The 122,275-nt window shown below is 43.1% G+C and overlaps 3 protein-coding genes across 5 annotated transcripts; all 3 read left to right on the top strand.

Annotated features, from left to right (window-relative positions):
• The first annotated feature begins 20,242 nt into the window (after positions 1-20,242).
• Positions 20,243-79,163, top strand: SMG1 (SMG1 nonsense mediated mRNA decay associated PI3K related kinase). Of its 2 annotated transcripts, XM_068206856.1 has the most exons (63): positions 20,250-20,514; positions 29,418-29,581; positions 32,512-32,667; positions 35,304-35,440; positions 37,663-37,721; positions 38,389-38,602; positions 39,347-39,472; positions 39,567-39,639; positions 40,325-40,422; positions 41,915-42,088; positions 43,067-43,291; positions 43,407-43,508; positions 43,949-44,218; positions 44,772-44,902; positions 45,590-45,751; positions 46,214-46,332; positions 46,759-46,846; positions 46,929-47,030; positions 47,556-47,696; positions 47,988-48,187; positions 48,429-48,625; positions 49,280-49,447; positions 50,244-50,398; positions 50,883-51,028; positions 51,688-51,889; positions 52,815-52,924; positions 53,306-53,453; positions 53,805-53,964; positions 54,601-54,721; positions 55,343-55,591; positions 55,875-56,159; positions 57,170-57,314; positions 57,588-57,726; positions 58,018-58,248; positions 58,341-58,518; positions 59,137-59,298; positions 59,574-59,791; positions 59,968-60,122; positions 61,037-61,259; positions 62,218-62,464; positions 63,051-63,280; positions 63,830-64,078; positions 64,445-64,583; positions 64,671-64,780; positions 65,378-65,596; positions 66,020-66,210; positions 66,827-66,999; positions 67,381-67,660; positions 68,381-68,653; positions 68,770-69,004; positions 70,477-70,703; positions 71,377-71,527; positions 71,619-71,808; positions 72,027-72,496; positions 73,507-73,644; positions 74,515-74,667; positions 75,000-75,179; positions 75,388-75,615; positions 76,018-76,229; positions 76,437-76,543; positions 76,855-77,034; positions 77,151-77,257; positions 77,912-79,163. In XM_068206856.1, exons 1-63 carry the CDS (start codon positions 20,426-20,428, stop codon positions 77,987-77,989), a joined length of 10,989 nt encoding a protein of 3,662 aa, XP_068062957.1. In that variant the 5' UTR covers positions 20,250-20,425; the 3' UTR covers positions 77,990-79,163. The 2 variants fall into 2 exon arrangements, with proteins under 2 accessions (XP_068062958.1, XP_068062957.1); XM_068206857.1 differs by lacking the exon at positions 29,418-29,581 and having other exon boundaries at positions 20,243-20,514.
• Positions 79,164-84,882: 5,719 nt separating this feature from the next.
• ARL6IP1 (ADP ribosylation factor like GTPase 6 interacting protein 1) lies at positions 84,883-91,355 on the top strand. 2 transcript variants are annotated; one of them, XM_068206862.1, is made up of 6 exons: positions 84,883-85,028; positions 86,584-86,717; positions 88,279-88,398; positions 89,235-89,352; positions 89,991-90,075; positions 90,291-91,355. In XM_068206862.1, the coding sequence occupies exons 1-6, from the start codon at positions 84,993-84,995 to the stop codon at positions 90,407-90,409; spliced, it is 612 nt and encodes a 203-aa protein (XP_068062963.1). In that variant the 5' UTR covers positions 84,883-84,992; the 3' UTR covers positions 90,410-91,355. The 2 variants fall into 2 exon arrangements, with proteins under 2 accessions (XP_068062963.1, XP_068062964.1); XM_068206863.1 differs by lacking the exon at positions 84,883-85,028 and adding an exon at positions 85,502-85,528.
• A 618-nt stretch (positions 91,356-91,973) lies between these two features.
• On the top strand, positions 91,974-96,398 carry RPS15A (ribosomal protein S15a). The gene is made up of 5 exons (XM_068206864.1): positions 91,974-92,113; positions 93,212-93,349; positions 93,509-93,588; positions 95,055-95,140; positions 96,263-96,398. The coding sequence occupies exons 2-5, from the start codon at positions 93,217-93,219 to the stop codon at positions 96,354-96,356; spliced, it is 393 nt and encodes a 130-aa protein (XP_068062965.1). The 5' UTR covers positions 91,974-92,113; positions 93,212-93,216; the 3' UTR covers positions 96,357-96,398.
• The last annotated feature ends 25,877 nt before the right edge of the window (positions 96,399-122,275 follow it).

The following is a 122,275-nucleotide window of genomic DNA, read 5'->3' as shown; positions in this document are numbered from 1 at the left end:
AATACATCTTTGGTTTTCTGAAGGAGACACTGTGATAGATTAGGACCACAACTCCCAGTCTCTCTCTTTAGGTCTGGCAGGGGGTGCCCAAAGGAGGCTGTGACCCCATGGAAGCCCAGGCTGGAGCAGGCTCCTGACAGGACCTGTGGAGGGAGGAGCCCAGGCTGGAGCAGGTTTAATGGCAGGACTTGTGGCCTCGCAGGGAACCCACACTGGAGCAGGCAGTTCCTGAAGGACTGCATCCTGTGGGGGACTCAAACTGGAGAAGTTCATGGAGAACTATCTCCTGTGGAGGAACTTCATGCTGGAGCAAGGAAAGAGTGTGAAGAGTCCTGTCCACGAAGGAGGAGGAGGAGGAGGAGGAGGTGCTGTGGGTGCCACAGCAGAGGTTCCTCCACCTGCTGTGGTGCGTGGTGAGACAGGCTGTGTCCCTACACCCCATGGGGAGCCACGGTGGAAATTGTCCCAGACAGGACAGCAGGAATCCCTTGCTGCAGCTGGGAACAAGGGGAGGAATTCAGTGCCATGTCAAACCCCATAACCCAGCCCAAAGGGACTGGGGTTGACATCCTGCTCTGCTTTCCCCTGCATACAGCATGGGAAGTTAGCTGAAGAAGCTGAAACAATTGCTTTTGAATACATTCCAAAACTAATTTAATATACGATGTCTGCTGGGACTGGGTGAGTCAGAGCACTGTGATGGGACTCTGAATGTGCTGCAATTTATTTGTACTGAAGTTTAAATAAGATTGATGGAGCCATAAAGTCATTATTGAAGAGGCTTCATGGTGGAGCCCAGAGGGAAAATGAAGCATAGCAACAGGCTCTTGATTCTGTAACATCCTCCCACCTCACTGTGGGGTTGTGATGGTGGTAGATCTTCTTTCTTGGCTGGGTTTGGGTCCTCAGAGAGCTGTGGGTGGCTGTAGACTGGTGTGGATGCCTGGGACTTGTGAGAATCACCAGAGCTCCGCAAGAAGATTTCCCAGGAGATGAGGGGTGGCTTGTAGAGCTGTATCTAGTAGAATCATGGAATAGTTAGGGTTGGAAGGGATCTCTGGAGATCATCCAGTCCAATGTCCCTGTCAAGGCAGGGTCACCTGGAGCAGGTCACACAGGAATGCATCCAGATGGGTGTTGAAGGTCTCTGTAGAGGGAGATTCCACAGCCTCTCTGAGCAGCCTGTACTGGTGCTCTGCCAGCTGAGCATTGAGATGTGAAGTTGTTCTTCCTCATGTTGAGGTGAAACTTCTTGTGTTTTAGTTTATGGCCACTGCTCTTTGTCCTGTCACTGGGCACCACTGAAGAATCTGGCACCATCCTCTTGGTACCTGCCTTTGAGATATTTGTATACATTAAGGTCAGTCTGGATTTTCTGGTTTGATAAGAGATTTTGTCAGAAGTTGGCCTCGAGGAAGAAGGCTTGCAGCCCTGGTGAAGTCTGAGGCCAGCACAGTGGGGATAATTGCTCAGTGGTTCCAGTGCCTTCGCCCTGCAATGAACCCCACCAGCAAACCCAACCAGGCTGGAAGTTGTAGACTGCCCATCTGCCACCAATGCTCTTGGAAGCAGAGCAAAGGAAATTGGATGGATGGTATAATAAAACTAGAAAGGATTATTGGCTTTGGTTTGCTTTTCAAAAATTAAGAAGCTCTTTCAAGTGTCTTCATTTATCACCTAGATATAGACCAGCACAGACAAATACATTTACGGTGCAATATATCTCTAAAGGTCTTTCTTTATACTTCACAGCTGTGAGGTATCAAACCCTCAGCTTTTTTGTGATGATTCATTCAAAGTAAGCTGTAAAGAGCAGCAGCAAATATAATTGAAGCTGTGGCAGTCTGCAACCACAGGCTGGGCATCCCAGGTTACCAGGCAGATCCACTTTCCCAGCAAGCGCTCAGTGTGCAGGGATGGTCAGGAAGGGTCACAACAAACCTGCTCCAAAATGTTTACAGGCCTCCTGTTTTGGCTGAACCCTCTCCATTTGGGTTTGTAGAAAGGTTTAGTGGCAGCTGCTGCCTTGAGGTTTCCAATGCTGCATATGTGTGGCTGACATGTATGGTATTTCCCACTTGGAAATCTCTTTCCAAACATGCTGAAACCTCAGCTTCAGGGCAAGAACAAGAAAGACTGGGGATGCACCAGGATTTCCAGCTGGGATATTTCTATCATTACTAGATAAAAAATGCTGAAGCAGAAAGCTTCTGGGTAATTCAGAGTCTGCAACTGGGTGTCTGTGACTTACCGATATGTTGACACGTACTCATTTTAGTAAAATCTGCTGTTTGTTTCACTAGTAGTGTTGATGTACAAAAGGCATTGTAATTAACTGTTGCATAATAAAGATCATTTAGGTTTTACTCCCACTGAAAATGACACTGGTATTTGGATGACATGTGCACCCACATCTCCTTTACACTCACAGGGAAATTTATGGCCCAGCTGCAGAGAGGCCATTTTCTCTACAATGAACATCAAAATTTGGTTTCTAGCTCTGCTCTTTCTCCATTTGAGTATGTTCTTGAGTGCTGGGAGTAAGGTCCTGGAAAAAATCAAACAGGTCAGTGCCAGCTGGGAGCCACCTGCTGCTCATCAGACCTTGCTGCCTTTGCCTGGGGCTTCTCCTGGGTGAAAAAGGAGCTGATGATCCACATCATGTGTGCTGGCTGCAGGGGGAAACATCACCTGCCATAAGAGCTGCACCCTGGGGTCAGAACAGCAACTTAAGGCAAAGAAGAAGCACCATCCCAAGTACCTCCAAGGGAAGTGATGTGGGGTCAGTTTGCAAGGCTGGTGCCTAGGGCTTTGTACTGCTTTTTTAGAAAAAGATGTGAGGCAGAAGAACGTGTGGTAAAGGTACTTGCCTGGGTTACCAAGAGCACTGAGTTAAGCATGTCCCAGTTTCCAGGGGCATCCCTGTGTGGGTGTCACCAGGCCCTGGTCATTGCTGGTGTGCTCCTTTGCTGGTTTGAAGCAGGGAGCTCTTGCTGTTGATTTTGTATTCATGCAACTTTGTACAACTTACCCAGGATCTTGGGCCGCTGCTTTAAAAGAAAGTGGTATTTCAAGGAGTTAAACACATCTCTGGGGTGCATTACTCAAAGTAATCCTTAAATGTGGGGTAGCACCTGCCTGGACTTTCCTGTTTCTGCAGTTGGTGTTGCAAGGAGGTGAAAGAGGCTGTTACTCAATGTCTGTGACTAACCAACCCTTCCTGCCACAGCTCTTGACAGGATCACACTCCCTCCATCCCACCTCAGCCCTGCTGGAACCCGGCTGCCCAGCATGGTGCTCTGAGAGAGCAGACCTGGGCCAAAATACCCCTAGGGAAAGGGAGCTGGGGGGTTCTTTCCACCTAAAATTTCCCTGATGTGGTTAAGGGGCTGGAGAGGGGCTGCAGCCATGGAGGAAGGCTGTGCTCAAGCAATGCCTTCCTGCCAAAAGAATGGAGAAATGGACAAAGTGGGGTGATTCTTGAACTGGATCAGTTAGTTCACTGGCGTGGTTTTGCACTGTGCCTCTCCAAAAAGGTGTAGTGGCTCACTCTGGGCAGGACTGGTAGCAAAGCTGGTGGAGAGAAGGCTCTCCCCTTGTGATGGGGGCAGCGTGCTTTTACCAAACAGATAAAGCACAGGGCTCCTTCCTGCCATTTCTCCCTCTTCCACACCTAGAGCTTCAAACACTGCTGCATAGAGTGTACGGATCCCTTTTCCTGTGTTTTGGTTTATATTGTCTGCCATCCCTGCATGGGGAGAGAGGCAAGCTGGGTTTGGTACAGATGAGGCACAAAAGTGATTTCAGCTGCTAGGAGCAACAGACTGAAGAGACAGAGGGAGGTGTGTGCTCTGCCTCGTGTTTGTAGTTGTCACTTGTCATTTCTAACGGTGTGCATGATTTTGTCAGTTTAATCGAATTGCTCCTTCTAACACTAGATTTGCCCGGGGTCTTCTTTCCATTCCTTCCTCTGAATCCAGCGTGGGCGGGGAAGAGCCCGGCTGGGGGCACAGGCCGGGGCTGGGCACAGGGCACCGCGGTCACGGGCTGCCAGCTGGGCTGTCCCTGCCCCCTGCCGGTCCCTGCGGAGGCCCGGGGCAGCTCTCGGCCACCAAAGGCGTTTGTGGCCAGTGGCACAGGGCAGCAATAAGAGCTTGACGTCACTGGCCACGGCTGCTCGGCTCTCTCGCCTGCTGGGGACTATTTTTAGCATTATCTCAACGGTGCCTCCTCGCCGGCTGGAGTTGCTTAGCAGCCGCCGCTGCCGTGGTGAGGGTGGGATGATGAAGGCACACGTGCAGAGATGTCCGGGTTCTGCCCCCGGCGCTGGTGTCCCCTGCGTGCAGCAGTGACAACCCCGGTGGGGTCTTGCATGCCCTGCCCTGCGCTCACCCCTCCGGCAAGCAGACCCTTCCCTCTGGGTTTGCTCTGTTTGGGAACAGACATCGGCAAAAGGGGCTTGGGCTCAAAACGCGCCCCTGTGGAAGCCTCGAATCCACAGCCAAGGAAACGCGGTGCGATAAGCCTTGGCAGGATGCTTTGTTTACCCTTTGGTGAGCCCCTTTGCTTTCACATGATCTGTTTTCTCTGACCTAATGTAGAATTGCATGTGTCTAAAGCTGTCTACCCGAATTGCTGGTGTCTGAGGGGGGAATTATGTTTGTTGTAAAGTCAGCGGTACCCTCAGTTAGAATTAAGGCTCTCAGAAGACAAAAGCAGTTATTTTCTCGAATTCAAAACTCTGGTACTTAAACTTTATCTGCTCAAATTGTTCAAATCAGATTGCTGAGCTACAGATAAGTCTGTAAATACATTAAGCTGAAGAAAGATTTCTTTTATGTCTCCATGCCCTGACAGGCTCCTTTTAAAGCAAGAAAATCCTGAAAGGAGTTACTGCAGGTACAAATACAACACACACACAGGACTGTGAGGGACTGGTTTCCAAAATGGCAGGAGCCCAAGCTGATGCACACTTGTAAGCATGTCCCATAATTTGATGAACCTGAAAAATTAGGCTGAGGCTGTGTGTGCGTTTTGGGGCATATCCTATTCCTGTCTGCCCAAGACCCTCCAGGACATGCTGCAGCTCCTGTTCCTGCACTTGCATCCTCTCATCAGACATGTGAGGGAGTGTGTCCAAGCTGGAGAATGGTGCTGCAGAGCCACAGGGCTCTGAGCACAGGCAAAGGAGGCTCTGGGAAGAGGAAGGCAGCAAGGGTGCGCAGGGAGGGCTGTTGGAGTGGGAAATTGTTTGATCGGGGCAGCTGAGGGAGGGACTAGAAGCTCCTTGCTAACCCACTGCCTGGTTATCAGGGAGGGTTATTGCAAGGACAGATGCTATTTCAGGAGGATGCTGCTTGTGAGACACAAGGTCTCTGTCAGGCACTGGGGCTGGAACACTGAAGGCAGGAGAGGGCTTCTGCTGCGTGTCAGGGGCTGCCAGGAGGAGTCCAACAGCATCCAAACCAGAGGCTGGATTTCTGCTCCAGGGAAATGCTTGCTGAATATCACACCCTGTTTAGTCTGGAGTATTTTATGCTGCTGTGTTTTACACCCAGGATCCCATCTGGAGTATCTTTGCACCCCTCCTAAGCTGTGGGGAGGGGTAAGAGGTGTGAGCGCTATCATTCAACATGAAAGCCCTCTGTGCATACCTGTAGTCCTATTATTTAGCATAAGAGGCAGAAATCAAATATCAATTCAACCTTATTTTCCGGCTTGCAAACCCAGATCATGCATTTTTAGAAAGCCATCCTACATTCTTTCTTCTTGAGATTTATAGGCTGCCACTGTTGGTAAATGTCAGCCAAAAATTAAGTAGGGTGTGAGAATGGGGCAGTCATGCATTTTCTGCAGTTGATGGTGACACCAAGGACCTTTCCAGCTCATGCTACTACCCAGCTTGCTGGCAAGCTAGCACAGAGCTCAAACAGTCTGAGGAAAAGTAAAATCCAGTGCTACACAAGTAGTACACAAAGAGGCGTTTTGGTTTGGTTATGGTTGGCACCCTGGAGTAATCTTTAATCACTTTAAGATAAAATGGCGATTTCTGAGCTACTGGAAAGTCAGCATTTAAGGGAAATCATTCCCTTAAAGCATGCTCAAGTGATGGAACTTTTCCCTCTCACTTTGTCCTCTTTAACTGATGTACAGTAAAGGATGAGGAGCCAGTTACTGAGTAGGTTTTCCAAACAACCCTGGGGAAGATGGATCTAGTAGACTGTCCACCAAAGAGTGGACAGTCCTGTCCAAGGCAGCCAAATGCAGGGGTGTGTTTTTGCCATCGTCCCCAGGAGAAGATGGAGAATCCAATGCTGAGGTGTTTGTGCTCCCAATCCTCTGCAAGTGCAGCCTTGTTTTCAGCGTCTGGCACGTGTCCTGGCTGAACCAACCCAGTGTGTGCCCGACTGTCTGCACAGACGTGCCCCGGGGTGATTCCTTGCCTTCTGGCTCCTGTTTGTTGCATTAGCGCTTGTGCCCCTATTGATTATTTTCAGACATTGTGCAATGCTAAAGAGTGCAGGTAAAGCCCCTCCCTCTGCCCCTGTGAGACACTGAGAGAACAGCTTTGTGTGCTCTCCTTCAAAACAGCTAAAACCATGAACCTGTGCGTTTGCCAACCCAGGCCCTCGCTGGGCCTTTTGACGTGTTTAATGAAACACTTTCTGCATCCAAATTCCAGATGCCTCTGGCTCTGCCACCTGCTGCCAGCTGCTGCTGACCTGGGCTTTGCTGCAGCTGGGTCAGGGCCTTGGGGGCTTTTTGTATCCTGTAAAATAAATTTGAAATAAGAAATAAGGTTTACGTGGTTTAGGACAAGGCTTTATCCTACTACTTGTTTGCTTAAGGCTCTTTGCTTTGGCAAGCATGTCAGGAGTGGGAAAGGAAATGAGTGTCACCATTTGTCACACATTTAGTAATGTTGCATATAGAAAGGTAAATGCCAAGTGTACATATGCCATTTTATAAATAAATGCTGGCAAGGAAAGGCGATTTCTACCCAATAATGTGCCCTTTTGGATGTAAATGTTATGTATGTGTGGTAATATTTGGCCATCTGCTGCTGACAGCAAGAATTGCACGGGCATGGCAGGAGGGAGCCCCTTCACACTGGCTCCTGCAGAAGCTGTAGCCAGGAGGGGGGACCCGAGGGACCTCGGCACCCTGAGAGGTGTTGGGATCTGCTCCACATGGTGGGAGGGGGCTGACAGCCTCATCTGGGTTTCTTGACATCTAAAGAAACCTAAATCCAAGTTGGAGCTCACCATCTTGGTCTGTAATAGTATCTGTGGGTGACAGCCAGCAGCTGACCCTGCTGGCCCGTGGCAAGCTCTCCCAGGCTGCTGGGAAAGTCTGTGTCTTTCAGTGGCTGGAGCTGTTTGTAGGAATGCATCTGCCTGATGTCTGTGACCTACAGGGTCATGGACCTGGGAGCAAAACCAGGGTACAACCAGAGAGGAAAAGGAGAGGTGTGAGGAGAAAGAAGGGGAGATGAAAAAACCCACAGTGTGGGAAAGGTCTAAATTAAAAGAAGGTGGGAAAGTTGGTATTGTGCTTTACAAAAACGTTCTGTAAGGGCATGTGATTTTGCAGCGTGTCCAAACGAAGGCACTCAGGTGAGCTCTGACAATATCTGAGTGTCTGATCCTCCTCCCATCAGAGGAAGCTCTCAGAAGCTCATCCCTGGCACCCCATAGCAGGTCTGGACATCTGAAGACTGTCAGCTTTGCCCACATGGATAAAAGGCATTTAGGAAATCTCCCCTGGCTTTTTAGCTGTGTTGTGTTTTCTGGGCCTGACCCGTGTGCAGGGCTGTGCTCTCACACCAAATGTTCCGGGCTCTCTTCAAGCACTGTGGATTTAATTGGCTTCCCAGGCAGGCACCTTGCACCATGGTCTGTCTAGTTGGCAGCCTTGGTGATATTTTGCCATTGTTCTTTCTCACTTGGCACACAAGTGTCTGCACACAGTGTCCAGAGTAGCCAGGTCCAAGTCACTGATGACATCATGGTCTCTGGAAAAAAAACTTCCTCAGGGAGTAGGGCAGTGTGTGCAGCTTTGGGCTAAGTACAATAAAAATCCCCTGCTTTGTGTAGAAAATGAAAAATATGCTCAGAAAGACCACAGGGAGTAATAATGCTGACTGCTAGCAGAAAATGTGCTGGGTGAGCCCAAAGTCAAGGTGCTTGTACTTTATTCTGTCCCAGCAACTACATGTGTAGGATGAATCCAGATCTCAGCAAATTCATCCTTGTGCCTTGGTGGCCCTTTCCCTCTCACAGGGCAAACTGTGGTCCAGAAGGACCTGCCAGGGTTGAGCAGCAGCTGACCTGCAGGAAGGGAGGGCTCCTCAGCAAGTCTCCTGTCTGGGGAACCTGGCACTTCAGGACTAGAGCCTGCCGAGCCCCAGGTACTCGCTGTAATTTCCCTTTTCCTTCTTTTTCTTTCTTTACTCTTATTAAAGCTGACTGCTGGCAGAAAACTAAAGTCCTCTCTGCTGACATTGCTGTAGGAGGATCCACAGGCTTTTCCTGGTTTCCAGGGAATATTGCAAACCCCAAGGCAGGGAAGAGTCAGCAAGGAGGGAGGGAGGAGGAACACAGCTATTCAATGGTCCTGGGAGATTTGCATCTGACAGCTAATAAATGCAGTAGGATAACAATGGAATTAATTTAAAATCACCTAAACAATCCAAGAGCAATTACTTCATTTAATTATAAGCAAGATGAGGGAAACAATAGAATTTAATTTCAATAATACCTCTACCAACTCAGCTATTAGTTTAATTTAATTTAAAGTGACAGAACTTCCTGCGTTGAAATACTCTGCCTGAAAATACCATGCTTTACCTTCACCATTCAGTCAATAAACCACGGTAAGAACTTTGCTTAATATTCAGTACCTGATTGAAAAAGAAAACAGGGCCCTACACTTTGTTTTAAAATTACATTCCCAAATCTGTGCGGCAATATCTGTTATGAGTGCCAAAGTTCACTGGGAGAACCCAGCACTTAACTGAATGATGACCTGCTTGTTTGGGTATTACTTATTAAGAATATTTTTTAGATCCCCCAAGTACTGAAGTTCTTCTACAGAACACACAGCCATCTCAGGCTCTCCCTGAAGGGGCTGAGTACTCAGCAAGATGTGAGGGGAGTCTTCCAGCAGTCCCAGGCTGGAGTAACATATCAAAATCTGGGCAAATAGAAAGTGACATGAGAGTAAAAGTAACAGCTGGATTTGTTGGCTGCAGGCGAGTTGGTGAGTGGCACAGCTGGAGAAGTTCTGACTTGCTGTCTCCTGATTTTTTGTCTTTGTAGTTGCAGGTTTTTTGGGTTTTGGATTTTTTGCTGATATTTTTAGCATTATTCCAGTTTGGTAGCACTTAACTTGGTTGCTATAATAACTGCTGCAGAAATTGTCATGAGGGAATTTATTCTGTCTTTGTGAGTATGTTTGCACTGCATGAAATAAAGAAGGCCTGAGGCAAGCTATTGAAGAACAAGGAAAAGACAAAATATTGACTCAACAATTCAGTGAGCATCATCTGCCCACTGTGCTGAACAAGGCATGGGTCCTATAAGAAAAATCTCCTTGATCATGTTATTAAAGAATATCTTGAAAGGCAAAGAGACAAGAGTACTGGAGACAGCTGCATGGCCTAGAGTAAGACTGATAATTTTTGAATACTTGACTTTACAGCATATGAATATATAAAATTCATACATGATTCATATAGGTATGTAAAGGAACTGATCTACACAGACATATATTTCTAACTCATGTAAATCAGCGTTAGTGGTTTAATTTATTCTTGTCTTGGTGCTTGTTGCTTTCATTAAGAGCAACTCCTTCTGATGTCCTGAGTCACTTCAGAGAGAAGGACATGAGGATCCAGCTTTAGCTCCTCCAGGCAGCTCTCTCAGTCCCATGCTTGGGCTGTTGTCAAGGAGACATATCTCTGGCATACATCGGCATACATCTTCCCTGTGGTTTCTCCTCTTAGTATGCTTTTTCATTGCTATGGAGACTATCACAAACTCATTTAGCAACTCCCCAGTGCCCCACGAGGAATATGTATTTCATAACTCACTCCTCAGAACAAGGAGTGCTATTTAATTTTTGGCTGCTCACCTGCATGTCCAGCCTGGCTATGCCAGGGACTGTTTGTGCTGAGCCCTCATGAGCTGACACAGCATGGCTCTAAGGGCAGGGCTACACAAAGGTGTCTTCAGTGGGGATGGTTTGGAAGCTGAGAAAAGCCTTGTGTGTGGGAGGTAGCCAAATTCTTGCCCTGGCTACTCAGCATGGCCCTCCAAGTCCAAACCCCTCTCATTCTCCAGGTTTCCAGCTGGCATTCTGCTGAGTTCTGAACACAGGTGAAACCAAGAAAAATGCCTAACTCTAATAGTGCAAAGGAGAGGGAAAGAGAACCACTCTGCTGGCCTCTGCTGCAGGGCAGGAGCGAGGGAACAGTGCAGCAGGGCTAGCAGGGGGCAGAGAAGCAGTGAGGGAGCATCCGTGGCTGGGTTTTGTCAGCCTCCTGATGCTGCAGATGGGCGGCACCCCCCAGGGCAGCACCGGAGTTTGTGTCAGTCACAACAGTGGCACTTTGGCTCCAGGGAGCTGTGGCACAACTGCACTGGAGACAGCAGCAGCCCAGCAGTAGAAGTGGCACCAGCAGCCTGGAGGAGCCCAAGTGTGTGCATTCAAACCACTTTGACCAGCATAGAAGTGTAGGCTTTAATGAGAAAAGTAGGACATAAGAGAAGTTACCACTTGGGATTTGCAACAGCTGCTGCACAGGAAAGCAGTCACTGCTGGCTGAAGGGCCTGCAGCAGTGAGTTTGAGCACACCAGAGTACCTTCCTTCTGAGACACAAGGGAGAAGGATCCTGGCAAAATGGTCCCACAGGGACTTAATACCATGGAAAGATCGCTTCCAAAGCTGATACAAGCAAGCAGGCAAAAATAAATAGGGCAGCCTATAAAATAACAAGTCCCATGTTCAAGGTGACAATTATGGCTCTGTGGTGAGATGCTGAGATGGCAGCTGAGCCTGTGGTTCCCAGCTCCTTACCCTGTTTCCCCACTCCAGTGCATAATCTGACATATTAGTATAATCCTCAATTCCAGTTTGCATTAATATGTCAATCTATGCCCTGCAGGAGCACACAGACTGTCATTTGGCTATTGGGGCAGGAAGGCCATAGCAGGGCTCTGAGATGGGGACAGTGACTCTGTTACCTTCCTTGTGTAAGTCAGAGTCCATCTGTACCCAGAAATCTATAAGTAGCCAGACAGCCTCCAAATCTCCACCTTAGTGCTACACAGGGCCATAAATATTCAACAGGTACGAGGAACAGCTGAACCCAGCTAACAGAATATAAATAAATAAAATTAAGTAATTAATCAATTCAGTCATTTAACAAAAACGTACAAATTTACATATTTTACTAAGGCACGTGATTTCTAATGAAGTAGGGTTTGGGAAACCCAAAGGATTCACATATACCCTGTTACTTATGCAAATCACTCTCTATTCACTGATTTATAGCATCAGTTGGCTGCACATGAAATTGCTTTAAAATGTTGATGTGCGTCTCCCTGATGTGTATCGGGCTGTTTCCATGTGCTGCCCTGAGGCTGGCTCAGCACAACCCAGAGCTGGGCTGGTGTAGGATGTGCACCCCAAAATCCCCCTCTGCATTACAAAGCTGGCACACTCACAGGTAGTGGAGAAGGAAAAGAGGAGGGAAATGCATTAGAAATCTACCCTGAGCAATTCATTTCAGTGTGCCTCAGCAGTTATGGGCTGCTTTGTAATTTGCTTCAGTGCCATTTTTAATCTTGTGAAATTCAAAAGGTAAAGGATATATTTCACTCAAACTTAGATTTGTTGTTTTCAACTTGGATCCCAGATTTGAAGGAAGTCAATTATGTTGATCCAGTTAGTATCCATAGAAATGTATGTATGTATACACTACACATGGGATTGCATTTCATGGGGGTAGCTATGCCCAAGCAGCAATTCCATGTGCAGCCCTGGTTCATATGGCTACATTTCTCAGAGGCACTTTTTTGTCTCATCATGGGTTTTCTTCTGGGTGTTTAAGGGCTTGGCTTGCTCTTCAGCTGTGTGTTGGTGAAAGCTTACAGCTAGGATTTATGGATTTGCAAACATGTCATTAAGGGGTCGGTGGATTGGGTCTGCACAATTGGAGCTAAATTCCATTTATCTGGAGAGCAGGTGTTTAACTAATGGCACATCAGACATGGAATAAATGCAGGGCAGCTTCTAGTGTCATTATTTTACAAAAACATCTGAATGAATGAGCTGAGAGAACAAAACATCGACTGTTTTTATATTCAGTGAACAGAAATAACAAGAAAAAGCACCATGTTGAAGCACCATCTTTGTGCATTAGTGATTACTGCAAGGTTAATTTTATTCATTCTGAAGGATCACCATATCTGTAAGACTGTGGAACAAGTTCAAGAAACTGAAAGAACCAAGTAATTGCAAACCATATGTTGAAAACAACCTAATTAATATCTCAAATAAGAATTTAAAGGAACTTATGTGAAAGAAAACAGTAAGTTTATGTAACATTTCTAGCTGAATGAAAGGCTGATCGTGTTTGTTAACAGGGCTGTGATGCTCTGTGTGCATTGGCTGCACAAGCTGTGGGTAAGGAGGATGGTAGTTCTACAGGGAACTGGGAAAAAGTGTAGCATAAATGTGGTCTAGGAAAACAATGAGAAAGAGAAGGAGAGAGATATGCTCTGTTTAAGGCCTCATTCTTCTTCAGATGCTGAAGCTCTCTTCCATAGCAGAATTATTAGACAATATTATGTTATGTTATGCTTAAAGATGCCAACCTGATCAAGGTCTGACTATTTGAAACATAAGAAAAAAATGTAATTTCTGCCTAGAAAGCTTTAAGATATACAGCAGTTTATAAAATAACATATTTTTATGTAAGAAATCACAAGTACTGGAGACTAAGGAATATGACAAAAATTTTGAAAGAACATGTCAATAGGGCTTGATGAGCTCTGCTGTCTTTCTTTTGCTTATTGCTGAGTAAATCCTCGCAATTTTCTCTGTAAACATGCAAAAATTGAATTGAAAGAACTTTATGAAGGCTGAAAAAAGCAAAAGTTGAAAATCTGAGAAAAAGTCAGAAATCAGGTTGACTAGGAATAATGTGTGTTTTTCATGCACAGAGCCATATGCTATTTTTTCACCCCGGCCTGGAGATGAGTCAAAGCTGCTTTAGAAGGAAGCTGTGGTTTGTAAGGCTGTTGTTAGAGAAGCTGCAGATTGTAGTGATTTATACAGGGCACTAAGAGAAGATGATTTGGTGGTTACAATGCGTGTATGTTATTTGGGAAATCAGATTCTCTTTTGCATAATGCTAGACAGCTCTCCCACACCAAGCTTTTCATAGGCTCAAAAGAATACTGAGTCCTTGCACTGCATGTAACTGGCAGTAAAAGGCAATTTATCCTCCTTTGGTTCAGATTGAATTGTGTCATTATTCAGACATGGACACAGCCTTTCTCACAAAAATAACATGCAATAACAACTATGCAGGTGACCAAGCAGTGCCTGGGGCCTCAATTCCCCTTGTGGAGACTTTGAACCCTCCTGGGTTTGCTCTAGATAGTGCCAGTGACCGCTGCCACAGGGATGCTTGTCCTCTGCAGCACCCTGCTTGCAGAAGAACCAGAGAAACTGCTGTTGCTCCTTGTGTTTTCCCCGATTTTATCCACATGCCACAAGTCTATCCAACTCAGTTTGTTTTCTGCTGATGAGTGTTTTCCCACCCTGTTAGCAGGTTATCATGCAAACATCCAGAGATGTGAAAGATTTTGTCTTTTTAGCTGGTTTCATATGAAAGCAGAGCTTACATGGTCCCTTAGCCAGCAGATGAGTCATGGGTCCTCTAGGAATTACTTTTGGTCCCATTGCCAGCTTCATGGTTGGACACCTCAACTTGTGAGTTTCCACAAAAATGTCCTTAGAAAGGCTGTGAGAAAACCTGTGTGGTACTTGAGAAATGTGTGCAAAACTGACAGAAAATTTGGTTGTACCTCACATATAAAATTAGTCCCACAGAACACTGTCTGGGTCAGAGCACTAACTCTGAGAGAAAAGGACCTGCTGCTTAAATCTCGCTTTCTGGACTCGTGGCTCCTCTCTTTCATGCTCTGATACTGTGATTTTTCTCATAAAGACTGGTTATCAAGCTGTCTCACGAAGTATGACTCAAGTGACATCTCCACTGATCTCATCAAAGTCTTTCAGAGGCTTCAAGGAAAGATGGAGAGATAAGGACTTGGTAACGTTGAGATCTGGAACACATTAAAAAAAAACAGGTAGGAAAATAAGCCTAGAAAAAGCAATTAAACTTAGAGAAGATTAAAGGATAAATACCTTGGGGGAGTTTACTGTATGTTTCACTTCTATTTGTACTGCACCTTTTAGACCAATTTTTCTTTTCATTTTCATAGCACTCCACTATCAGCATAAGCACCAAACTAAATTAACACATTGGATTCATTACAACATTCAAACAAATTTCCCTGGGCTTATTATGCCTAAAGGCTTGATACTTTCCTGGCAGCCTCTTTCAAATTACCTTTTCAACAAACATGACATAAACTTGGGTTTGCAGAGCATGAAAATTTATTTGCGAGAGCAGTTATCTTAACAGGTGGAAATTCTCAGATTCACCAGGAAGATGAAGCATCAAGTACACCATTAATTTTTCAAAAGGGCTTCACAGTATAATAGTCTTGTACTATTGGCATCCATGGTGAGAGATAACTGCTTCTTGCTGCAACTCTGCCTTTCTCTGCAGTGCAGTACAGCGCACGCCAGCTCTGCTCCACCACTGTGCAGCATTTCATAATGTGAAATTGCTCGTGAGCCCCGATTCAGCTTTTCCCTCTTGCAGTGCTTCTTAGGCTTCTGCCCAGGCTCTCAGGAATAATGCAAGCAGCACAAATCTCCCCACAGCCACCTGAACAGCCAGCTCTTGCAGCACCATGAACTGCAGCCACGCTTGGCTTGCAGGTAACAGAAACCTCGGGCAGGACAGCACTGTCTCACTGGGCAGAGGAGAGGGAGCTGCTGCTCGTGGAGCACCTTGCAGTTGGTGTGAGTAAAAGCACACTTGATTCTCAGCCAGCACTATCAGCACATCAGACATTCAGCAGTTCCATGAAGTTTGATTTTCAGAGATGTTGAAAAATTTTTGTAACTGAATTTTTACATTGTTGTCAATTTAACTACGTAACACACTGCAGGCAGGCTATGACTTTCCTCTAAGGAGCTCTGTGTGGATTCCAAAACTCAGAAAAGGATTGCTGCAATTCCCATTCTCCTGAAACCAGCATGGACACTACTGCTTTGGGTTATCTCACCATTTTTACTCTGGCTGAAATTTAATACATATAATATGACTGCTTGTATTGACAAAAAAAATTACTCTCCTACTATTTTTCCTTGGACTTTCAGGACCTAAAGTTTTAAGGACCTGAAACTGGTTTAAGCTATGTATTTGTCAGGTCAAAATTACTGCAACAACTACTTGTTTAGAAACCTGTCACTTAAATGGAAGTGCTCAGTTTGTATGTTATGTATGACTGTTGCTGGTAAGATGTAATAATATCCAGGACATTTAAGGAAGTATACACTTAATAAAAAGAAAAACATACTGTCAATAAACAGAAAATGAAGAAACAGCTTATACACAAAAACAAGTACTACTGTAGCCCACGATGTAATAAATCTGTGACAGGATGATGTCTGTGACAGGAACTCAGATATTTACTCACATACTGTACATTATGCTAGGAGATGTATATCTCACGTAGGAGATGTAAAATGCCTTAAAGATGTAATAATCATAAGGAAATTCAGGAGAGCAAGTTCTAAGAAATTTAATGTCTTATATTTGTTGCTCTGCTGTAATGGAATACTGTTCAGGAAAAGATATCCTCTGAAAGACCTTGAGGAAATGGAGCAGATGGTTGCATGTGCTATCCCACTTAAATTCAAAGTGGCTTTATAAATACTCAGAAAAAACCCCAATGTTTCCCTAGTCTTTTGTACAAATAAAATAAGCTAAAAGTTGATTTTTGTTGATATTCAAATTGGAATTCCAAAACAAAAGATTGACTTTTTTACACTAAAATTATTTTCAACTCAAAACTGGCGGTGAACTAATGGTTCAATATGCATTGTTATTAGAATTATTTGTACGTTGGATTTCTGTATCAATACACCTCATAGGATAAGGAAAAATTCCAGTTTGGGATGAGACAAGGTAGGCCTCAATAGGGGCTGCATCATTTGTTGCTGATGGACAGTGTCCCTGCTGGGCAGAGACCTCTGTGGATCCTTGTACCTGCACAGGTTTTTAATGAAGAGCACAGTGGGAGTCCTGGGGGAGCTCCTGTGCACGCCTGGGGGCTGTGCCTGAGCCACCAGTACAACGTGTTCTGGACACCCTGTGCTCTCAGTGCCTGCACAGACTGGCCACACGCCACATGTGCTCTGCGACTGCTATGCCCGGAAATAGTCTGTGGGACCATTCAACTGAAAATTTGGTTGGTTATTGATAGAAACTGGATTCTGCCATCAAAACAGTACAATTGGCAGGTGTGCGGAGTAACTCCTCTAAGAATCCTGTCTAATTTTTAAGAGGCATCTATCTGAAATACACAGACTACAGGATCTTGGCGACTGGTTCTTCTCTGCTCTAGTTAAATACTGTTTTGCTCCTTGGCTTCTGTCCTATTTCCACAAGAGGATATAGCATCTCTTTCCCTCTCATGGTTGGTGATTGTTTTTCTCTCAATCTGTAGCTTTATTATGGATCAGAGGGAGCCAAGGGCCAGGAGTGACTTGCAGTCCTCAGCACATGCTGGTTTCTCCAGACATACTGCTTAGTAAGGAAATAAATTAGCGAGGGGTAAAAGACGCAATATGGTGCTTACCACCCTATTTCAGCACATTAAATATATACAATCTGCACTTCATTCCAACTAAAAATAACACTCAGATTAATGCAGCTTTCTTTGAAATATTAAATTGAGAAATCATTAGCATGAATTACAAAGCAGGAAAAGTGTGGTTCACAGTGTCTGTCACTCCAGAGCTGTGCATTAGGATGGATGTGGGCAGTGTGATGGGGTGGACTGAGCATACACCCGGGAGTGAGACAGGGCACGTATCTCCACAAGCATCATCGACTCTTTCTGGAATTTAAGGCAGGTCTTTTAAGTACATATATTTCTATTTTGAGAAAGTCTGTATTTAAACACTTTATTTTTTAGCAAGATTTCAGAATGTACAGCTCCAACTGATGTCTGTGCTGGCTACTCCGTATCCAAGTTCCAAACTTGAGGACTGAAATTTAGAAGGTAGTTTTGAAAATCCTGGCCTCATCTTCCCTGGGTTTCTTAATTCCTAGTGTGATATCTGAGTGGCCTTATCCATCTTTGGCTGATTGAGATCTGCTACTGAGAAAATGCTGTAGGAATAATTATTACTCTATCTCACAAATCTTGATGAGTTTTTAACTAATATCTTTAATACCATTCTAATTTCACAATATAATAACCTTTGTAGAAACAAATCTTTTATTTGAAAGAAACCCATTTATGTAGAGACAGCTTTTATTTTGGTTGCTATATAATATTTTGCAGTGTTAAGGCTGTGCACAAAAGCAGTTTAGAAAGCTGAACATCACTGATCCATTTTACAAATGGAGACAACTGCACTCTGAGGAGGGATCTGCATTAGACCACACAAACTGCAGCAAATTCACCACTAGAATACAGGATTTCTGATACAAAATTTACTCTACTGAACACTAAATCAGTGGTTCTTAAACTCTTGGTGGACTCAGGCAGTTGCTGGTCATAGTATCCAGGTTGCTTTTGCTTTCTTGCCTCCCCTTAGTAAATTAATTGGATGTGTAGTTAAAAATACATTGCTACTATTACCTTTTCCCTTAAGTGATTAATGTTTGTTACCACTGGGATGCTACTGAGTGGTGAAATGAAAATAATCACTTGCTGCATCACTGGGGCAGAGGATCTGCTTGACGTAATTGGGAAGGGTCAGCAAATTTGCAGCAGGTATTGTTGCCATACTTACAGAAAATAATTTTGCAGTATATTGTGTAATTCTGGATGTCCATCTCAATTATAAAGGACGGGGAAAAAATCTGTCATGGCTCACAGAATTGATTGGTTTTGCAAAACTAATTCACTTAAGATACACAAATGTACATCAGTTGAAAGTCAGACTGATGGGCAGGGGTCATTGCATGGAAGTGGCATTTTATTTTGATGAAGCCGTGTGATACAATTTTTTCTTTTTGTCCTGAAATTGATTTTGAAATCTCTATGTCTTGCAGGCATTGCTAACTGACAATAGGCAATAGGACTCTGTCAGCAGGATGAGGGCTGCCCAGCAGAGTCCAAGGGAGGCGGCAGGATGCCATCTGTCTGAGAGAAGATTCCAACAGAACCCTGGCATATTAGGAGGATTTCTAATATGGAAATAGGCACAGGAGAATTTCAGAAGTCTCCTCAGGTCTTATAGCGATCTCAAGCCTCGGATATTGCAATTGAAAAAAGATTTTGATCTACTCATGTCTCTTTGCTGAATATCTGACCAAACTATTATGATTTTTCATAAATAAGGAATAGTCTGCTGTCAGGAATTGGACTTAACAAATCAGCTAATGTAAGTTTCCAGACCTTGCAGGAAAAATAAAAATATGCCAGAGACAGTGTACACACCTTTTTTTTTGGGAAATGTCCTTAGAATATCTACCAAATGGAGGCGACCTTTTTCCTCTCCTCAGAATTGTCTGCCTTCCTGGTAACAGACAGGCTTTGCCAACAGTGGGCATCAAATGCCCTTCCAGCAAATTGCCCTTCCAATTGTCTGTGCTTTGGAGGATAGCACAGATAACCATGGAGATACACAGAAATGTATCCGTGCTTAGAAAGACACTATTTTGCTTTTTAAATGCATTTTACAAGGTTCCTGTGAGGAAGATGGGGAAACCTTGGAGGTTCGGTTAGTGTTTAATGTGGGCCTGGTCAGCTTTGTGCTGATGGCTGCTGAACATCAGAGTCCCTGTCCCACAAGCACGGGCGACGTGCCCTAATGCGGAGAAGCGTGGGGATGGGCATCTGCTCCATTCGGAGGGACACAGCTCCCTGCAGACCCCAGCGAGGCCTGGGGCAGCACAGACAGACCCAGAGCGAAGGGGGGAGATGGCAGCAGGGCAGGGTCCGCCCTCCAGCCCCGCTCAGGCCCTGTCAGCCCCGGCTGCTCCCGGGGCTCAAGGGCCTCAGGCCCCCCTCACGCCTTGGAAACCTCGGCCCCGCAGCGCCGGGGGCCGAGGCTCCCCTCGGGACTCGGGGTCTGGGATCCCCTGGCTCCCCTCGGGACTCGGGGTCTGGGATCCCCTGGCTCCCCTCGGGACTCGGGGTCTGGGATCCCCTGGCTCCCATCGGGACTCGGGGTGTGGGATATCCTGGGTCCCCTCACAGCTGGGGACTGGGAGCCGCCGCCTCCCGCCATGTCCCGGGCACTCCGGGGCTCCTCAGGCGCCAGGGTGCCCTCGGGGCCCGGGATACCCTTATCCTCGGGATGGGAGGACATCGTCTTAAGCTGTGCCCAGGGAAGGTTTAGGTTGGATATTAGGAAGAAGCTCATAAGAAGGATTAGACACGGAAATGGGCTGCACAGGGAGGTGGTAGAGTCACCGTCCCCGGAGGTGTTTAAGACTGGACGTGGCACTCGGTGTCATGGTACAGTTGACGTGGTGATGTTCGCAGAGAGGTTGAACTCGATGATCTCAGAGGTCTTTTCCAACCCCAGTGATTCCGCGATCCCTGCACGCTGCTGGCGTTGGGACTGCCCTCCCGCACGGGCTCCCCTGGCAGGTGAGCGGCTGTCACCGACTCCCGGCAGGGCCGGGGGCTGACACCCGTCTCACCGCCCGGGGCGGTGCCGCCGCCGGCCAGCCGCTCCCGGGGCGGGCGCGGGCGGAGAGCGGCGGGGACCCCCCGGGCGGGGATCCCGTCCCGCGGCTGCCGGAGGCGGAGCCGCCGCCCCCGCGCCCCGTGCCCGCCCTCCCGGCGTGCCCCGCGGAGGGGCGGGCGGCTCATGTCCGCCATCCCGGCGTGCTGCGCGCCCGGGCAGCAGCCGGAGCAGCCGCGGCGGCCGCGTCCCCTCCCTGCGCTGTGAGACAGCAGCACCGCCTGCGGAGCGCGAGTGAGGAGCCGCCGCCCGCGCCTCTCCCCCCGCGTCCTCCTGCTCCTGCTGCTCCTCCGCCCTGTCCCGCGCCGCTGCCCGGCCGGCCATGCCGTCTCGGGCAAGGTAATGAGCCGCAGAGCCCCGGGGTCTCGGCTGAGCGGCACCGGCAGCAGGCAGCACTACCACCCGCGGGGCTGGAATGACTGGCAACCCAGGTGGGCAGGGCTGGGGCCGGGGGCGCGGGGTCGGGGCTGTGAGAGCGGGGCGGGCGGCTCGGCCGGGCCCCACCGCCGGGCCTGGGGCAGCGGGGCGGCGGCGGAGCCACTTCCTGGCGGCCGGGCCTAGCGCGGGAGGGCGGCCGGGCCCAGGCGGCGGGACGGGGCCGCGTCTGCCGGAGGCGGGACGGGGCCGGGTCTGTCAGCGCTCGGCGGGGTGGGAGCGCGCCGCGCTCCCCCGGAGCCCCCGCTCCCGCGGCCTGTAACGTGTGCGGCCGGTGGCCGGTGTGTGGCTGCGGGCAGCGCGTCCCTCCCTGGCGGCCGCGGGGGGCTGCGGTGGCGGGGAGCGGGGGTGGGCTCGGGTCCCGTATTTTCAGCCTGTTTTTCAGCTGGAACAGAGCCAGGGAAGGACTGAGGCTGCACGAGTACTCGTAGTTTTTTGAGGGATAGCATCGTACTACATAGGTTTATTTGATGGGTTTTTTTCTCTTTTTTTTTTTTTTTTTTTTTTTAATCTGGGGAATGTAGTAGATCTATATAAGCTCTCACCCCAGCCTACTTAAAATGTGTTGTAAGGCTTTAGGTGTGTTTACACGTGTGTGGCACGTTTTAGTAAAATTCAGTCTATACACTTCTTTAGTTAGATCTAGAGAGTGTATTTCAGGTCTTAATTATTTCTAATATATCTCATGCCAATGTATTTGCTCTACTGCTCAGCCTTGCTGTTTTCAGCGTCAAAATTGTCATGTAGAAATCCTATATAAATGTGGTGTTTCTTAAGTTTTTTTAAAAATATGTGGATTTGAGGGTTTTTAAAGTGTTTTTGAAAGTTGAACACAACATGGGACCCTACTTACAAACTTTCTGCTAAAGAACAGAGTGGCATATGCTTGGGAATATATCGACAGGTGATGGTCCCAGTCTCATGTAGTTTGGACTAGAAAAATTGGGTGAATGTGAAGGTTACTTCAGCATTTACTGTGAAAGAAGCTTTCCTTTTGCTTGAACAGCTAACAGCACGGCCTCTAGGGCCAGTGCTAGAGGCTGTTCAATTCTTAATGGACTATGGGGCATGGTTATTTAAATTCTGATTTTGTGATTGAAATACTTGGTCACAAAACTTACTATTTTTTCCTCACTTAAGAACTTATGAACCTCATTGGTGGCATTCTCTTAGAGCATCTAGATTTTTCTGGGGAGAAAATTAAGAAGACTGATTTCTTACTCCTTACCTTCTTCTTTGCTTCAGTTTGTAATTCTGAGCCCTAACTTGTGACCTTTCCACCTGGAAGAAATTTGTTGTGTCTTTGCAGTGGATGACTTCTGTAAATGCATTTTGGTTGGATATATGAATTTGTCACGAGTTCTATCTTTTTATCTAAAAATAACATCTTATGAGGGTTAGGAAGCTGATTTTATCCAGTGTAGTATTGCCTACAGTGGGTTCAGTGGAGTTAAGGGTGAAAGTAAGACAGTAGCTGCAGAAATGCTGTGCCTGGTGATAAGGCTGGTTTAAGAAATTACCTCCATGTGTGGCTCTGGTGTGTTCCCTGTAGTCTGGTGCCTCCTTAGCTCTCAAGTACAGCTGTGTGACCTGGCTGCTAAAATAATTGTCCACAAAGCCACAGCAGAATCAAAGGTCTGAGAGCACCAGAGAAAGTGTGGCAGCCTAAGGGAGCCTCAGCATGGATAGAGCCTTGTTCTGTTTCCATCACACTGTGTGATCAAGAGCTTCTGCTAAGAAATAGCCAACACCTCTACACTGGTCCTGACACTTCTCAGAATTTAACTGTATAATTTCCTTTAAATATTACATTTTTTTAAAATTATTAATATGGTGGGGGATACCAGGAATCAGAAACATTCACAAAATCCCAAGTACAGCACATTTTCATCTGTGTGCAGTGCTCCATTTTTTTACATCTCAGAAATACTGGTGATGGGAAACCTGAGTCTAAAGTATGAATTTAAGGACAGTGCAGATATTAAATCAGTCTGTCAATTTGGTGTTAACTAATTTTTAAAAGTGATTCACACGCATGCTTGAAAGGAGATCTGTTATGTAAAACTGACAGTCTATGTTTCTTTCATAATTTGAAATATGATCTTGGACAAACTCCACAACACAAATATACCCACATATTCTTTCCTACCCCTTTCTGCTGGCTGTTTGTTTAATTTACTTCAGGTGATACTGCTGGTAAATGCTTTCTTGCAGGGTGTGGAAGAGGTGAAGGAAGTGGCCCAAGTAGTGAAAGCTGTAATAATTGTAGTTGTTTCAAGTTCCTAAGGGCAAAAAAAGGAACTGCTGTTATATGGGTGCATCATCAGATGGATTGTTTTCAAGTGCACATTTTTGTGTGTGTAAAAGTGATTGATTTTCATTAGTAGGTCCAGATTTCCTCTCAGTTTTTAGTAATGCTAATCAGCACTGGGGCTTGTGGTGAAAAGGGCATGAAACTGGAAGTTGGAGCACAGAGCTTTTTCAAGGAAAAGTAGTTTTTAATTAAAATGATACCTTGTGTGTGTGTATGCAGTCATACATCAGGTGAACATGAACTGGTTTTCCAACAGTGTGTGTAAGAGCTGTCTGTGTGTTACAGAGAAAGAAGCTGTCCTGATGTATAGGGGCATATCACTTTGTGCACTGCTGTGTACCAGACTCAGTTAATAGCAACACAAAAACTTTGTAGACAGATGTTGGATGGATGTGACAGAGAACAGTGAAGGGTTTTTTGAGAAGGCTTGATAAGAGCTTGTTCCTCCTTCTCCTAATCTTTGCAGCTGTCTAGACCTTTGCTTGCTTCTTTCTTTCTTTTCTTGTTCAACAGATCTCCTGTTACAACTCTTGGGGCAAAAAATAATTTCAGCGTGCAGGCCTTGTGTGTGAAAAGAGTTAATTTGTTAGAGTGCTGAGGGCTAATTATGTACTGAAACAAGCAGTACTGCTCTTTGGGAGGAAATGCAGGAGTGTGAGTGCAGGGTAGCAGGTTAGCAAGTGCAGAGTGCACCATGGCATTCTTCGATGAAAGTGTGAAAAGGAAGATAAGATTTTAATTAACAGGACCTCTCTCCCCTATCATAAATGTAGGTTAGCAGGGGAGGATTGTGAAAAAGTGTAAAACTACATATTTCACATCTGGGCAAATTTCCAGAAGTGTCCTATTAGGTTTTAGGACTGAAATCATGAAAATGGCGTGTCCTTCTCCTACAACATAAGTCAGTGTTATGAGTTACTAATTTCTGTTAGCATGGTGCTTGCCAAACCAAGTTACTGCCTGGTCCTCATGGGTTTAGACTTGATGAGACAAGACAGTAAAATATGGTCTCCTTCCAGGTAGTTTGTGGCCTAAGCAGGTGAGCATATTGGCTGGAAGTTTGTAACTGAGCACAAGTAAGTACCTTGTCTTTAATTCAGACAGGTTGGGATATATTGGCAGGGAGCAAAGAAACCCATTAGACCAAATGGCCCAGGAAAGTGCTGTTCAGAGCAGTGCTTTTCACATGGCTGTGAAGGGCAGAGGCATGTCTTTTACAAAAAACAAGCACTCACTGTGGAAATTGTCTGATCATAATGCTGGATCCTGGCAGTGAATGACAAGCAGGTGCTGTATAGAAGGAAAGTTGAAACAGAGACTCTGTTTCTTCTGTGCTTGCATGTACAGCAAAGTGCCCGTAAAACGTTTGTTAGAAATAGGCTGAAACTGTAATTTGCACAGGTGAGAGACCTGAAAGTTGGCAGCATAGAGGTGTTTGAGGATGTTGCTGTGATTACCTAAGAATGGGTGTAGAGCCATGTAGGGTGAAAGTGGATATGACTTCTGTGCCTTCAGGGATAGCTGAGAGAGAGGAGAGCAAAGACTGCGATAGGGAGGGAGAGAGAAAAGTAGTCAGTGATGTTGAAGGCAGCTTAAAGAATGAGATGCAGGATCAGTTGTAAGGTGCCATTGTGAAAACATCAGTGGAAACCTTGGTAAGAGATTCAGCAGACTGCATGTGGGAGATGCTGAACAGGTATGGGTTCAGTTCTGGAGTTGCAGCCATAATTCTTGATCTCCTTTCACATTTGTGTTAAATATGCTGATAACTCTTTGATTTCACACCTTCCCAAGCTTTTTTTGGTTTTTGGTAAAATGGAGGAGCTGAAATGTGTAATGTAAAAACCTTTGTTTTTAATGTGAAGACAGAGGAGAATGAGTTGTGAGAAAGATTAAAGAGTATGAAAGTGTGTTAGTGGGAAGCAGAAGAAACTGGGAGTGTAGATTGTTTTCCATACAAGTACAGCCATACTAAATCAGACCAAGGGTTTAGCTAGTTCAACATCCTGTACCCCAAAATGTCTGTTGGAATACACCTATGGAAAAAGAAGAGGATGTATATGTGTGATACCTTTCCCTGACATTCCCTTCTCATAATGCCCATCGTGGAATAGAATGAAATTGGTGAGCTACTGTCTAAGAAGGGAGTGACACAGAATCAAGAGGTGATTTAAAATGCTACTGTTATGGCATGTAGATGTCCAGCAATGGAGATGGCAGAATTGCAGGAGGAAGAGAGTTAATTAGTTATTTCATTAATAGAAAACACAGCTACTTGTATTTTCTCAACACAGGAGAAGAAGCAAAAGTAGGCTTTGAGGTGGGCTCAGCCAGGCTCTGGCTTGGCAGGGTGGACCAAGTGATGAGAAGATCATGGTGAAAGGAAGCTCTGCATGCCAGTGGCAGAACAGTCAGAAACTTGGTGGGAAGCTGTTAATTTGTGTGAATACAGTGACTCTTTTAAGTTTAAATATTTTACTGATAAAGAATTTCAGCAATGAAGAATTTATCCACATTACTTCAAATAAACTTGGCAAACAGAGGAAATAAGCAAATAAAATCAACTGACTTAAACAATAATAGATCTCACACAGTGGAGTTGTCTTGGAGTAAATATTTCATGTAGGTCCTGTATGTGGAAATAAAATCCAGTTGAATAATTAAGTGATTTTTGTCTCAAAATAATGTCCCTGTGGCAGGTTGTTCTGAAAAAGCTACACATAACGAACAGTATACACCAGATTGTACCAAGTTTCTTGGACAAAATTTCTTAAGGCTTTCATATAACTAAAGTAACAATATATTTTTGTTTAGGTAAAGATTTTTTTAGGTAAAGATTTTTTTTTAAACTAGATGTTCTTAGCCATGCTCTCTTAAGTCAGACATATTGGCAAGTCAAATCATATTCATACTTTCGATGAAATGAGATAATAGACTTATTTTTGAAAAGTCTGTTTCCTTCTGTATGCCAGTGGGAAAAAAATAAGCCGCCTTTTTGGAGAGGAAGGACACACTAGTGGCTATTTCTGCTTATTTAGTGAACTATTTTCTTTTCCTGATGGACCAAGGCAGGTTTAAAATCACCCTGCAGAAAATGTAATGCAGTATCTTCTTTTTAAATGATATTGCTAAAACAGTGTCTGCAGCCAGTTGGTGGTGATGGGTGATCTTCCACCAGAGCCAGACTCAGATGAAAACTCTCACATGAGCTCTTGAAGTACTTTGCTTAATCTCCATCCGTGAGATTTTCAGGTAGAAGTAATACAGTGTAGTCTCTCATAGAGTGCCATAAAGTTCCAAACTTTGGAAGCTACAATATAAGATAATCATAGTCATGTTCATCCTTACAATTTCCCATTTTGTCTAATATAGCATTTATATTTTTGCTTTTGCTTATCTGTTGCTAACATTGTACACTGAGACTCTATTAATATATGATATTTGTTAGGTGTGTGGCAATGTCAATGTATGTAACTTAAATTTGTTGTTACATAGGATAATGCTGAGCATTAGGTCTGTCGTGTAACCTGCCATCTGCTTGGTGCAATGCAATTTAAGTGGAAATATCACCGTGTGAGCAGGAACAGAAATGCCCTCCTGAAAGGCAAGCATGAGCTGAGGTGACCAGCAGCACAGTTCTGCCCATTGCCTGGTGGAATGGCTGGAGGGAGGCAGAAAAAGTAATTATTTTTAAGACTTTGGCAAGGACCTGAGCACAGAGTGCATGCCTTTGAGTTGTGAGGGGCTGTCTTTCAAAATCATAACCACATTCCTGACATGAAAAAGGTATCTTTCACAAATGGATTTGGAAATTGAGTGTGTCTGCCTGTGCATTCAGTGAGTGTGCACAGCAGTGCCCTGTGTCACCCAGGTGTCTGGATTCCTGGGTCAGGGAGCACAAGGGCAAGTAACAGGTGCTGGGTCACAGCCCCAGGTCTTACTGAGCCCATGCCACAAGTCCCCAGAGTGGTGTTGCAGGTCCTACAGTACAGCTCAGGAATTCCCTTCCCACTGAGAAGTGGTGTGTGTCACTGGGCATCTGGAAATGGACTGGCCCGTCAGGTCCTCGGTTCTTCTTCTGCTGTGCATCTCCTTGCAAGCTCCTTCCCACTGGAAACCCTCTTTTCAAGCAATATGGGCCATACAAGTCAGTTGGGTCACAGAATACCAGCATCTTTCCAGGATGATTTTTGTCTCTGCCTCATAAAGATAGCCAGGAGTTTCTATCCAATCTAAACTACACATTTATTGTAGTGGGAGTAATGTTGTCAGTAGGCATTATTGTCTTTTAAATTGATATATAGGAGAACAATTACATATTTTTTTACTAAAATTGGACTCACCTTTTAGTTGGTGATAAAGTATGAGCACGTTGGCTTGCAGGTAGCTGTTCCAGAAGCCAGAATGAAGTGTGTGTGTGGGTTTTCCTGGGGAAACAATAGGCTCATGTATTTTACCACAATGGAAAATGTTACAAAGCATTCAAAGGCTGTCCTGTGGGAAGTGGGGTTAGCTGAGAACATTTGTAGTCCTTCAGTTGATAGGGATTCACAGAACAGTGTTAAAAATTATACATTTAATCAGCTTTTCTTCAGACGTAGGAATTTCAACGTTAATGGTTGACAATTGGAGATGATTCAGTTTATTGCACATTGCCTAAAAAAAGTGATGCCCTTTGGGAAGGTAAATGTAAAAAGCCATCAGTACTTAAATTTGCCAGCTGAAAATTTGTCAGCCTGTTTCATTGAAAGGGTAGCGTAATTGCTCAAAGTGAACTGGGAGGTTTTAGGGCAGGGAGAAGATCTGGGGTCTCTCTGTATGTCTGGAAATTTGCACATGATTTAGTCACATTTAAAGTTCATACCATGTGAAGTGCAGAACTTTCCTGTTCAGCATAGCTTAGGTGAATGATGATGGAACAATTGTATAAAGATTTTTACAATCCTAGTTAACTGTCATGAATAAAGACTTTTACTAAGGCTTTGCCTTTACAGTAGCATAGCCTATTTTTTAAATAGTCCAAGCAAGTGCCCAACAAAGCAGTAGATGTGATGGCACAGTGAATACTGAGTGAGGAAAAGTGTCTTGCTGTGTACGTCTGAAAATGAACTTGCTTACAGTGCAAAAGGGAATAATACCTGCCAAGCAAATCTTATATCAACTTGCACTGAGAACAGGGAAAAAGCACAATTTTCTTATTGTTCCAAACTGATAATATCTAATGTTTTTTAACATGCTCAGGAGAGTAAAACGTGTGTCTTTAATTCCAGTTGGTTTTGCAAGTGTCAGTGCTCATGGTATTCCTCTTCCAGTTGTACTGTGGCCGAGCTGTATTGGACAGTAGCAAGCCTTTAGCACTGCTTAAGTAACAACTGCTTATCAAAAAGTTTACCTGTGTTTTTCCCTTTTGACCTTGAGATGTATTTGTATTTGGCTCCTTTTTCCCTGAATTTGTCTACCAGTTCTAATCACAGAGCTCTCTTGAAAAGGGAAAATGAAAGACATTTTCTTAATGAACATGTGGTGTTTATCCTTACACAAATTGTAGTTAATTTACAGGAGTGATCTGTCCTGCTTTTTTGTTAAATAATTGAATGAACTATCCAAAACTTTAAAAATAGATCTTTAGAGTAGGGAAAGCTTGCTGTAAATAATCTCTATAGTCTGATTCCAAATACACTTGAGTTGAGTGAAATTCTGCTGATTCCCCCTTTGGATGGGTATTGCTTCATTTGTTTTCATGTCATCCCCCCATGATTGCTTGTAAGAGTGCATTTAAAGTGATGGGTTGAGTTTATTTGTGATGTCTCATGCATGCATGTTTATTATTAAAATCCTGTATATTTCAAAATTAAACCACTTAATGTGTCCAGAGAGAAGAGTTGATTTCATAATTTTAATCTTTTTCCTTAAAAGTTTAGTCTGGTCTATATCAGTTTTCTGATATGAGAATGGTTTAACCCTAATGCAGATTTTTTTTTAACTTGCTTTTTATCTGCAGACATTTATGCTTAAGGATCACAACTCTTAATTTACCTTTCAGTTTTTTCACAGTAAAGCCTTCTTCCTTGCTTTGCAGGTTTTATTTTGTAAAAACTTAATATGTGATTTTTGTGCTGATCATTACATTCTTCCATTTAATAAAAGGGTTTATGTTGCTGAGTAAGACCCATGGCATATTATATAAATTTTCATCCGTAGATTAGTGATGACTTTCACAAATGGTAGGCACGGTTATCATCCAGCTGTGATACATACCTGGACCTAGTTGTGTTTTATTTGTCACCTCTGGGAAGTAATTTTTTCCTTGTATAGAAATGCAACTGAAAAGAGACTTGAGCAAGTCATAAGAAAAGGCACTGTCACACTAGAATGCATTTCCTTGGCATGTTGCTGTGATAATTAGTCAATTCCCATCCCAATGTGAATTTAAGGTCACTTTTTAAGGAGCAGGTTAGACAAACAACTTTCTTGACACAGGGAAATACATTTGGGATTGTCATTTAAATATGTTGCATTTATAAGTGAATGTGAATCCCACTCCTGTTATATCCCTACATAAAAATTTTTTTTTTCTCTTTGTAGAACTGACAGTGCATCAGCTGACCAAGACAATTTAAAATATTCTTCATCCAGAGATCGGGGCAGCTCTGCCTCCTATGGATTACAACCCTCAAATTCAGCTGTGGTGTCTCGGCAAAGACACGATGATATCAGAGTCCACACTGACATACAGAATGAAGAAAAAGGTACACAGAATGCTCTTTCATGTATGATTGTGAGGGGATGATCAGGGAAAGGCAGTTAACTGAAATGGTGGAGAAATTATTTTATTTTTTTTTTCCCTCCCCCAAAAAAAGGCAGCAAACTGATTTGTCTCATTGCCACAGTATTGCTGTTTTGGGAGATTTGTCAAAGAAATGTTGTGGTTGTTGTGAATACTGAGAAAAATGTGCAGTTGTGTTAGGAGAAGAATGCAAGAGAAGCCTTGATAAGTTAACAGAATAAGTACTTTTTTCTGAAGCATAATATTCTGGAGGTGTCTGGTCTTCAGGCTGTAATTTCTTGCTTAGTAGTCTCCAGTACTTCTGGTATTGGATTAAATGGGCTACTAGACTGATCTATTGCCTGTTGTAGCTTTACTGCACCAAACTGCAATCTTTGTTCATTAATCAGATCTATATTCTTATCATTAATGGCAGTTTCTACTTTCATGTACCTCAGTCTGACTTCATGTAAATCATGTGATGTGTGATTCATACATTTTTACTGTTTTTTTTTTTTTTTTCATTTTTAGGATGTAAATACTATCTCTAGGAAACAGCTAAACAGTCAGAACCATATATTTTCTGTAATTATGAAAAATCTATATTCTGATTTTTTTTACTGTAATTATGAAAAATCTATATTCTGATTTTTTTTTTTACTTTAATTGCCAAATGCAGATATCAAATTGGAGGATTTCTTACTTGCAGAGTCACTTTTTGACTATGTAAATCCTCAGGCAGGCCGGACTCAAGAAAAAAAATCTCACAGGAATAGCAGTGTGGAAGTTTTTGTTCAGGAACCTGAAAAGTATTTGAACTCCCCTCACTTCTCTGGCCTGTAACTGACTGTAAATAATTGCTGTATCTTAGGGGAAGTTAAGTGGATGCAAATTAATTTTTTTATAAGTAGAATGTAGTGTTAGTAGGTGGCAGAAGCATGTTTATCTGCATAGCTTGAGAACCTTAAGATTTGTTTTACTTAAGTAGAGAAACTGCTTAGAAGGCGAGTGTATTTGTCTGCTAATGTGGAATGTTGTACTGTGTTTAACACAGACTGGCATAGGAGGTTGGTCTTGTGATCTGAAGGGTGCTGGTATTTAAAGAATGTACTGGCAGTGCAGTGAAATAGTAAGTTTTGGACAGATTCAGGAAGGTAGTTTGTGGAGTTGCTGGGAAAGTGCCATTTGAGAAGAAAAATGTACCTGGCTCTCCCTCCAGTGCTGTATCTTGCAGGGCATGTCTCTGCTAGCTCAGCACTTTGTGCTGTTTTGTTCCGGCTTGAAAAAAGGTGATTAGGATATTCTAACTATAAAACCAAGTTCCAGGTGTATCTAGTTCATTTTTATTATTGTAGAAATTTGTAAGTGTAAAGATGCAGAATAGTTTCTTTGTTTACTAAGATTTTTCAACTCATCTGTTGGAGTCTGCCAGCATGGAATTTTCATTTGAGATTTTCTGTTCTGGCTTCCATACACCCCCTGTCCACCTCCCCCCAGTTTCTGGAGTTAATAATAAAATCCACTCACAAATTGATAATTTTTGCAAATTTTTCAGATTTGAAAACCTCCAAGGATGTGACTCTTTTGTTAAGGCTCAGATGCATTAATTGCTGTTAGAAGTTACTTCCTTCATAGGACAGTGTGGTTTGTTCTGATAAAATAATGTAAAGGTAGCACACTTGCTAGTTTATGTTTAAAAACTGAGCTGTAAAAAATAATGTTGTAAATCTAAATAGATGCAAACTATCCTTACTGTAATTGTAGTTAACCAATTGCAAGTGAGACTTTGCACAGGGTTTTCTGTAATGGTAGGGTAGCCCTTGGGTATAGGAATGCACAGATGTATGCTGGTAGTTAATATCTGCTTTTTATCCAAAGCTTTGCCTTAAAGAAACATTCTTTACATCTGCTAAAATCCAGGTTTGCCTCAAAGTTGAACTCTATTTTTTTGTCAATCCTTTATTCTCAGTGGGCAGCCACCTGTCCTTTTCCTCAGACCTTCTTTTTTATATTGAAGCAGATGGACTTGTGAAAATATCTTTTCTGGTAGAAATCTTGCATATTTTTTGTCATCCTGGGTTTAATTTTATTAGTTGATTCTTCCCTGTCTTGGAAGTGAGCTCTAATACATTGAGTAAAGGATTGGGCAGGCTCAGGGGACAGTTTCACTTCTCTACAGTATTGAGGGGAAAAACCTGCCCCTCAAAGTGGTGTGGCAGGCTGGAAAACTTCAGTCTCAGCATTTGACTTTGTTTATTCTTGTGGATATAGGAGTAAGATCAATTGAGTTACTCAAAATTATGCTTTTATTTTCATTTTATATTGTTACCAAAGATGTATCTTAAGTGGGAGAATGTAGGATTGAGTTTAATTAAGGATTACCAATATTAGTGAAAATGCTGACTTTTTTATATTTAGGAGAGTTGTTCAGTCTGTGCAAACAGATAATATTTGTCTTTCCAAAAACTTTCTTTTTTTGGCCATTTTACTTAGCTTGTGTGGTGGATTCATAGTAAAAACAGAATGGAGATTTCATGTGCATAAAGGAGCAAGTAAGTGAAAATACCTAGCCATGTGTACTAGCAGTTTGACCTTGTATTTTACAAAGCCTTTCAAGTCAAAGTAGTAGTAAGAAAACATTAAATGGAACAAAATTGATGTTAAACTTTATGGCAATAGTGGTTTTTTTTACATATTACAAAAAAAAAGACAGATGAGATTTTAAATCTGTGACCTGGAAACTTACAGGATAAAACCAAACATTGATGCATGTAGAAATGAAAAAGGAAGCTAAAGGAGGTGGTAGAAGATAGAGCTGCTAATTTGCATATCAATTGCATAACTCACAACTCACCACCCTGGTAAATATGTGGTCTGAGAGCCTGTTTTAATGTCTCATTGGTTTGTCCACAGGTGGCTACAGTGTCAATGGAGGATCTGGGGAAAATACTTATGGTCGGAAGTCGTTGGGGCAAGAGCTGAGAGTTAACAATGTGACCAATCCTGATTTTACCAGTGTTCCGCATGGGAATCGTGCTTTAGCCACAAAAGACATGAGGAAATCACAGGGTAAGCACAATGCTGATTTTCAGGAAGAGGATATCTCTTTTGGCAACATTTCTTGTGTTCAGAAGATGAGAAGTTGTTCTCTGTAGTTATGCAGTCTGTATGGATTTTTTTTTTGTGATACATTATTAGATGGTGTTGATGGATACTTGTTTTGCTCATTTTTTGTCTTGTTTTATTGTTCCTTGTGCTGAGGCTTCCTCCACAGGTTTGGCAGATCTCTCAACTACCTGGCTTAGGCTGTTAATCTTTCAATTTCCTTTAGATGGCTTTTGAACTCTTACTTAGGTTAGTGGTTAGTCAGATTTGGCAGAGACATCTCTAAGAAGGAGAACTTGCTTTGGATTTGTCGCAAATTGATGCCTGAGTAAAAAGTTGGTAATTAATGAGCCCCAGTGTGGGAAGAGCAGCAGTGGCTGGAAGCAGCTCAGCTGTTCCCTGTTCTCCTTGGGCTGCAGGACAAGCAGTGATCATGTCCTGTCATCGTGTGTGTCCTCCTGAGCCTGCCACTGCTTGTGCTCCCTCTTGCTGAGGAATAGAGGCCAGGGAGGAGCTGGAAGTATCCTAAGAATGTGGGCAAGGTCTTGGGAGATGCAGCAAGAACAAATTTGGAGTTTCAAGAGGGTGCAGGAATGCTGGGCTTGTGTTTTTGAGGAAGAAGGCTTCACTCTTCCCACTATTTGAGGTTTGAGTCATAGTTAAAAAAAAAAAACAACCAAAACCACAAAAAAACACCCCAAAAACCAAAAAGAAGTTATTCCAAGCATTTTTGAATGAAAATAGAAACTTTATGACTAAGCACTGTCACTTACTGCATCACTTAGTATAAGTAGTAGTTGAGCCACTGGTAAAAACTGCCTGCATTATGCCAGGCACATTATAAACATAAGGACAGGCTGTTTCTTCTCAATAATTAATATTTCAGAGGAGAAAAATGAATGTTCAGTGTGCTTTGCAGGTGGAAGAGCTGAGATGTAAGTGGTGACAGGACTGTTTAAAAAATGTGATTTTTATGAATGGGTTAAACTCAGACTTTATAATCCCATTCTGGTGTCGTGGTCTAAAATTATGTAGTCCTTTTAGTGTCTTTTTATGTCTATGTAGAGGAAATAGGAAACTCTTTAAATAAAAAGACTTTCTGCCAGTACTAAATAACAGTTAATTCAGACTGCTTTCCTGGGTATGTGAGCATCTCTTTAATACTTAAAAGGTTAGGATATATAATTTTGGATGACTGAAGTTGCTGCCTATGACTTGTATGTTTTCTCTCCTTGAAATGTCAGATTTCAAGAGTTTCTCCTTTTGAACTTGGCTGTCTTTGATTGTTGTAGATTTCAGCAAGTCATTTTGGTTTTTCGTATCTTCTTTAAAATACAATGGGATTATGCTGCAACAAGATTTTGGGTTTTAAGTTCTTTGATGTTTTCTTGTTAGTATATTCATTAAACAATTTAAAAAACAGTCTTCTGTGAGTTAGCATGTGGCTGAGACCTTACTGAATTTTCACAAAGTGGATATCACAGGTATTTAATTAGTGCTTTGATTAGTGTAGCTTCAGTCGTGTCCTTGGTTAGTGGTTGCTTGGTTTGCTTCTGTTTTTTTCTTAAAGTTGTGATTGTGACTTAACAATTAGCTGACACTCTTGGGAGTAATGCCAGTGTAGATTAGCTATTAACTGAATAAAGACAAAGCTGCATTAGTCACATCAGATGACTGATGTCTAGCAGAGTAGAGCGGAAAGCTCTCTGTAGCTGTCTTGGATTTTCTCATTAGTCATGTTGACTAAGGATACCTCATCACATTCCATGAATCCTCTGATTTGAACCACCACGAAGCATCTAATGTTAAACTTAATGAAAGAAATTTGCTTTCCTATTTGCAAATGAGGGCAATTAATTATTTGTATGAATTCATAGGTAATTTGTCCCTGAAGCAGGTGAACTGTGTTGTGACTTTCTCTGGTATTGCATGCTGTTGGCCAAGTTCAGTGAAGTGTTTTCTTAGGAAGGTGTTCATTGTCCCCCATTGTGATCTGCTTAAGTGAACAGCCAGGTCGCTCTTCAAGCAGGGGGCTTTTGTTCCTCAGTAAATGAAGAGCAGATCTATTTTCCTTTTTGAAGCAGAACCCTGCTACCTATCAGAGAGGTATAGGTACCTATTGCTTCTTTGTAGTTGCTTGAACTTAAATCTGGATCTTTGCTTCAAGAAGCAGCTTGTTTTTTCCACAGGGTTTTCAGCTTGTTTTTTCCACAGGGTTTTCTTGAAATACTATTTGTTGAATTATTTTTGTTTATTCAACCGGAAGTCTGGTTTAATCTTACCCCACACTATTTTTTTTAGTTCCATTTATGTAGAAGGAAACTAAGTCCAGGTTTTTGTGTAGAAGTTAGACAGTTCTGCTTAGTTTTGAATGAGTTCAACAGAGGTACTGGGCTGTCCCCATGAAGAAATGAAATATTTGGTAGCTAAATTGGATTTTACATTTAACTTTCTCTTTATGAAAACTTAAAACCAGTCAGGATTTATTTTTGTTTTCTTAAATGACTATTATGACTTACTGATTTCACTCATACACGTATTGGACAATACTGTACTGTTGATAAATGCTGTAGGAAAAAATAAATAACTGCTGTTTTCAGAGCGACCGTTGTCTTATTCTGACGAGTCTCGACTGTCAAATCTTCTTCGGAGGATTACTCGGGAAGACGACAGAGACCGAAGACTGGCTACTGTAAAGCAACTGAAAGAATTCATTCAGCAACCAGAAAACAAACTGGTCAGTAATTCTTCCTTTTCATAGCATTGGGTATTTCTTGTTTTATAAAACTGTATTTTTCAAATCTGAGTATTGGGATATGTTTGCAAGATTATCTTGTATACAAATAATTTAATTCCACAAGAAAGGAGAATGTATTTCTGGATTGTCTGTCTTGTTTCCATAATTCAGGAGATGTTTTATTAGGATGTATTGCCTTAAACTGCTGAATGCCTGAACTATAGGAATTAACATTGGCATGTGTGTGGCTTTCTTTGACTGCTCTTAGGAATAGCCTCTGGATCCCTCAGAAAGGAAGCTGAGGGAAGGGGAAGTAAAGTGTTACTGACTTGTTCAAGAACTGTTTCTGTATTTTAAATTAAAAATACACAGGTATTTAGTCTTGTGAACAGCTCATCTTAGACCTACTCAGCTTTGTAACTAAACATCTCTGTATGTGGGAAGAGAACGGAGTAAATCTTTGTTTTCATTACATCTTTAGGAGTTTCGGTGGTTTGCTGAAGTCTTTAATGTCCTCAAGTGTTTTTTAAGGATACGGGGATGGGAAGGGATGTATCCCACTGTGGGTATAAATTTTTAGTATTACATATTTTGAAATGAAATATTAAAGAGCATATTGTCTGACACATCTCCCCCACTGTTTTGGAAAGCTTAAGAGTTCTCCAAGTACTGAAAAAGCAGGAAGTGATGGTTTAATATCCTGCCACTCATTTGCAAGCAGTGCTCTGATACTTTCGCTGTGGGATCTGTGTCTGTCCTTGTTTGTAAGAAATTGGTTCATTTTCTCATTGTACTTTAATTAACTAGTGATAATTGTGTTCTTTTCCAAAGGATATGAGACTTGAATATGGGGAGTATTCTAGTCTGTGCACTTAGATGTAAGCAGCCCCTCTGCAAGCCTACGTAACCCTTCAGCTTTCCTCTTGTTACTGCAAGGGTTTAGGAAGTAAATGCTTTCCCCAGTTATTCCACCATGGTTATTCTTTTAGTTACTTCCATTATTCTCCATGAGGTTTTCCCCATTTTTAAATTCTGTTTTGTAACCGTTTTTTATTTGGATTTATTGGTATCTCAGAATGTAATGAAATTGCCATTCTAATGTCTAAGTCAGCGATGACAAACTTCGTTAGTGGTCAGAATATTAGTTTGTCACCGAGAAGCTTTTGGTTAAGCTCTTCTGAGCTCACTAATGAGAATAAGATCAGATGTCAAGTGATATCAAGGCAAAAACTTCATAATGGACAGTGTTTTACCTAGCAGTAGTTCCTGCAGGTCTTTGCACTACTTAGTGTAGTTTAACTGAGTTCTTTTCATCTTCAGGGTTGAAATATGAGTTCATAATAGAGTAGTAGAAGTCAGTAGTCACTTATCATATAACAGAGTCCTGCTTTAGCTTCTAAATCATAGAGATGTCTTTTCCTTTTTCACCTCTGTTGTGGGTACCAGACACGTTGTCAAAATGCTCTTATGAGTTCTGAGGGGTGTGGATCTCTGTCCCTCCACCCGCAAAAGCATGATGTTGCTCAAAACTTAAAACAAAAACTGTGTACCATCCACTGTGTTAGAGGAATGTCTTTCTGAAGAAAAGAGAATAAACCTTGTTATTAGCTTGTCAAGAAATCTTCCTGTTAATATGTTATGCGGTTGCAGCTAATGTGTGATTTTTCAATCAGATCACTAATGTGGCAGGGGTTTAGTGCATAGTAGGAAAACAAGTCTTTCTGGTTATGTTTACTGAGAAGCAGTGGTTCATCAATAATGCTTCATCTCCAAAAGTGTATTCCATTTCACTAAAATGCAGGATTGCCTAAGTAGAAACTTTAATACTTCGGGTTATATTATGGGTTCCATTAAATTTTCCAGTGATACAATTGATTTATTAGTATTGGAGATTTGGTCTTTAGTAGATGCTACTCATGAGCTGTGTGATGAGTCTTCCATGGTGATGTAATGTTGTCAGCAGGAACAAACCTTGATAGCAGGCTGCCAGTATTTTCATGGCTACTGTAAATAAATATCAAATATAATATCTAGGATAATATTGCAGTGTTGCTTAATATAGTTTATGCTAGCCTGCAGTGGCCGTGGAAAGCATAATGGCATTCTCTTGGCAAGGAGAGCTGGCAGTGTTGTGTTTAATGTGGGTGTAAACATAGGACCTATCATGGAGGCAGTATTGGGCAATTAGTGTGCTTATGCCTTTTATGTCTCTTATATTACAGGTACTTGTTAAACAACTGGATAATATCCTGACTGCCATTCATGATGTGCTCAATGAAAGGTAAGCTGGAAAAATGCTCTAAAGGGGGAAAATAATGACAGCATTAGGTTTTAAAGAGAGAGGGAAAAGTTTGAGAGAAATTGATTTGCTAGTTTTGCATGGGTGTCCCATTGCAGGAACACAACAAAATTAGGGGAGAGGAAAGGCTCTTAGACATATCAACAATACGGTTGGGCTGTCTAGAGTACCTCCCTTGGAGAGAATGTGAAGGCACAAGTGTGGGCAGTGTGGAGTCTGTCTCAGCTGGTGGAGCTGTGCAGTGCTGTGGTGGTGTAGCTTCCAAAATGAAATGTTTTTTTACAAGCGGACTCATTTACATGCAATTAAGAGTGTATATAGAGGATGCTGAGATCTGTGTGGGCCTTTAGGTGCTTAGGTCAGTATTATTTCCCAGAGTCAGCTGTGTATTAAGAACTATTTCTATTGGATAGTGTGTTGGAAGTAGAACAGCACATTTGCATACTTTTATTCAAGTTGATTTACTCCATAGAAATAATAGTTCTTAGAATTTTATCTTAGCTTTGCCACTGCTGCCGTTAAGTAGGAAAGAAGCAGCCTCATTTCTGCATATATTTTCTTGTGCTTTAGAAAATACTTTATTTTGTTCATGCTTCTGTTCTGCTGTCATGGCTGGAGATCCCAAGTTTTTTTCTCTCCAAAAATACAGTAGCAAATTGCTTCAGGAATTGAGACAGGAAGGAGCTTGCTGTCTTGGCCTTCTTTGTGCTTCTCTGAGCTACGAGGCTGAGAAGATCTTTAAATGGATTTTTAGCAAATTCAGTTCATCCACAAAAGATGAAGTTAAACTTCTTTATTTGTGTGCAACCTACAAAGCACTAGAGACTGTAGGAGAAAAGAAAGCATTTTCATCTTTAATGCAGGTAAGACTACAAGTTAAAACATGATTATTAATGATTTTCTCAGTGCAATGCTTGAATGAACTTTTTAAGCTGGAATGAACAGTAAGTAATACTATATTGACATAGTAAGTAAATATCATTACAGCTGGGAGGGAACTTTCTGGCTGAATGGGATTCTTCAATTCTGATTGCATTAGAAAAGAATGACAAGTCTTTGTAGGGTACACATTTGGTGCAACTTTCTAGTATTTATGGCAGATCCAAGAAGAACCTTGTTGAGACCAAAAAGATAAACTTAAGCGATTTGATTTGACCCTTTGATTGTTTTATGCCACCTCCTATTTACAATTTGTAACTGGAATTGTGGATAGATCTGAGAAGGAGTAGGATGTATGTAGACAAGATGAGATCCCCTTGTACAAGTTTTAGGGTTTCTTATTTTGGGTGTAGAACAGCTATGGCCAGGTGTATGCTACAACTTAATAATTACTTTACAGAGCCAAGAAGCTTTGGCAGGAGAAGTAGGACTTAAAACAACACAGATGTTCTGTGGCTAAAGAGCTAAAAAATGTCTTTCCTGGGTCTGCTGTATATCAAGAAAATGCCCCCTTGAAGTGATTATTTTCATGCTGTGTATGTGATGCTTTTTACATTTTGTTCCTGCAGAAGGAGTAGTTTTGTTGATTGAATCAAAGTAGTTTGGCACAATGTGTTCTCTCTCATGTTTTAATGTGAAATATCTGCTGGCTTTGCGTTACTTTTCAGCTTGTAATGACCAGCCTGCAGTCCATCTTAGAAAATGTTGATACACCAGAGTTACTGTGCAAGTGTGTCAAGTGCATCCTTTTGGTGTCTCGATGCTACCCACACATTTTCAGCACCAATTTTAGGGTAAGCTTTCTCTGTGCTTTGTATTTTCTTTCTACAATAGAAATGTTGGTGCATCAAATTGGGTAATGACTCTGTTTTCACATTTGCTTTCCAGGACACAGTGGACATACTGGTTGGGTGGCACATAGATCATACTCAGAAACCTTCTTTGACACAGCAGGTGTCTGGTAAGTTTGGCCAGAGGAGCTCATGGCGGGTCTCACAGCCTGCTCTGGCTTGCAGATGTTGGGGGTTTACTTACACCAGTTTGGTTCTTCTGACATGGAAGTTGACGTAAAACCAAATTGAGATTCTGGCTACATAGCAAGACATTTTGTTCCTAACTTTTTAGTAAATTTGCTTTTTCATTTTATGCTGATTCTGGAAAAATGGGATGATTTATTCAGGGTACATTTAAACACCTATTGTTTTGTACAATTTTATAACAATCTTTAATAAATTTCTAGGTCTTAGTATATCCTCTATGAAAGGATATGTTTTTTCCTATGTACTTTTAGAAAATCTTTGTCATAAAGATACTGTACTGACATTTAAAAAGTGGGGAGAATTTTTCCAATAGCTTTATTAGTTTTCTTGTGAGTTATTCACAGCAAGTTTATTATGCTTCTTGTGTTATAGGCCTAGATTCTATCTTTGGTGTTTAACTCCTGTGGGGCAGAACTGAACATTAAAATTATTTTTGCAAAAGGACAGAAGAGGGAGATACAATTTATATTTATTTTAAAACATCTGGTGTTAGTATTTTCATGTAGATTACCTCTTAGCTCAGCAACTTTTCCCCTCAGCAATATGCAACTAAAATTTAATGATTGTATGTCACCCTGTATTCATTGGCTTGGTATTTTTGTACAGGATGGCTGCAGAGCTTGGAGCCCTTTTGGGTGGCTGATCTAACTTTTTCTACCACACTCCTTGGTCAGTTTTTGGAAGATATGGAAGCTTATGCTGAGGTAAACAAGACTTTATGGTATATACCAGAGTTAACTGTTACAGTTTTCTTAATAAACCCGCAGCTGTGATTTTTATGGCTGTATTACTTTTGTAGAAAATAAAATTACGTGGTGTTCCTGGGGAAAAGAGGACCAAATTACAGAGTATACTTCAGTCATGTACAATGACCAACTGCACAAATACTCGTGAACTATTTAATTAGCATCATAACCAGGCCTTCAGCTATTGTTGATTGAGAATATAGTGCTGTAATAAAACTATAAACAATTGACCAAACACAATGCCTTTATATTTCAAGAGCTGATGTGAAGACAATTCATGGTCTTTCCTTGGTGGTTTCTTTAATTGTCCAATCTCAGAGTGTTTCAGAGCTGGTAACTGTTGGGGGCAGAGAGGAAATCTTAATGCTTGAAACGACTAATGTTAAATCTGTCTTTTTAAAATAAAGCAGCAGATCGTATTGTGCAGGAAATAATGCAGCAGGAACTGATGGAAAACTAGATTGCATTCATTTAATGTACTTCATTTTGACTTTGTAACCTTTGTTTAGTTAACAGCACATAGTGTTTATCTGATGCTGTCATTAAAGGAAGAGCTTTGGGGTTGGGGGTGGTGCTGTATTTTAAGGTGTATGTGCTCATATGAATACACACTTACAGGTCTATTATACTACATTGTGTATGTTAATATGCAGGTCCTGTAGGTAAAATTGTGCTTGGAGCATAATTTGTTTCCCTCAGAGCAGAATCAATAATTTGGTCAGTGTCCTCTGTACCCCAGGGCCTTTGCTGGGGCAGCTGGCTTGAGGATTCACAGGGCAGAGCAGTAAATCACTGCTTATCAAGCTAGCTGCTGCTCTGGTCAATGTGTGTATTCTTAGTCAGGGAAGAGTTTTAAGATAATGTGTGCTAACGTGGAGGAGGTGCTTCCAGCCAGTGTGTTTATCTCACAGTGGGGTGGAGCAAGGCTACAGCCCTACTAATGAGATCAGCACTTCTGGGAACCTTCCCAGGCAGCGGTGCCAGCTGGCGTGGAGTAGTCTGTTAGTGAGCTCTAGGTCTCCAGATAACACAGTTTGTATGTGTGATGGGAATGGCCAGTCAAACATCTCCACTCCAGTTTGGGGATGGGAATTTCTTGGAAAAGTGGTAAAAGTGTGCAGACAACTGTTGTAACAGTGCAGCAATAGAGATAATCATGTTCCAGAGACCAGGAACTTCATAAGCCTCAGGTTTAATTTACAAGATATAGTCTGGGTACTTTCAGTGGCTAAACTCATTGCTACTCTGGGACTTCTCGTTGTCATTGTGTGCCTATATTCCTCCTTTGTTTGTGTGTGTAGTTAAGAGATATTGGATAAATACATTGGTAATTGGATTGTACAGTCTAATGTCTGGAAAAGAGATGAAATATTTTCAATCTCACATTTTGATATTTTACTTATGTGTAAGTTAATGATGTGTGCTGATACATAAACCTGGTGTGCTGTAGGACCTCAGCCACGTGGCTTCTGGGGAATCGGTAGATGAGGACATTCCTCCTCCCTCGGTGTCGCTGCCCAAACTGGCTGCGCTTCTGCGGGTGTTCAGCACCGTGGTGAGGAGCATTGGGGAGCGCTTCAGCCCCATCAGAGGACCACCAATTACAGAAGCTTATGTAACTGATGTAAGAACTCCATTTGCTTTGGCTTTCTTTGTTGCACGCCTGTTTTGTCACCATATAGCAATGCCATTGACTGAGTTGATTTAGGTTTTACAAACGTTATGTGAATATGTATATTCTCAGCTTTGAGTAAATCTATTTTTTCAAGAAATATGCTGCAATAATTTTATTAAAGTATAGATTGTGATAGTGGCACATGGAAATCGTATCAGAAACTAACTTTTTTATATTTTTTTAACTTCATGTGGCTGGGTTTCCTTGTTATCTTTGAAACCATGTTACTGTTTATTCATATAACCGTGCCACTATAGAAACTTGAATTCTAGTTATGAGTTTAATTTTATAAAATGTGATGATTTTTATTTCCTTTGAAATTGTATCTATTAAATCTGATAGCAAACTTTTCTAGCTCTGTAGTATAGGATGGTGTAAACTCAAAATAAATATTATATAATATGCTAAGTAGATGTTATAGTTCTGTGATGGGTGAGGAGATCAGATAAAAATACCTGCAGTCAAAGTCTTGTGGTTGCTGGATGACCTGCACTGCTAGAATTTATGCCCTTGCAGAATTTTGTGAGGGGAGCAACTTCTTTGGTAAATAAGTGTATGGATTTTCCAGTTGAAGACAAGACAGTTTTGTAACTTCTGCCTTAATCTGCAGGGGATTCTTGTTACAAAAGCCCAAGAAAACTCATCTATCTTTTGCAAGGGGAGTTCTGTTGGCATTAGTTGGAACTGAACAGAACTGTCAGTCGTGAACTTGGGTTTTGTAGGTCTCTAACTGAATTGGAAACCAAGCACTTGAAAGTTTGTTTTTTTTTACACTTCGGAAGTGTAATGTCAAGATGACATTATTCAGAGTAGAATTGACCGAGCTGCAGAGCAGGTGATGGGACAGGCTATCAAATGGGTGTGAATGCAGTTAAATAGCATCTCTTTTTAATGGAGTTTAACTCAGTTGTGTTTTTAATTTTGTAGGTTCTGTACAGAGTAATGAGATGTGTGACTGCAGCAAACCAAGTGTTCTTTTCTGAAGCTGTGCTTACAGCTGCCAATGAGTGTGTTGGGGTTTTACTTGGCAGCCTGGATCCCAGTATGACCATACACTGTGACATGGTCATCACCTATGGATTAGATCAAATGGAAAATTGTCAGACTTGTGGCACTGACTACGTCATTTCGGTCCTGAATCTGTTGACATTGGTTTGTACATGTTTTTATTGCTATGGGGGACTAGAAAAACAGCATTTTGATTAATCTTTAATAATTAGTAAAAATTACTAAAGGTAAAGTTACTTATTTTGGTTTTTACCCCCAGATTGTTGAACAAATAAATACAAAGCTACCATCATCATTTGTAGAGAAATTATTTATCCCAGAATCTAAACTACTTGTTCTTCGTTATCATAAGGAGAAAGAGGTAAGAGTAAGTAACTTCTGCAGGTATATTCCAACAGCCTTCATGCACTTCCTAGAATAAATTAAGCTGTAAAACTTAAGCTGTAAAGCTCATCTTAAATACCTTTTTTAGTCTTAACTGAATATCTGAAACTTCTGAAAAGGCAGATAAAGCTACTTCTTTGTTTTAGCATTTAGATTTGAAAAGAAACTGGTAAGTTTGCCATCATTCTAGGTAGAGAAATCCTTAGTTCATCTGGCTTTGATATTCAGTGTGTTAGTGGATGATCTAGAAAGTAATTAGTAGACTCTGTAAGTAAGAGGTACAGAAAACTAAATATAGGTATCTGTATCAGACTAAGCTATTCATAGATAAAGAAGAGTGATTTTAAATTCTTTGTTGCTGTTTAATGTATTTTAAGATTTGTTTTAATCAGTTATTGCTGTCATTTCATTCTCAAGGTTGTTGCAGCAGCCCTTGCTGTATACCAAGCTGTATTGAGCCTGAAGAACATTCCTGTCCTGGAGACTGCTTACAGGTTGATTCTAGGAGAAATGACCTGTGCTTTAAATAGTCTTCTCCATAGTTTACATCTTCCCGAGGCCTGTTCCGAAATCCAGCATGACTCTTTCAAGAAGCTCATATCCAATGTGGATAATGCCAAGTTTGTTGTTATATTTGACCTCAGTGCTCTAAGTACTATTGGAAATGCTAAAAACTCATTAATTGGGGTGAGTAAAAACTCAACAGACAGTTCATGCAATAAGTGTAAAAAATACTTGGTTACTTAATGTATTACACCAGTAGGGCACATATGTATAACTAAAATGATCATATTTGTCTCCAAACTTCCTAAGTTTCAGAAAAACTTTCAGTATTAAAACTTAGGGGAAACAATGGATGGATTGTATCTCTAGTTGTTGCACAATGAAAAGCAGTTTCTAGGGAAGAGCATCTTATCAGGGCTATTAAGGGTTTAATGCTAAGATCATCATAGTAATTGCTTTTGAAACTCAAGATAGATAAAAACAACTGTAGTGTGTCCTTTGCTAGTATATCAGCTATACGAAAACACTTTCCAGATCTTTCCATACAAAAACATGAACTACTTTTAACAGACTTGTAAAAAATGGGAAAGAAAATAGTTGCAGTCAAAAAACAATAGAGTTAAATTATTTCCTCTGGGGAAAAAGGGAAAGACATTAATTGATGGTTATGAAAATTACAGTTAAAAGTGGATCCTACCTTTTAAGTTTCTGTGCTTGTGTTGCTATTGTTTTATAGATGTGGGCCCTTTCGCCGACTGTGTTTGCACTGCTGAGTAAAAACCTGATGATTGTTCATGGTGACATAGCAGTTCACTTCCCTGCTGTCCAGTATGCAGTGCTCTACACATTGTACTCACACTGCTCCAGGTATGAGGTTGAATAATTCAGCAGTATGTTAAGAGCAGTAGGATGAACTGATGTCACTAGAATATATTGTTGGAGAGATTAAGTTAAATAGGTTGTGACAAGCAAGCTTTTGCCCAAACTTCCTTAATTTTTACTTTCATTAATTGCTGGGAAGCTGTATCTCAGCCAGGAAACAATATCCTGGTTTAAAGTTGGCCTTTTATTCAAAGGCAGATTAGAAATCTTGTGTTTGAATAGAGATAACTGAGGGAGAACTCTACTGAAACTAAATAAGGGAATATTATTTACTATTTTGCTTATTGAGAGATCTGGGAGAGGTAATGAGGTGTAAACAACAGATGTAAATACATTTTAAACCTTATTAATACAGACTGTTGTTAAAGCAAGGGAATATAGAATTTTAGCTGTTACTCTTTACATTCTTAGCTGTGGTCATTTTTCATTAAGCATTGGATACCAGACACAATTGAGAACAGATTACTGGCCTGCATGGACTGATGGCAAATTGTAGCTTTGTTCTTTTAGGCTAGGGTTCAAAATATTTGGATTTTGACAGTGTGATTTGTGTGTGTATGTGTTCATATAACTTTTGCTGCTGATTGTTGATGTTTTCTCTCCTCCTGTAAACTTTAGGGAAGTATGTCTAATCTTGAGGTAGTTTTAGTTTGTTTTTCCTTGCCCTTTCAGGCATGACCATTTCATATCCAGTAGCCTCAGTTCTTCCTCTCCCTCTCTGTTTGATGGAGCAGTTATAAGTACTGTAACTACAGCAACAAAAAAACATTTCTCAATCATACTGAACCTTTTGGGGCTACTGCTTAAAAAGGATAACCTTACTCAAGATACCAGGTAAGGAAAACTTTCTTAGAAATTGGGAAATTTTTGTCCAGTAGAATACATTAATTCAAAAAGGGTAATTTGAATTTGTAAAACTTGGGGTAAATTTAACCAGTCAAATATTTGGGGTTTTTAAAACATTATTAGGGAAATTTTGGAAAAAGGTAGCCGCTAATTTTTACACATGAAAACTAGAGAAGTTTAAACCATCCCAAGATCTATCCAGCAGAAGCAGAGCTATCAAACTTTACTGAAAGAAAGGGTTTGCTCACTGAAAGTACCCTTTTGCAATAGTTGCCATCCTGTATTACCAAAATGCTGTGAAAGCTGGGGACATCTTTAAAGTTAAGAAATACCTTGTTTAGAAAGTGTGCGCTATGGTGTGATACTGATGAACAACGTGAAGTAGTTTAAGTTCTATCAGAAAGCACCTTTCTGTAACTGTGTAGAGTGACTAACTCTTGGTTTTTGAAGGAAACTACTTACAACATGGGCTTTGGAAGTGGCTCTTCTGATGAAGAAATCAGAAACATATACACCGTTATTTTCTCTCCCATCTTTTCATAAGTTTTGCAAAGGACTTTTAGCAAACAGTAAGATACTGAATATTTTTACTTAACTGTCTTTTACATTTCAAAATTAAGTGCTTAAATAGCCTTGTCCCACTGATGGTAGCAACTGTACTTGTTTAATTTACTTTAAAGGATGCTTCATGGTCGTATTGTGCAAGAATTTGCACACTTTTTATGATTTTTTTTAAGTGGATCCCTGCCTGTTACTTAAACAATTAATTTTCTTAAAACAAATTGCAATCTTAAGAGATTTGATGCATCACTAACAATTTTGGTAGATCAATTTCCCAGTCGCAAATCATTTATCAAAAGCACTGGAACAGTTCTATGATGTATTCAGTTCCAAAATCTGTAAATAATTTGGGAACAAATGCAGAGTAATGCAGAAATTACCTAATTCCAGTAAGAATAACTTTTTTTTTTTCTCCTTTCAACTCCTTAATTCAGCACTTCTGGAAGATGTGAACATTTGTCTTCAAGCATGTAGTAGCCTCCATGCCCTGTCTTCCTCCCTTCCAGATGACCTTTTACAGAGGTACTTGCACAGTGTTCTGTATGTTATTTGAATTATGCTGAAAATGGGGATATTAACACCTCTTTCCTTTTTGCTGTTGCAGGTGTGTTGATGTGTGTCGTGTTCAGCTTGTCCATAGTGGTGCCCGTGTGAGACAAGCTTTTGGAAAACTTCTGAAGTCAATTCGTTTAGACGTTGTGTTGAGGTGAGTTGCTCAGACCAGCTTCAGTGTAAATAATGGTATTGTTTTTTCAGAGACACTTAACCTGAAAAATAATGCCAGTGGACTGTCATCATGCTGTCTTAGTTCAAAATCAAAAGGCATGAGCTTACAATGGTAGTTCTGGGTTGATGGTTGGGCTTGATGATCTTACAGGTCTCATCCAACCCTCTATGATTCTGAGTGTCTTGCTATCTCTCCTGTGCTTTTATGGGTCTAAGAACAGTATGTAGTACACAAAGTAATTAATAAATTTGGTAAGCTGTGCATCACTTCTTGAAGCAAACACTGAGTATCTGCAAAGTCCCTGTTACCCAGAACTTCAGCAGTATTGTGTCCTATAATTTGCCTTGAAGCCCTGAACTCTGAAAGCACTTGGTATTAATACCAAAGCATGTAATTACATCTGGTCATTACATATAGATACAGTGTGTGTGTGACTCTTACACAACTTGTTTTGGTTTATTCAAGTATATTACAGCCTGGGTTGTTTTCCCTCTCTTCCTGCAGTAACCGTACCCACACGGAAATACAAGAAATTTCTTTGGCTATAAGAAGTCACATGAGCAAAGCTCCAAGTAACACATTCCACCCACAGGATTTCTCTGATGTCATTAGTTTTATTTTGTATGGAAACCTCCACCGAACTGGGTAAGAACTGTCTGTAGAACTGAAATCTATGAATGTTGGATTGATAGTAAACAAGTCCAAGTTACATTTAGTTTAAAATTTGTAATTATCATTACAAGCTACGTTGCTTTGCTTGCAAACTTTTTTTATACTCTTAAGTATTTATAGATGTCTTACATACACACCTTTTGGCATATTTTCCTATATACATTGCTGCTTGGAAGTTAATTTTGTGAAAGATTTGTTTGTGAACAATAGGGAGATGAAGTGTGTACAGTATAAACTTGTTAATGCACTGATGTTTTCTTTCAGGAAGGATAATTGGTTAGAAAGGTTATTCTATAGCTGTCAAAGACTAGATAAGAGAGATCAGCCAACCATCCCTCGGAACCTGTTGAAGACTGATGCTGTGCTGTGGCAATGGGCTGTCTGGGAAGCAGCTCAGTTCACTGTTCTCTCAAAGCTACGAACTCCTCTGGGCAGAGCCCAGGATACATTTCAAACAATTGAAGGTAAAGTTAAAAATACACTTTATTTTGTGGAGATTTTTTGGTAAGGTTGTGAAGCAAGGTGTTCATGTCTAAGCCAAGAGGCACAATGGCTTTATTTTTCAGTGCTTATTGATTTTAAAGATGCTGCATAATTACTTTTAAGTTGTGGTAGATTTTGAGAGGTAGCATTGCTATCCCTTTGCACATTTAAATACAATACCATCTGGTAATACTTCTTCCCCTGTTTTGGTAAAATGTGTAGGTATTATTAGGAGCCTTGCAGCCCACACGTTAAACCCTGATCAAGATGTCAGCCAGTGGACTACTGCAGACAATGATGAAGGACACAGTAGCAACCAGCTCAGGCTTGTTCTCCTTCTGCAGTATTTGGAGAACTTGGAAAAATTGATGTACAATGCATATGAAGGATGTGCCAATGCCCTTACCTCTCCACCCAAGGTTTGTCTGTCTTGCAATGCTGATGTTGCTTGGAACAGTCTGGTGAATGAACAGTGTCTTCAGGATTGTGCAGTTCTTAGCCGTGGAATTCGAGAAACTTCTCAAAGTTTGAGGCTTTTAAAAAACACTGGCTTTAACTTTGGCGTATTCCTACAGAACATGTTAAACCAGGCTTTGTTTCTGGAGTACCAGCTTGTATAGTGGTACAAATCCAGCATGCCTGTAGTACCTCTGATTTGTAGCAGTCACTTACTGGTAGGTTGTCAGCAGCCCTATTATAAAGTAACACAGTTATTTAAAGCTTTAATTGATTTTTGGGGAGCATAGTAATTATTTATAAGCAACATACCCTGTTGTGTATTTCTAAGTGCAAAGCATTCTTCACTGTTGAAATAAGCTGTTTAATTACCAGACTTTGATGTGACCATAATACATAATTTACAGTCTGTTTATATTTAAGACTTTGGGCCTGCCACTGTGCCTGGCCAGTTGCATGCTACATGTGATTCCAGACCATTTACATTAATAAAAGTAAAGATTTATTGAAAACTGAAGGAAATAAACTTTCCTGCCTTTGCTATCAATCTTAAGTAGTTAACTATTTTGGTTTGTGCAGAAGAATGTTGTTGTGAAAATTCTTTCCTGTCTCTGAAGGTTATCAGGACGTTCTTTTATACCAATCGCCAGACATGCCAGGATTGGCTGACACGGATTAGACTTTCCATCATGAGAGTTGGATTGCTGGCTGGCCAGCCTGCTGTGACAGTCAGGCATGGATTTGATTTACTCACAGAAATGAAAACTAATAATAGTATCTCTCAGGTACTCTCTTTTCAAACTCTGTAGATTATTGCAGAAATATTCACCATGATATTCTAAAAGAACTAAGCTAAGGCAACCAGTAGTTACTAAGCCAAGTGGCATGTAAAAGAATGAGTTATTTAAAGGCACATTTTTAATTGGTATGTTTTTACTGTGGTTGTGATACTGTGGATTGGAGGTTAGGATGTATGAACGCATATTGTCACATACTACGCAGGAATGAATGCTGTAGTTAATTGACGTTTTCAGTTGAGCAATTTCTAATTTAGTGGAAACCTTGTGAAACTGGTGCTGCATTAGTGTGAGGCCATCCCAAGCTTGTGGTAGTGTGATGTCCTTGCTTACCTGTGGTATGAGAAGTAGGGTTGTGTCACTGGGGTATCCTTCCTCTAACTAACAGCTAAGTTCAGGAGTGGGATGGGTGGATAAAGTAGTTACAGCCTTCTTGAAAGGGTTGAGTAACTTCTTCAGTACATGACTTGATTTGCTTAAATGTTTTACCAAAGGTGTTTTGATAGCTATTTGGTACTTTGTGCTCCCTTATGAATTCTCATATAGGTACAAAAACCATCACACCGTGATTGCTAACCATTGATGTTCAGGCTGTGGGTTCACAGCACAAACTCTTCCCTTGGCTCCCCTGCTCTTCCAAAAGCAGTGCAGTGGATGGTTATCAGGAGCACTTGTAGATGTGTATAATGAAATGCTGCTTCACCATTTCTGAGTACTCACTCACAGACACGTGGCTCTTGCATTAGATGAGTTTTGTTAAATAACGCTTTTGGTTTGGATTTAGGGAAATGAATTGGAAGTGACAATTATGATGCTGGTAGAAGCATTATGTGAGCTCCACTGTCCTGAAGCTATTCAGGGTATTGCTGTCTGGTCTTCTGCTGTAGTTGGGAAGAGCCTCTCCTGGATCAATTCTGTAGCTCAGCAAGCAGAAGGGCGGTAAGTTTTCACAAATAATGGGATGCTACAAACTTGGTCGTTTTTTCCTTCTAGGGAAAGTTCTGCTTCTGAGTCTTTTAAACTGTGGCACGAGTCAAGGCTGCTGATGAATTTCCATATCAGTTATACTCAGTGAACCTTTTCAGAGATGTAATATGTATTTAATCAGTATTCAGCTCTACTCATTCAGATTAAAATTGTGACCGTCAAATATAAAACTCATGTATTTCCTTCTATCTCTACTTGATTTGAAGTTGACATTAAAACTTTTGTGGACAAGCTTTTATCAAGTGCTACAACCTGGAAATTCAGCCAATAAACTTGTGTCCTATCTTAATCCCTTTCTTTTGCTGAAGGTGATATGAGCTTTTTGAGTATTGGAGTAAAATAATGCTCAAAATCTAGTCTATTTACAAAAAAAAAAAAAAAAACCCACCCCAACCTGGTTCTTTAAGATGCTAACTGAAATATTGAACTGTTTTAGGTTTGAAAAAGCAACTGCGGAATACCAGGAGCACCTCTGCTCCATGACTGGAGTGGATTGCTGTATAACAGGCTTTGACAAGACTGTTCTGAAGTTGGCCAATTCAAACAGTGTGAACAATGCCAGCCCAAAGCATTCCTTGAATGGTCAGTGTTTGTTTTCTTTTTAAGAGAAATACAGCTGCATGTGTAAATGTGTGTGCATAAATGAGAACATTCAGTGGTAGAGTCATGGTAATGTCTGACTCTGAAATCTGCAAACCTGTTTCTGTCTGCAGTTAAACTGAACCACTTTAATGCCCTTGAAACCAGTATTATGTGTAGATAGGAGGGTTTGCAGCACTGAGGTCTAGCTGAATGAAACTAAAGGTAATAGGTAACATATTTTGTAATTTACTAATTTAAATCTAGTTTATTTTAGATTATTGTAACTTAAACCTTAGTGTTTATGACATAATTGTATCATAAATGCACTAGTTACTCAGATATTTTTAACTTCTAAGACTTTGTTGCAGTATTCTGTTTCATCTTTGAAAACAAACTTCCTTTGTTCTTAATTTAGTTGTTCTGTTTTTCTGTTTTGATGCTCCTTTACAGATATAAACTAAATTTATTTTGAAAAAGTTATTTTCCCTTAGAAAAAGTGTAAGAGTAAGTATACTGTAAAAGTTGTGTAATTATTTGATTTTTTTTAAATTAAGAGTTTTTCTTAACAAAAGACATAGAAATAATGTTTGAGTAATAGAACTGCTGTTTGTAAATATATATTTAAGTGCATGTTTATATAAAATTTTTTCATTTCACAGGTGAAACTAGAAAAACTGTTCTGACTAAGCCAAGTGACTCTTCACCTGAAGTGATAAACTACCTGGGTAACAAAGCATGTGAATGTTACATTTCCATTGCTGACTGGTCTGCTGTTCAGGAGTGGCAAAACATGGTCCATGAGCTGAAGAAAAGCAATAGTAATACCTCAATCAATCTGAAAGCAGATTTTAACTACATAAAGTAAGGGTATAATTCCTTTATTCAACAGTACCTTAGAGTTCATTGTTTTACAACTGGAATATTAAAGTTTTAATGGATTTTAAAATTTGGATGTTAGTTTCTAAGTAGAGGCATACAAAGAAGAAAGGTGTGTTCTTGGGAGGGTGAAAACGTGGCCGAGGCATTTACAGATGCGTGAAGAGGTAACATTCTAAATAGCTTCTGTAGCTTTCTGGCTGCTGAGGCTGCTTGGTATTCAAGAAGAAAATCTTTCATTGAAGAAAAAAAGAGACCAAATTTACTCTGCTTTACTAAGCAGAAGATGAATCCTTTTGCACAACTTAAAAAATGTCTCAGTGGTTCTTAAAAATAGCTTAATATACTAATTTAATGGGAAAAGTATAGGAAAGAAGTGGTCTTGGCTGCTGAGTTTTTTAGTTTTGTTTCTTTTTTAAATGAAATTTAGAATTGTAGCTTGGGCATCTATTTCCTGACCTTTGATATTTTTCTAGTTCATGAAAAAATACATGTAACATTGACTAGACCTTCAAAGTTTAAGGATAGTTTATTTTTATTTGGCAACTTGATTGCTTTCCATTCCTGCATGATTGTGGTAAACATAGTAAAATCCTTTTGGCTGAAATTTCGACTTGAAAATAAAAGCACAGAAGGAAGCAGTGAAATAAAATCTGCAGGTCTGAAAAGGTGACTGCTTCTGTCAGAGAAAGGGGCTCTTCTTTCCTTTTGGTACAGGATTCATTCATTTGGTGCAGATCTAGTGCCTTTTATTGAAGTATTATGATAATTGAGATTTTAGCTTGGATTAATCGTAAGTGCTCTGTAGGATTTGGAGTTAGTCTTGAGTCTTCTTTTTGCTGTGTAATATACTTGGCAACTGGAGTGGAGTAAGAAATATGAAAATAAATCTATAAATGTTGAATTGCAGATCTTTGAGCAGCTTTGAGTCTGGACAACTTACTGAATGCATTGAACAACTGGAATTATTACCAGGAGAAAATATCAACCTGCTTGCAGGGGGATCCAAAGAAAAAATAGGTATAAATGCATTAATTATTATTTACTTCAAATGCAAAAGTAAATATTTCTTTGTATATCTGTCTCTATAAATGACAGACTGAAACTTCTGAATGCAATTTGCTGTGTTCATTGGACTGACCATAACCCTTATGAATCAAGCTTCAAAATGATTGGCAGAGGTCATCTTAAACATTGATGCAAGTGTGTTTTCTGGAGTTTATGTGACTGTTTATAAGTAATCTGTGATGAATTTCTATTATGAATACATACACATATAAAATACGTATTTTAAAAGAGGGTTTTTTTTCCTAACTTACTGTGCAAAATGCATTATCAGATGGTGAAACATGATAAAATTTGGCAGTTCTAGTTGGTTTCAATTGTTTAATCTCCATGTAGACATGAAGAAGCTCCTTCCTAATATGCTAAGTCCTGATCCAAGAGAACTTCAAAAAGCAGTTGAAGTGCAGCTTTTGAGAAGTTCAGTATGTCTGGCAACAGCTGTAAACCACATAGAGCAGGAGCAAAAGTGGCAGTCAATATCTGAGTAAGTTGAAATGTGCTATGAATTAATGTAACGCACTATGAAAACCTGTACTAGTTTGTTAAACATAACTGTGTAAAGCTTCAGCATCCATGGCAGTGCTAGCTGTTGTGAGTTATAAGCTTACTGAGGGAAAATAAGATGATGTTTAACTTGGAGTTCATGCAGTTTATAATGTACTTCTGTGTGTCAGCTTAATAATAAAGTATTGTAATGTAACTTGTGTAATATTGCAGCATTTTCTCACCATCCTTTTAAAGATACTGATTTTTTTTTTCTTCAGTAATTTTGATACCACTATTTACTCTTAAAGTGTAGCTAAGAAAAATGACTGTCCTGATTGTTTAATTTCAGAAATCTTATAAAATACTTAAAGCAAACCTCCCGCATTGCTATTGGGCCTTTGAGACTTTCCACACTCACCGTGTCTCAGTCTTTACCAGTGTTGAGCACTCTGCAGTTGTACTGTTCGTCTGCTTTGGAAAACACTGTATGCAACAGGCTGACATCAGAGGTAATTCTCTGTGTTTAAAACCTAAATTGGGGTAATGTCTTTTGCTATGTCGTATTGTGGAGTGTTGAATATAAAACATACATTAGTTGTTTTGACTGTTAATCATACTGTAAAAAGACCTCATTTCGTTTTCTAATGTGCCTTGACCCAAGTTTTTATAAGTTTACATCTCAACTGGACTTCTCTCTATAGTTATAAATACACCTATCTTTCAGTTACACTTACAGTATTTTTGAAGTGTTATTGATAATTGCTTTTCAGAGTGTTGGTATTTCTTCTCTGAATACATTGTAGCATACACTTAATTTACTTTCAAGGCAACTTAAAAATACTCTAATAAAAAAATCACTTCAGCAATTAAAAACTCAATGTCAGACTTCAAGTGCTGTGAATGTTCTAGATGTAATTTCTAATCACATTGCTCAGAAGACATTTCTGCTTGATTTTGAGCAGTTCTTAGTGTTGTCCTCTCAAAATCAAGCATAAAACATATTTCTCTTATTTAATGATAAAGTGTGATTGCTGTTATAAAAAAGGAGGTTTGCTCTAAAAATGGTCTTTGGTTTTAATTAATGAAAGTGCATTGTAGTAAAGTTGTCTCTCATGACAGCTGTGCAACTTCTGTGCCTCTTGCAGGACTGTCTTATACCTCTCTTCAATGAAGCGTTGAGGTCATGCAAGCAGCACGATGTAAGGCCATGGATGCATGCCCTGAGATACACAGTGTACCAGAATCAGCTGATGGAAAAGCTTAAAGGTCTGTAAGCTCTCATTATGGTGTTCAGAAAAGCAAATGCAGAATTTGAACTTAAGTTTTCTGCTGAAAGCAGCAGATGTGTATTTTTCTAGTATTTTAGATGGAGTACTTTCTAAAAGCCAAGTTTTTTCCTTCCAGTGTCTTGCTTTACTGCTCACTGTCTTGATTAGTCTTGTGATGTAGACGGTGTCAAAAATAAAAACAACATTCTGAAGTATTGTATACTCCTCTCCTAATAACCCCTTACTTACTCATCACTTTAACTGCTTTCACTTTTGAACATTTCAACATTATGAGTAATGGGTCTTCACAAACAGTCATGAAAGCCATTTAAATATGCAGTTTGATAAGAAAATGGGAGAAAAAAGTTCTGTCAGGGGACAAGAAGGTTTATTAGTTAAGAAGAATGGTTGTAGTGGAACAAAATCTTTTGCCCAGCAGATAATCCGTAGATGGAATTTTTGTTTGAGATGGGGTATATAAATGTTCTAGGCAGAAAAGAAGTCATCTAAATTCTGAAGCAAAAACTGATGCCCATGTACACAATATATTGGGCAGAAATTCTGTGTGTCAGACAGTGGTTTAATACTTCTGTTTACAATGTCTTGCTCCTTTCTTTAGAACCAACAGTCCCAATTAAAAGCCACCTAATGGAACTGGGCTTAACAGCAGCAAAGTTTGCACGGAAGCGAGGAAACATCGCCCTGGCTACACGACTGCTCGCCCAGTGCAGCGAGGTTCAGCTGGGGAAAACCACCACTGCACAGGACTTAGTCCAGCACTTTAAAAAATTGTCTGCACTGGGTCAGATAGATGAAAAATGGGGTCCTGAACTTGAAATTGAGAAAACAAAGTTGTTATACACAGCAGGTGAGTGTTATGTTCTAGTGACTTGAACTTTTTTGCCTTAAAACCATGCTAATTCCCCTCACCTTGAAGAAGTCACAATAGGACAGTATCATTAGGAACTGATTTAATCTCATTAGCTGTTTGTCTGAGAGTGTTTTCATAAGTTTTTTCATGCTTGTCCTGCTTAAAAAGAGAATTTTCTGTGTAAAAATATATTGCTACAAGTTGTATCTGAGTGTGCTGAATTTCAGAATTGTTTTAAATAATAGCAGTGTACTAAAGATGTGTTTTTCATTATATGCAGGCCAGTCAACACATGCCATGGAAATGCTGAGTTCTTGTGCCATATCTTTCTGCAAATCTGCCAAAGCTGAATATGCAGTTGCTAAATCTATTCTCACACTGGCTAAATGGATTCAAGCAGAATGGAAAGAGATCTCAGGACAGCTGAAACAAGTATATAGAGCTCAACAGCAGCAGAATCACACTGGCCTGTCTACCTTGTCTAAAAACATATATAATTTGATTAATCTGCCAGCTGTTAATACACTAGAAGATGAATATCCTAGGATTGAAAGTGAATCTACAGGTACATTTGTTCTCATTGTTTTTTTTAATTAGTTACTGATATAGTGAGGGATAACACCAGTTATATTGATAAAGACTAAGTGCTCCATCACTTATGTTTTTGTTTTCCTAATACATGTGTCAAGGGTGTGTATTTTGTGCAATAGGTAACTATACACAGTTAAAAAACCCAAACACCTTAATATTGATATTTCACATTTCTGTCACATTTTTCTCGTTAAAGTAATGGTGGCCTTAGGAAGAAACTGAGATATGTTTATTTTGTATTGAGGATATCTGTTATTGCTGTGTGTGTTTGTTTTCAGGTTGTGTATTTGCTAAAGTTTGAGTTAAGATCTTTCAGGTTTTTAAGCATGGACAGTATTTATGTTATGAAGGCCCCCATAAGTGTGAAAAGTACTTTAGGTTTTCTCATTATCTTTAATCTGTACTAAATCTGAACACTTCTGCTGTTGCTGCAGAATGTGTTCTCATTCCTAGTTTCCAGCAGACTTTTCTTTAAAGAAATACAGTATTTATCTTAACATTTGAACATGGGTTCCTATATAACTTCCTTCCTCTCATGCAGAGTCAGAATTATTGTAGAGCTGTTGGTGGATGTTAAACAGTAGGTGCTTTCTGACTTGATGGTGAAGAAAATAAATATATACACAAATAGACACAACCACAGTGCCCTGGGTACTTCATAGAAGTCTTCTCTGTGAAGCACTGTGCTCCTTTGGAGGTCATGAGTTCCTTGCCTCAGTTCCACCTTTCTGGGAAAGAGGAGGGAATTGTAGAGAGTCTGCAGTGGTTGTTGGCAAATGGAAACTAGGCTTTATTTTGAAGCTGTGTCAGAACTGAAAAAGAATTGCATTTTGGAAAATTTTGCACTGTTGGGTCTTAATTTTACTAAAAAAAAAAAAACAAAACAACTGTATACCCATAATTTTTGGTGTTATTTTCTGTGCTAAGGAAGGCAGAAGTAGGTTTTACACTGTAACACTTATTACTGTATTTCTCCCATCACAGTAAACATTGGAGTTGGAGAACCAGACTTCATCTTGGGCCAGCTGTATCACCTGTCTTCAGTACAGGCACCTGAAGTAGCCAAGTCTTGGGCAGCCCTGGCTAGCTGGGCTTATAGATGGGGCCGCAAAGTAGTTGATAATGCCAGGTAAATACAGCCTAATGCTTGAATTTACACAGTACAGTTGGTTTTCTTAAGATAAACCTTATCTGTGTATTTATGATTACTGTTGTATGTGGTCTGAAGTTTCACATGAGCAGAGAAATGAATATTCTCTTGGTTAGTTGCCCTCTGTAAAACAAAGCTAACTTATTTCTGAGATAACGATGATTTCTTCCTTCAAAAAGTTTTATATGTAGACTTGCAGTAGCTCTACAAATACTCATGTAATGAGGATCAATAATTCATTAAATGTTACAGTCAGGGAGAAGGTGTTCGACTGCTCCCCCGGGAGAAATCTGAGGTGCAGAACTTGCTTCCAGACAACATTGCAGAGGAGGATAAAGAGAAAATCTATGGCATTCTTGGGCAGGCAGTGTGTCGGCCAGCTGGGATTCAAGTAAGTGTAGATTTATTTGCTTACAAAAACATTCAGCTTCAGCATGAACCTTATTTTCCTCATTCTTTCAGTTCATGTTAACTCTTGTAAATGTCTTTAACTTAAAATTCAGACACTACAAGAAACCACCTGTTAGCTGTGTGCTAACCTACCTGTTGGATGAGCTATGGTAATGTGATCCAGTAATGCTGTTGCACGAGCTGCTAGATAAAAACTGACTTTGGAACTAAGATTGCTTGTAGAAATTGTTGGAGGACTTAATCAAACCTGCTTTCCTTTATTTGCATTTAGGATGAAGATATGACTCTACAAATCACTGAAAATGAGGACAATGAAGAAGATGATATGGTGGATGTGATATGGCGTCAGTTATTAACAAGTTGTCCCTGGCTTTCAGATCTTGATGAAAATGCAACAGAAGGATTAATTAAAGTCTGGAGGAAAGTTGTAGACAGAATCTTCAGTCTCTATAAACTGTCCTGCAGTGCATACTTTACTTTCCTCAAACTCAATGCTGGTCAGGTTAGTATTGATGTGGAAACCAAGTTACAAAGTTTTCTAAATGAGTATATGAGCTATATACTTAACTTAGAGGAGTATTTCTATGCTTCAAGGTTCCACTTGATGAAGATGATCCCAGACTGCACTTAAGAAACACCTCTGAGCAAAGCACTGATGATGTAATTGTGATGGCAACCCTGAGACTGTTACGATTGCTTGTGAAACATGCTGGAGAGCTTAGACAGTATCTGGAGCATGGGCTAGAAACTACACCTACAGCTCCTTGGAGAGGTAAGCATATGTTACCTAGCTGTTAAAATCGATTTTGAGACATTGTCTCTAAATGCAGAAAGGTGTTCATTGTGCTTTGATAAAATTTTTATTTAAGTGTGAGGAAAAGAGACCCTGTTTTTTACTAAATGATGTCATTGAAGATGTTAAAGTCTGCCATACGCTCTGATTGTAAAGTAGATAAGTAGCACAGGTTTTGATCCCCTCCTTCCCCCATTTGAAGACATAGAAAGGAGAAAGGGGATGTGGTTTGTGAAGTATTACATCATTTGACCACTCTAAAAAACAAACACGGTGGGTTTTTTCTAATTTTAGTTGAGAAAGATGTGTGATGAAAGCCACATGTTTCAGAAGTAGTTGTTTGTCACTACACTGCAGGTTCTGGTTGTTCAGGGACTTCCCCTCAAAGGAAGGGGAGTTAGTGTGAGAGGCAAAGAAGAGGCACCTATTGTAAAATTGCGCTTAATTTTGGACTTTTTTGTAAATTGGTAAATTTGTACTTCTTTGATTTACATTCTCCCTATGCAAAAAAAAGAGGCATGCTTTTAAAAATAAAATTCTATCTCATTTGAAGAGGAATGAAGTGAATCAGCACATTTCCTTTTCCCCTTTCTGCAGGAATTATTCCCCAGCTTTTCTCCCGCCTGAATCACCCAGAAGTGTACGTTCGGCAGAGCATTTGCAATTTACTCTGTCGAGTTGCTCAGGATTCTCCTCATCTCATCCTCTATCCTGCAATAGTGGGAACCATTTCACTTAGCAGTGAATCCCAGACTTCAGGTATGGAGAAAAGGAAAAAATGTTCAAATAAACTTAAGCTACTATATTTTTATCTGCTGGGTAGGATGATACTGAGGTGGGTTTTTTTGTTTTCTCAGTTTTGACCTTAAGAATATTTTTATTATGGGAACTCATTGATATCCTTAATATGATTTACCAGATTTTGCAAAGTTTTCTTATACTTCACCAGTACTTAATGGGGACCTGATGCTGAATAAACTGTGGAGTGATACATTTTACTGTAGCTAATATTTTATCATCTGGTTTTAATTTAGGAAACAAGCTGCCTTCTGCCATCCCTACTTTGCTAGGTAATATACAAGGAGAAGAACTGTTGGGTGGTGAATGTGATGGAGAGAGCACTCCAGCTTCCCAAGAAAGTAGTAAAGATGATACAAAAGCTGGATTAAATGAAGATCAAGCAATGATGCAAGATTGCTACAGCAAAATTGTGGAGAAACTCTCTGCTGCAAATCCAACAATGGTTTTGCAGGTAAATAATCCAAATGTATGTTGCTTGGGTACTTGAACCACAAATATGTGATTTGTGTGTCTTGGGTGTTGGCCTACTGAAAGTTTGCCGTGTCTCTGTCTTTTTTCCAACTTGTTTATCTATTGAAACAGATCTGAATTTTAGTTCTTTTGAAAAGTGACTCTTGCTTTTTCCAGGTTCAGATGCTTGTGGCTGAGCTGCGCAGAGTTACAGTTCTCTGGGATGAGCTTTGGTTGGGAGTTCTACTGCAGCAGCACATGTACGTCCTCAGACGGATTCAGCAGCTGGAAGATGAAGTCAAGAGGGTCCAAAACAACAACACTTTACGGAAGTATGTCTGCTTCAATAATACAAGGGTGAATTATAACAAATGTTTGTTTTTGGGGAAATAAACAGTCAAATGAATCAGCAGTGGTGTTGTTCCTGAATCCATACTATCCCAGCTGCTGCTTTGTAAGCCTGGGACCTTATTTCAGGAACATTTTATGCTACAGCTACTTCTCCAGTCAAATGAGAGAAACGGTCTACCTGTGCATCCATGTTGTGATTTCTTTAGTAATAACGTGTTAGAACCCAATGTATATTGTGTTGTGGATGATGAGATCCTATAGTTCTCCATTTCCAAGTCAGATGAAATGAGTATAAGCATGTTGAATGGTGTAATCTATTTAGACATCACTGTAAATGCAAATATTTGGAGTAAACAAGAATGTCTTAATCTTATTTTAGTTTTCAGTGTTGAGCAAGGCTTTTTCCCTCACCTGGGTTCTCCTGTGAACAGAGCAGTGGAAGAGCAGATCCATTCACTGGGCACCTGGCTAAACTTAAAACTGCTTCTTGAATTCTGTAGTCAGGACTGACATGGAATGGGAGAATAGAATGATCTGAATGTGCCTTCTCCTTCTTTATAGTGTGGTGCATCCTCAACAAGTAGTAGTAAAAATGTCCTTTATTAAAGGAAATCAGTTGCTTAAAGTGATTTCTGCTCAGAGTTTCTAATCAGGGTTTCTGGTGGTGAACAATGGATTTCAGCTTTTTTTTTCAAGTGTGGTTCAGAGGAACACTTTTTTCAAGGTGGAATGAAATACTCTTCATTTTAATGTGACCATAACTGAAGACCTCATTTTAGAGAAATAATAATTTTTGTGAGTTCTTCAATGTCTCTTTTGTTGCTTAATGCTGTCCTTATGAGATAACTTGGTTTTATGGCATTAAAAGGAGGTTTTTGTGTGTTTTTTATAACAGAGAGGAGAAAATAGCAATCATGCGTGAAAAGCACACAGCTCTGATGAAGCCCATTGTGTTTGCTCTGGAACATGTGAGGAGCATCACTGCAGCTCCCGCAGAAACTCCTCATGAGAAGTGGTTTCAGGATAACTATGGAGATGCAATTGAAAATGCACTAGAGAAGCTTAAGAATCCTTTGAATCCTGCTAAACCTGGAAGCAGCTGGCTCCCATTTAAAGAGGTATTAATGCGAGAGGAAGAGTACAATGTAGAGACCCTTGCTGCTCTTGCTGCACCATGTGCTTGACCCTCTCCTCTTGCTGTTCTCTTACCATATCAAAATTGCAGCCTGAAGCTTTTCTTCTCAGCAGTCAGCACAGGCAAACTGGGCACTAAAGCACCATAATTTTTTGCCTTTAGCCAGTCATATTGATTGTCTGTTACTGCATTTCTACCCATTGAAATTACATTTTTCAAATCTTGCATCTTCTGTTGTCTGGGATGCTGTCAGCTTTGGGAGCAGAGGGCTTTCTTTCTTTTAAATACTGTCTTTCTGAAACTGGTATTTGAGTTTAGTTGATTTAAGTTTTAACAAGTCAATTATGTGTATCTAAGCATACTCCTTGGGCTGTGCAGCAACCTTCAAGTGATCAACCCTTCCTAGAGGACCTTTGTCAATTTTGTCATCTTCTCTTAGTTTATGGGTGTGAAGAGAAACAAATTATTCACATGTCTATCCAGAGCCAGCCTGGTGTTTTTAAAACCTTGCTAGACAGAACAGAGGTTTTACATGCAAATAGACCTTTTTTACTTGTACTTCCTCTTCTCTTTGCAGAGAACAAACAAGCATTCAGATACATAAACAGGAGATTGCTGAATGCTGCTGCCTTCAACCACAGCTCAGATATTTATAAATACAGGAGCAAACCTCTTGAGGAGCATGATTTGTTGTGACTTTAGTTCTTACCACTGCACAGGGTATATTTGCTGCATAGAGGATGTTGTTTAGTTTTTGTAATCTTCATCCTAAACAGTGTCTGGATTAGCAGCATGGCAAGGGTGCAAAGGAGTTTAGGAAAAACTTTTGTTTTCTGGAAGATGACCATCATTAAGTCTGGTTTGACGGGTGTTTTTGTTCTTACTGCTAACTGATAAGGTGAACGTCAGCCTAAAAGAAAAAAAAAATTTCTTTGGAATAGGTAATGCTGAGTTTGCAGCAAAGAGCACAGAAACGGGCCAGTTACCTCTTACGACTTGAAGAAATCAGTCCTTGGTTGGCTGCCATGACGAACACTGAAATAGCACTTCCTGGAGAGGTGTCCACCAGGGACACAGTCACCATCCACAGTGTGGGCAGCACCATCACCATCCTGCCCACCAAAACCAAACCGAAAAAGCTGCTTTTCCTGGGTTCAGATGGGAAGAACTATCCCTACCTGTTCAAGGGTAAGTAATCAAATTTTTCTCATACCAGGTACTGTCTCTTGTTATAAATTAGACTGTATTAAAGTTAGGAAGATTGCATGATGCAACTCTAGTTTTATTTGCCTGAATGATGCAGAGAAAGAGGAGTTTGAAGCATTTGCTCTGTCTCTTCCCTACCTCTCACTTCACCATATATTGTTCAAGGAATTTTGCTATGTGAAACTGTAAGTCAAATCCCTTCTTTACAAGGCTTTCATCAGAAGCAATGCTCTGCTTGCATATTGATAGGATTAGCTGAATGCAGTTTTCCAGAAGCTTAACGTAGCCCCTAAAAGAGAACTTTAGAGACATTTTGTTTTTTCTGCAAGGGAAAGGCCTATTTGTTATGTTGTAACTATTGTGTGTCCTACTCACACAGCAAGATGGCATAAACTGGTAGGTAAATGCCATGTGAACACTTTGGTTTAGGCCAAACAACTCATCCTTAATCTATGTATTATAAAGAAATTCATAGACTGAAATGTAGCAGGCTTAAAAAAATGCTACATTTTGGGCTTTAGGTGAAATTTCTTGTTTAGAAGCTAAATTTTAAACAAATTTCTTGCAGGTTTGGAAGACTTGCACCTAGATGAGAGAATCATGCAGTTCTTATCCATTGTGAACACCATGTTTGCCACGATCAACCGGCAAGAGACGCCGCGGTTCCACGCGCGGCACTACTCGGTGACACCCCTGGGGACAAGGTCAGGCCTCATCCAGTGGGTGGACGGAGCCACACCTCTGTTTGGGCTTTACAAGCGCTGGCAGCAGCGGGAAGCGGCTCTGCAGGCACAAAAGGTAATGGCTGTGTTCTGTGCCAGGTAGAACAAGGCAGAAGAGAAATGGCTTATTTTGATTTGCTTTGTTGATTCTAAGTCATGTAGACTTACAAGGATTGTGTTTTGTTCATAATAATGCAGGAGGGTTCTGTGTGTTCATGTATCTTGGGACGTCACCAGAAATCAATAAAATTGCATCTCTGTTATTCATATATAATGACAGTATGTAACATAAAAATGCTGTTCTGGCATGATAATTCAAGAGAAATGTTTTTTACAAATAGAATTAACCTTGGTTGAAATTATTGTAGTTCCATATCTTGTTTATTTATTTCATTCTAAATACAGTTTTTGCAGTTATATTTATGAGCTCTACTTTGCGAGTAGAATTAGGCCAAAACAATGTGTTTTCAGTCTATTTAGACCTTAACTGCTGAATTTTGAAAGCAGTCTCTGAGCTGAAGAAGTCATGCTCAAGGCATTGATTTCATATTTCATTCTCACCAAAACTGAATTTGGGTTATGTTTCTGTGCTAATACATCAACTACCATTTTTCATTTCTTCTAGGCTCAGGACTCTTACCAGACCCCTCAGAACCCTGGAATAGTTCCTAGACCCAGTGAACTTTACTACAGTAAAATTGGACCTGCTTTAAAGGCAGTTGGGCTTAGTCTCGACGTGTCACGTCGTGACTGGCCCTTGAATGTCATGAGGGCTGTTCTGGAAGAGCTGATGGAAGCAACTCCCCCGAATCTCCTCGCTAAGGAGCTCTGGTCATCGTGTACCACACCGGATGAGTGGTGGAGAGTTACGCAGGTGAGTTACAACAACTGTATTTTACATAGGAGAGGCTGTGGTTTTAATGGGACGAGGGGCAACAAATGCCTGAGGTGTGGTACTTGTGAGTTTGGAGAGCTGGTGCTGCTGTGAGTTTGAATTTGTGCCATCAAATTAAAACATGGGTATAGACCAGATAAGTCTATTATTATACTAGAATTATCAGCCTAAAAAATGAAAACTCCTGTAAAATACCATCAAACAACAAATAGAAAACTGCTTGGAATAAGTTGGGCTTGATTTGTTTTACACTTACACTTAAAATAATGTTTTAAGATGGTAGTCAGTCCAATGTGTTGGCAGAGGATTCCCACAAATAATTTTTTCCTGAAACTCTCTTTTAAGTCGTATGCAAGATCCACTGCAGTTATGTCCATGGTTGGCTACATCATTGGTCTTGGAGACAGACATCTGGATAATGTTCTTATAGATATGACTACAGGAGAAGTTGTCCACATAGATTATAATGTTTGCTTTGAAAAAGGTAATTTAAAAAATGCTCTATGTTATTCTAATAAAAGGTTTTCTTTCTTGGTAATTAAAAGAAACAACTTAATTTTTTATCTTAAAGGGAAGAGCCTTAGGGTCCCCGAGAAGGTTCCGTTCCGGATGACGCACAACATTGAAACAGCACTGGGAGTGACAGGAGTGGAGGGGGTGTTCAGGCTTTCTTGTGAACAGGTATGGTAGGAGATTTGAAAACTGAGGGCCAGCACTGGCCTAATACTGTCTTAGAACTTTTCTATTCTACATTCTGCTGCTGGTTTATAGAGGCTTCACCTTTCTGCTGTGATTTTAATTGGGCTTACTGTAGCTATATCCTGTGGTATGTATTTAAGAAACATGAGATTGTCTAATAAATGCACGTGCAATTAGTGGTACAACTAAAATTTAGGGCGAAAGGGGGACTTGTAGTTGTAGATTAAAGTTTTATATTTTTCCTGAATTTTTTGAGATATTTTGCTTGCCCTCTTCCTGTGGGACTCATCCTGTATAAACATGACAGGTATGTTTTTAAAAAGAAAAATGCTCTGAAGAAGGGAAATTTTCCCTCCTTATGTGTCTGTGTCTTCTGCATAGAGTTTGTGTGGAAAGCTAGATCTTCCCACAGGCTTAGCTGCAATTGTACCCACTGTGGTGTTCTTCCTGTCTGTGTAGCAGTTAGGGATACATTATGGATTTCTCTACCTGCTCAAGTACAGTATTTTGCCTCTAAGTTTCCACTATTCTACAAGGATAACACAGAATCAGAACAAGTCTGTTTAAAATACGATGCAGGTCCTTCATATTATGCGGCGTGGGAGAGAGACTTTGCTTACACTGCTGGAAGCTTTTGTTTATGATCCACTGGTGGACTGGACAGCTGGAGGCGAGGCAGGATTTGCTGGGGCTGTCTATGGTGGTGGTGGCCAGCAGGCTGAAAACAAACAGAGCAAAAGGGAAATGGAAAGGGATATTACACGGAGTCTCTTTTCCTCGAGGGTGGCCGAGATAAAGGTGAGTTTACTACAATAATTTTCTATTTTTAAACCAAAGTAGATGCTGCACTGTCATTTTATTTGTGTTTTGGGAATGGGGGAAGATGTGGTCATATATCAGCACTAGTTCATTAATTTTATTGTGAAAAATTGAGTTTGTGTGAAGGGAAGTGTTTGTATTGAACTTGCAAGTGTTTAGTTATCAGTTTCTGCATGCTTAATTCTAAAACATGTTTTAGTGCTTTGCCTGAATCTGAGCTAGGAGAATAAAAATACAGGTTTAGAGAGCAGTTTAAAGAATGTCTGTTAAGATTTGGCAGTTGTAGCACTGGAGGCAGTGCTAGATGAATGGTGGTGTTGAAGGTTTAAGTTCTGCCATATCTTACTTTCTGTTGCCAGTTTGATTTAGTGCAGTTTGGTAACATCTGTGTCTTGATTGCAGGTTAACTGGTTTAAGAACAGAGATGAAATGCTTGCTGTGCTGCCAAAACTTGACAGTAGTTTAGAGGAGTACCTGAACCTGCAGGAACAGTTAACAGATGTAGAAAAGTTGCAAGGAAAACTACTGGAAGAGATAGAATTTCTGGAAGGTGCAGAAGGAGTGGATCATCCCTCCCACACACTTCAGCACAGGTACAGAGGAGCCAGGAATTCTGTCAGAAGTCTCACAGTTCAATACAGATGGTGTTTTAGCAATGTACTCTTACTACATTTAACAAATGTTAAAAATCTGTGCATGAGTGAATAGCTGGGTAGAAGCTATTCTTGCAGTAAGCAGGTCATTCCTTGTACAGAAGAACTACTTTTCCTACTAAATAATCTTATTTATGTCCTGCACTTCATACTCCGTCAATATAACCTGTGCTGGTCCAAGTTCCACACTTGATCCTTAAGGCAAGAGAGGGAATGTTCTGAAAATGGTGTCCCATCATTATGATCCACATAAGGGAGCTATTGATAAATAGCACAAAAATATTTTCTTCTAAGTTTCTAATTCTTTAAGTTATTTTTGAAGGTTATTTGAAATTTATCAAGTATTTCAGAATTGCATGAATAGGCACAGGCATTAATTATTTTCTAAGAAAGCAGAATTAATTAATAATGCGACATTGTTAGTTTAATGTAATTGGTGAGAACGTGTTCATTTCCTGGTTAACAGTTGTATTGTTCAATATTGCTCTGTATTCTATTGTGTTAAGTATTTTCTTTCTTGTAGTACTTACTTGATTCTGTGGCTTCAATAATTCAGGTATTCTGAGCACACACAGTTGCAATCTCAACAAAGAGCTGTCCAAGAAGCCATCCAGGTGAAGCTGAATGAGTTTGAGCAGTGGATAACCCATTACCAAACTGCCTTCAGTAATTTAGAGGCAACACAACTTGCAAGTCTGCTCCAAGAAATTAGCACACAAATGGACCTAGGTACAAAATAGTATTTCTGGGGGTGGTTTTAATGGTTTGAAAATAACTTGAGGTTAATATCAGGAGGCATTATGAGTATCCGCTAGCTTAAAGGCAAAGATCTGTATGTAATAGGTTAAAAGAAAGGGGCTCCTTCAAAGTATGATTTAGAGCACTTCAGGGTTTCAGTGCCAAGCTGTCTCGAGGAATTTCTGTCTTCTCCTACTTGGGCATGAGATTCTCTTGCCCTGTGCTCAAAATTCCCAATATGAATTCTCTATGCTCCTTTATCACAAGTTAAAAAAAATATTTTTGAAAAGGTGTTAATGCTCAGTATTTGTATTGTATAAAAGTGTCTTCAGACATGGCTTTATTTTTATTTTTAACCTTCTTTCTTTAAAGGTCCTCCAAGTTATGTCCCAGCAACAGCATTTCTGCAAAATGCAGGCCAGGCACATCTAATCAGCCAGTGTGAACAACTGGAAGGAGAGGTTGGTGCTTTCCTGCAGCAGAGAAGATCTGTGTTACGTGGTTGCTTGGAGCAATTGCACAACTATGCAACAGTAGCTCTGCAGTATCCCAAAGCTGTGTTCCAGAAGCACCGAATAGAGCAGTGGAAAACCTGGATGGAAGAGCTCATTTGTAACATGACAATAGAGCGTTGTCAGGATATCTTTAGGAAGTAAGTTGACAGAATAATGACTTGTTCAAAGAAAGTAATTTTCAAGCTACTACCCTAATTTTATAATCTAAATAAATACTTTTGCAAGGACCTATCTAATTATAAAGCAAACCAACAGTAAGTTGCAATTCTGGAAATTCGGAGTAAATATGAAAAACTGCTTTAAAAGTACCGTTCCAGCATTTAATCTGTGTGCTTCAACAGGAAGATGAAGTGACATTTTCCTGTAATGAACAAATGGAGAAGTCACCTTTGTGGCTTCAGAGTAGTGATATTTTGAGTTTCAGAAACTTCTAGTATTTAAAAATCAATAAGTAAAGGGTTTTTTTTATAATCTAGTAGATTTTCAAGCAGTTTCTGGTTCATTTTTTCTTCTTAAGTCAGGTTGTTTCAACATTATTATGGCTTGGCTTAAAAGGTCTTGATTATATTTGAGCACTTCCTCTGAAATCTCTTTCTTTTCTTTTTATCTTCTATTGATTCTTTGCTTCAAGGACAGTTGCCTTATGTCCTTGCAAATAATGTGTGGAATATGGTGCATTTTAGGACCTTATAAAAGCATTGTTAGGGTAGTCATCAACCTCTTGTGGTATTTAGCATTAAGGAGTAGGTGATTTAGGAACGGTTCAAACATGGAGTGTGTTTCCTACCTACAGAGCAGAATGCAGTCTGTTACCTCGTGAGAAGGGGAAATGTAGTCACTGTCCTTGTGCTCGACAGGTACGAAATGCAGTACGCTCCCCAGCCCGCGCCGAGCGTGTGCCAGTTCATAACGGCCACGGAGGTGACGCTGCAGCGCTACGCGGCCGACATCAACAGCCGGCTGATCCGGCAGGTGGAGCGGCTCAAGCAGGAGGCAGTCACGGTGCCCGTGTGCGAGGAGCAGCTCAAGGAGATCGAGCGCTGCATCAAGGTGTTCCTGCACGAGAACGGCGAGGAGGGCTCGCTCAGCTTGGCCAGCGTCATCATCTCCGCTCTGTGCGCGCTGACCAGGTGAGTTCCCTCGGGGAAAGCTCCTGGTGGAGACCACGTCACAGGGATGGTCGGTGATGGAATTCTGTGAGGAGTGCAGCAGCAGGCACGTTGGCTAAGTGTCTCAATTCATCTAGGCGAAACCTGATGATGGAAGGTGCAGCGTCCAGTGCTGGAGAGCAGCTGGTTGATTTGACTTCCAGAGATGGAGCCTGGTTCCTGGAGGAGCTTTGCAGCATGAGTGGGAATGTCACGTGCCTTGTGCAGCTGCTGAAGCAGTGCCATCTTGTACCCCAGGACTTAGATATTCCAAACCCCATGGAAGCATCAGAAGCTGTTCACTTAGCCAATGGAGTGTATATCTCACTTCAGGTGATTCTTTTATGTTACATTTTCCCCCTATCCTTCAAGACTTCAGTGAAGCCATTCTTAATAGATTCTTCCTTAATGGGCTAAATGTTTATGGTGCTGCTGAGAATTTTTCATAAGTCTTGCTCCCAATTACTTTATTTGATTGAGCTGAACAGGCATTTGCTTCTGTCATTTACATTTTTATTGGTTGACAGAAACTGTGTTGATCTATACATGAGAAATTGCAAAAAACTGCTGTCAAGTAAGTAACCACGAGGAAGATGTTGGTATCAACTTTATAGGCACACCAGCTTCATGTCTCCTTTTAATTTTTCTGTTCTGTTACTGGGAGTCCTGATCAACTTCCAGACTCTTCAAACTGTGTTCTTTCTGTTTTCTGCTCCTGCTAAACTTTACTTATTTTCACCTGAATCAAACAGTTTCAAATAAACTCAGAAAACCTGTTTTACAGGCCCCTGTCTCCAGTATTGGGTAGGAGAAAAGTGCATTTATAATTTTGTGGTTCAGAAATGTTTCCACATTAATAAAACAAAAAACCCATGAAGGGCAGTCTGAGTGAAATATCTGCTGAAGACTGATGTACTTTATGAACTGTGGCTGATTAAATAGATTTTTGAGGTTTTTAATTTCATTGTATTTTATTTGAGAAATATTTTCCTCTCAAGCTGCCTAAGTGCATTTGGATTTTTGTCACTTTATTTTTTCCCTCTTTGAAGTTGTAACATTTCAGGACTGTTTCAGAAATGTGCATGGCAGCAATTTCACTGCATTGCAGTGGGGATCTTTCACCCACACATGGTTGTCCTCCCTGTGAGCTCCTAGATAAGATGTACTCACTGAACTCCCTGCTCACTTGGCAGTCAAGATAACCTGTCTTTTTGGTGTGTTTCATCTCCTTTTGGAGACAGAGCACGTTGGTTCTTTCTGTAACTGCCTTTAGCCCTCTGCTGCATTCTGCTTGGGGGAAATTGCTCTGTGCCACTTAAGGTACTGTTTTTCTTCCCTGCATCGATTTCTGTGGCAAAATAATCACTACCTGTCAAGTTTCTGCTGCTTTTCCTTTGTCTAGTCCAATCAGTTTTGCAAATCACAAATTCAGTAAATAATTTAATTTGCTCATAGTTATGTAATGGAAAAGAAAAGCTGACACTGATGAAACCAATTCACAAATTATGAACTCTGTGCCCCCCAGCCTCTGATGAGGATGGCTGTCAGGTATTGCTGCTGGTGCTGTGGAGATGGTTGTTGGTACAGATGTCAAACCTTTGGCTTTGTACAGGGTTTATTGTGTTTCTGATTTCTTCAAAGTTAATCCAAGAGCAGAATTTTGACTCTTGGCTGACCACCATCATGTTATAATTTTAGATAATATGTGCTGCATGGTGGTGTAGTATTAAAATGACAAAAGATGTTGCATGGGATACTTTTTGAGGGAGAAAAGTTCTTACTTTTTCATACTTGCTTCCCAACAGGAATTGAACTCAAACTTCCGACAGATCATTTTCCCTGAAGCACTTAGGTGCTTAATGAAAGGAGAGTATACTTTAGAAAGTATGCTCCATGAATTGGATAATCTTATAGAGCAAACAACTGATGGAGTCCCTTTGCAAACATTGGTTGAATCTCTTCAAGCCTACTTGCGAAATGCTGCTATGGGTATAGAGGAGGAGACACACACTCATTACATTGATGTTGCAAGGTAAATCACCTTTTTTCAGTCCAGGTGTGAGAGAGTGAAAACTGAAGAACATTAGTTTGTCTAAAAGTATTTTTTGTTTGATATACAGGCTTTTCTTGCCCAAGAATACCTTGAGCAGAGTGCAGGGTGGAAAGTGTGCTCTTGTTTCTTCTCTGCCTGTTTGTGTGCTTATCCCCATGCATACACAGAAATGTGGAGCTGTGGCAATTTACACTTACATCTGCTTAAAGCTGACTTTTGGTAGTCATCTTCTTGCAAAATACGTAGTTAGGATTTTATATTTGAAGTTAAAGGATGCTAAAAATAGGAACTTGTTCATTAGTTTGTGGGAGGTACCTGTGAAAGGGAGAGCTTATAACCATGGCACTCCTCATCAGGAGGTTTGATGAGCAGCTTTTGCTTAATGAGCCAGTAGTTTGGTTAAAAAAGCAACATGAGACAGAACACTGAGCAAACAGACTTGTGTATCTTGTACTGTGCACCTGCATTTCTGGGTAGGTGCTTGGTACACAACAAACCAATTCAGAATCTTCAAGTGGTATTTCCCTTGAGCCAGTTGTGGTGGCTCCATCAGTGGTACAGCGCATCTGTGGAATCAGTCAGTTTATGAAAATTCTGTTTATTGTGGACTCAGCAAAACCATGTAAATTTTTTTTCTTTTTTTCCTTTTAAGAGTACTTCATGCTCAGTATGGTGAACTGATTCAGCCAAGAAATGGTTCAGTTGATGAAACTCCTAAAATGTCAGCTGGTCAGATGCTTTTGGTAGCTTTTGATGGAATGTTTGCTCAAGTGGAAACTGCATTTGGTTTATTGATTGAAAAGGTATGGATTTGTTCTTTTTGGAGTACTGTTTGAGCCAGAATTAGGAAACATTTAAAAAACCAAACTAATTAATTTCCTTTACATTGCTCAGCTAAACAAGATGGAGATACCTCTTGCTTGGCGTAAGATTGACATAATTAGGGAAGCCCGCAGCACCCAGGTTAACTTCTTTGATGATGACAACAATCGGCAAGTCCTGGAGGAAATTTTCTTTCTGAAGAGACTGCAGACAATTAAAGAATTTTTCAGGCTCTGTGGTACCTTTTCTAAGACACTGTCAGGTAAATAAATTATATCAAATATTCACTTTCCTTTATCTGCTTCTCATCCTGTTCAGAAGAATGTAAAATGGTCACTTCTGCTGTAACTTACCCTAGATATGTGGTAAGGAAGCAGCAACTAAAAATGAATTCCTGTGCTTTTGCTGTGTTTGTAAGTTGGGTATGGATGCATCAATGTTTCCTTTATAACAGAAGTACTATTTCTTTCCCTTTAAAAGGAATCAGTTCAATTGAAGACCAGAATGCAGTAAATGGACCTGTTCAAATTGTCAATGTGAAAGCCCTTTACAGGAACTCTTGTTTTAGTGAAGATCAAATGGCCAAGCCAATTAAGGCTTTCACAGCAGACTTTGTGAGGCAGCTTTTAATTGGCCTTCCAAATCAAGCTTTGGGACTGACCTTGTGCAGTTTCATCAGCGCTCTGGGTGTCGATATCATTGCTCAGGTAGAAGCTAAAGACTTTGGAGCAGAAAGCAAGGTTTCTGTGGATGACCTGTGCAAGAAAGCCGTGGAGCACAACATCCAGATTGGCAAGTTCTCACAGCTGGTGATGAACAGGGCCACAGTCCTGGCCAGCTCCTACGACACGGCCTGGAAGAAGCACGACCTGGTGCGCAGACTGGAAACCAGCATTTCCTCGTGCAAGACCAGCCTGCAGAGAGTGCAGCTGCATATTGCCATGTTCCAGGTGAGAGCCCAGCACAGGCTGGGGACTTCAGATGGGGTCTGGGAAAAATCAGCGTGAGTTAGTGTCTGAGCACAACAAACACGATATTTTGTTGAATAAATTCTAAGGTATTTTAATGGATTTTATATGGTGTTTTGGTTATAATTGTGCTGTAAATATATAAGGAACAGTGTTATTGCTAGCTTTTCTGGAAGACTAGCTGCTTTACAAGAAGCAAATTCTGTAACATATAAGTTTTCTTGAATCAATAAGTGTAATTTTTTCAACAGCCATTAAGTTGGTTTTTAGAAAACAGGTCATTCACTGGCTTTCTTAGCAGCAATGCTGTCCTGTTCTCCCCATTTTTCTCAGATCATGACTTTAAGGGAGAGGAGATGGCTTAGAACAGAGGGTATGAGTTGCTGAATGCCATTTTGTACCTTTCCTTCAAAGTTTTAATACATTGACTGTCTCCTTGCTCCACTCTTTGCTTCATTGAAAATACAAATAGCAGCAGTATCAGTCCTGAAAAATGCTTTTCTGAGGCTTTAGCAAAATGCCATTGTGTCCCTTTACACAGGTATGCAGTTGTGTTGTACTGTCAGTGATCTTTACTTTATAGTGATTTGTAGGTTCAGGGACAAGGCTTTCTCCAGGTCAGTTAATAAACCATTTCACAGACCAGTAAGAAAAATTATCTTCGTTTTAAGGTATCACAAGTGAATTGTTTCTGAATATTGATGGCTTTTCCTTTAGATTAAAAAGGTGTGTGTAAATCACATCTAGTAAATTAGTGGACTGATAAATGGTATAAACATCCAAGCCAGCAAAAACATAGTTTGCAACTACTTGTGTAATTTAATGCTCTTGAATGATTTAGGACTTTGAGCTGTGCTGGTACTGTCTGACACAAAGCCTTTTCAAGTGCCCTTACTTATAAAGGGTACCAGAGCAGTGGAATTGCTGTTTGTGATGCAAAGTATTTTGTGCTGAGCAATACTGATAATCAGGTGTTGCTGTTACTTTCTTAGTGGCAGCATGAGGATCTTCTCATCAGTCGCCCCCAGGCTATTTCTGTCACTCCTCCACCCCGGTCAGCAATTTTAACCAACATGAAAAAGAAACTTCACACGCTCAGTCAGATTGAAGCTTCCATTGCAACGGTCCAGGTATGACTGTTTTGGGGAGGGTTGTTCAGCAGCACATTGAGATGTGACTAACACAAACTGCAAATCATCTGCCACCTTCAAATTACGTTATCTGGGTTGCTGTCTTACACAAATGTGGGGGTACTGTCATTGATCTCTTTTGGTCTGATGGGTACTGTTATACTGTCTGATTTTGCTGTCTCATCCGTAATGTTCTATTTGGAATAGCAGTAAATCTTTTTGAAGAAAAATACAAATCTATGAAAGTATCTTTCTTTCTGAAGGCTGCTAGTGCTTCTTTTCTTTAAGTTTGTGTGCCTTAGGTTATCCTTACTATTGTTTTTGCTAGCTAAATGTCAGAAGTTCCCTTTGCAGAAATCGGCATATTAATTCTTCTGTGTTCAGGTTTGTGTGCTATGGCTTTGCTCAGTATTTTAGATTTCTTTGATGCCAGTAATATAGAATATTTAATTGTTTGTTAAATACTGCTTAGCTTTCTCAATCTTAATTTCCTTTTTTAGTTGTAAAGGTGCTGTTTATAATAATTTATTGAATTATTTGCAAAATAATGGAGGGACTCCTATGATGTTATATAATTCTTAGTCTAGAAATCTGATTACTTTTGTTTGTGTTTTTTTTTTTTTCCATGAGTTAAAGTCTAGACAGGTAGACTTTATATAACAATCAAATCCCAGTGTGATGTGTACTGGAAATAAACTTTTAAACTACATAAACTAACATTTGTCAATCATGAATGCCACAGTATTTTAAATATATGGGATAAGAAAGTGTCTGCATGTGTAATGTATACATAATTTATTTAAAGCCAGGCTTAGAATGCTGCATATCAGTATGAATTATCTCTACGGGCTTTTTTCTTCCCCAATGCAGGAGAAACTAGCAGCACTTGAAGCAAGTATTGAGCAGCGTTTAAAATGGGCAGGAGGTGCTAATCCTGCACTGGCCCCGGTCTTGCAAGATTTTGATGCCACTATTGCTGAAAGAAGAAACCTTGTACTGAAAGAAAGTCAAAGAGCAAGCCAGGTACTACAGATAAGTACAGTACTCTTGACTTCATGAGTGTGTTCACTCTTCATTTCCTACTCGAGGTTTATGTAGAAGATACTTTTCTGCTCTGCATCTAAAGAGCAAACATAGATAACCAAATACTTCTGGGAATCCCACTTGAAAGCCATAGGAATAATCTTTGTGAGAATTGCTGCAGGGCTGGGTGACCCTGGGATGATAGTGCTACTGTAGCAGAGCAGTATCTGTGTGTTTAAAATCCTCACTTCAAAGCACATGAAGAAAATGCTGTTTGTCTAATAGACCGTTGAAGTGAAATAATTTTTCTCACTCTGCCTTTGATTTTTCAGGTCACTTTCCTTTGCAGTAATATCATTCATTTTGAGAGTTTACGTACCAGAACAGCAGAAGCCCTGAATCTCGATACTGCATTGTTTGAGCTCCTCAAACGCTGTCAGCAAATGTGCTCCTTTGCATCGCAGTTCAACAGCTCCGTGTCTGACCTGGAGCTTCGCCTGCTGCAGAGAGTGGTAAGCACGGGGCAAAGCAAAGCATGGAACCTTTCAGAACCACTGCAGGGAGTTCTCAGTTCTGTCTTCCACTCTCTGTGTTATGTATACCTGCGGATGGAGTGCGGCCCAGAGTTTGTGCTGTCAGTTAAACACTTGGCAGTGCTGTTACACAGCAAGTGAATTTTATCTCCGGGTACAGATAAAGAAATGTTTCTGTTACTTTTAGGGCACTGGTCTCGAACATCCTATTGGCAGCTCTGAATGGCTTCACTCAGCTCACAAGCAGTTGACCCAGGAGATATCTACACAGAGAACAGTACAAACAGAAAGAGAACAGCAAATAGAAACAGTTTGTGAAACAATTCAGAATCTGGTGGATAGTATTAAAACTGTGCTCACGGGTCATAACAGACAGCTTGGAGATGTGAAACATCTACTGAAAGCTATGGCAAAGGTATGCCCGAAACATCCTTAAATTTATTCTCCAAACCCATGTCAGTACAGTTTAAGAAAAATAACAGTTGTAGCTATGTGCTTTGTAAAGTTTCTAGAAACAGTAAAATGTTTGTGCATATGGAGTTCAAGACATAAAGTTCATGTTTAAGAATTCATAAAACTTTCTAGCATTAGCCTTAGCAGGCTTTGGTTGAACTGAACCTTTACTCTCTCTTGGCAGTTGAAACATTGTGTTTTTAAATCCTTTTGGTTCTAAATCTGGAAAAAATGTGTAATTTAAAACTCCTGAAAATTATAGTTATTTGTAATCAAATGACAAACTGAAGGACTGAAAGGGCTTAGAAATCTCCACTCTTAGCCAAAATATAGCAGTTGACCTTTTTGCACATCTTGGTTACAGGATGAAGAAGCGGCTTTGGCAGATGGTGAAGATGTTCCCTATGAGAACAGTGTTAGGCAGTTCCTGGGTGAATATAAATCATGGCAAGATAATATTCAGACAGTTCTGTTTACATTAGTTCAGGTTATGGGTCAAGTCCGCAGTCAGGAGCATGTTGAAATGCTGCAGGAAATAACTCCCACCTTGAAAGAACTTAAAACACAGAGCCAAAGGTAAGAGAGTTACCTTGTCTCAGGTGAGAAAAGGCATTTTGCATACCTGCTTTCATGTAGCAGGGACACATCATGGTGATATGAACACATACTTGATTTTCTTAGCACTCAGAAATCTTCTTGCAAAATTTGAATTAATTGAATTTCTGGATTTTCAGTAAGTCAGGTACTTGCATGAGTATTTATCAACTCCATTATGTTTCCTAGTGTCTACAATAATCTGGTGGGGTTTGCATCACCCTTAGTCACGGATACAGCAAATGAATGCTCCAGCCCAACTTCGGCTGCTACATATCAGCCAACCTTTGCTGCAGGTAATACTTGCAAAAGTACAAATATTAAACCACCTGGAATTGATATTAGAGAGGGAATCATAGCTCTTACTGAACTTTGAAATGCAGACAATTAGCTTAATATAAATAAATTCTTAGCAGTGGAATAAAACTTCTTGTTTATGAAGCGAAAGAAATTAGAAAATGGAAAGATTGAAAACTGGTGCAGAATTTAAAATGCATTTGTTCTGGAAAACTGATAGGTCTATTTGATATGTATTTAATTGTGCTTTTTCTTGCCTCTATATGCTATTATTTTGAAGATTTGAAGCACTTCTAAACTTTCTTTACAGCTGTACGTAGCAATACCGGGCAGAAAACTCAGCCAGAGGTGATGTCACAGAATGCAAGAAAACTAATTCAGAAAAATCTTGCAACATCAGCAGATACTCCTCCAAACACAGTCCCAGGAACTGGCAAAAGTGTTGCTTGTAGTCCCAAAAAGACAGCCAGGGACCCTAAAACAGGAAAAGGTAAATACAAACCTTAAAAAAACCAACAACCCTACCACTGACAGCAACAAAGAAATACCTCAGTGGGTTTCTGTGCAGGAGTGTCAAGTTGCATTAACTTTATTTTGTACTTGTAGCTGTGCAGGAGAGGAATTCCTACGCAGTTAGCGTGTGGAAGCGGGTCAAAGCCAAGTTAGAGGGCCGAGATGTGGATCCCAACAGGAGAATGTCTGTGGCTGAACAGGTGAGTTGAAAATAAAGTTCCAGTACTGGTCCTCGCTTTAAATACATGCTAATTAGCAGGTGTGTATGCTGAAGTGTGCCTTCAGGGCCGAAATCCTGTTGTGAATGGGGGTTCCTTTGGGGGTGGGAGCTGTTGCTGTGCAAATCGAGGTTGCTGCTGCCTTATATTGCTGCTTTTTTTTATAAACTGTCATATGCTTTTGTTTTTCATATGGGAGGTTTATGTAAAGCCGTGAATCAGATAAAATTGTCTTTTGCCTGTCAGTAAGCTAACATTTTTTCCACAGCTGCTGATAGCCAGGGAGAACACGAGATCTGTACAGCTGCCCAAGGGACAGAACTTTTCTGTGTTCAATAACAGAACACAACCACTCCTGTCTCTGGGCAACGGAGTCAGGGGACACAGTTGTCCACGTCTATTTGAGAATGGTGTGGCTACTTCCAAGATAGGGGCTGTGAATGAGATGTGTGATTTTTTTTTTTTTTTTTAGTACAGCTTCCTGTTTCTTATGTGGAATGCACGAAGTTATGTCTACAGTTACTTTAGCTTTTTTTCAGTGAAATGCAGGTGGCATTTGACAGTAAATTCTAAGATCACTTAAACACTTTTAAAACTTTAGCTTATTTTTAATTCCTTGTTTGACCTTTTTAATAGGTTGACTTTGTGATTAAGGAAGCAACTAATCTAGATAACTTGGCTCAGCTGTATGAAGGTTGGACTGCCTGGGTATGAGTAGGGAGACAGCAGCTCGGTCTGGTTCAGCGAGGTCAGACATCCACCAGAATCAACTCGGCCTCAGGCATCCGTAGCCGCACCACAGTCGGTGGTGATGCATACTGGGGCTTAATCTGAGGAAACCTAGGAAATCTCGGTGCACTGGGAAGTGAATCCTGCAGGATAGCTGCACTCAGGGATACGCTAAACACAATGGTCTGCAACCCCCACGGTCAAGGGTGAAAGCTCACCGCTTGAGCAACACGGTTTGTCTTTCTGCTACGGAAGAACTGCAAACGTGTCTGGGGGTCAGCTGCAGAAAGAAATCAGGATGCTACAAACGGCAGAGTGATTTGGAACTCAATTCCACCTGACCCTGTGAACAATTCAGGAAACACCGAACCCTGTTCAAAGAAAAACAGAAAAATGGGGCCATGAAGAAATCACAGCAAGGGCAGATTTGAAGCATTCAGATCCTTGTTCCTCTTGTTCTGTGGCAGCAGTGCTGGTTGAGTTGACCAGTTAGTATGGGAAAAGGCTACAAAATGTAAACTTCAGAAATGGACTGAAAGCAAAGAGCTGTACATCAGATACACGCTGCATTGGAAGAACTTCTGAGATAGAAGAAAAAGCCTTTGTTCTCTTCTCCCTTTCCTCTTTCCTTTCACTCCTCCCTCCCAGCCTCTCCTTGCATACACCCCTCTTGGCTTATTCTTGTAGGTTAGGCGTACTTCCAATATACTTTTTATTTCAATCCTTCTACTTCACAGTTTAGTCAAATTAACAACTTAAATTCTGTTTGGTAAACAATTTCTCCAAAAGCACTGAAAATACAGAACATCAATGATTACTTATGAGTTGGATGGTCAAATGCAAAATGTAATTTTGGTTATTTTAAAGTCATTTTTGTGATTCTATTATGTACAGTTTCTCAAAATTGTCACTGTGCATTTAAAAGTAATGATTCCTACAGGCATTTGATTTAATGTGCACTTCCCTCTGCTTGCGGTGTACACTTTTTTGTAATTTCAAATTGTCCCTCCAATCTCATTCTACTGTGATTGCTGTAGTTTCTTTCGTACGACGTAGCTAATCCAATGTAATCTTTGCCTTTTTAAAAACCAGGATAGAGTATCTAGTAGAGTTTTACATTGTTGATGACAGATAAACAATAAAGTGATGTTCTGGTGGAGGTAGAGTGATACGCTTTTTACTTCATTTTCCTAATCCTTTTAGTTCACACTTGTAAATTCTAGTGCTTCACTTCACAGGGGTATACATATAATCCAAGAAATGAAGGACTCTCAAATTTTTGTTCAACTAGATCTGTAAAGATTTCTGCTAAGTAGTTTTCCTTTGCCATATTTCTTCTATAGATGGTTGTTCAGTAATGCATCCATAGGGAATCTTCCAAGTTTTTTTTTTAATCAGTTCTCAAAGTGTGATTATGGTCAGAAAAGTCTCTCTAAAAATGGCATCATCTTCCTTGGATCAAGGTCCTGCTTGTCTGCTGGTTGTCTAAAAGACTTCTTGCTTCATTTTTTAAGTAGGACACCTTTAGGAAAAGGCAACTTCCTTTTCTTAGAGCAAACAAACCCCACAGAATTCTGCAGAACTGTAAAGGTGCCGATAGCTAAAGCAGAAATGCACCCTGGCATTCTGAACCCAGATAAATTAGCTGTAGATCTACATAAAAAGTTTGTTTTGTAAACTTGGTGAATTCATTATGCACAGTTGCTGAAAAATGTGGGAAGATCCTTAATGCCATTTTAGTCACTTTTCAGAGTAAAACCACACTTTCAATACAGCATTTTTTCAGTCAAAACCCAAGTATTAAAAGATTTGAGCCAAACCCACTACTGGCATAAAATTAATTTAATTGAAAGGGTTTGCAGCAGTTCATCTGAATAGGAAGCTTGGCTGGTGATTTTTGGATAATGCCAGCAAACTTCTGTTCCTTTCAGTATTTGCACTATGCTGACTGCTCTGCCTCCGCAGTAGGTCTTAGAATTCACTTTCTCCTCTGTTGCCAACTTTTTGTGGACATGCACTTTGAAGTGTTAACAGTTTTCGACAGTCATATGGCCTTCCTTGCACTCTGATTGCCTGATTACCTCTAGGGAAGTCACAGGCTTTGCATCTAACAGTACCCGTGCAAACGCATTCCACTGCCACTGCTCCCTGACCCTCTGCCACGCACGTCGCAGGAAAAGCTGTTGGAATGTTGCAGTGAAGAACATTCGTATGCAGAACAGGACACTTGATACTGTTGGTCCTTTTCATTTTTCTCCAGTTAAAAATAACCTTATGAACAATCTGTTGGAGAAGTGTAGTGACAGGAGTGTGTTGTACCTGCTGTTTTGTTTCTTGGAAGCTGGGGGGAAGGGAGGGCTAATGCACTCACCTGTGGCTCGTGTATTATACCTCTGCCATCCAGAAATGAAACACTTGTGTGGAGATGGGTTCTTACTGCGTAATTTAATAAAGTTTTAAAAAATACAAAAGAATGTGTTTTTAATTTCTTTCTATGCAACACTGTGTGGTTGTGAAAATTACAGGTGTTATAAATGCCAATCACTTGTTTTTTAAAATTTTAAAAGTTTAATAATAATAAAATGGTTATAAAAATAGTAATACAATTAGAGTAATGAAAATTTAGAGTTAGGACAATTATAAGACAATAAAAAGCAAAGAATTACGGACGTCCGGATGCTCTCGGGCACTTAAGCCCGATAAGCATGCCTTGTGAACAAAGGAATAACCTTTAAAAGCAGTAGCCTGTTGCATATTCATACATCTCATACATGATGCATAAATTCCTTGCAAATGAAGAACTTTTCTGGTTTTTGTCAACTTCTTCCCCTTAATCCTGGTGGTTCCATAAAGACGGAGAGAAGGTGGAAGAATGTTTGTCTTTTCCGATAAGGAGGCAGTAATTCTTTATGGGCCCCCATCCTTGTCATCTCTGTGTGAAGAGTTTCTTCATTATCTCATCTCTTGCTTGAGTTAGTAAAAAAAAACCCCCACATACATAGGTTCTATTTTAACTACAAAACTACATTTACCATACTATTAAAATGTTAATACAGCACTTCTAATCAATATAACATAATACATATAGTATTCAATTTAATATTTGTGAAAAGCCAATCATAAAATATGCATTTTTCACACAGGGAAGAATAAAGTGCCTGATACAAACAAATACAAACCAAACCCCAAATTAGAGCAGGATTCTCCAGAGACTTAAATTTGCATAACTAATGCAAAGGAGACAGCTCAGATGTGCAGGAGTTGGTGAGACTGTCACTGTCGACTTGTGTGCTGACACTTTTTTTTTGGAAATGTTGACAGTATGGGAGGTTGGTACAGTCTTGATGAAACCTAAAATTCAGGTTCTGCTCACACATCCTACATAGTAAATAAGCCTGCGTTAGTTATATTCTCTTAAAAGATGCTTCTTACAAAGACATAAGGGTACTCACTTTATTTTGAGTAGAGCTGGTGTTTATTTTGTCTGCAGTGAGGCACACCTAGAATAATGCAAGTCTTAGAATCACCTCTCTAAATACGTACAAACCAGCTGAAGCTACAGAAGTCAAACAGTTCAACTGAGGGCAATTTTTTGCCTGCTGCTTACCTGCAGTAAATGTTAACCAAGGGACCATGCTATAAAGTGGTTTCTCAAAGCCAAATTCCACATAGTTCAGCAGTTTTGTTACCCCCTCACAATTCTGTAGGCTCGTGGTTGAGATGCCCTTTGAAAATCGAGTTGTTTGCCTCTCTTCCTTGTCCCCTTTTGGAAAGCCAGGATGTGAGCATGGCTCTGGCAAATGGGTTGCTGGGATGTGTTAAACAGAAGTCGTCAGTGGTGTCCTAGATTATTTTGGTAGGATAATGGCATGATCAATACAACAAATGGAAAATGCAGCAGATCTATAAAGTTAACAGAAATTAATTTTGTACTTTGTAGGGACTTCATGGTCTGGTTTTGCTTTGCAACAATTGGTTTTGCCCTCAAGGATTATCCTATTTAAATAGAATAATGTTTTGTCTGATTTTTCAAATGTCTGTAAAAGACTCAAGTCTCCCAAGCTGAAGCTGTTTTTCTAAGTGCTGTAGTCTTTAAGGTTAATTTACTTCAATTATTCATCAATATGTTCTGTGCCTGGTACATTAGCCATTCTGTTTTAGTGTACTCAAGTACTTCAAAGGTTTCTTTGCTTTATTTTTTTCCTTTTTTTTGTCAAGCTTTTCCTAAAATTAGCAGACTGTTAACATTTTAGCTAAAGAATTTCACAGAAATTACAGATATTAGCTACAAACTACTGCTGTGTACATAAATGCATAGCTGATTCGAGCAATTTGCCATTCATCAGGCTAATTTTTTATTAATAGCATAATAAAAGTGTATTAATATGCTGAAAGGGTGGAGGCTTGACATGTAAACTTTGTGTGCCTGTTCTAAGTGCACAGAGCAATTGCACTGCCCCTTTTAAAGGTGCTTTGAAGCCAGCTTGGGGATTTAATATTCTGTGCATCTGCTAAGAGAGAATCTTGCTGCAGGAAGAATTGATCCCATTGCAACATGGTCTGTGCCATGCATTGAGAAAGGAAAAGAGTTGGGTGTAGCTCAGGTAAGGTGCAGGAGGTACTGAGCTACTGCTGATCCTCTGCCTCCTGCACCATGGCTGAGACTTTAACAATGAATTTTCCATGAAGGCACCGTGGCTGAGATTTTAACAATGGAATCTGTGAGTTCCTGTACATGTAGGCACACATTTTTTAATTTGAGGCATTTTAAATTGTGAGGCACCAAGTGGTGCCTCGCTTGGCCTGGCTGCTGAGCGAGGGAGAGGCGGGCAGGTGGCAGGGCCCTGCCCTGTGCCATGTTCTGCAGTGCAGTGGCCCCTCAGGTGTGGAGCAACACGTAATAGCAGGGAAAAGCACCTCCAAAGCCCTCTGGGATGAAGAAAAGCTGCAAGGGCACCCGGCTGGGGAGCTGGCATTTGGAAAACTGGCTGGAGATGATGGCAAGGCCTGCTTGTTCTATTGGTGAGTGCTTGGGTTTTTTGTGGTGAGAATCACATAAATGGATGAAACCAGGAGCTGGCTGATGGTATCTCATAGCCAGAGCAGTGTTGCTGCAGGGCACTGCAAATACCTGTGGAAACTACTGCAGCACAGAATCACACAGTGCTGAGGGGTTGGAATGGACCTTAAACACCATCTAGTCCCAACACCCCTGCCAAGGGCAGGGACATCTCCCAGCATTGAATCTCCCCAGGCAAACCTGTTCTCACCACCCTTAGTAAAGAATTTCCTCCTAATATCTAACCCGAATTTCCCCTCTTTCAGTTTGTACCCTTTACTCCTTGTCCTGTCGCTACAGTTCCTGATGAAGAATCCCTGTCCTTGTAGACCCCCTTCAGACACTGGAAGGTTGCTGTGAGGCCATGCCTCTGTATGACTCCTTACTCTTTTAAAAGACTAATAAAATTATTGCTGGCATCATCGCTTCCTTATGAAATCACCTTTTGGTTGAGCTTTGCTGTGGTAAAATTACAGATTTTGAGAGTGAACTCCACCATTGGTAAGTCTAAAATATTACACAAAAATACTGTTAGCTTTTAGCGGCATGTGAATGAATTTGAAAATTATTCAGTATGGCATCTGTTCTTTACATGTGTTCTAGGGTGAGTGAGAAGCACCCTGTGAAAGACCAAACCATTCAGGATAGACATATGTTTGCTTTTACATTGTCCTTAGTCCTTTTTGTCTCCATCAAGCTAGTGCCAGAGGAGTTTTGGTGCCCGAGATGTTTTCTTTGCTCTCATTATAGCCTTGTGTGGCATCCTGGGCACGGTGATTACGGTCATTAACTCACGTGCCTGAAGCATTTAGAAAGCTGAGTCAGAAACAATATTTATATCCCAGTGCCTTTCTCCTGTATTTATTCCCATGCTGCCACAAGTTCTGAAGGAAATAAAACACCTTGCTGGGCTTTGATGTTACCAACAGAATGGGCCAGAGCTGGGCACTGCTGAGGGCACAGCTCGGGTGGTGTGTCCAGTTCAGAAGGGACACTGAGGGGCTGGAGCGGGCTCGGAGCGGGGCAGGGAGCTGGGGAAGGGGATGGAGCGGGTTCGGAGCGGGACATGGAGCTGGGGAAGGGGATGGAGCGGGGCATGGAGCTGGGGAAGGGGCTGGAGCGGGACATGGAGCTGGGGAAGGGGCTGGAGCGGGTTCGGAGCGGGACACGGAGCTGGGGAAGGGGCTGGAGCGGGGCAGGGAGCTGGGGAAGGGGCTGGAGCGGGTTCGGAGCGGGACATGGAGCTGGGGAAGGGGCTGGAGCGGGGCAGGGAGCTGGGGAAGGGGCTGGAGCACGGGTGTGCGGAGCAGCAGCTGAGGGAGCCGGGCGTGTTTATTCGGGCCACAGGGAGGTGACCTCAGGGAGGTGACCTCAGGGAGGTGACCTCGGGAAGCTGCTCAAAGGGGCTGGAGCCGGCTGGGCGTCGGGCTCTGCTCCCCGGAAACAAGGGACAGGACAAGGGGACAGAGTCTTAAGCTGGGCCTGGGGAGGTTTAGGTCGGACATTAAGAAGAATTTCTTCACAGAGTGGTAAGACACTGGAACGGGCGGCACAGGGAGGTGGTGGAGTCACCGTCCCTGGAGGTGTTTTAAGGTAAGACCCGATGTGTGTCACTCAGTGCCGTGGCGCAGTTGACAAAGCGGTGTTCGGTCGCAGGCTGGACTCGGCTCTCCCCCAGCCCAGCTCGCCCTGTCGCTTTTTGCTGCCGCTGCCGCTCCCGCTCGGGCCCGGCGCCGCCTCAGCCGCACTGCGGCGCGCGAGGGGGGCGCGCGCACGCGCCGCGCGGTTCGAATCCCAGCAGCCAACCGGCGGCCGGCGTGGCGCCGGGGCTGACCAATCACAGCGCTCAGGCCGCCCGCGGAGGCTATAAAAGGCGGCGGCGCGGCGTGGTGCGGGAGGGCGTGGCCGGCGGTGCGGGAGCGGCCCAAGATGGCGGAGGGCGACAACAACAGCGTCTACCAGCTGGTGAGGGCGGGCGGCCGCTCGAGCCTGCTGGGGGCGGCGGCGGAGCCAGGCCCGCCCTTGCTCTGCTCTGCTCTGTCCTACCCGCAGCGGCGTCTGGCGGAGGCCGCTCGGCCCCGCGCTGTGTGACGCGGTTCGGCGCTGGGGGTTCGGTGTGGGGTGGGCTCGGGGCCGGGCGTGGGGCGGCTGCTGCGGGTGCAGGCCCGGGGCGCGGGAGCGGCGGCTGCGCTGCTGCTCGCGGGCCGGAGCCCCAGCCCCAGCGGCGCTTGGCGTTACGTGATCTGCGGCGGTTCCCCCGACTGTGTGTGTCTGTCTGTCTGTGTCAGTCTGAGAGTTCGTGTGTGTCTGTCTGTGTGTGCAGCCTCCCGCTGCGGGACCGAGCGCCGCAGCGATACCGGAGAGCAGCAGGCGTTGGGTGATTCAGCTTAACTGAATGTGCCAAGATATGCTTGAATAGTTAAATAAACACCAGGCTATATATATATACAGCTATGCCTGAATTGGTAAGCGGCTGCCGTGGGAAATGGGAAAATCGCTGTAGAAACCTGTGAGGGGGCAGAGGCTGGACGCGTTCGAGCGCTGCGGTGCTGCACACCCAGGCTGGGCGCAGGGAACAGCTCCGGGAGCTCAGGGCTTGGGGGGAGGCTCCAGAGTTTGTGGGAAGTCCAGGAACTCTGTTGTGCTTGTTACTCTAGTGGCGTCGGAGTTCTTACTGGAATTAAGAGTAGCACACAGCTGAGCGTGAAACCTGTTCTGTTAGCTCTGCACGGCAGACGTGCGTGTCTTCATGACTTTCCTGCTCTTAGTGCTCGGGCAGCAGTCGGCTCTGTGTACGGTTTACCTGAGTTTTGTAATCTCTGAGCTGCTATCTCCCACTGAGGGGAGACTGTTAAGCTCTGTGAAGTGTGGAACACCTCAGGAGAACTGCTTAAAAAGCTGATGGCAGCACAAGTGGGGCCGCCTTGCAGGAGAGGTGTAGGGATGAATGTAGGAATCACGTAGGAAGTGGAGTTGAAAGGCTGTCTTGGGCAGCTTGTGGGAAAACTTGCTGTCCAAATGTGATCAGTTGGATAACTTTACTGTGGATTCTGAGTCTTTATCCATCTTCCGCATAATAAACTGGCATTGGTCAGCAGCTAGAAAGCTTCAATTTAATGTGGTAGAATTGTCTTGGAAAATACATTTATTTTTAAACAGGTCTCATATTACAGTTTTCCAGTCATTGACACTGAAAACATGAGAGGCTTTAAAACCTTTCTTCTAATCTGGGGGGATGGGGTGTGGTAAATGGGAGATTAGGGGAAAACACCTTGGCAGAATCTGGGAGGAGGTGTTGTTTGGCCTATACATGCTGCTATGATCTTGACTGCTTAAAGGCATCACTGCTACAATGTCATAACTTAGTACAAAACTCACAATATTATTACTAATTTAATTACTCAGAAAGATTTGTGGCTGGGATCTTTAATTATTTCACTGGGGTTGTTTTTTAGCTACTTCAGTGTGGGGATTAATTTGATACTTGGTTAGTTAAAGGAGTTTTCTTTTTTTTGTGTAGGCTTCTGAAACTGCAAGCTTGGAAGAGCACTTGCAAGGATGGGGAGAAGTGATTTTGATGACCGATAAAGTTCTTCGCTGGGAGCGAGCCTGGTTTCCTCTGGCACTGATGAGTGTTGTTTCCTTTTCCTTCCTGTAAGTACTTTCTGGAGGGAGCCTGCAACATCATGGCTGGTACCAAACCTATTAAGAAAATTAGTTGGACACCTGGAGAAGTCTAATAGAAAGGCTTTTACTCTAGGTTCTTTTTCTTAAAATGTGTGAACTTTGTTGGAAATTAAAAACAGAAGTAATGAAAGCAGGAAGTAACATGATTCACATCCTGCTCAGGATGGTTTCTGCAAAAGCTGTTTACCAGCAGTAGTTGCTGGGGTTTTTATTGTGCTCAGCTGAATGTTCTTCAGTGGTGCATTCATGTTCTGCCCTCATTCTTTGTACCCTGCTTCTTAGGCAGATCTCATGATCTGCTTTGGCTTCCCCCCCACACCACCAGCAATATCCTTATGGAAAGCTTGTTTCCATAGGGCAAAATAGCCTAGAGTTTTCTAATATTCTGTCATGTGTTTTGAGAAAGGGGAAAAGGGAAGACTGCAGGTAACTTCCAGTTGGCAGGGTGGAAGGATGTTGCCTGATTGGAGGTGCTGGAGGCACTTGGATGTGTCCTTATGTAACATGGTAGTAAAGATGACCTGACTGCCTTGCACAGACAGCTGTTTGTGCCAACTCTGCAGTTTGCCAGTTGTAACTGTTCCTGCAATAAGGAGAGAAATTACAAAAATAAATGTTGAACCAGGTGAGGCAGGGATAATTGTTCTTTTGGCTAATATAAAGTTTTTTGCTTTTAGGGGAGATGAGGAAGGTGGAAATCAAATGGAAACTGAAAAGTAACATTTAAAAGAAGCAATGTGTGAAGTTTGGGGTATTCTGTTAAAAATTCTGCTATTATAGCAGGGAAGATCTTGTAATACTGAGTAATACTTTGTGGAAATGCAGAACTGCTTCAGGTTCTGAACTCAGCAAAATGACCTTGAACACCCATCACAGATGGGTGCAGATGTACAGAACAGCCCCACCATGGGCTGGGTCATTTCTTTGCTTTTACTGTTTCAGTTTTCAGGAAGTTCTGTGAAGTACAGTTGAATAGCACAGGGCCCAGCTGGGTGTTATCAGGCACTTAGATCAGCTGGTTCTTATCCAGTTGCCCTTCTGCTGTGTTTGAGTGATGGCAGACTGAATATGGAAAATGCAGCACTGCTTTAAGTGGAGATTGGTGGCCTCTTGTCCAGAACAGGTTTGGCTGGCTCTCCCAGGAGAGACAGAGCAAATGACAACCTCTAGTGGATCTGAGTTCTGTGACTTGAGCAACAAAATTAGAGCTTTTACTCTGCCTGGTTATTTCATATGTTCATTCACTCATCCTCATCCCTCAATCAGTGTAAAGTTCACTGTTGGTCAATTTCTGAGAGAATAATAATAATGATGAATTTTTACTTCTACTGAACTTTGTATGTTATTTGCTTGTAGCATATTCTTAACTGGTATATTAAGAGAAAAAGGCATTTTTTAAATTTTGTTTGAGGTTAGACAAGAGAGTAGGTCTGCTATTGGAAGCCCTGAGCCAGTCTGAGGAAGTGACCAAGAATGTCTAGTATGGAGCAGTTTGGGCACTCAGAAATAATTTCTCTTCTTTCTGCAGGATGATCTACTATTTGGACCCATCAGTTCTCTCAGGTGTCTCCTGTTTGGTTATGTTCCTCTGTTTGGCTGATTACCTGGTTCCTGCTCTTGCTCCTCGAATCTTTGGCTCTAATAAGTGGTGAGGAAAGCTTCAATCGAAACCGTTTGTTGAGTGTAATTATGATCTTTATCAAAATGGATATCTGATTTGTGGATATCAAATAGTTCTTTGTAGAGTCATTGTAGTGAGAAATCAGCAATCTGTCATACATGAAGTGAGGACAGTAGCAACTGTTCTTCATTCTTTTTCTGGAAGAATACTACTACAACATATCTTTATTCTTCCTTTTCTTCTGGAAAAATCAGATTTTTTTTTTAAGAAGTAGGCACATTGTTTACTCTCCATCAAACATGCTAATTAGTTCTGCTAGTCTAGTTTTTAGTAATTAATGGATAATAGATACTAAGAAATAAAATTATGTGGAAGAGTGCTGATTGTATGTTTGGAAAGAGACAGTAGTAAATGTGATGAAAAAAGAGAGTAAGAATGTGATTGAAACAGATTTGAAAAAAGGCAAGTCTTGTATAAAAGCAGTAACTTGAAGAAGAACTTTATTTGAGCAAAATTGTGAGTTAAAGGTGAATTTTAGCATATCTGCTTTAGGATGACTAATGGATAAATTAGTCTTATGTCAATATGGATTATTTGTGTGTATCACACTGGGATCAGATTAAGGTCAGTAGTCTTTGGTTTGGATGTGGTTGCTCTTTGGGAGTAAATGTAACAGAGTCAGCACACAGGCAAATGACATGGGCACTTCCTTGCAGTGCTCAATGAGGCATCCAGCTAAGCAAAGCAAACGCTGGGATGAGCACTGGGTGCATTTTTACTGAAAAATGCCATGGGAGATTAAAAAAAAATAATTTAAATCTTTAATTCTTATTTCTGGCCTTTTTCCCTCCCTTTAATAAAAGGACCACAGAACAGCAGCAAAGATTTCATGAGATTTGCAGCAACTTGGTGAAATCTCGTCGCCGGATTGTTGGCTGGTGGAAGCGCCTCTTCACTCTGAAGGAGGAGAAGCCTAAAATGGTATTGAGTTCTAGGAATTAATCTCTATTGTCTTAAGATTTTGTCTGATTTAGCTTTGTCTGAAGTATTTTAGCAAGGCACGTGCCTGAATGGTATTCCAAACCAAGAGCTGGCATTTCTGGCTATGACTTGATTCTGGTCGCACATTTTTTCAGACCTGGAGTGGTAGGATACAAAACTTAAAAACTTGCAGTTCTGTGTGGTTTAGGAGCATACCCTTGATAATAAGATAAAGGAAGACTGGATTTCTCTGGATAGGTAATTTTTTGGAAACAAGCTGTTTCCAGTGTGCACAAACTGTCCAAAAACCTGGATCTTTAGTAGTGTGTCAGCTGGTACATGAGCTACCGAGCCACTGGCCTAAGAACAGCTTTGGGGATGGCACAGTCTGGCACTAAGGGATAGCTGGGCAAAAAGGAACGTGCACCCTGTCCAGCTGATGGTCTGAAAATAAGAGAGAATAGGCAGTTACAAATTGAGATCCTGTAACCTCAATTTTAACGTGCCTGTGCATAGGTATCACATGTGGAAGAGCCAGAAAGGTTCACGTTAGTTTGAAATGTTGAAGTTCTGCCAATACTGCAGGGAAGGGAGAATACCCAGCATGTCTGTGGTAACTCTTCCCTTTTCACTTGCAGTACTTCATGACCATGCTCTTCACTCTTGCTGTGGTTGCCTGGATTGGACAGCAAGTTCACAACCTCTTTCTGACCTATCTTATTGGTAAGTGTGGGCATGCAGAGCAGAAGGATCTCTTGTTAGCTGCCTGAAATGGATTGAGACTGGCAGAAGTAATTTTTGGTTAAGTGTGGTGGGGTGGTTTTGTTGCAGGGTTATGTTTCTCTCTTTTCAAGCAATTAATGGGATTTAAGGGAAGCAAAGAATTGCAGAGTGACAGAAGCTTGTTAAGTATTCTTTTTTTTCCTCCTCCTTTTTAGTAAGCTTCTTGTTACTGTTTCCTGGACTAAACCAACATGGGATCATCACAAAGTACATTGGAATGGCGAAAAGGGAGATCAACAAACTTCTCAAGCACAAGGAAAAGAAAAACGAATGAAGACTTAACTGCTGTTCACTCTAGTAGAAGGTTTTCTTGGGAACAGTTTTGAGAATTAATGTATAATTAAGACAATAGAAGTTGTATTGCTCACTGACTTTTTTTTTTTTTTAATTGGCTCCCTGATGAAGTGAAAAAGTCATTCCAGCAGCTGCTGTGGGTTTGTCTTTTGCTGTGCTGAGTAGGGTTCTGCAGCCTGGAGCTGATCCTGTCTGATACATCTTCTTCTCTGATGTGTGGAGCTTGTTAAGTGTCTTCATCAAACAGAGCCTGGGCATAACTACCCCAACAGCAGAGCTGTAATGCCTGATAGTATTTCTGTAACTGTGTTAGATTAGCTGATCATTAATTGTGGCTATAGCAAGTGTGAGAGGCAGTTCTGAAGGCTGATGCTTCTTGGAGGCTTGTTACTACTGATCTTTGTGGCAGGAGGACAATAAGCAGAGTGAGAATGGCCATGGCTGGGGCTGCACATCCAAAATGGGGGCAGAAGGTTCCATTGTCTCACTGAACCTGTTTGCTTCTTTTGGCTGCGTGTGCCTGAGAATGCGTGGAGTAGGGGTCTGGAATATATATAAATTTGTAGTTCGGTTATTTAGCTGTAGTGTAAACTCATTGCACTGAGACTGTAGAAAATGAGTGAAGGTGTGTGTAACCTTAAGAGCTGATTGTTCTGGAAACTGCTGTTGTCATGGAGCCTTGTAGCACGTTTGGTTTTATGAATGTTTGTCTGTATACAAAATCACTCTGAATATGCTGAGTTTGACTCTGTAAATAAGCCTGAATTGTTTGTGCTTTTCTATGATCTCTCCCTCCTTTTTTAAAACTGAACTGTTTTTCTTTAAAAAGCTGAAACCTGTGTTAATGTTTTAAAAGTTTACTGTTTTAAATGGACTCCCTTCAGTGTGTAACTATGAATAGGTAAATACAGACTAAAGAGAATCTACTTGAAGCCTTGCTCCTCATCAGTGTACAGAGAAGGGTGTCGATGCACTTCTCAGTGTGGCAGGAGATCTGGGAAGGGTTGAGGAAGTGCCGTGCTGAGCGGCACAGCCTGTCGGGGGAGAGATCCTGGCTGTGTGCAGCCGAGCGGTGACAGGGCGCGGTGTCCCGAGCTGGGTTCCAGAGAGCGGCCGCTGCGGCCTGCGCGCTCCGTACAGACCAGCCCATGCATCAGCCGGGGCTGTGCCCACCGCAGCCCCGCGTGGCGGTGTCCCGGGGTCCCCGCGTGGCGGTGTCCCCGCGTGGCGGTGTCCCGGGGTCCCCGCGTGGCGGTGTCCCGGTGTCCCCGCGTGGCGGGGTCCCGGTGTCCCCGCGTGGCGGGGTCCCGGTGTCCCCGCGTGGCGGGGTCCCGGTGTCCCCGCGTGGCGGGGTCCCGGTGTCCCCGCGTGGCGGTGTCCCGGTGTCCCTGCGTGGCGGTGTCCCGGTGTCCCCGCGTCCCCGCTCCGCCGTCAGGAGCTCAGCTGTGCGCTCTGCTCGGCGGAGTGCAGATTTTTGTCCCTCGCGCCCCGCCGTCCGCGCGCGAAGCGTCGCCGTTCCCATGGCAGCCGGGCGGCGGCGTCGCTCCGGAAGTGCGGCGCGCGGCCTCGGCCAATGGGAAGGGCCAGGCGCGGGACGCGGAGTCTCGCGATATCTCCGCCCGCCGATGGCCCTCCCATCGCCCCGCGCGGCCCGGGCTCTTCCTTTTCCGCCATCGCGCTCTCGGTGAGTGGGGCCGGGGCCGCGGGCGCGCCGCATCCGCCCCGTCCCGCCGCCATCCGCGCCCCGCGCCCGCCCCGCCCGCGCCGCCGCGGGCAGCCGGCACCGCGCTACCCGCCCGGCCCGCTTTGAGCCGCCGGCACCGGCCCTGGCGCCGTCCGGAGCCCCCGGAATGCGGGGTGGGGGGCGGCACCTCCCGCCCGTGGCCCCGCGCTCTGAAGCGATGCGCGGCGGGGAGCCGGGGCGGCGGCCGGGCCCGGGCCGGGGCTGCGGGGAGCCGGGCCGGGCAGGGCGCGGGGCAGCCGCGGAGCCGGTGCGCTGGAGGGCGTGCGGATCGCGCGGCCAGGCCGGGGAGGAGGTAGCGGAGCGCGGGGCAGCGGGCGCGGTCCGGGCCCCGCGAGGAGGCGGCCCCGGCGCGGGGGGCTGGCGGCTCTCGCCCGGGGCGGGAGTTGGCTCGCGCGGTGCTGGTGTCCCAGCCGTGGAAGTGCTCGTGTGCCACGGGCTCTGCCCCAGCGCCCGGGCAGCGACAGCTCTGGGGACGGTGCTGGCAGCGCCCGGGCTCTGTCAGAAGGGTGGCAGTGCCAAGTCATCGCTGCCGTGCTGGGCGTGCTCCGAGGCTCCTTTTCGCGAGCATCTGAGAGCTGCTGCCCGCTTTCCCTTCCGAAGTGTTGTGTTTGTGCATCTTGCAGGGTTTTTGCAGATGAGTGAGCCGAGCAGCGTCTGTTGATTAAACATCACGTAGGATCTAGTTACTGCACAGGATTGGTACCGTGCAGTTGGGTGTTAATTGGGTGTTAAGGCCAAACTGATGTACCTGAGGAGATGTCACACTGCTGGCATGGTGTCTGGATGGTGGTTTTGAAATCGTGTGTGTGCTTTGATAAAGCCACGTTTAACTGTCTCGGATTTCCTGACGTGTTACGGTAGTGGTGACTCCTGAGCGTGTGACTTGGTTTGCTTATTTAGCTTGAGAGTGCTTTTTAAGGTTTAATGCAGCCTTCTGTCAGTGTTGGATCTTTTAGATGTAAAGTCAGCCCTGACAGGAGCGCTGCTCAGTGTTTCTGTGCCGAGGAGCCGGTGCAGTAACTGCTGCCCTCCCTGCAGGCACCATGGTGCGGATGAACGTTCTGGCCGACGCTCTCAAAAGCATCAACAATGCAGAGAAGCGTGGCAAACGCCAGGTGCTCATCCGGCCGTGCTCCAAAGTGATCGTCCGCTTCCTGACCGTGATGATGAAGCACGGTAAGTCCCGGCCCGGCTCCCCCCGGGTGTCTGGGGGTGCTGCTGCGGTGGAAGAAGTGGTAAATCAAGGTGCTTGAAGTAGTTTGGTGCAACATAGTTAGTTAGTTGTGTCACTGTAGCTGAGTGTTCTGTGTGTCTGTGTCTGCTGGTCTCCTGCAGGTTACATTGGTGAATTCGAGATAATCGATGATCACAGAGCTGGGAAGATTGTAGTCAACCTCACAGGCAGACTCAACAAGGTAGGATTTGTCTTCCTGAATTCACTTTTCTAAAGGAGTGTTTAAATGAGACTTTATGTTTGTCTGCTCCATTTTTAAAAGAACTGCTTGTAAAGAAGGTAGTATTTGTTGAATCTGTGTGAATAAGAGTAGCATGGATGCTGTCAATTAAAAGGGTGGTTAATTTGTCTGGATTCAGAGTGATATGGGTCACTAATTACATTTCTTTTAAACTCTGACTGTGTAAGATAACGCTTTCAGGGAAGTCTGCTTGCAAGTGCTGTGTATTTCTGAAATCTCTCTTCAAAGGCTTTCTGGCTACCTAGTGCTTTCTCAGTTTCTTTGATATTTAAGCTATCTGGAAGACTTGTCTTAGGAGATAGGGGCTGAGTTGGTTTCCAGTCAATGTTTGATAGCTGCAGATGTGGAGAAGACAAATCTTTCTCCTGCTGCCAGGTGGGCTTTGCTTGCAGTGAGGAAAAGTTAAATGTTACATTATTTGGTGCCTGTGAAGTTCCTGGGGCATATGAGGCATTCGTGTGTGTTTTGGAAATTCTTAAATGCTTTTGTCTCAAACTACTGAGCTGTGTAGTTCTGTGGTGACTTGCTGTGCATCACTGTTTGCAGTTAAGCTCTTCAAGTGAGAGTTGGCTCTTCAGTAAAGGAATAAAAAATATTTCTTGGTCAGAGTATGTTGGGGGCTGTCCTCATGATAAATAAATATGCCATCTGAAAATTGCAGAGGGTATAAGGCAGATAATGCTGACACCCCCAAAGTACTGCAGTAGTTACAGTAAAGACAGTAATTGCAGTAGACACAGTGTCATGTATGTGTAATAAAAGTGATGTAGGTCAGGTTTGAGGGTAGTGTTCCTTGAACTCTTCCAGGATGAAATAGATCTTCCAGGCTAATGGATATAATGTTTCTCTCATTCATTGCAATAAGGGAACAGTTGTTTAGTTCAGGAAAAGGTGCATGGTGCAGGAAGGTGTGCTTCTGGTTTGGTGTTGGATAGTTGTTAAGATAACTGGAGCCAGTGAGGTAACTGGCAGTGGTGCTGGTGGTCTTGGTCAGTAATACATTTACCTCGAAAATTCCAGTAAAATGTTCATTTCTTCCTGATTCAAATCTACATGGGTTTTTTGATTTTTTTTTTTTTTTTTTTTGCTAACTGTGTATGATGGTTAGAGGTGGAATATCCCTGAGCAATCCCAGGAATGTTGCTGATGTTACAGTGTGCTTTTGTGCTTCCCCCAGGTGTGTGGGTGGTGTAGCTTCAGCAGCAGTTTAGGGCTGTTCAGGTGAGGAGGAGGAGGGGGTGAGGCTGAGGCAGGAGCAGTGTGGAGTTGCTGGGTGTGAGGTCCCGGCTGGGAGGAGGCAGCACTTGGTGTGACAGCACTTGGTAAAGTCCTTCAGGCAGGGAGCTGGGCTCACACTGTGCAAATCCATAATGTTCTTCAGTTTGTAACGGAATCCTCTCTTACAGTGTGGTGTAATCAGTCCCAGATTTGATGTGCAGCTGAAGGATTTGGAAAAGTGGCAGAACAACCTGCTGCCTTCCCGTCAGTTTGGGTGAGTATGAGGAAGGGTCAAACGTGTGTTGTGTGTAAAAATGTTACACTTACAAACTGCCTCAGTTAGACTCACCTGGCACCTTTTCCTCTGACCAGCCTGGAGTCAAATGGATGGAGTAAAAATCCATCCTCCATATAAATGCCCTTTTAAACCAGTTTTACAGGGGGCACTGCTAAGCAAGGATCTGTTTCTGTTTGGCTTTGGTAAAATCCTTGTTTGACCATTTAACAGTTTAATGGAAAGTAGGACTTTTCTGATACTTGTTTTGGTTTTATGAATGGCTGTTCTTAAATGGGGAAGGAGTTATGTAAGTTACCAGGTCAGTGAAAGTAAATTGTATTACTTGAATTCACATGTCCTGACTTTGTACAAGTTAATCAGATTTGAAATGATGAGGAACTTGGAGCCTCAAGCACAGGAAATCTTACTGTTATGCAGTGTATCTTTTCTTCACAAAGTGTATGGAATTGAGAGCTGTAATTCCCAGTGCACCAGGATGGCAGAGCAGGAAGGGTCTCCAGGGCCTCAGCCAGTCTGTCCCATCAAAGGAAGGATTAAACAGTTCTGTGCTGTTTCTGTTCTTAAAGCTCCAGCAGTAACTCCTGCTTCAGCTGGCCCTGTGTAGCTACTCTGTGTTGTCATTTGAAGTTTTAAGAGTATTTATAGGGTGGTGGGACAGGAGGTTCTCAGACATGGAGCTGTGTGGGTGAGGTGTGTTGGTAATGCAGATGTTGGCATTAGCAGTGACAGCTGCTGGAGATGCAGATGCTGTCTGGCACTGTGGCACCTCCCTGCACTGGGGAGCAGCATCTGTGGAGGATAGACGTGGACTTGGGCTAGAAACCTATCCAGCAGCTGGACAGGGACTGCCCTGTGGGAATGTGCAAGGAAAGAGGCAAATAGCTGGGGAGCAGAAGTCTGTCAGTGTCCTGTGTGTGCTGCAGAGCTGTGCTCGTGAGAGGAGCTGCTTTTGCACTGTTGATGACCCAGTCTCACTGCGCTGGGCCCGTTCTTAGAGGAGCAGGCCTCGCTGTTTGCAGCACAGATGAAGTTGGTGCTGTCAGCTCTGCAGCAGCCTGGAACAGGGAGATAAACTGAACATTTGCTCTCTCTTGGCAGGTATATTGTACTGACAACCTCAGCTGGCATCATGGACCATGAGGAGGCGAGACGAAAACACACAGGAGGCAAAATCCTGGGATTCTTTTTCTAAAACTTGTAAAAAAAGAGGATACTAATAAATTGTTCAAATGGACTCTGGTGTTTCCAGTCGGTGTTTTAATGACTTCAAACACTGCCTGTGACAGTGCTTGTAACAGCTCTTCAATAGTGCTGGAGGTCCAGCTTCACTTCAAATGATGTTTGGGTTCCACACCATCCCTGGTCACAATTCTGTTTCTGTTAATGGTATAATGTACTTCTAAAAGTTACCACTGGAGTGGCATTTTGGGGTCACTGTACAGGAGAGCCTCAGCAGGGAGCTCTAATGCTAATCCCAGCTGTCCTGCTTGGGCTCACCTCACAGGTGTTCAATGCACGTGTCTGCAGTTACCTGTGTGTGATTCTAGAGTTTCACCTTTTGCCTCAATAATAGAAGATGCCTTGCCAGAAGGGATTTCCTGTTTATGGTTTAAAAAGTTGTGGGATGTGGGATTCTGGAATAATTAAAATGGTCGAAGTTTTGATTTCAGATCACAAACTTGTTCCACATTATACGGTGAAAGGAGTAACTGAGGTTGGGAGGAGTAATTATTTTCCTTAAAATTTCTACTTTGAAAGTGTTTTGAAACACCAGAATTTTGGGTAGAGTAGTTGCTGTGCAGCTGCTTTGTGTGTTGGCACAAAGAAACAACTGTTTGGGATTTCTTTACGTTTTCAGAGTGAGGAAAGAAGGTTGTCTGAACCTACAGGTAGGGAATATTTAGTATTGAATGAGTTTGTGTTTTCTTTAGGCACATGACAGCACAGTGTCCTTCATGCAGAGAAATCAGATGTGTTTCAAGGCAGTGCAACTTGGTAGAGGATGGGCAGCAAGCTGGGCTGATTGCATTGTCCTCCAACAACAGCTGGAACTGCCCTGCCTTGTTTCACTTCGTTTGGAGTCTTACCAGGAAGGAGCCTTTGGAAATGTAGCAAGTGTTTCAACACACTAAACCAGCTGGTGAAATCTGTGATTCTGATACAAACAGTTGGAAACCAAGTTTTCCTGCTTGCTGATACATCCCCATGCCCACCATGTACAGTTGCTTGAGCTGGAAGTGCCTTGAAGGTGATACTTCATCACAAACCTTGGCATGGAAGGGACTCTTCAGGCACAAAGTCTGAACTCAATAACTCTGTAACCTCTCTTGGTTCAGTCTGTTACTCTTTATGGAGAAAAGGAGAAGGTGATACTGTTAAGCAAAAGGTCTTTACTCCGGACAGACGCTGCTTCCCGAGGAACATGAGAGCCAGCAGAGCTCTGAAAGTGCTTACAGGACATGTGGAGGCACCAGCATCCTGACCTGAGCCTGGCTGAGAAGAGCAGGGGCACAGGCTAAAGCTGGTTTACCTGCTGGGTCCCAGCTGTGATGGTTAAGGTCACAAAGTGGATTGGAGGCAGCATCAAAACATTCAAATGGGATCACTGGTTCTCAGTTTGACTGGAAACAAATCTGCTTAGCTGAAGGTCTGTCTGTTCACTGGATTAGAGTAGTTACAAAGTCAAGAGTCTGTTTCATCCCCCACTTTTGTTGTCAAATGGAGCTATTTAGTGACAGGTGGGGTTCTTCCTATCCTTAGTGGAGTTCATTCTGCAATACCAGGCACTGACACCTGAGATTTTGTATTTCTTGCTCAGAGTAACCCTGAAGATTGTATCAAGATTTCACAATTCTTTTTTATAAAATCTTGGTTTTTATCCAGTCTAGAATAGAACATGTTTCTCATACCTAGTGGAAGAAGGCCAATGACAGTTTCAAAACTTCCTTTAGATGAATTTATTATGACAAGTTTCCTGCTAGTTTGACAGCTGTGTTTTAAATCAGTTTTACACAGGACGTACATGGTAGTTTTTCTGACCTAGCTTAGCTGTGTGTCCTTTACTCCCACAGATACTCCTGAGGTAACAATTTCTGATGTTCTCAGTTGACAGATCAGTTGGGAATGAACTGTACATTTATTCCACAAGCCAGCCCAGCAACTTTTATAGACTTATTAAATGGAAATTAGAGCTCTGATGTAACAGACTTGGAGGAAAGGAAGCAGCAGCAGAAGCACCTTTTCCACAGGATATCTACAAAAGTAACTGCATCCAGGCTTACCACATGTGGAAGTTGATATGGCTGATTTGAGTTCATGAGATGATCTCTGAGCTTGGGCCTCACTGGTGAGAGCTTTACTCCTGGGCTGCTGGCTGAGATCCATGAACTTTGGAACGTGGCCTTGGGAGCTGACGGGAGAGATCATGACAACACAACAGCTTTAAATGGGTTTGCAAGAATTCTTACTCCCAGATATGTTTAAAATCTGAAAGTGGTGTATTTTTTTTTAACCTCTGATGTTTAGTGGGCTGAAGGCATGTATATACCTTGGGCAAGCAGTTTGTAGGTAAAAGCATTTTGGGTAAGAAAAGGATTGATAGAGGTGGGAGGGGAAATGGCACAAAGCTGAAGGTGCAGTGTGGATTACAGCGGTGATCAGGGGCAGGTGTTAGTTCAGAGAAGGGGTTTGGTACCTGTGGGGCAGAGGGAACATCAGCGATGGAGGAGTCCCCTGTGGGGCAGAGCACCCTGACCTGTCAGGGTGGGTGTCCCGTGAAGAAGCCCCTGAGTTACCAGCTCTGCCCTGATGCTGTCCTGGCTCCCCTGTGGTCTAACACTGAAGTGGAGGCGATGGTGTCACCTCTGTGCCCTGCCCAGCAGCCCTGAGCCCTCTCTCCATGCCTGGTGCCCTGGAGCAGCCCAGAGCTGACACAGAGCCCGTGCTGAGCTGCCCTGGCTGGAGCTGCCCTGCCTGCAGTCCCGTGCTGCTGCTCCACTTGAGCAGCCATGTGGCAGCATCGTGGTCCAGTCCCAGGGGTAGAATGGGTCAGAACTTAATTTGGTTATGAAAATGAGTAAATTGGAAGTAGTTGGGGGAGGGTTGGTGATGCCCCCTGCGAGGTACAGCCCAGGCTCAGGTGCGGTCAGATCCATGTTTTGGGCTGCCATTGCTCCTTATGCCCTGGTTTAAGAAGAGGATGAAGGATGTTCAAACGAGCTGCCTGCTGTGGATCCAAACCCCGATTTACTGGTGCGTGAGAAGGTGTCAACAGAGGGCAGCATCCCACCTGCAACCACTGTGAGGAGAGGAGTAGCCTGATTTCTGTGCCCTGGTCCACAACGAGAGTTTTTTCTGTCTTTGATGCTTTGAGCCTAGTTTAAGGTAATATTGGAGGTGAGAATAAGTGCGGATCTTCAAAAGACTGCAGCAGGCTAAGGAGCCTGGTGTGTGGCAGTGGCTTGACTGGAAATGCACCTTTTCCTCCTCATCCTTTTGTCTGATGCTATTTAGCTAATTTAGATGTAAGACAAGGCTATGTCTTACTGCCAGTTAATCTAAGTATCCGTCTCTCAATAAATACCTGGGTGGATTTGACCACAGTTTAGTCTGAAGAACTATTCTAGTGAAGTCAAGGGGTTTTAGAGGCTGCTGGCCTCCATTCATGCCTCTGATGTTTTCTCTGCTCAGGTGCTGCTCTTGTATTATTAATGCAGTAATGGCTGTAATTATCCTGATCCTCAGGACAGCCCATCTGATCAGGCATGTGATGGAGTTGGGAACAGTGATGCTGTTGGTACATTTGAGCTGGGGCAGGATTCAAGTTCCTAGTCTAGTTTAGTTACATTTTATTGAGGCTTTTATCGGCTGGTGCTGCACTTAATCATTGTGTATGCATTCCTGTGGTGTTGTCTGCCTTTGGACAAGGTGCTCTAGCAGGGTGTGTGACCCCCCTCTCCCCCAGCTTTCAGACTCCTATTTTAACAGATTGGGGACAATTCTGTGTGAGGGCCGTGGAAATGGAGAGCATTCCTGCTACTCTGTAATCCATTGCTATCGCCTCTTGGACTTCTATAATGTATGACTAAGGGTTGATTTTTTTCATATTTAATTCACTCAATTTATTGTTCCCAGTCTGTGAACAAACCATACTACACATTTTCCAGAAAACTCTTTTCCAGGAGCTTGCAATCCCCTGCCTGTCATCTCTAGATGTCTCTCTTGCCTTAATACAAAAAATATGAAAAAGGCAAAAGTACCAAAGTACTTGGTATGTGATCCTGGATAGAAATGTATATGTTCAACACTCCTGTATCTTCACCTCCCCAGCTAGATTAGAGTGGGATTGGCCCCTTCATTTGTGGGGAAGAAACATGGCACAACCATTCTTGCTGTCTTCCACTGATGCAAGTTAACTCTGCTTTCAGCTGGACCAGGCTGTAAGCAGGAAGGGGCAAGGATTATATTTGGGAGTAGGGTAAAAGTAGGTGATGGATGAGGTTAAAGAAAAGCTGCAGCTGAAGCTCACCTCTGGGCACTGTCTTAGTCACATTAGCTCCATGGATGGAGCTCAGTTTGTGTTTGGTCCACTGTTCTGTGCGTGCCAGTTTAAAAAGCAAAGTCCAGGAACATCAATGACAGCTTTAGGTTTTCAGTACCTTTACAAATCAGGCCTTTAACCATAGGAATGAAAAAAAAGGGAGAAATTAAAGGTTATGTTTTCCTTTTCTCCCTACTTCTCTGCAATTCACATGGATGCTTGTCTCCTCACTTGCAGTAACATGCCCAGCTGTATTCTTGCATAACAGGATCCTCCACACGTGATCCCCACGTCTGTGTAGGCAGGTAATTAGCTCTGGCCCTCCTGCAGTCCTTGGGATTCCTTCCTTAGGGCAGCAACATTACCCCCTCAGTTAAGCATCTGCACTCCTCAAGTCTGAAACCATTTTTACCTCACTGGGGCAGGCTGTGGGTGTCAGAGCTGACTGCACACCTCGTGGTGTTCGTGCTGGGACCTGTGTTCTGGTCAGGATGTGCCCATGGATCTGTCCCTCTTGGGCAGAAGCCAAAGCCTTGCTTGTTTTCCATGACTGGTGGTGATTTCTGACTCGGTTCTATTTCCAGTTTAACATCCTAGGCCAGCCCAGGTAGCGGGAGTTGGGGTTTTATGTGAAGCCTTGTGTAGTGTGTGCTACATCAGGGGAAAGTGGAGATGTGTGCATAAGACCACTGAATTCATCTGCAGGCAGGTGTTTGCTCTGGGAGGGAAGCAAAAATCAGGAAACTATTTTTAGCTCTGAAATACTTTTCTTGAACGACATTCAGTCCTTGCCAGCCTTTGAGGAGCAGTGGAATAATCCCTGAAGGGAAGAGCTGGAGGTGCCTGGATCTGTGCTGGGCTGCTGACAGCTCCTGGGACAGCAGCCACCACCTAATGCAGCACGGGCTGAGAGAGAATTGCTGGAGTGCAGGAAGGCATCTGAGCATGAACAGAAATTATTCTGAGCACATTTTCCTGAGAGAGACCCTGTCCTGTGGGGCTGAGAGCCACAAGCTCATGGCACATCAGGAGTCAGCCCCAGGCCCAGGCCAGAGAACCCATCCTGCAAACTGCTGAATTACAAACCCAGTGCTGGTAGGTGGTGGCTCCAGAAATAGATACAGAGATAGCACGTAACGCTCCCTGATAGCTGAAATAAAAAGAATTAAACTGTACAAAAGTGTGCTTTAATTGCTAACTCTCTCCTGTCTGCTTAAATCACTAGAAATAAAGGTCTCCTCCTTAGTGATGAGCAGTTCCAGGCAGAACAGACGTGATGGGGGAAACATGTTTGGAATAAATACTGATGTGAATGACACTTATTAGCTACAGTGTGGCATATTTATTTCTCTGTAGTTAGCATAATAGCACAGCTTGAAATGAGAAGAGTTCTTTACTTGCGTCTGTGTGTGCGTGCATAAAAATAACAATGGGTTGTTTTGGGCAGAATGCAGATGATTCTGCTGTCTCTGCAATTACCACTGGTGTTTGGGTGGTGTCAGCTGCTGTGGCACTGAGAGAGGGGCCCAGGCACGGCTGTGCTTTGGGCAAACCCCTTCCCTTCCCTTCCCTTCCCTTCCCTTCCCTTCCCTTCCCTTCCCTTCCCTTCCCTTCCCTTCCCTTCCCTTCCCTTCCCTTCCCTTCCCTTCCCTTCCCTTCCCTTCCCTTCCCTTCCCTTCCCTTCCCTTCCCTTCCCTTCCCTTCCCTTCCCTTCCCTTCCCTTCCCTTCCCTTCCCTTCCCTTCCCTTCCCTTCCCTTCCCTTCCACATGGGACAGGAACCAGAGCAGCACCGCTGGCTCCTCCCGCCTCAGTGCCCACAGTCGCCTGCCCGCGGGGGCTCTGCTCTGCTTTTGGGGGCTGCAGGGCTCCTGCAAGGGCAAAGCACCCCCTGCCAGCCTCCCCAGGGCTCCTGGCAGGGTGACCACAGCCAACAGCCTTGACTGGAGCTGTACCTGGACTGGGAGTGGAAACGTTCTGATTATCTCACAGGAATTCAGCCCCAGGTGTGAGGGTGACTGGGTGGAAGCTTTGCTCTCTCCTGGGGAGCCAGGGGGAGATAAGGCTGGCTGCTGGAATGTGCAGGTCACCTTTACCTTCCCTGCTGCTCCTGGGAGCCTGCCCACCTTAGCCTTGTCCTGCTGGTCTGTGCTGCAGGTGCTGGGGCAGGGATGGTGCTGGGGCTCTGCAGGGGTGGTGCTGGGGCAGGGATGGTGCTGGGGCTCTGCAGGGATGGTGCTGGGGCAGGGATGGTGCTGGGGCTCTGCAGCGGTGGTGCTGGGGCAGGGATGGTGCTGGGGCTCTGCAGGGATGGTGCTGGGTGCTGCTGGCTGTGCCAGGGTCTGGCAGCCCTGCCCCTTCTCCTTGCCTGGGCTTTGGCATTTCTCCCCCTCAGGGAGTGAGGGCCTGCAGTGAGCAGTTCAGTGAGGACATCAGACACTGTTGCTGCCATATCCTCCCCAGGATCCTGGAACAAGGAGAGAGGGAAAGCTTTGCTGGGAGTCTGTGTTGGGCAGACAGTGCCAGCCAGCACGGGGACAGGGGTCCCCTTGCAAGAGCTTCCAGACAAATCTGGCACCTGAGTGGTTCAGTGGGTGTCATCTTTGTGTTGTTGCTTTGAGACAGCAATTTCTCCTCTCTTCTGCATACATTTTAATGTAAGAATGAGTGGATATGGACAATCTTGGACCTCTACTGTCTTGCTTCAGCCTTGAGTGAAGGTGTCTGGTGGATTGCACAGCTGCTTGGGGAAGGGAAGACAGCAGGGTGGACAGACAAAGGGACTGCTAGAGCCCTCTTTCCTTAAGAAAAGTCACAAGGCATTTCAAATAAGGAGCCAGGGTGTTCTCAGGTGGGCTGTGAATGCTGAGCACTGTCTCAGGAGCCATCTCACAAGCCTTTTTGTTGAGAGGAATAATTATACTGTGGTAAAAGTATTTACTTGCTAGGTATTTCCCTGTCTTTTTGTACTGTATTCTTCCATTGCTGAAATATAAGATGAAAAACCTGGGAGTAAGAAACTTTCTGTTTTAAGCCCACTTGATTGAGTGCTTGGTTCAGAAATACCATAAAAGTGCCAGACCAGAGCTTGAAATATCACATTACCAGGTGTCAGGCTGCTTATAACTTCCACTCTGGGATTGTTGTGGAGTTTTTTTTCCCTGCTGGTCTTTTAATGAAAATGCCAAAGGGGGAAAAACTATTACCAAAAAAAAAAAAAAAAAAAAAAAAAAAAAAAAAAAAAAAGCTGCTTTGATTGAAAATAAAAATGCTGAGGCAGCAGCAACTTTCAGTAGTGTTTGTTGTGTTGCACTGCCCTGACACAGATTATTTCCCAGGCCTGGGGGATGCTGTGAGGGTCTGGGCTGGCACAGTCCTGCTGGCTTTTGCTGTGTGGGAGGCTCTGCAGGGCTGGGAGGGGAGCAGGCAGCTGATGTCAGCAGAGGAGGCTGGTAGGGAGGGAAAGCTCTGGTGCTGAGGTTCCAGTGCTGGAGTCACACAGGTGTGTGCTGCACAGCACGGCAGCGTGACCAGCTGAGGGGACCTTGCTGGATCTTTGGTGGCTGCTGGTGACCCGTGACAACGTGGGGCCGCTGCTTTCCTGCTCGTGCCTTCCCTTACAGGGCTGTCTGCTCTCCACGCTCTGGGTGCCAGTGCAGATGTGAGGGAGCTCCTGGCACTGCCAGCCTCGGTGCAAGGGGTGTGTCAGAGCAGGGAGGGACTTCCACTGCTGGGGACCTGGGAAAGGTGCTGAGGAAGCAGCTTTCACCTGGGAAAGGTGGCTGAGGAAGTAGCTGAGGACCAGTGCTCTGGAGCATGAGCACCCAACAGTGCTGCTAGGAAAGAAGTGTGGGCAAGGCTAACACAGAGTGCTGCTAGAGAGCTGGGGAGGTCACCTCTGACTGAAAGGAGGAGGAATATGCTTAGTCAGAGATTTATGTGGCACCTCAAGAAACCCCCTGGGGTGGAGAAAATGATGGTCTGGGAGGATAGTCTTGCCCAGATCCAGTTCGTACCGACTTTGGGTGGCATCAGTGCCTTGAGTCCTGGGCTCCAGCAGTGCTTCCCTGCTGCCTGGACATTTTTCCAGTGGGGTGGAGGATCTCCGTTTCATGCTGGAGAACGTGCTGTCAAGGATGGAGGTGTCACAGCTTGTACACCAGCACTGGAACGTGCTGGCTGCTGGCAGCCTGTGATCCCCTGGCTGTCCTGTGCCCTGGCACTGGAAGGTCCCTCCTGCTTGGGACACACAAACAGAGGTGCTTGAGGACACCAGGAAAGCACCTGGGGAGGCCACGGTGGCCCAGGGCAGCCTGCATTTGTGGGGGTTTCTGCAAGGCTGAGCAGATTGCTCCCTGGGCCTGCCAGGGGCTGCAGTCCCTCCTTTCAGCAGTGCTGGCTCCTTCCACAGCACGGCGAGGGAAACTCCGAGACGTGGCAAACAATTTGCAACACTTAAAGCTACACCAAAAGCATCTTGCATGGAAAATCAGACAGAGCAGGAAAAACAGCACTTACCATCAATATAACACAGCTGAAATCTCTTTCTTGGAGATAATTATCTCTGACTCCAGCAGTAAAAATAAAGGACAGAAACTGGAAGAAGCCAGAAGACATGGTCGTGGGAGTGAATGCCGGTGAAATGAAAATTAAAAACACAATGAAAAGCACAGAATTGCCTTAAGTCAAACCAGCTGGCTGCCCAGAGCACCACCCGGGATGCTCGGGGAGGCACAGGGGTGTGGGGAGCAGCGGGGCTGGGGCCGTGCCAGGGCTCCGCTGGGAGGGCACGGGGCCGAGCACGGGGCCCTCGCCCAGGCTCGAGAAGGATCGGCCCCTCAGGGCTCCCAGGAGCCAGGGGACCTTCAGGTGCTGCCTTCAGCTCCCAGCGTGGAGGACAAAGCAATTCAAGGGCCAAGGGCTGATCGTGGCTCCGGCCCGGGGCTCTGCTGCCCTAGCCGGACACGCTGTGCCGGGCTGCCCTCAGCAAACCCCCACGCTGAGGGCTGCGCAAGCCGGGCCCCGGCCGGGGCTCCAGCGGGGCAGGGGAAGGTTTCTGCTGGCCCGGAGGGGCAGCACCGCCAGCTGGGCCGAGCCAAGAGCAGCCGTGCCTTCCCCATGTCCCTGCTGTGTGGGGGCACGGCCTGATGCAAATCAGAGCCGCAAAACGGGGCTCTTCATGCTGTTTCCTCCTTCGTTTTTAAGTGCCGCAGGAGATGCACAGCCTTTTATCAAAGGATGCCAGTGTCTGGTGTGAATATGTATGTCTTTTGACTATTTCAGGCTGACCTTGATGTGTTTGTTATGCTAAGTGTCATAAAAATCAAACTGCTAAATTAACTAGCTGCTATTTCCACAACACCAGGGAAGCACCTGGGGCCCTTTTGCTCCCTGTAGACAATGGCTGAGGGAGGCTTATGCAACTCCTGCTCTGCTGGTGGCTGCTCCCTTCCAGGGCTGGCATGGTATTTTTAGATGCAAAGGAGAAGTGTCTCCTAACTATATGCTAATCACATTTTCAAAGCTTCAGCTGATATTAAAATGATTCAGCCGTGTCCTGAATTCACATACTTTTGTTTGTTGCCTTTTGTATGCTCTGTGTAGCTTTTCATACAACTGTGCCTATTTTCAACCAAAATCATGGTTTGGGAGCTGCTGTACGACAAAGGATGTTTTTATCCTTTTTTGAAGATCTTTTGAGTTATCCTTAGCCCCAGCTATCTGAAATACAGACTCATGCATATATATTCTCTCTGCAGGCAAAGAACAGAGGCAGGAGCAGGCTTTACAGCTGCGATTCTCAAATTTTATTAAAGGGCTGCCTGACCTTCAGGGGAATAGAAAGTATTTGAGAACCATCATATCTGATGCTGCCACCCTGATGTTCATTTATGGCCAAATAACTTTTTGATAGGATTTTTTTATTAGTTTTTCTTGCCCTTTTGTGTACTCTCTTGCCTGACGGGAATGTGCTCAATAAATGTCTTTGTGTGTGTCTCCCACGGCACCCTCGGGTCCATGCTGAACTCGGTCTGCAGCCCTCGTGGCCTCTGCCTCGTCAGTCTGGTGTGCTGTGTGCCAGGCTGAGGAAAAAAGTCACTTTACTACAGATAGTCTGCTGAAATTAGTCCTTTTCTTAGCAAAATGATGCCACATACTCAGCCCAGGACATTGGTGCTCAGGAAGTGTCCTCAAATTCAGTCCAGCACACAATGAAGTCACCAAGTACTGATACAAGCAGGGAACACAACAAGGGAGTGCTACAGCTTCTCCTGGTGAGGACTGCAGCTCAGAGCAGGGTCCTTGCTGGTGGGGTCATTGGGAATGAAGGAGAAGTGATGGGAAGACTCACCTGGGTTTACTGGTGTTCCTGAGCCCAGCTTTACTGGTGCTTCCAGGCTCAGCTGGTGGGGCAGAGGAGAGCCAGGAGCAGCTCTTCACAGAGGTAGGTGATGCTCTGGGGATCCCCACATGGGATGGTGCTTCCAAAACCTTGAAAATGGTCTTTCTGTGGCCAAGAAGCACCTGGCTTTCCTGTTCCCTCCTGGGCCACCTTTTCCCATGGCTGAGGGGACACTGGGCCCCTCTCCCAGGGATTTTGGGATCTTCGCCCTTTCCAGGCTGCTCTCCTGGTGCTGAGTCCAGCTGTAGGCTCAGATGGGCCAGACATGTCTGGAGGCCCTCACTGCTCCTAAGGAGGTTGTGCTGATGGCCCAGCACAGCTCCTGGCCCACCCAAGGTTTAAGGGGCTGCAGGCAGGAGCCCCCAGCCCTGCCCAGCTGGAGCTCCCCCATTCCTGTTCTCCCATCTCCCCACTTCTCTTTGTCCCATCTCCCCACTTCTCTCTGTCCCAGCTCCTGCTGTTCCTGTAACTGAGTGCTGCTGGAGGATCTGTGCTGTGCCCCCTCTCTCCCCTGCACTGCTCTTTTCCCCTCCTCCTCTTTTAATCCCTGTCTTGTTTGGATTCAACTTTTTTATCCTGATCTTCAAGGACCAAAGCAAAACGCTTCATACAGCTCAGGAAGCTGGTCAGATTTGCATTTAGCATATTTAAATATTTAAATATGTAACATATTTAGGGTTCAATTAAAGCAAAGGGAGACAAAATTGGGAGCAGACTGAAGAATGAGTGTGTGTGTGTGTGTGTGTAGGGAGGAATAAAGGCGATGTGTGCAGATATGCAGGGAAAATAAAACATGGGAAAGGAGACAGAGCCTGCCTTGCATCAAGCACACTGTGACTAATGGTGATAATTTCCCATACCCCCCCAGTACCATAATAGAAGGAAAAACCTAATTGTCATCTGCCACCCACTGCTTGTAAAGCAGCTTCTCTTAAATAGTTCTTATGTATTGAGTTCAGCTGTCAAAAGGAGCAGCTTTTTTTCATGGTCTGCAGAATGCATTTCAGTATGAACACAGCTCCATGCAAAGGTCACCCCATCAAAACTGTTTCCCTCAGTAGTGAGCATAATGGCAAAACTCAGCATTTTGCAGTCTATTCTCACAATTTTACTTGATGTTTTTAAAATGTTAGACAGCTGGAGATTAAATTCCCTTTGATGGGCAGGATTTGAGGGAGAATGTTTTGTAGTATACTTTGGGTTTCCCCCTCCTCTCTGCTATGCTGTGGTATGGGCTCTTTAGTAGCTACTTATGACAGGTACTATGAGCCATAAAAAGAGCAGGAGACAGAGGAAAATTGCCTATTGTTCTTCAGATTGGCTATAGTTCCTTAGGATATCAGTGTGTGTCCTATGTGTGCCAGTGTTTTAATGCTAGTTTGGATTCTGGATGCTTAAATTACTCTCCCTGTCAGTGTTTCCATTTACTTGACACGTTCCAAAATGAAAAGACTTTGGGAGACAGCCTACAGTGAGAGGGAGAGCACAAGAGTAAATGTCACTGCAGGCAGTAGGCAGGGGTCACACAGCAGCAACAGGGAGGTTTTCTGCTTCCATTTCCCCAGGAGCTGGGGTTAGGCAGATGAAAATTATAATTACAGGGGTGCCTGCTCTGTGTGTGTACCCTCCCACATAACCTGGCAGGGATAAATAAGACATGGTCAAGACTGGCTTCTGCTGGGCATCTGAAGGTGGGTGTTACATTTTCAAGGATATAACTTGCATGTTTCATCCCCATTTTTACAAAAACTTTGCTATGTTGTTGAGTTGTGGACGGGAAGATTGGAAAAGGTTTTATTTGCCCCTAGAGGAAATGTTTTGTGCTGTTGTGCTGCCTGGATTAACCCGTGGTGACTCTTGCCCAAAGGATTGTGTGTAGACCATGAAAACAGTGCTCTACATCAGCTCTAGCAAATATGTGATGAGTGAACTTCTGAGACAGCAGGGACAGCTGGGATAATGCCAACAACACCCTATCTGCAGGAGATGCTGCCCAACACACCATGAACAAGTTCTCTAGTGGTACAGGTGTTGCATTTTCTCAGCCATGCATCAGGACTGAAAACTTTGTGTCTCTCCAGGCCTTATTCTTCTTGTAAATGTTAGATTTCCCCTTTTTAAAGGGCAGCTGTACCACATGTAAAAAATCTTAGTTACAAGTGTGCTTTGAATGCAGCAGAACCTGCTTTGTTCTGTTGTACTGGTAAAAATGTCTTGACAGGGACAGGCATTGAAGTCCTGGCCTGAATAAACTGGCCTGGATTTAGGCAGAGCATGTTTTGCAAGGGTGTTCCAGCTGGGCAAAACTACACAGTCTGGTCTCTTTTTGCTTCTATGCCACTGTGCAGTCCAGAGAGCTCCTTTGTTTTAGGCTGTGCTGCTCACGGCTGAGTGACAGGGTGAAGGAGCCTTTCCTTGGTCTCGGGCCCCTCTGCAGGTGACAGTGCCACGAGGTGGCAGTGGCCACCACATAATGTCTGGCCAGAAGCAGGCTGTCCGGGCAGTGCATTTGTTCAGCTCTTTGCTCTATGATTTAAGAGTGGGAGCACAATCCAGCCTCTAAATACCAGCTGAAGCACTGCTCTACCTTATAGCTGTCCTTTGACTTTCAGGTAGACCCAAATTCCAATTTTGCCATTCCCACTTTTTTGAGCACCTCATCAAAGTCAGGGTGAGAGGAGACCAAATTCTTGCTGACCTGCGTCTTGCTCTTCTGTGGGCACCCTTCAGAGCCTTGCTGCTCCGGCGGGGCTTGCTCATGTTCAGGCTGCACATTCCCTGCAGGATTTTTTTTTTTGGTGTGTGTTTAATGTAGTTGTGCTACTATTCTTTTTCCAAGATATCCCATTTCTGGCTGACATTTTGCTCTCCTGTGCCTGGGCTGCCTGGGCTGGACAGTGGGAATTGCAGGGCAGATAAAAGCTGCATTGCTTGATTGATGGTGGCTCCACTGCCTTCTCACAGGTCTGTGTGTCTGAAGGGGCAGAACTTTCCTGCAGTTTGCTGGGACTTTTTAGAGTAATAGAATATTTTAGGCTGGACAGAATCTTTAAGATAATTGGGTCCAACCATTAACCCAGCACTGCTAAGTCCACCACTAAACCATATCTCTCACACATCTTTTAAATAACTCCAGGGGTGGTGACTGCACTGTTTTCATGGGCATCCTGTTCCAGTGCTTGACAACTCTTTCAGTGAAGAGATTTTTCCTAATGTTGAACCTAAAACTCCCCTGGTGCAACTTGATAGATAGATACATCTTTACCACGCAGTTGATATTTTTTGCCATCTTTGGCATAACCAGAGTAAAGCAGGAACCAGTCTCTCTAAGGAGAATGGCTGAGAAAGACAGGATTTTGCATTCCGCAGTCAAGCTACTCAATAATCTGAAGGCAGGCCAGGAAGGTGGAAAGAAGGCAGGAATCACCTCTATTCTGTTTTTTTTTTTTTTTTTTTTTTTTTTTTTTTTTTTTTCTGCTGATAAATCAAGCACTACAGCAAGAACTCAATAAAACATTGTGACATTTTAGGTAGAATGTTGCACATGGGTAAAATGATTTGCCTAGCTGTGATGGGGGCCTCACTTTCCAACAAGGGGCTGGTAGATTCTGTGCGCCATGGATTTCTGTCGGCACACACCCCATTTCATGTTCCTCTCTATAAAATGGATTTTGCTTCACCCAGCAGGGGTGATGTGAGGAAATGTTTTGTTGATGTTTTTGGGGTCCTCATCTATTTTTGGGAGAGTGCCATGAAGGGCTTGAATGGCAAATTCTTCCTTGTCAGAGCATACCCATAATTAAACAGGTCTGTTTGTCCGTGAGACAGGCTTATTATTGCTTTTTCTAACCTTGATCTAACAAATTGTGCAATGTGCTCTGCCACACATCTGCTGCTCTGTGCCTGCTGGGGAGGGTGGACACCTGGTGTCAGTGGAGGAAGAGCAATGGAGTGGAAACAGTGGCCTCAGTGGGAATTTCCTTTGAAGGTAAAAGCCCTGCATGGCTATTTGTGAAACACTGCAGCATGGGTAGGTTTGTTGTCAAGCAAGAGACGCTGTAAAAGCAAATAACTGCAAATTGGCCAAGTGCTGGATGAGGATCTGTGAGCTGTGGCAGGTGAGCTCAGCTGGCAGCAGCCCAGGCTGTGTCACATGCTGGTGGCTGCTCAGCAGACACCTTTGTGCAGGTACCTGGTGCACGTGTTGCTGCTGCTTGGTGCCAACCTGGGCTGCTTCTGTCACACTGTGTGGGCCAGACAGGAAAATGACACGTCATCATGTGCAAGGACCATGACTGGTTCTGCTCTCCTGAAGTTGAGGGGAGAAAGGGGAATGAATATCCCCTTGTGGACAGAGTGCTTGTGGAAGCAACTGGTTGGAAGAAGGGTGGATGCCAGAGTGCTGCATGTGCCAGAGTGGACACTCGAGCCTTTGCAAGATATAAATAATGGAAAATGTATGTGCTTTTCTCATTGTGTCAGTCAGAAGGCCCTGACCCAGCTGGAGGAAAATAACAATTTAAACAGAGATGTCATCAAGCAAGATGTTCCAGCTCATTAGAAAACAACTTACAGTATGCTTGAAAGGCACCTGCAATGCATGAAAAGCAACGGCTCACTCCTGCACTGGAAAATCTAAAGCAGAATAGGCAGATATGACCTCATCTCTTCATGGTGGAAAATTACTGCTTCTTAACCTGATGTTCTTGCCATCCTAAAGCAGTTACTGGGAAGTCAGTGATTTAGGAGCAAGTGTAAATGTGGCTCAGCTGCTTATCTAGTTGGAGCAGTTTCTTGGATGTAAGTATGTGTAATGAATGGAAAAACAGTTGAACAAGCAATATTGTCCCCCTTTTTTGCTGGCTCTTCCAGGTGTCTAAAGAGCTTGGAAGGGAAGAATTTGAAGTGAACTGTGTTGCTTGACCCTTGCATTGAAGGCAACTATGTTCTTGCTATTCACAAACTTCTGCTTGGGTGCCCTAGCAGTCCACTTGGGAAGCACATTCCCAGTGCAGACACTGCCACAGTGTTTGGGAAAATGAGCCAGTTCCATGATGCAGGCACAGTGCACATTTTGGGGATGATCTAAGTGGTCTAACAACAGATGGCACAGATGGCTGTATCTGTCTCTCCTCCCCTCGTGCCAGTGCAGAGTACCAGCCTTTTGCTTTCACTGCAGAGCTGGGGCAGACTTGCAGGTGTGCTCAGCTCACAGGCTGTGTGCTGCTGGCAGGGGACATCACCTCTCTGTGCTGGGCTGTCATTTTGAGGGGCTTTTGGCTGGAATATGACCTCTGGGAGATGACCCTTTTATGAGGAAAGACAGCAAAGACTGTCCTTGAGAGAGTCCTGAGGAAGGAGAGAGTGGTGGCATGGCTGGAGGGAGCTGCAATCTGTCATGTGCTTCACTCATTAGTGCTTGAATATAATTTTTTATTCAGCATAGTCCATAGTTCTAAAAAGCCCAAACAGGATCTGTCTCTGAGCATAAAAGCTCAGGAGCTCCAAGCCTGGAGGTCCCCAGGTCCCACTGGCTCAGTCAGGGCAGTGAGAGCTAAGCCCTGGCTAGAGAAGATGCTCCTTGGCTTCAGATTCTTGTTTCACAGCAGGACCCAGGTAAGCCAAAGGCCCTCAGCCCCGAGTCAGGCCATGTGGGATGGGACCACTGCACAATGTCTGTTTGGCACGCTTGATATGCAGGGATAGATGAAGCAGACCAAAGGATAGGAGGGATACACTTCCCAGTCTGCCATTTCTCCAGGGACGCTATTGCTTAATTACTCTCAGTGCTGGGAAATAAGCTTTTATTTCAAAGCTGGATTTCTTTGACTTCAGTTCCTGCCCATCAGGCCCTATTTGCTGAGGCTCACTCTTGGCTCTTCCCTGTGCAATTACTGGTGAGTATCAGTTGAGTTGTGCCTTTGTTTTATTCAGACACATTCAATTCCCTGTGTCTGTGCAGAAATTGTTCTCCAGGTTCTTCTTTCATGCTGCCTGTCTCTTCAGTCATGCAAAAATGACAGCAGCATTGCAGAGACCATTACCTTCTTCTCTGAATCCTTGCTTTCTGTCTTGTAAAGAAGACTTTTTTGGATCCCAACTCTACAGCCTTGGGTTGTGCTCTGCAGAGGTAATCCACCTGTGCCCCGTGCCCACCTCTGCAGACAGCACAGCAGGGCTGTGAGCTGGGGCTGTGTGGCTCTCGTGGGCACTGGCACAGCCTGCCAGGCTGCTGCTTTCTACAGGTCTGCTTTCTGGCACTCGTGGAAATGGGCAACTTCTCCCTGTGGCCTCCGTTTCACAACAATTTTGAATATGAATTTGCAGCTGAACTGGTGTTTGTCAACATTAGAAAATTCCCAGCTAGAAAATGTCTTCAGGCTTGGCGAGATTTCAGCAAAGCAGGGAAACAGGAACTGCCCTCTCCTTTGGCTGGGCATTTGCTACCTGTCAGGGAAAGGTGGGGATGGGAATGAGGAGGGAAAGCTGTGTCTGATACCCACCATGGAGGCATGAGGGCACTGCTGGGGTGGCTTGGTTTGGGTGTGTGAGGTTTTACAGGCAGCTCCAGAGAGGAGCTGCAGAATGAGGCTCAAAGCAAACGTCTGCTGTGGGCAGGCTGTGCTGTGGTTAGGGGAGCCACCTGTGCTTTTGATGAATAATTTTCCTTTGCTATGAACTCCCTTTTATTTGGCAACTTACAGCAAGAATTGGTGAGCCTCTTGAAAACTCTCAGAAGATGGGTAGCATGCCCAGGAGTGGATGTTTACGTAAAGGTTAAATTAATGTGTCTGCCCCCTTCACGGTGTAATCCACATGAGCAAAATCTAGGGGAACTGGAGAAGGCCAGGAATCTCCTGCAAGACCCAGTTTGCAGATGAGAATAGTAAATGTCTGAAGTAATCAAACAGAGCTGGAATGAAATGTAGGTCTTGTTTTTCCCTCCTGTTCTACATCTCCACTGTCTGCAGTATATGGGTCTCACTAAAGCTGCTGGGATTTCAATGCAGTTCTTGGCCATATGCATAGATTCTAATTTCTCAGATTTAGGAGGGACTTGTGAGATTTAGGAGGGAATGTGAGATCTTTCAACAGGAAAAAAAGGTACAGAAATCCAAACCAGAAGGCAGGGTATTTTTTTTTACATAGTTTATATTTTCCTGCTGAAATGCAAATATTTATCATTGACACCCTGCTTGAGGACAAATAAAGTCATTGCTCCTTGTGGCTGTGCTGATTTTTTCATTTGAGTCTGCTGCTATAATGGTAGTCAAATTAAAAGAAAATAATAAAAAAAAAAGGCAGACGATTGGGCGGAGATGGGATGTTAAATGTTGTGGAGAGCATGGAAACCCTGTGTCAGCCCAGAACTTGTAAAGGGAAAACCATCTCTTGGCAGAGACAACTTAATAGGCTTGTAAAGTCTGGCACCATCAAAACCACGTTTTGGGTTTTATCAAAGCATGGACATGGAGCCTTGAGAAATGACAGCTGTACTATCTGTCTCCAGATCATTCTGAGAGCAACATCAGGAACAGGCTGGAAACAGTTCAGGAAATAATTTTATACTGAGGGTTTGCTGGGGGCAGAAATGTATAGGGGAAATTGAAATGAAAGAATTAATAACAGTATCAATAACCTTCCTACCACAGCTATCAGACATGACATGAAAATTACTTGAAAGTTGTCATCTACTGTGTATTTTATTCCCATCAGGAAGATTTGAGGCATGAGAGAAGAATCCAAACAAGGCAATTAGAAGAGTGGAGCATGTTGAGAAAGGAAGAAATGACTAGTGTGGAGAACCTTTGAATGCAAATTTCCCTGCCAGACATAGAGGCTGGGCCAGATTCTGATACAGTGGAGCAAGCATTGGAGTGTGCAGATTTACAGAGTGGCATCAGGGACTGCAGTGTCAGCTGGTGTGCACAAGGTGGTCTGTGCAAGATGCTGATTGTTGCAGCAGAAGATATAATGCAGCTCTTCCTAGAGATGGATCCTAGGGGCTGAAGATCCTAGCTAGAGTTTCTCACTCACCACCAAAATGATTTAAAATCACTGGAGTCATTGCCAAGATTTCCAGTACTTTTTCTGGGCTGTGGACCAATCCTGCTTAGTGCAGTCCAGTTTGTGTGAGTGTAGGGGATGGTAAAATGTCCTACTTTTTTCTATCCCTGTATGTTGACTCTCAGCCATTTGTACTCGTTCTTTTGCTCCAAGATGACTTGACTCCCAGCCAGGAGTTCAGTGTACTTGTCTCCAGATTTGGGACTCTGGACCCAAACTGGAATTGTCCATAGCTACTGGGAAAGAGAGCCCAGCACGTAGGTTAAACCACTTATAAATGATGGCATAGCAGAGGCAGCCAAGCTCTATTTCTGCAAGTGACATAGTCACCTAAGAAATGAAACCGCACTGGAGACGCTCCCCTTCCTGTGGCGCAGATGCTTTTCAGACATTACCTAAGCCTTGAGGCTGTGATGGGACAGACTACTGGGATCCCATTTGCCAGTTCCAGGTCATTAATAAATGTGCAGAGGAGAAGGGATTCAATTTTCAGACTTTCCCAGAGACAGCAAGTTTCTACTGGAGTTTATCTTCAAACTTAACCTGTAAATCACCCAGAATCAATGTTGTTTTTTGACCTATATTTAGGTATATTTTTTGCCACATAGCTGGCCAAACTTGTGGTGTTTCCAAGGGAAAGGGGAAGAAGTGAAGCTTGCAGTCTCCATTTTCTGAATTAGCAATTGTATGTCTGAGAGGAGCTAGTGAAGATGAGAAACCACTTGCAGGAATGATGGTGAATGCCAAGGCACGGGCTCAGTTGCACAGGGCTGAGAATACAACAGTATGTACAGAAGAGAAAAATTGTAGCTTGCTTGTCACTTTAGGAAGCTGGTCATTACTTTCTTTTTGGCTCCCAGAGCAGTCTCTCTACAATTAATTGCCTATTCCTTAGTAATGGAGACAGATAAGAGGTTTATGCTGTCGGGTGGTGCACGGGCACTGTGCTGAAGAACAGGTCCTGTCTGTGCTGCACGAGACGGGCTGAGGGCTGCCCCGCAGCTGGAAGTCACTGGGAAAGCAGGGGAGCAGTTTGGCAGCTGGAGGGAGGTTGGACACCAGGCTGCAGCTCAGTCCTGTGCTTCACTGGTGACAGAACCCTGGTGACTGCAGGCACACAGTTTGTGGTGATTGGGAGTGGGGCTGGCCCAGCCTCATCCCCAGTGGGCACAGCTGTGAGAAGCAGGTGAGCAGCATTGACAGCAATGAGCCATGGAGTGCCCAGGGGCACTGACCAACCACCAAAGGGAGCAGAGGGCACACAGGTGCAATGTGTGAACATGAGGGGATAAAAGCTTGGGCTGAAGAACAAGAGGGGCAGATGCTTGCAGCCTTCTGAAGTGATGTTAGTCTGTGTGGGCAGATGCCTGAAGCCTTCTGGTAAGGTACGGTGTTACTGTGTTTGGGGGAATGATTAAAGCCCTCTGAAATTCTGTGGTGATACTCTGTGTGTTGTGGCTATCTCAACTGTGACATGGGCTGTGACAGCACCCTGGGCTGTCCAGCCCTGGCCCAGGTGTGAGAGCCTGGGTTGTGCTGGTGCCCAGAGCTCTGGTAGGCACAGACATCCCTGAGAGATATTTGTGCTGCTGTGGAGCTGGAGTAGCTCGCAGGGAGAATTCTAAAGCAGAACAGGGCTTTCTCCATGTCTATTCCTGTTCCTGTAAGCCTGGCAAAGAAGTGAAAATGCCTTTGCAAGGGAAAGTACTCAGTGTATTCACTGGTCACAGTATTGGTGGGCTCATTTGCCAACATAATCCATGCATGCCTAGAGTAAGAAGAGACTGCTGTGGCACTGAGTCTGTGATTCGAGGTCCTTTCTCACTTTGATCATGTGTTTTTCTTCTGCAATCTGTAGTTGCTTGGGACTTATTCAACGGTAGCTTCAAAAGATCAAAGGCAGATGGAGTCTTTATAGCACTCATGGCTCTGCCATTCAGCTCATGCAGATATTAATGAGGTGTGTTTTATATGGCCTGACATTCATGTCTTTCTATTCACCCTAATGAGATTGTTCTGCTGTCCCTCTTGTTTTAATAAGCAACAGAGTCTCCAAGATCAATTTCTAAAAAGATATTTTTCCACTTAAATATTATCAAGAGCAAAACTAGGAATGATAACTTTAAAAGGCATAAACCACCCGGATCTTCTGTCTGATGCCTTCAAAGCAGTGCATTCTCCTCTGCCTTGCCTACTCTGAATTATCAGAGGTTTCAGGCTAACACATAAATTTCTTGGCCTTTTATCTCTCTAATTGTTTTCACAAGTTCATTAATGATTTTGCAAATGCTGTAGTGAAACTAAATGACATACTCATAAACCCTTAAAGGAGAATATACCCGACTGGTGCTGGGAAAAGTCTCATTAGTCTTTTCAAATTGCTCCCAACAGGTTCAAACTTGTTAGGTGTAGATTCAGATTCAAACTTGTTAGGTGCATAAATATGCTTCTCTAATTCAATTTGCTGTGCCGATTGTGTGACAATTGAAGTTTGCTCTGCTTTTAAGTAGCCACAAAATATCACCTAAGGCAGATGTTTTGAGAGCCAGAACTGTTCTGAAATCCGAGGGTTTTTAAAAAAAATCTGTGGAGGTTCTTGGGGTGTTGATGTCACCTGTACTTTTCTTCCAAGAAAATCCTGTGCTGGCTTTTTGGAAGAACACTGGGTTTCTCACTGAGCTGGGAATATTGCAATAGGTTATGATAAAGCTTTTGCAAGGTATTTTCAGGGCTGCAGATGGTGTGGGATTTTTGCTGGGACAAGGACTAAATGATGTGTTATTAATCACCAAGTGGTTTGGGGTCTCTGCAGGTGATGTGTTCTGACACGTGGGGAGGGGAGGAGAGCTGGGTGTGAACGCAGGCAGCTGCACCTGTGGGGAAACGTGCAGGGTGTCCCAGGGGACACAGCCCAAATATCAGTGAGCAGGGCCCTGGCACACCTGGCCCCACCAAGGAGGCTGAGGAAATTAAAGGTCTTTCTCAGAGCTGTTCCTCAGCAGGGCTTTGGGCATCATCAGTGGTGGGAGGCAGAGCCTGAGGCAGCAGTTCCAGCACAACAAGACATGGGGGAAGGCTGGCCTCAGCCAAGGAGCAGGAGAGGAGCAGTCTGGGTGCAGATGAGCCACGGGCAACCAGGGCCAGAAGGTTCAGTGCTTCTGGAAAGCACTGGGGACACCCTGAACTGCTGGAGCAGCACATCTCCAGCCTTCCTCAACTCAAATCTGTTCTCTCTGTGCTGAGATAAAGAAGGAAAATTATTTTCAAGTCTTGAGAGTGCTTTCCTTTGAGCTCATTTAGATGAGGATATTTCTACCACACAAACCTTAATTAAGTATTTGATTTCACTTTTGTATGTGGAGTTAATTTATGTGACATGATTAAAATACATGTTATTTATACAATAGGAACTTAGAACTGGAGTAGATGATTAAAACAAGTGAACAGGCTTTTCTGAAATTCTAACTTTGCTTTATCCTTTGACAGGATATTCTAGTTGAGTGTTTTTGAAAGTTAAGATAAATATGAGGATGCCTTTTAGATGAGAACATTACCATGCAAGCTCTATTTTATGCCTGACACTAGAGGTCTCAGATTTTGATTGGTGTAAGCAGAAGATACTGATACACATTTTGGGCCTTACTGCTCACAGTTGCCTGAATGAAGTTGAGCTGTCTGGTAGTGTTACTTCAAAGGGGTGACACCCCTCTGGCTGTGTTCCTTGTGTGTTGTGTTGTCACCTCTCCATGTGAAGCTACTCGGCACCACCCTGGCATTCTCACATTAGAAGGTGAGGAGACCTTGGTGACACAGAGGAAAACAAACCTCTTTCCTCAAGGAAGCAAAACAGACACATCCAGGCATCCATCAAAACTAGAAACCAAAATGCACTGAGTCAGGTTTGCATCACTACCAGTTACGAAGTGCTCAGCACGGAGCTGAGAGATCCATTTTCAGTAACGGGGAGCACAGCTGTTACTGTACCTGTATCTCTTGGAAAGGGGATTCAGCTCTAGCTCTATTTCTAAGGCCTCACTTTGTGTGAGACTTTGCTGGAGTTGTAAAGGCTATTTCTGGTGGCTGTAGCTGACAGCTGCTGTCACCTGCACTCTTGCACAGAGCTCTGGGTCTCTGTGACGTGCAGCCCTCAGCCCGGGCTAGCTCAGAAACACACACACATCCACTCATGTTTGACCTCACTCTACTGCAAAAAGCAAAGCCTTTCCTGGGGTTAATTGCTCAACTGAAATGTCTTGGGCTGGATGCTGCCTGTGCAGGGCTGTCCTGGCCATGGTGAGCTGAGCAGGTGGGGCTGCAGGTGACCTGCAACCTGACTGTGCCTCGGCTGGGCTGGGCTGGGCTGGCTGCTCTCTGAGCACAGCTGGGGTTCTCCTGCTCTTCAGGGCTCCCTGTGCTGCTGTCCCCACCTGTCCCGAGAGGGTCAGAGAGCTGTGGCCATGCTCACCCCTGTGCATCCCAGCTCAGGTTTATCAGCTGGGTGGTTCTGATAGTTCTAATTCTCTGGAATCACAGTAGGAAGTCGGTGTTTTTCAGAAAGGGAGGTCACAGGGACATACTGGTTTCTGCAAGTCTCCCAAACCAGATTTTGCTGGGGACTGTCTGAAACTGCAGAAACAGGATTCAAAGTTCTGTTTTTAAAATATGTTTGGCAAATCTGCTTGATTCTGCAATAGAGCATTCAGGATAGTAGATGACACTCCTCAAAGCTTTTTGGTGTTTGTTCGTTTGTGAAAATGTTGAAGCCTTGACCTGATTTCTTGTGATTAACTAGGGAAGGGAAAATGTATTTTTTTGTGTTTTTTCTTTTTTTTACCCTTGCAGGACAAGAAATGCTTCCCCCACAAATCATTTAAGCTCTCATTATGGTCACAATTTCCAGTTATTCTTTACCATGGGTTACCTTTTAGTGCCTAGCTTTGGTTCATTGTTTTCAGTTTCTGTAAGAGAGCAAGTTTCTCCTTTCTAACAGTGTAGTTGTGCCGCTGCATTGCTGTGTACAAAGTCTTCTGAAACTTTTGCATAGGAGGTACAGCTCAGTGGAAAGTCCTTCTGTTACACATGAGAAATTAATTTGCAATCATTAAGTTGTTGGGTGAATTCCTCCTTTGTTCTGTCTAAAAATGGTCTGTGAGCAGATTGCTAAATTCTCAAAAAATTCATTGCAACAAATTGTGAGTTTCTTCCCTAAATAATTCCTAGTCTAACTAGAACAACAGCTCACGATGTGCAAGTGGAATTTATAATCTCTTAGTTTCTTGAGTGACTAATATATGGACTGAAGTTCCCCAGTCAGTGTGAACTGCAGGTTGCACAACATAGGACTCAAAACTTGCTTTTAATCTGTGTTTTAAAACTGAGATGTTGGGTTGTGACCTGAGTTTTCATTAACTTGAGGAACTGAGCCCAAAGAATAGAGGGGTGTGGTGTTTAAAACCCACCTTCAGGTGGATATTTGCAGAGGGTGGGTGGCTGCCTGTGAAGAGAGCCCAGGTTCTGGGATTTTAGCAGGGTGGGATTAGTCTCTGGCAACAGATAATTTTAAAAGTCCCAGTGGAAAGAAAAAAAATGGACATATTCTTTGGTGGAGGAAGGGAAAAGAGCAAATGAGAAGTGCTGTGTGGCTGGGAGCTGAGGTACGAGGCAGCCTCGGGATGGGGAGCCAGGACAGACTGGCCACGTAGCTCGTGTCTGGTAGTGCTGGTGGAGGTTGTGTGGCAGAGCACTCGAATGCCAAGTCATCACCCAGCCTGTCCAGCTAGTAAATATTAGAGGAGCTGAAAAATTAATGGGAACCTAACAGCAAATGTCACCAGCTGTGCCAGCAGCTGAAAAGGGCTGGACTCAGCGCTGTGGTGCTGGCAGCCCTTTCTGCCACTGCTGCAGCCACAGCTCCTCCATGCTCCTTGCAGGCAGCTGTCAGATAGCTCCGTCTGCATTCCTTCCCTCCTGGTATGTGGAAACAACACAGGATGTTAAAATGGAGACACCACTTTTATTGCACTGTGTTGCTTTCTGCCCATGGGGGTTTTGTTGCCTAACTTGCTACGAAGGCTGGTGTGACCATTTTCTCTGCTGTACTCTAAATTTAGTGTTCACAGCACTCCTCTCCCAAAGAGTTGCATGTGGCCCCACTACAGGCTGCCCGCGCTGGCTCGGGACGGGCCGCTGCCGCAAAAGCAGCGCTGCTAATGAAGATGGAAGTGCTGGCATTCACGCTGCTGCTGCTTTACCCCTATCTGCTCTCGCCGCCTCTGCCCCCCGTTAAAACCGGCTCGGTAACATATGTCACAGTGTTCGCTTTGTCAAAATGTTGGCTGTCCTAGATTAGTGCAGCTCCCAGACCGACCGCGCTGGCATCAACAATTAGTTCATTCTGCCTCTGTTTATTAAAATAAGCTAAGAGTATTGCGCGTTATCGTGGCTTTCAAAGGCATGGGGACATACTTGTGTCTATCAGCCTGTTCCCATAGCTGAGCTTTGCTGAGTGATTTGTGCTGCATCTGTGCAATGGTTGCTAAACCTGGAGTGAGACGGGAGCCACAATTAGCGGCACCCCAAGGATTCTGCTTCTCGGCTGTCCCTGGCGCGGTGGCAGCCTGTCCCTGGCGTGAGCGCTGGGATGAGGCAGCCGTGTCCCGCTGCCCGGCGGCGAGCGGCAGTAGATGGCACTGTCAGACCTGCCTGCCGGGCCAGCTCGGGATGGCGGCTCCGGGCTCGGCTTCTCTCCTGGGCAAATCTGCTGTAAATGACAGCTGGACCTTTTGTCCCCTTAATGTCGGCTGCCAGAGCCCCTGGTCAGGCGGGGGATGCGTGGCCCGTGTTTGACAGGGGAGGCTGCAGTCCTGGAGCGCTCTGTCTCCCCTGCCCGGGCATGGGGCAGGGCAGCTGCGGGGGCTGCACGGACACCTTCCCCACGCACCCAGGGACTGCCCCGATGGGATTTGTCGGGGGAGGGCTGGCGTCTCCGCTCTGGTTTCTGTGGAGCTCACCGGGTGTTTCCAGGGGCAGGGACCAGCACGGAGGCCGTGTGCCATGGAGAGCTGCACCGGCTTTTCTGGCTGAGCCTGGCGTGTCCTGAGTGGC

Source organism: Anomalospiza imberbis, chromosome 16, assembly GCF_031753505.1.
Source record: "Anomalospiza imberbis isolate Cuckoo-Finch-1a 21T00152 chromosome 16, ASM3175350v1, whole genome shotgun sequence".
Classification (NCBI taxonomy): domain Eukaryota; kingdom Metazoa; phylum Chordata; class Aves; order Passeriformes; family Viduidae; genus Anomalospiza; species Anomalospiza imberbis.
Note: the sequence above shows the minus strand (reverse complement) of the source record. Positions and strands in the feature narration are given on the sequence as shown.

What these genes read in the sequence shown, in the direction of transcription:
- ARL6IP1 (XM_068206862.1), top strand. Translation starts at nt 84,993, where the DNA reads ATGGCGGAGGGCGACAACAACAGCGTCTACCAGCTG. An exon ending in ACAACAGCGTCTACCAGCTG is followed by an intron (nt 85,029 to 86,583) that starts GTGAGGGCGGGC and finishes TTTTTTGTGTAG; the next exon opens with GCTTCTGAAACTGCAAGCTT. An exon ending in AGGAGGAGAAGCCTAAAATG is followed by an intron (nt 89,353 to 89,990) that starts GTATTGAGTTCT and finishes TTTCACTTGCAG; the next exon opens with TACTTCATGACCATGCTCTT.
- RPS15A (XM_068206864.1), top strand. Translation starts at nt 93,217, where the DNA reads ATGGTGCGGATGAACGTTCTGGCCGACGCTCTCAAAAGCATCAACAAT. An exon ending in TCACAGGCAGACTCAACAAG is followed by an intron (nt 93,589 to 95,054) that starts GTAGGATTTGTC and finishes CCTCTCTTACAG; the next exon opens with TGTGGTGTAATCAGTCCCAG. An exon ending in CTGCCTTCCCGTCAGTTTGG is followed by an intron (nt 95,141 to 96,262) that starts GTGAGTATGAGG and finishes CTCTCTTGGCAG; the next exon opens with GTATATTGTACTGACAACCT.
- SMG1 (XM_068206856.1), top strand. Translation starts at nt 20,426, where the DNA reads ATGAGCCGCAGAGCCCCGGGGTCTCGGCTGAGCGGCACCGGCAGCAGG. An exon ending in TAATGTTTGCTTTGAAAAAG is followed by an intron (nt 64,584 to 64,670) that starts GTAATTTAAAAA and finishes TTTATCTTAAAG; the next exon opens with GGAAGAGCCTTAGGGTCCCC. An exon ending in TACTGAAAGCTATGGCAAAG is followed by an intron (nt 75,616 to 76,017) that starts GTATGCCCGAAA and finishes TCTTGGTTACAG; the next exon opens with GATGAAGAAGCGGCTTTGGC.